General features: G+C 30.4%; 6 protein-coding genes across 6 annotated transcripts; 1 reads left to right on the top strand and 5 right to left on the bottom strand.

The window, feature by feature from the left end:
• Nucleotides 1-57,947: 57,947 nt before the first annotated feature.
• Nucleotides 57,948-141,184, top strand: LOC135957341 (uncharacterized). The gene is made up of 3 exons (XM_065508068.1): nucleotides 57,948-58,047; nucleotides 136,140-136,860; nucleotides 140,753-141,184. The coding sequence occupies exons 2-3, from the start codon at nucleotides 136,382-136,384 to the stop codon at nucleotides 140,934-140,936; spliced, it is 663 nt and encodes a 220-aa protein (XP_065364140.1). The 5' UTR covers nucleotides 57,948-58,047; nucleotides 136,140-136,381; the 3' UTR covers nucleotides 140,937-141,184.
• On the bottom strand, nucleotides 98,150-98,883 carry LOC135958445 (uncharacterized). Its single transcript, XM_065509348.1, has 3 exons — nucleotides 98,788-98,883; nucleotides 98,562-98,720; nucleotides 98,150-98,482 (listed from the first exon to the last, which is right to left on the bottom strand). Exons 1-3 carry the CDS (start codon nucleotides 98,881-98,883, stop codon nucleotides 98,150-98,152), a joined length of 588 nt encoding a protein of 195 aa, XP_065365420.1.
• On the bottom strand, nucleotides 104,287-105,011 carry LOC135958444 (uncharacterized). Its single transcript, XM_065509347.1, has 3 exons — nucleotides 104,925-105,011; nucleotides 104,693-104,851; nucleotides 104,287-104,619 (listed from the first exon to the last, which is right to left on the bottom strand). The coding sequence occupies exons 1-3, from the start codon at nucleotides 105,009-105,011 to the stop codon at nucleotides 104,287-104,289; spliced, it is 579 nt and encodes a 192-aa protein (XP_065365419.1).
• Nucleotides 106,407-109,463, bottom strand: LOC135958443 (uncharacterized). Its single transcript, XM_065509346.1, has 3 exons — nucleotides 109,368-109,463; nucleotides 106,809-106,967; nucleotides 106,407-106,739 (listed from the first exon to the last, which is right to left on the bottom strand). The coding sequence occupies exons 1-3, from the start codon at nucleotides 109,461-109,463 to the stop codon at nucleotides 106,407-106,409; spliced, it is 588 nt and encodes a 195-aa protein (XP_065365418.1).
• On the bottom strand, nucleotides 115,837-116,569 carry LOC135958442 (uncharacterized). The gene is made up of 3 exons (XM_065509345.1): nucleotides 116,474-116,569; nucleotides 116,243-116,401; nucleotides 115,837-116,169 (listed from the first exon to the last, which is right to left on the bottom strand). The coding sequence occupies exons 1-3, from the start codon at nucleotides 116,567-116,569 to the stop codon at nucleotides 115,837-115,839; spliced, it is 588 nt and encodes a 195-aa protein (XP_065365417.1).
• On the bottom strand, nucleotides 131,675-132,338 carry LOC135958441 (uncharacterized). The gene is made up of 3 exons (XM_065509344.1): nucleotides 132,297-132,338; nucleotides 132,089-132,247; nucleotides 131,675-132,010 (listed from the first exon to the last, which is right to left on the bottom strand). The coding sequence occupies exons 1-3, from the start codon at nucleotides 132,336-132,338 to the stop codon at nucleotides 131,675-131,677; spliced, it is 537 nt and encodes a 178-aa protein (XP_065365416.1).
• Nucleotides 141,185-144,179: the final 2,995 nt, after the last annotated feature.

Here is a 144,179-nt window from a genome sequence, read left to right as displayed (position 1 = left end):
ACACGACGCCGTTTAACCTACTAATTGGTGTCCAAATGCGTACGCCTGAGCAGTGCCAGATAAGAAAGATGATTGAAGACGAAATCGTGTCCAAGTTCAACGACGAGAGAGATCAAACCAGGCAAAGTGCTAAGGAACAGATCGCGAAGATCCAGATGGAGAACCGTAAGTCTTACAATTTGCGACGGAAAAAGGCTACACAGTATGAAATTGGGGACTTAGTGGCGATTAAAAGGACTCAGTTTGGTCCCGGTCTTAAATTGAAACCAAAATATTTGGGACCGTATGCAGTTACTGGCGTGAAACCGAACGACACGTACAACGTAGAGCGAGTTGGAGGTACTGATGGTCCGAGAACTACTACAACCTGTGCCGAGTATATCAAGCCATGGTGTTCCAGTATGAGTGACGACGAATTCGAGACGAATCCACATCAGGACGGCCGAATTGTGGGATGAGTTTATGCAACTAACCTAACGAGAGCAAGTAGGCAGTCTGTGTTCGATCGTTGCATATTAAAGACGTGTGTGTCGCGTAAATTTCTTTTATATACTTCTTTTTTTTTAACTTTAATCTACTCTTATATATATTCAACAAATAAATTAATAAACTATAAATTATTTGATTTAAAATTAAAAGTAGACTCCACAATAATGATAAAATATATATTCATGTTTGGAAATAAAACTGAACATTAAATATATAAACAGTAAGGCAAACAGACAGACAGGTAGTTAGTTATACAATATACATACATACGGAAATATTTTTTTGTGTAACTGAAAATCACAGCGGCATGTTAAAGTTGTGCGCAGATTTCATAAGCGAGAACATTAAAAAGCCTCTCATAAAATCTTTTTAAACATAGTGTTTAAGACGTTTAAATTAGTGGTGTTGGTAGCTAAACAATTACTCGCTTATTTAAACAGATAAAATAGCAACCATTCAAATAACTAAATAATAATTGAAAGCCGAAAATAACTCGTCCACAAATGAAAATGTTAGAAGTTACCACTTATTTGCAGTTATAAAATTATGATAAAAACATGTCGTTTAAAGTTACTTTCTTTTGATGTTATTTCTCTCAACTACTTATCAACAGACTTCTCATAGTAATTTACTATAAAGTGAATTTCAAATTATAAATGAATTAATAACTTTCTAAAAATCGTGGCTACAATTCTTTAACTACACAACAGTTAAGCAAGTGATCAATGTATCCCTTATAGACAGTAATTGTCAGTAATGTTTAACCACTTTTTTTTTTAATCTTTTATATATTTATTTGTAAAGTATGTGCTCCTTGTAGTGCAGAGAGAAGACAATTGTTTACTTTAGATATCCCATGAAGACATGCATGAAGACAATTGTCACTGAAGTGTCTCTAAGTAATCTATAGTGTAGTCACTTTAAACGTTTATTTTAATTATTTTACCCACCAGAAGTAATTTATTGGAGAGTTGTGGAAGGAAGGTTTGTATACAAGCAATCTTATATTGGACTGTCGAAGAGATGCCTTTTTAACTAACTAAGCAGTTGAGGTCATTTAGCACCCGTACTTAAAATAACTAGTTGATCAAGTAACTAGTTAAGGAGTCAGTAAGATAACTGACTGTATGTAACTGATATGTGAATCCAATGCGTTGACAGCTTTTGACCAGATAACAGATAGTCTCATTGTAATCCAAAGGTGTAATCCAACGTGCTAAAATATCTAGTCACATAGCTAGTTATGTAACTAGTTGTCACCCTAAATAATGAGTAAACTCACTAGTTCGAGACCAAGAACTGCTGGGAAGGCAGTTGATTTTATTTTTTAGATTAAATAAAACTAAGGTTTAAATAGGTCAATAAAAAACAATTATTTTAAGATGATAACTTTGTGTTTGTGACTACGATTTGTGACAAAATACTTCTTGAGAAGATCCGATAAGTAAGAGGAGTACCTCTCAGAATAACGATATCAGATATATGTATTTCATTACTAAAATTAACTTTAAAGTTGGTCAAAAAATTCCCTCACGACACTTCACCTATAGTCTCCTAGCATGTGCTGGTTTTAAAAACTTTGATAATTTGGTTTAAATGCGCCGGGTTTTATCGGAAGAAAAGTGTAATAAAAATGTTTCTTCTAAAGGACTTGTTCGAAAGCTTTCAGAAAATGAAATTTGTGACCACCCAATTAGAATGCAAGACTAGATATATGGTGCTGACCATATTTAGTTTGTAGAGATCGTAACTTGTACAAATACGGACAAATTTTAAATAAAATTTTCTTTACAAAGCAAATAGTATAATTTTTTTTCTCTACGTTATACTTATCTCATACTTTAAAAGATATTTAGGTTCTGCGTAAAATGTTCAAATGTTGTACTATCCTAATTCTTACAAAATCCTTGTTATTATAAATTCATTAATAGAATTTCCTTCAAGAACTTTTCTTTTATGGCTTCTGATAGCCTTAAGCTTGTTGTGGTAAGGCTGCTTTGTTATTATAGAACAGATTTACGTACTTATTAGGCATTTTGACAATAACTCTACACACTCTATCGAATACTCGACTGCTGGTCATTATGCTCAATATGTGTTTCACGATGCCATCAGTACATTTTTTATTCCTTCTATTGCTTATGCAGTTATATTTTAAAGAGTACCCCAGAAAGTATATATTCTGGATGGTTATAAGGAGTGAGATCGAAAAATTCTTAACACACGTTTTTCATTACATTTTTTAACCCAAGTATTATTTGAATTTTTTTTTGATCAAGTTACCTTTGAAAAACATGTCAGTTATTATGTGTAATGTCAATTATATTAATTTTTTTGTTAATCTGATTAAAATGAGTGACCAGAAAAAAGTGCGTACTGAAATTATTAAATATTTTCAACAAAACCCAACTTGGTCTTACAAAAAGTTGGACAAGCATACAAAGGTCTGCCGTCAAACTGTTTCCAATGTTATTAAACAGTACCGGGAGAACTTGTCAGTTGATAGAAAACCTGGTTCAGGTAGAAGGAATGGTCCACATGATGTTTCTAAAGCCAAAAAAATAGAACGCATTTTCAAAAGAGCTCCCAACACATCCGGTAGGAAAGCAGCCCGGTTAGCTCAGTGCTCGGACTATTTGGTACGAAAAGTTAAAGCTAATGCAGGTTTAAAAACATACAAGGCTCAAAAAGTTCCTGACAGGAACGCTACTAAAAATTTAGAGGCCAAAAACAGAGCACGGAAATTGAAGTCAAGTTTTATAAAAAAATATTCTTGCTGCATAATGGATGACGAAACGTATGTTCTGGCAGATTTTTCGCAACTTCCAGGTCAAAAATTTTATGTTGCTGATGCTCGAGGGAATGTTGAAGAAAAGTTTAGGACCCAAAAGCAGACAAAATTTCCCAGAAAGTTCTTGGTATGGCAAGCAATATGCAGTTGCGGCAAAAGAAGCCACTCATTTGTTACAACGGGCTCTATAAATACCGAAATTTACATCAAGGAATGTTTACAAAAAAGGCTGCTTCCATTCATAAGACTTCATAATGTGTCCACTTATTTTTGGCCTGACTTGGCATCCTGTCACTATGGCAAACAAGCCCTTGAGTGGTACAAGAACAATAATGTGGTATTTGTACCAAGAGAGGCAAATCCTCCAAACTGCCCGGAGCTAAGGCCAGTGGAGAGATATTGGGCTCTTGTTAAAAGAGAATTGAAGAGTACAAAAAAGGTGTCCAAAAGTGTGGTAGATTTTAAACGGAGATGGACTACATGTTCGAGCAAAGTGACAGAAAGCACTATAAAAACGTTAATGGAAGGGTTTCCGAAAAAGGTTCAAAATTTCATCACTAGTGATTAAAACTATAAAAATAATTTTTTTTGTAAATTGTAATAATAATTTCAATCAAATAAAAAAAAAATTAAAGCTGTAAGTTTAGTGGTTTCTTTTTTATAAACATATATGTATGTTAAGAATTTTTCGATCTCACTCCTTAGATAGGTGTGTCGATATAGCCATGCCCGTTTGTCCATCTGTATGATGAAATCAACTTTCCGTAGTCCCCAAATAACTTATATACATGCTTCATACATCAATATATCCGCTATAGACTCGGTTCGGTTGGTATTTAAAATCGAGAAAATCGAACCATTAATGGCTGAGACGTATGGAAAAACCCAGGACAACCTCGATTTTTTCAGAGACATAACTGTTATAAGAAATATCTGAAAAAATTTAGCCATAACTGTTATATTGTAGAAATAAATTTTTGTTTCTTTAAATAATAGCTATTCTCAATGAAAATAAGTTTTGCTTTTCAATAAGTGTTATTCATAATAAATATTTTTTTTCGTTGCTTATAACTTTTATTTTTGATTTTTATGATTTTACGTTGCCTTATAAGAGTTATTCATAATAAATATTTTTTTACGTTACTCATAACTTTTATTTTCGATTTAACTTCACCTGAAGTATCTCCACTTCAACCAATATCAGATTTTCTGATTGACGAATCGACGAATCTAAATACGTCTTCGTTGTTCGGAACATCAATTAGAGAACTTGAAGTGAATTTAACTTCAGAAGATGACAAAGGCAATACATCGGGAGAGTTATTAGCAGCTGTAGCTGAAATAGAGAGCTTTAAACCTGTGAGACTGGACGTAGAAGCCGATTTGTTGCAATTTTTAAATAAATAGGTTCATATTGTCTATGCACTGCTGACTAAACGGCTTTCGGTTGAAAGAGCATTTTTTGCTTTGCGTATTTTGTTGACAAAGAAAAGGTGCAACTTGGCGGACAATGCGTTTGCTAAAACATTGATTGTGAAACAATATTCTTCATAATTAAAAAAAAACACAGTAAAAACCATCCACCTCATACCAAGCTTATTTTTTTCGACTTTAAAGGTTAAATACAATGTATGTCCTGATAAAATGCAATGCAAGGTGACGAAAGAAAATTCTTTTGAGTTATTAGCAACGAAAAAAATATATTCTTTAGAATAACTCTTATTAGGTAACTTAAATACACACAAATCGAAAATAAAAGTTATGAGCAACGCAAAAAAAATATTTATTAAAAATATTTTAAAAATATTTATTATTTGAAAACGTAAATATTATTTATTGATTTATGCCTAACTTTTTCAGTCTCAAAAAATTTTATAACAGTTATTTTTGGTCTCTGGATTTTTTATCTATTTTTGATCTACATATATCTGATATCTTATAGATATTTATACGATCTTTAGTATATCGGACGTACAGTGGGTCAAAATCGGAAAAAATATTTTTTATAAATTCGAATTTTTTTCCATAAAATTTTTTTCACTAATTTAAAAAAAAAAAAAAATTAAAAATTGGTTTTACGACTGTTTTACCTTTTGATTTACTAGACGGGTTTCCTCTAGCACATATCCAGAATTCTGCCCAACATTAAGAGTCATTAGCGAATTTATCTTGGTCTCCCTCATTCCGAAAAATTAATCTAGAATTTTTACCATTGTCTAACATTGTATTGTATATAAAGTAATGGCATTGATTTGAAATAAAAAAACTAAACCTAAAAAAATTAAAGAACTCGATTTTCTGGCCTTTGAAGCCATTTAAGAAAATATATACCTTCTGAAACATAGTTGCAAAAAAAATACAAAGAGCATTAATTTACAAATTGTTACTACTTTACTTTTTCAAACAATTATCGTCCGGCATGAGTTTTAATCGAATATTCGATTAATTATCAAAAAATAACTTAAACAATTTTCTGTACAACAAACTTTATACGTTACTTATTCACATAAACATAAACATGAACAAACAATCCACCTTTTAAAGAAGCCTTAAAGTATACTACAAAAATTTACGCCCAGATGAAAATGAATAACAGACCATTCTTTAATTAGTGGAAACATTGTAACCATGTTAAATCCTTTGAAACGGCTGTCTTTTGGCAGATAAGTAATTACGAGCATAATTTCTCCTGTTTTATTTTGTTTAAGAAAAAATATGAATGTAAACATAATTAACAAAGACTCAGCTTTAATGGAAATGGACAAACAGCCACAATAACAATTATCTGTACATTTCATTTTATTTAAACACAGACCTTGTTTTTACATACTTTTTGTATCCCATGGCTGCATAGTTAGTTAAACGGTTATTAAAACTGAAGTGAACTCGATGTGTGTAACGTAAAATTTGTTTAACCACAATATAATTTTAGAAAATCTCATTTCTGTTGTAATTTCAACACATTTCCTTTTCCGTTTTAATGTACTGGCTACATATATAAGCAGGCAAACGTACAGAAATACATGCTGTCATTCAGCTAACATGTTGATAAGTGTGTAAGAGATACTTAGAAAAATAAAATAACATTTACACTTACTCAGTTTGGGGGAAGGTAAGCTAATATATCGAAGTTGTAAAAAATCACTAATACTCTTATTAAATTCAAATTATCTATAAATAATTATAAGGCTTAGACAAAGTAATATTGATACACAGTTTACAATTACGTTCAAATGTAATTTACTACCATTTACTTACATTGTTGTGTACGTATGATTGATATAAATCTGCAATAATTGTTTATTACTCATACGCATGAGCTTTTGAATATTTTTTATACCCAACATCAAAAAAGATGTGGGTTATATTGATTTTGTCTTTCCGTTTGTAACTTATCAACATATTTGTCACAGATTCACATTATTCTGGGTCCTCATAAGATTATAAGACGATCTAGCTATGTCCGTCCGTCCGTCTGTCTGTCTGTTGAAAACACGATAGGGCCCAAACAAAAGGAGCTAATTGACTAAAATTTTCCACAAATACTCATTGTTGATAAGGTTTGTTTGGTGTTGAAAATGGGCATTAGCGCTCCACGATTTCACCTAGCCCCCATACAAATGTCACCCCGGAATAATGTTTGAGCAGTCATAAATATGTTGATTATGCGGCAATACTGATAAAATGTTGCACTAATTAGTTCTAAGTACTCTGAATTTACACTGAAAAGTGTGGCAAAAATCTGGCAACATTTTTCCCTAGTATGCATACAAAGCCCCCTTCAAAAAATGCCTTAAACATTCATAATTGCCTTATAATAATTTATAACGTGATGAAATTGAACATAAACAAGTATTATATAAACCGAAATCTTTCTATCAATTTTTGTGACGATCGGTCCATAATTGAACCACCCTCCTATAACCCATATATCAGAAAATTACTTAATTGTTACATAATGATGGTGGGTATATAAGATTCGGTACAGATGAATATAACACTCTTACATGTTTTTATTAAAATTGTATTTTGTTCTAACAAAGACAAAAAATGCCTCAAAATTCTATAATTTACGTATGATTGATATAAATCTACAATAATTGTTTATTACTCATACGCATGAGCTTTTGGATGTGTTTTTTTTTTTCTAAAAAAATTCCTCAAAATTCTCTTATTTCCTTTAGCACAACTTCCCCTCCCTTCTGGCTGTTGCAATAAAATAAATACTTCACAAAACATTAAGTACAAATGTTGTATCATGACGATGTAGTAGAATGTTTCAATTTTAAAACAAACACTTGTCAAACAAACACATCATTTCAAATGTGTATCCATTCAATCAAATTTCCTACTTTTTCTGCTATGTCTTCTTTTTTTCTAAAAAATTCTATTTATATATATTTACGTTGTGGGATTTATCTTTATTTATTTCATCTCCTTCCTACTTAAGAATTCCAAAGTGAGAGTATTTGTAATACTAATAAGAGCCTTTTAATTTGCAACATTTTATTTGGCTCGTTTTACAAGGAAATAAAATAATGTGTTAAATTGCTTGATTTTTGTGTTCGCATTCAATTTATTTTCATTTCAAAAAAAACATTATCACAAAATAATAAAATATATACAATTTCTGCTCTAAGTGCTTATGGCAGAAACCTTAAATAAATGTTTGCCTTTACTTTTTTTGTTTTATTTCCGTTTTTAATGTTGTAAAGTCGTGCAGACATTTATCAATGAAAAGTATTTCTTTGTTTCCGCTATTTTTGCAACTAATACATATTTCCGTTTTGGAAATTTTTATGGTTTTCCAGGAAGTTTCAAATTTATTTAATTAAGTAACAATGTGGAATAAATGTTAAATCCTTGTTAAATGAAAGGAGGAGAGGAGATTTTTTTAAAAGTACTTTAATAATTTATTAGATACAAAGTGGCAATTTCAGCAAGAAACTTTTAAAAATATTAGAATTTTTAGCAAAAAAATCTTTTAATTGCTGACGACCTTAAATTGGTAAAATAAAAACTTGAGAGATTTCAACGTTTTCTGTAGGAAATCTTGTGGATAATGGATAGATAACTAATTGATCAGGCTAAGAAATGAGCGTTTGCAAATGGCTCTACGCCTTTCAGGTGCCTACTTATGGGTTAGCAAAGATGAAATTTGTGGAAAAATCAATTTTATGGGAAGTAAAATAAAATATTTGTTAAAATATTTTAATTTTTTATTTCTTTTTAAAATATAAAATTATTGCAGAAATGATTAAAAAAAATGTTTGGAAACAAATTTTTTTGGTTGGTTTTTTCACATTCATATGTCATTTTTAAAAGTAAGTGAAACAAGGACGGGCAATTTCTGCATTAGGTAAACGAATAATCAATGAACTTATTATTAAAAGATTGCAAATATAGAAATTGATAGCTTTTTTTATTTTCCTTCAAATTTGAGAAATATTGAAAAAATGGATCGATTAACCTGGACAAATACAAAGCAAACAGTACAGTTGTATTTTATTCTTTTCTTAATAGATCTATCAACAGAATCAAAAATAATGACGCTCCGTTACCTAGTTTTTGAGATATTGTATCTGAAAGTGGAAAAAATTACCTAAAACTGGTTGTATTTTGAAAACTGAAAATCAGTCAACTTTGAAGGGCTAAATCTTCTGAACCAAAAATCTGATTGTAATAAGAGTAGCATATTTAAAATCGGTGGAAAATTTACTGTGAAACAGGTTTATTCAATACTTTTTAGGGGCCACATGAAATTTTTGATTTTTGCAACCTCACTGGTTCTACGGGCGCCCCTGTGCGTCTTTTAACAGTTTCTGTAAAAACCCTTGCATCTGTTAAGGTTTCCTATAGAAAATCTTGGGACTGTTAAGAGTTTCTATAGAAAATCTTGGACCTGTTAAGAGTTTCTATAGAAAATCTTGCTTCTTTTAAGAGTTTCTATTGAAAAACCTTGCGTCTTCTAAGGTTTTCTATAGAAAATCTTTCGTCTGTTAAGAGCCTCTATAGAAAATCTTGCGTCTGTTAAGATTTTCTACAGAAAATCTTGCGTCTGTTAAGAATTTCTATAGAAAATCTTGCGTCTGATAAGAGTTTCTATAGAAAAACTTGCGTCCGTTAAGAATTTCTATGGACAATATTGCGTCTGTTAAGAGTTTCTATAGAAAATCTTGCGTCTGTTAAGAGTTTCTATAGAAAATCTTGTGTCTGTTAAGAGTTTCTAATGAAAATCTTGCGTCTGTTAAGAGTTTCTATAGAAAATCTTGCGTCTGTTAAGGTTTTCAATAGAAAATCTTGCGTCTGTTAAGGTTTTCTATAGGAAATCTTGCGTCTGTTAAGAGTTTCTATAGAAAATCTTGCGTCTGTTAATTGTTTCTATAGAAAATCTTGCGTCTGTTAAGAGTTTCTATAGAAAATCTGGCATCTGTTAAGAGTTTCTATAGAAAATCTTGCGTCTGTTAAGAGTTTCTATAGAAAATCTGGCATCTGTTAAGGTTTTCTATAGAAAATCTTGCGTCTGTTAAGAGTTTCTATAGAAAATCTTGCGTCTGTTAAGAGCTTCTATAGAAAATCTTGCGTCTGTTAAGGTTTTCTATAGAAAATCTGGCATCTATTAAGAGTTTCTATAGAAAATCTTGCGTCTGTTAAGAGTTTCTATAGAAAATCTTGCGTCTGTTACGTTTTTCTATAGAAAATCTTGCGTCTGTTAAGAGTTTCTATAGAAAATCTGGCATCTGTTAAGAGTTTCTATAGAAAATCTTGCGTCTGTTAAGAGTTTCTATACAAAATCTTGGGTCTGTTAAGAGTTTCTATAGAAAATCTTGCGTCTGTTAAGAATTTCTATAGAAAATCTTGCGTCTGTTAAGAGTTTCTATAGAAAATCTTGCGTCTGTTAAGAGTTTCTATAGAAAATCTTGCGTCTGTTAAGAGTTTCTATAGAAAATCTGGCATCTGTTAAGGTTTTCTATAGAAAATCTTGCGTCTGTTAAGAGTTTCTATAGAAAATCTTGCGTCTGTTAAGAGCTTCTATAGAAAATCTTGCGTCTGTTAAGAGTTTCTATAGAAAATCTGGCATCTGTTAAGAGTTTCTATAGAAAATCTTGCGTCTGTTAAGAGTTTCTATAGAAAATCTTGCGTCTGTTAAGGTTTTCTATAGAAAATCTTGCGTCTGTTAAGAGTTTCTATAGAAAATCTGGCATCTGTTAAGAGTTTCTATAGAAAATCTTGGGTCTGTTAAGAGTTTCTATAGAAAACCTTGCGTCTGTTAAGAGTTTCTATAGAAAATCTTGCGTCTGTTAAGAGTTTCTATAGAAAATCTGGCATCTGTTAAGGTTTTCTATAGAAAATCTTGCGTCTGTTAAGAGTTTCTATAGAAAATCTTGCGTCTGTTAAGAGTTTCTATAGAAAATCTGGCATCTGTTAAGGTTTTCTATAGAAAATCTTGCGTCTGTTAAGAGTTTCTATAGAAAATCTTGCGTCTGTTAAGAGTTTCTATGGAAAATCTTGCGTCTGTTAAGAGTTTCTATAGAAAATCTTGCGTCTGTTAAGATTTTCTATAGAATATCTTGCGTCTGTTAAGATTTTCTATAGAATATCTTGCGTCTGTTAAGATTTTCTATAGAAAATCTTGCGTCTGTTAAGATTTTCTATAGAAAATCTTGCGTCTGTTAAGATTTTCTATAGAAAATCTTGCGTCTGTTAAGATTTTCTATAGAAAATCTTGCGTCTGTTAAGAGTTTCGGTAAAAAATCTTGCGTCTGTTAAGGCTTTCTATAGAAAATCTTGCGTCTGTTAAGAGTTTCTATAGAAAATCTTGCGTCTGTTAAGAGTTTCTATGGAAAATCTTGCGTCTGTTAAGAGTTTCTATAGAAAATCTTGCGTCTGTTAAGATTTTCTATAGAATATCTTGCGTCTGTTAAGATTTTCTATAGAAAATCTTGCGTCTGTTAAGATTTTCTATAGAAAATCTTGCGTCTGTTAAGATTTTCTATAGAAAATCTTGCGTCTGTTAAGATTTTCTATAGAAAATCTTGCGTCTGTTAAGAGTTTCGGTAAAAAATCTTGCGTCTGTTAAGGCTTTCTATAGAAAATAAAGCGTCTGTTAAGGTTTTCTATGGAAAATCTAGTTTTCTTTAGAAAATCTATAGAAAACTTGCGAAGGTAAATGTATACTATAGGAAATATTTCAAATGTGAAGGGAATGTAGTAATTTTAAGCTAATTTAGACATTTAGCTATTTATTAGCACCCTTTATTTCACTTTAATATAAAATAAGCATTTTGTCCAAAAAATCACATATATAACGAAAAGATGCCCTATCGATAAAAAAACCTTAAACAGCTATTACGTTATTGTTGCTGTAAATAAAAAACCAATATTTTTTCTAGCACAATTTTCAATTATGTGTGTGTTAGAGCAACAAAGCACAAATTTACGTACAAGAACATAGTATTTTCATAAAGTGTCATCATGTGCCTAATATTGTCATCCAAAACAATAAAGAACAAACCCAAACGCATACTTGACATACGCATGCAAAAGAAACTGACTTCAAAAAACAAAAAAAAAAAATACTATAAAAGGACACATAACTATGAAGAATAGATAAAAGGACTAAAATTGTCGTTATTCTTAATGGTAGAAGGCGTTATTTTTCCTTTTTCTGTAATGCTTTAACTTCCTGTTGGCGTAACAATGTCATCATGAAGAAAAAAATTTTAGCAAAATATTCAAATCGAAAAAGGACATCTAAAATTTCAGCATGTGCGTTTAAAAAAAAACGGAAGAAGTTTAAAATTTTGAGGATTTATAGATTTGTATCACTGTTATTGGTTATAAACAGTGAATGATAAAAACGGAGGAGAATGTGAAAAAATTCAAGAATAGTTTAATATCAACGAGTCTGACTTATATATACATATGTATGTATGTCAGAAATATTTTTTTTATTAGCAAGGGAAGGAAATCCTAATATAGTCAATCTTGTGTTTGTTGAGGCTTTCTAAAGCAAATGTTGAGTTTGTTTTCTATGGAAAATCCTGCCTATGTCACGATGTTCTATACAAAATCTTGGCTCTGTTAAATGTTTCTATAGAAAATCTCAAGGTTTTCATTTTTAATAGAAAACATACGTACGATTAGTGTTTGTTAAGATTTTCTTAGGTGTATGATTTAAAAAATGCGTGATTTACAATAGATGGCAAATCTTTTGAACGCGGTTTTTGTTTTTAATAATTTGAAGGGTACATATCTGGTATTTACTAGTCGCACTTAGTTATTGATCAACATTGTTTTTTTTCTTCGACAACGTCGAATTTTGTACCAATGAATTGTTATATGCGGGAAGTTTTGCTTCTTTAATTTGAAAAAATGGCTGAAGCACACCGATTGCACACCTAAGCTAGGAAATTAGGTATCATATGAATTGAAGCCAAAATACCTTAAAATACGATTTTGAATATCCGAAACTATGCTTGAACGCTATAAAAGAAAATAATTTTTGCGATGAAAACTGTATTCATTGTGATAACCCGAAGCTTAAGACATCGTATGTGCAGCTTGGCCAACCAGCAGAATCGACACCAAAGAAAAATATCCATGTCGCTTAGGTAATTCTCTGTATTTGGTGGAACCAAAAGGGTGCTGTGTATTATGAGCTGCTGAAATCTGACCAGAGCACCACCTGAATTGAATGCAACTGATTCGTTTGAAGGGAGCATTGTCCAAAAAACGCCCAGAATATGCGACCAGACATGAAACCATAATATTGCATTATAACAATGTTTTATATAGAAATTATTGCATTTGTTAAGATTTCTACAGAAAATCTTGCGTTTATTAAGGCTTTCTATAGAAAAACCTGCATCTGTTAAGGTTTTCTATAGAAAGTTGTGCGACTGTTAAAAATTTCTATAGAAAATATTGCGTTTGATAAGTCTTTCTTTAGAAAATCTTGCATCTGTTAAAGTTTTCTATAGAAAATCCTGAGTCTGTTAAGGTTTTCCATAGAAAATTCTGCGTCTGTTAAGAGTTTCTATAGACAATCATGCGCCTGTTAAGGGTTTCTATAGAAAATATTGTATCTGTTAAGGTTTTCTACAGAAAATCCTGCGTCTGTTAAGGGTTTCTATAGAAAATCCTGCGTCTGTTAAGGTTTTCTATAGAAAATCTTGCGTTTGTTAAAGTTTTCTAAAAAAATCCTGCGTCTGTTAAGGTTTTCTATAGAAAATCCTGCGTCTGTTAAGGTCTTTTACAGAAAATCCTGCGTTTATTTAGGCTTTCTATTGGAAATCATGCGTCTGTTAAGGTTTTCTATAGAAAATCTTGCGTCCGTAAAAGTTTTCTATAGAAAATCTTTCGTCTATTAAGGTTTTCTATAGAAAATCTTTCGTCTGTTAAGGTTTTCTATAGAAAATCTTTCGTCTGTTAAGGTTTTCTATAGAAAATCTTTCGTTTGTTAAGGTTTTCTATAGAAAATCTTTCGTCTGTTAAGGTTTTCTATAGAAAATCTTTCTTCTGTTAAGGTTTTCTATAGAAAATCTTTCTTCTGTTAAGGTTTTCTATAGAAAATCTTTCGTCTGTTAAGGTTTTCTATAGAAAGTCTTACGTCTGTTAAGGTTTTCTATAGAAAGTCTTACGTCTGTTAAGGTTTTCTATAGAAAGTCTTACTTGTGTTAAGGTTTTCTATAGAAAGTCTTACGTCTGTTAAGGTTTTCTATAGAAAGTCTTACGTCTGTTAAGGTTTTCTATAGAAAGTCTTACGTCTGTTAAGGTTTTCTATAGAAATTTGTTGCATCTGTTAAAGTTTTCTTTAGAAAATCAATCAATTGTTTAGGTTTTCTATAGAAAATCTTGCGTGTTTTGAAGTTTTTTTTATAGAAATTCTTGCATCTGTTCTATAGAAAATCCTACGTCTGTTAAGGTTTTCTATAAAAAGTCCTGCGTCTGTTAAAGTTTTCGTTAGAAAATCTTTCATATGTTAAAATTTTCTATGGAAAGTCTTGTTAAGGTTTTCTACAGAAAATCCTGCGTCTGTTAAGGTTTTCCCATAGAAAATCTGGTGTCTGTTAAAGTTTTCTATAGGAAATCCTGCATCTGTTAAGGTTTCCTATAGAAAGTCTGTTAAGGTTTTCTATAGAAATTCTTGCATCTGTTAAGGTTTGCTATAGAAAGTCTTGCGTTTGTTAAGATTCTTGTTATTTTGGTTTTCTGTAGAATTTCTTGTGAATGTCAAGGTTTACTAATATTATAAATAAATTGAAATTGATTCGGCTTCTGTGCAAGACACCAAATTAAGTTGTTCTAAATTTTAACAAGTTTCCTTTGAATTGTCACTTACTGTTAAATTATTGTACGTTTCCTTAAGACTTTATCTGTTACACAGTAAATTTACTTAAAATTATCTTTTAAAGGAAAATCATTTATAATCATCCCTTGTTTTGCTGACATACATATCCAAACCCAGATACTAACATACATAAACTGACAGAATATTCAAATTTAAAAAATGTCTCCTCTTGGCATTGAGTTGATGTTTTCAAAAACACATGTGTGTGAATATTTGTGGTGGATGTGGATGGAGTGGGTCCATGTGTGTGTAACTGTTTGGGTGGAAGTACATTAAGATTCTTTGGTCGATTTTTTACATCGTTTTTCGTTTATTCTGTATATTTTATGAGATTTATTTACAATAAATCTTTTCCCCTTAATTTACGTTGAAATTTTACGTTTTTTTTTACTCTGCGATGCCTTCCATGGCGTTTTTTTGTGGGAAAACATGGAATGGGTTTGTTTGAATGAATGGTTGTAAAAAGCGTCAACAGCAATTTTATATTTTGTTAGATATTGTTTTTTTATATTCATTCTTACATTGAGATAAACAGCAGCAAAAACTCGGTTGACCTTGTTTGTAAAAAATCTGCATTTTTTTTAAAAAAATAAAGGAAATCCTTTCTTTTTTAAAGAACTTGTATAATTTTTAACATTTTATAACTGCCTGTGGCATTTATAAATTGTACAAAAGCAACTTGTTTGTCTTCGGTTGCAAAGAAAAACAAAAATGTGCGTGTTTTTTTTCCTGAATATGAAAAGAAAACATCATATTTATTCAAATTTATGTTTTAGTATACGAATGAAATGACTTCTAATTCAATTAAGTTACAAATTATGAGGATGGTGTGGTGGACTTTTTAAAACAAATAAAATTATTAATTTATATTTTTGTGTATGGGGCTGAAAACAAGGGGTAACAAATTAAATAAAATTAATCAACTAGGATTTGTTTAGAAATAAATTAACATATTTAATTGATCATATTTAAGTCAACAATTAAAATTTATAAAAAAATATTCAAATGAAAAGAAAAAGAAAAATTACCCATCATTAAGTGCCAGATAGAAAAGTAAGGGTTTCACAAACAAAAGAAATATTTAATTTAAATATCATGGCATATTTAAACAATTTGCTGCGGATTTTAAAGTTTTCCATATCCTTTAGAAAATCTTGCGGATGCGAAGGATTTCTATAGAAATTCTTCTCTATGTTAAGGGTTTCTATAGAAAATCCTGCGCCTATAAAGGTTTTCTATGGAAAATGTTGCGCCTGTTAAGGTGTTCTGTAGAAAATATTGGATCTCATAAAGTTTTTGAAAGAAAATCATGCGTCTGTTAAAGTTGTCGCTAGGAAATCTTTGCGTCTGTTAATGTATTTTATAGAAAATCTTGCGGCTGTTCAGGCTTTATGTGGAAAATCTTGCATCTGTTAAGGGTTTCTATAGGAAATCTTGCGTCTGTAAAGGTCTCTGCTATGGTCTCCTGTATAAAATCTTGCGCCTGTTAAAGTTTTTTAAAATTTTATATAGAAAATCATGCGTCTGTTAAAGTTATCTCTAGAAAATTTTGCATCTTTTAAGATTTTCTGTGGAATATCTTGCGTCTGTTAAGGAATTCTATGGAAAATCTTGCGTCTGTTAAGGTTTTATGTAGAAAATCTTACATCTGTTAAGGTTTGCTGTAGAACATCTTGTCTTTGTTAAGTGTTTCTATAGAAAATCCTGTGCCTGTTAAGATTTTCTCTGGAAATAAGGCGTCTGTTAAGGTCTTATGTAGAAAATCTTGCGTCTGTTAAGGTCTCCTGTGGAAAATCTTGCTTCTGTTAAGGTTTTCTTCAGAAAATCTTGCTATAGAAAATCATGCGTCTGTTAAAGATGTCTCTAGAAAAGCTTGCGTCTTTTAAGATTTTCTGTAGAAAATCTTGCGTCTGTTAAGGTTTTCTGTAGAAAATCTTGCGTCTGTAAAGGTCTCTGCTATGGTCTCCTGTATAAAATCTTGCGCCTGTTAAAGTTGGCTCTGGAAAATCTTGCATTTTTTAAATTTTATGTAGAAAATCATGCGTCTGTTAAAGTTATCTCTGTTAAGGTATTCTATGGAAAATCTTACGTCTGTTAAGGTTTTATGTAGAAAATCTTGCATCTGTTAATGTTTTCTGTAGAACATCATGCGTCTGTTAAGGGTTTCTATAGAAAATCCTGTGCCTGTTAAGGTTTTCTCTGGAAATAAGGCGTCTGTTAAGGTCTTATGTAGAAAATCTTGTGTCTGTTAAGGTCTCCTGTGGAAAATCTTGCGTCTATTAAGGTTTTCTATAGAAAATATTATGTCTGTTTAGGTATTCTATAGAAAATCTTACATCTTTTAAGGTTTTCTATAGAGAATCTTGCGTCTGATAAGGCTTTATGTATAAAATCGTGCGTCTATTAAGGGTTTCTAGAAAAAATCTTGCTCCTGTAAAGGTTTTCTATAGACCTTAACAGAGTCTATAGAAAATCTTGCTATAGAAAATCATGCGTCTGTTAAAGTTGTCTCTTGGAAATCGTGCGTCTGTTAAAGTTGTCTCTCGAAAATCTTGCGTTTTTAAGATTTTCTGTAGAAAATATGTCTTTAGAAAATCTTGCGTCTGTTAAAGTTTTCTTTAGAAAATCTTGCATCTTTTTAGATTTTCTGTAAAAAAGCTTTCATCTATTAAGTTTTTCTATATAAAAATTTGCTTCTGTTTAAGTTTTCTCTAGAAAATATTGCATCTGTTTAGGTTTGTTCTAGAAAATCTTGCGGCTCTTATGGTTTTCTATTTAAAATCTTGCATCTGTAAAAGTTTTGTATGAAAAATATTGCGTCTGTTTAAGTTTTCTATAAAACATCTTGCGTCTGTTAAGTTTTTTTTTTAACATTTTAGTTCTGGTCTGATTTCAGCAGCTCATAATAGATAGGACCCTTTTTCTCCCACCAAATGCAGAGCATTACCTTAGCGCCATGGATATTTGGCTTCGGTTTTCATTTGGCTGGTTGGCCAGGCTTCGTGTTCGATTTATTAGGCTTTGGGTTATCGTAATGAATCCATTTTTTATCGCAAGTAATGATTCGGTCAGACATTCCAAATCGTATTTTAAGGTCTCTCTGCTTCAATTCGTATGATACCCAATTTCACTGCTTTTGAATGAATACTGCTGCCCACAAACATTTTAAAATTGCTGCTTGAATAGCTCCCAATAATTTTGCAAGATCTTGTTGAGCTTGACAAACAATCTTCAAATATTTTGTCTGTTAAAAACTTTTAATTTGGTCAGCAACATTAAAGACTATGAAAAAATGTTAAAAAAGTTTTTGTTTGTTAACAACGTAAATTAAAAAAAGGCAAGAAAAAATAATAATTTGAATACTATTCATTGAAATGATATCCCTTTAAACCATAGTAAGTTCTGAAACAACCACAGTAACTTTTTCTAGTTGTTGGTTTTAATGCCCTGAATTTGCTTAAAGTTACCTGCTTAATCCTTTGAGTTTTAAATTATAAAAGAACAAAAACTTTAAAAGAAATTTAAAAAAATGAATATTGATATCACCACTATAGTAAAAGTAAAACAAACAAAGCACCCAATTAACCATTTCATCTTTTTCTGTTGACTCAAAAACTTTTGCTCATTAAGGGAAACAATAAGGTTCCATTAGCTGGATGATGGTGGAAAGAGTTAAAAAAAGTTTATAATAAATACGTATAAAAAAGATGCTTGGCTTTTGTTTTAAGAAGAAATTAACTAAGAAACCTATACAATGCAGTTTAAGCAACAGTAGCAGCTGGTTTCTTAGGGTTTATTATTTTAGTCTACATTACTTACTTACCTACTTTCTTATTATGACTAATATTTATGTCCTTTTTTTGCTTGCTTCATTTCAAAGGGTAGATATTGTTAAAAAAATGTCTTAAATATTTAGTGCCTTTAATAATTGTATTATAAGTAGAAGCAGATATTGCTGGCTGGGTCAAAGATAATTAAAAATATTACAAGCTGTAATAAACTGATAAGTAGCAATCGTTAGATATAATGAAATTGCAAATGGTACAATTGAAATAGCTATAGTTCAAGGACAACTTTTTATACCGTACACCACCATAGTGGGGAGGGTATTATGCGTTTGTGCAGATATGTATTTGTAACGCCACCTTAAAGTATACCGATCGACTTAGAATCACTTTCTGAGTCGATTAACCGATGTCCGTCCGTCCGTCCGTCCGTTTGGTTGGCTGGCTGTTAATGTAAACCTTGTGCGCAGAGATATTTCGATGACATTTCGTACATATTATTTTTTTGGCCCAAGGACCAAGCCTATTTAAACCGGCTGAAATCGGTCTACTATTTCACCTCCGAAATTGGACTTTATCGGTCATAAATGTTTAATTTATAAATGTATCTCCACATATTGCGCTCCAAATAAGTTTTATATACACAAAATGCATGTCACCAAATTTTGTTATGATCAGTCCATAATTAGTCATAGCGCCCATATAGACCCGCTTCCGAAAATCACTTTAACGTGCTTAAATCACTTAAAATTGTTGGAATACTCACAAAATTCAACATAGTAAACTTTCATATAGACATAAATCACACGACATAATTTCATGGTGATCGGTACATAATTGGTCATAGCCCCCATATAAGGCCCACTTCCGAAAATCACTCAAAAATATTGTTACGTTTTAACCTTTTCAAAACGTTGGTTTTTTTCCTTTAAATAAACCGGATACTTTTGATTGCAAATAAAAGCCGTTTAGTAGTTTGAAAATTGTAACAACTCTTTATTTATTTGAAATGTACAACAACCACAGAATTAAATAGTCACTCAATGTTTTTATACACGTTTATAAATTCGCAGAAATAAAGCAACACTTTATAATGTACACGAATTCACTTTTAAATACACCACACTTTAAAGCACTCAGTTGATGTTTCTTCAAATAGCGTCTCTGATAAACTCACTAACGACTGCAACCTCTGTCCTTATTTATAACACTGCCATATGCACTCTAGATTGCTCTTTAACTGTCAAAGCTCGTATATTCTTGAGCTTTCTAATACATACGCCATCTGTGGTGTACTTTCTACAATGTTCTTTAACTGCAAACATCGTTGCCATACTTACGATCAATGGTCAACTGAAAGCTTTTATTCAATGTTAATAATGCCCACAGATATGTTACAGTTTGAGAGGCACTGCTATTTGAAAGCATTATGCAACTTTTAAATCAGCCGTTAAAATCGTTATATTTGAATTCAAGTACAATTTCGTAACAATATAAATTATTGAAATTTTAAAAGAAAAATGTTTTTGCTATTCTACTTAGTGTAGGGTATTATATAATTTCTTACTTGTTTAAAATTAAAATTTAAATGCGAAACTTAAGAGCTTGTTGGAAGGATTTCGCTAGGAAATCATACATGATACTTTAAAATAAAAGTACACCTAATTTGTCATTAATAATATTTAGCAAATTTGGCAAATTACGATAAAGCTGAACAACTCTTGTGAACATATCAATGCATTCTGAACGTCTCTAGACACTCTAAATAGCTCACAAGATTTTTTGTTAAAATGATATGATCAAGTTCACAGTTCTATGTTGTGTTGTGCTGTATTATTTACTCGCTTGAGGTGTTTTCGTGTTGATTTACAGTTGTTCAGATTCGTAGACGGAATGGGAATCAGTGGGAAAGTCTCACATTTAAAAAAAAATCGCCAAAAATCCATTTATGATCTGAATGAACTGAAATTTATAATTATAAATATAGATAGTTCTTGAGAAGGTCTACAAAAAACATGCTTATAGCTGTAGGTTATCTCGTTTAGTTCAAGAGATATTTAGGTTTAATATTTTTTTTAAATTTTGCTCGATCTTTTTTTCGTATTTTATATATGACGTATTTTTGCGATAAAATTTTAAAGAAAATAAAACGACCCTGATAAAAATTATCTCGTGCCTATACAAATTTACCTTTTTAAATATTTCAACTTTGTATGCGTGTGTTTTTTCAAAAAAGTCCACATATTTTTTCTTTTATAGAAAATAAATATTCTTCGGAGCTGTATACATTTTGTTTATGATTTGGAAAGAGAATTCACTTAAGCGGACATTGTCTCCCATAGACCTATCCAAAGTTGGCCAATTTTGAAACAAAATTTTAGGTTTGAATAAAAAATTCTAAAAACGCAAAGTACCGATGCGCAAAAACTCTTCATATTTGTATAGCCCTATATATTGTTTATATACATACAAAACATTTTTACTATCACGCTGTAAATAACATCAAAGTGGGAACTTTTCTAAAAAAAACTCAGTTTTTGGAACACATTTTCACCGTTTTAGTAATTTCTGTATTTGAAGACAAAGAACGTCAACAATAATGATGCCATTGACTTAAGAATATTTAGATCAATATTACTTCCAAATTCTATTGTGATGTCTGTAAACGTTAAAATTTTACATTAATTCAAAGTATATATTTTTCTTGATGGAAGATCACCATATTAAAATCTTTTTAGTTTTTAAGCTAAATGACGTCCGACAAAAACACAAAATTATTTTATTTCATCAAAATATCAATCTTCAAGTCCTTAGGTTTCCACCAATATCAAAAGCTTATATAAAAAGCATATATTTACTCTTCAGAAGCTCCACAAACCTTGCCCACTTTCAAAAATTTTAAAGTTTTTTCATATCTTCAATCAAGCCGGTCTTGTGTGGTCAAGATTGGGTAACGCGATGGGCCCGGATCATAGCGATAATGATTTGCCATTCTTCATTATTGCAGCACAATAGATATACACTCGAACATACTTTTTTAATAAAATATCTTTGTTTTTGCGTTAGTTGCACGAAAAAGCTATTTTTTGGGAAAAATTGTTAACAAAATTAGTTTGGCGGACTATTTGCTTTATTATTGCCTTATAAAGTTAAGCGGTATCACCAAGTCTGAATTAGCTGTTGGCCCATTTTTTGGGGGCCCACTGATTTTCAAAATGTTTGGGGGCCTATAAAACAAAATTGGTCACCAAAATGGACAAACTGAGTATAGGGTTTTATTACCCTTTAGTAGTAGATTATTCCCTATACTGGCATGATCGTGTGTTTTTCCTAAAGTACGCCCTATATTTTAAAAAAAGCGAACCAAGATATGGCAAAATTTGTATATGCCTATACCTCGGAAATTATAAGAGATATATAGCACACGCAGGCGTGTTTATCTAAGACCTAGCCGAGCGCTTTACTTTGAATGTTGAAAATTCTCAGAAAAATTAAAACAAAATATGTTTTATTTTAGTAAAATTATTTGATGCTAAATTCCCAATTTTTAATTTGATAAATTCACTGAAATTTATTGTTGGGGGATAAGCTAGTTCCTATGCACATTTTACTGGTTGCTTAGGCCAGATCATCAGGAAACCTTTTCGCAATAGGCTTTAGAAAAACTAAAGATATTATACAATTAAAACTATAGAGTGTTTGAGAATTACACACACTCAAGCATTATTTGTAAAAATATCAAAGCTTAAACAAAACACCAACAATAAACCGTGATTTATATTTTCTTACTACAATTGGTTGGTTTCTTGCCGACACCAACTGTAGTGTGTAAGTGAGAAAAGAAAAAACAAAAAAATAAAAACAACTATTATTGTTTTCGCAAGAAAATCAAAATAAAGCGAGTTGCCAGAAATGATTTTCATTTATAGAGATTGTCCTTTTTCATTTGATACCCATATTGACAAAAACTAACTTGTAGAAATATTTAAATCCAATGTAACAAATTTTTATATCCTTAAGACGTTGAAGTCCTTTAAAAGATGAAAATATCAAAAACTGAGAACCTACCTTTACTGCAGTTCAAGTTCAATAAGTATTGTCGCAATTCCACCCCAGTGTGCAATAAAGACAATTATGTACAGTTCTCTAAATCTTCGAAAGATATAGAAAACTTAATATGCCATTTCAAAAATTTCGTTTAACTTTATCTTGATTGAAAATCTCTACAAAGCTAATTGTGTTTGTATTTGTAAGTGTATCAATATCCGTCCATCCTGTAAATATAAAAAAATCAAGGCTCCTTAAACTAAACAAAAGAAAAATGGCAAAAGAGAGAAAAAAAAACAAAAGAGAAAACAAAGAACAGATGACAAATTTACATTGTTTGGTAAAAACAATTGAGACACAGTTTTGCATACTTTCTCCAGCGTAATGTCAACAATAGAAAATACTTTTAGCGAAATGAATTTCAATAATGATTTTCAATTTTAAGATTTTATAAGTATTTCTTTACTTAACAAAATAATAACAAATTCGTTATGGTTTTTTTGTGTTTTTGTTAAATATGTAAAAGAGAGAGAGAAAAAAAATAACGGAAATATTTAATACCGGAAATTGTTTTAAATCTAATTTTGATATTTCAAGCACTGCGTCTTTCATTTACACTTCAATAGATTTTCAAAAATTTTCACTTTTACGTACTGTGTATAAATTGTTTGCATAAGTGTGAACTGTTAAGGAAGTCAGGAGTGAGAGCAGGCGTGAAGTGTATGTTTAAGTAGGAAACTGTTGACTTTTGTGACTTATATTCTACTTAAAAACTTGTCAATATTATTTTACTTTTTTACTGGCTGCTGTTTTTTAGTTTCTGTTTTTTTCCTGTCCTGTCATTGTCAAAGTTTCTGGCTGCTAAAAAATTGGTATATTTTTAAATGCAGTAGTTTTTTTGTCATATTTAAGGTCATGCTGACAGACACAAACATTGAGTTTAAGAGGATGGTAGAGAGAAAGAGAGTGAGAGCTATTTTAATAGCGTCTAGTTTAGCTATTTTGTTTGTACGTTTATGTACGAGTATTTTGTTGTTGATGTCATACTCAAGTCAGATGAAATTTCAATATTATGCTAAAGTATTCAATTGGTTTTTTCCTTCTGCTGCCACTAAAGGAATAAATTGAAAACGAAAGTACTTTAATAGAAATGCAAATTAATTTTTAAATTGAAAATCTACGAATAATACACAGAAATAATTCAAAAAGGTTTTAGTTCATTGTTGGAATGGGGAGAATGAAAGAATGATGGATTGAATAATTTTGTGTAATTGGAGTACAATTTTGGGTTTTCCAGCTAAAATCAGAGGAGTTTTAGTCAATGTTCTAACCATAAGAAGAAACACCCAAAAAGTTGCTTTTATTTTAGTTAGTTTTTTTTTAACAAAACTTTCTCACCACTTAGGTTACAGCTCAATTTCTATATATATAGTTCTTGGTAATATCTATTCGAATTAAAATCATATTGTTAGTCATCCCCTTAGGAAAGTTGCTTTAGGATTAACCATTGGTTAAATAGACCAAAAGACACAAATCTACTTATCCATTCTAACCCCCTTAATACAAAAACTTTCTGATTTTTGTCTTTCCTGAATTTCTTTTTTTTTCTATCTCTGCAAGTTTTTATCTCAAATATAAAAGATTTAAAATTTCAAATAAAGTTTTTGGAGACACACATTTTTTATACACACCAAAAAGTAGCAACAGAAAAAGTTCTAGTAATATCTAGCAGTCATGTGCTTTTAATTTAATTTATATGGACTTTAGAAAAAATAAATAAAAACAGTTTTAAACTGTACCCAACAGTTCTGATGATTGTCTATGAAAACCTTGTTTTACCTACCATGAAATGAATTCAGCAGACCCTATAATATATTACAAATTAGCAATTAGCTAGCTTATAAACAAGCTATCCTTTGACTACATAAACTGTTGTCCAATTATGGCAAAAAGTTTAAAATTTTTCAATGAATTTTAAACAAATTTGGTAAACAAAATAACCAGCCTTACCACAAAATAAATTTTTAAGTTAATTTATGTTCAAGTCCACTTTACTTTAAAATGGAACTTTGGTTTTTTCCATACTAGGAGAAATATTTTAAAAAAAGCTTTCAAAACTTTTTATAATTGTTTGACCAATGTTTTGTTCTAAGGGCCATTGACCTCTAGTATACTAGTTCTAATATTCTACACATTAATAATGTTCATTAGGATGGTAGAAACAGAGATCTGGTGTATGAATTGTAGAATGGGATACTTTAGCTCAATGGCCTTTAGCCGTAAACTTTCAGATCCAACTGTTAATGCCAAATATATAACGAAAAATTGAAAAAGACGACCCCTCGTTCGTCAAAATTTTTTTCGAAACTGCCTTTCAAAAATACTTTATATTCGGGGGTGTATGTGAGGTACGATCTAATGTACAATCAAATATCAAACATATTTTAATGAATGTAAATAATGGAAAAAAAATTAAAAAAGTTAAACAAAAAATAAAATTTTAAAAGAACAAGCTTATTTTAAAATAATAAAACAACAATTTTAACTCTATTTGAAATATATTATATTGGGTGTATGACTTAAAAATGAAAGATTTGTTTAAATTTTTAGCTTTTATTTTGAAACATTTGCACAATAAAAATTTATTATATAAAAGTAATGGTCATTGTTAGCTATGAACTTTTCCCATTTTTCTGGCAACATATTGATTCCGAGCCAAAAGAACTGTTCATCTTTTGAGGCCAAGAACGAATCAATCCAATATCGGATACTGTTCTCCAAGGTGAAGCGTATCCCAGAGAGATCGTTCTGCAGCGATCGAAACAAATATGTAGTATTCGGACGGGGCATGGTCAGGACTATAAAGCGGGTGAGGCAAAACTTTCCAACTAATTCATTCTAAATATTTTTTAACAGGTATTGCATTACGTGGCCGAGTGTTGTTATGGTGGAATATCAAGGTTTTATGCCTGAACGCAGATTCTTTCGGTCAATTATCGCTTCTAACAAATTAGTTGTGCTCGGTACAGGTTCCATCTGATGGTCTGGTCAGATTTTATTTAGCAACTCATAATAGATAGCACCTTTTTGCTCCCACCCAATACAGACCTTTACCTTAGCGCCATAAATATTTGGCTTTGGTGTCGATTCGGCTTGTTGGCCGGTCTTTCATCGCAGGTAACGATTCGGTGTTAAAATGATAAATATAAGTTATTGGAAACAAAAACCGCATTCAAAAGATACGCCATCTATTGTAAATCCCGTATTTTTAAGTTTAAACCCAATATCATCAAAACAATATTTTGTTAATTAAAATTTTTATATTAAGTAACTTTGTTATTTAATAAGGTGATTTCTTCCAAGTTTTAAATATTATTTGGATAAAATTGTAATTCAGTTCTGGGTGTAGAAAGAACTCGCGCATCATCGCCGTGTTCGCTTAAGGCCATCCCTTTTTTGTGCATCCTTTGAGAGTTTTGCGGCTGTACCGCTTTACAATTTCTCGAAGTTTGCATTCGCCACATGCAATCGTGTTATGGTTTTCTTAACCTAACATTTTAATACATGGTTTAAGTGTTTGAGCTTCCTATAAAAAGATACTGGGAACTTGAATCGAAGTGGGATGACCTGGCAGTTTGAGAGTTTTAGAACTCCGCTAACAAAAATTTTATTTAAACAAGTAAGAGAGCTATATACGGCTACGCCGAATCTTATATACCTTTCACCAAATTATACTTCAAAATACAAATTTTAAATATTTTTAGGTAAACATAATTTTTTTTTCCAAAGTTGTTTTATTCATTTTTTTATTCACGTAATTCATTTTTTTTCCAAAGTTGTTTTATTCATTTTTGATAAAAAAAATTTGGAATTGTAATTTTAATTTTTTTTTTTAAATTTTAAAAAAAATGTTAAAAAGATTTTGACCCATTGTAGGTCCAACTTACTATGGTCTTATATACATATGTCGTTGCAAAGGTCTTTGAAATATCTATCATTATTGTCTATATTAATGACTTAGTAATCCAGATATAGGTCAAAAATAGGTAAAAAATCGAGGTTGTCCTGGTTTTTTTTCCTCATATCTCAGCCATTTGTGGACCGATTTTGCTGATTTTAAATAGGAAACTTCTCGAAAGCATGCCTGACAGAATTATTGAATATTTGGATACTGAAGACAGAAATCAACTTTCCGAAGCCACCAAATAACTTAAGTACATCAACATATCTGCTATAGTCCAACTTGGGTTGTTATTTAATCCTCCGTTAGTCGCAACAAGAAAAGATTTTTTATTGTAAATTTTATTTTAATTCCCTAAATTTTGAGATATTTTTTGATAAAAATATATTTTTACTGCAATTTTATTTTTATTACTCTTTTAATTACTTTAAATTTAATATTGTTTTTATGTTTACGAAATAAAAAGTGAAGAGATTATTTTCAAACGCGGTTTTTCCTTTATTAACACATTGCGACTAGTATCAATTGAAAAAGATTACCACTAACGGAGGGTTAAAATAGAGAATTTGACAAAGAAAAAACCTCAATAACTCGATTTTTGAACAATTTTTTTTAATTTTTTTGCGAATTTTTTTTCAGCAAAATCTTTTTATTCACCAAAATAAATTGTTTTCAATATATCTTAATATATGCCTTGGTGATGATTATTTAAGGATTCATTGTCACTATCAAAACTGTAGGGTATATACATATATGTGTGTTGCAATGTGTATTCGTTAAACCATGTAGGTACTCGTATTGTATCTTTTTATTCTATGTGTTTGAGGACAAAAATAAAACCTAAATTTCTAAAAGACTAAAAGCAAAAGACCAATAAAGTTTTTGTTCACTTCTTTTAAGTAAAAGTATTAAGGAATTAAAGTCATGGTACATGTTACATACACGTACAAGCTTATTGTTAAGTTAATTTAATTGAAAATTTAAACACCCTACAATAGACATTACTGTGTACTTCTTCACTATTAGTTCAATTGAAAGTAAAATTATTTATTTATACCATTTTTAAAAGACATATCTCTGTTCTAATATTTAATTATTTAAAAATTTCAGAATTATTTTTCCAAAATACAGGCAAATCCCGGTATAACGAACGATATGTTGTTACGCCCATTCGTTAAATTGAAAAATTCGTTATATCGAGATGTTTTTTTTAACTTTTGACCACTTTTTCTATATTGGAATTTAACTAAACGTCGTTTTGATCCCTAGGTTGGATGAGCTGTGTGACATTAGGAGGCATAAATATCATCCAAATGTGTATATCTTTAGTAGTTTTTACTAATTGTTCTTCTGGAGGATGACAATTAAAACCACTATAGAACAAATGACAGCATCTATTATTAACCATTGAAAAATTATTGACCATTGAAAACGGTATTGTAACGACTTATTTTCTTATTTTTACATTCATTACTACTTTTGTTTTTTATACTTTTTGTTCGTTATATTGAGCGTACAATTTTAGAAATATTCGCTATATAAGGTTGTCAATGTTAAAAATTTGGTCGTTTGTTTGATTTTGTTTGTTTTTTCTCATCATTCGTTATATCGAGCATACAATTTTTGAAACGTTCGTTATATAAGGTGGTCAATGTTACAAATTCGACCGTGCGTTAAATCGGATTTTCGTTAAAGCGATTTGCCTGTAATTCACAAATGCATTTTTGTTTTTAAAGAAAATTTGTTTACTTTAGCTGACAACATTATCTGTTTAGATGCTAAAAACTCTAGGTGGTCATTGTGGTAATATAACATTCTAGTTTTGTCCGTTAGATAATTCATAAAACTACTAGAAGATGTCACTGTGTATATAAATAGTAACAGCGAGTTGCAGAGGAGTGAGTATACCGTAGGTACTGTTAGAGTTACCATCAACTATATTGCCAGTGTATTCTTGTAAATTATGTAGTGTGTGTATTAAAAGGGAGTGACTATTTAAATTATTGTGTAAATTTAAATAAATAGAGATTTGTTACAAACTACTGATTGCTTTTATTTACAATTAAAAGAAACCGGTTTATTAAAAAAGGCAAATAAACCACTGTTTTTAAAAGGTAAAAACGTAACAATATTTATTATGAAGGAAATTTCGAAATAGTTAATACGAGAGCATATTTAATTTTTGTATGGGCACTGTGATATATTGCGAATTGCTGAAATTATATTATATGGCGAATGTAGAGTATTCTATAATTGTTCTATACCAAACAAATATTTTTTCTTAATTTTGTTCGTATTTAGTTTGGTTTCTGTACTTTAATGTGGTTTATGGTGGATAGATAGACTTGTTTTCAATTTAAAAGTTAAACAAAATTCGCATTTAATTTTGTATGCAATACTTTTTGTATTCTTCACAAATATTTGCCCATTTAGCGTATGAGCAATATTTAATGAAAACCGATAAGAATAAACAACTAAAAATAAATAAATTACACTAGTTTACAAGGTTTTTGTTTATGATGTGAGAAAACAGTGGTTGACAAAACAATGGAAACTTTTCCAAATATTTGTATACTTTTATTAACTTAATTTAACAAAAAACAAAGGACATAATTAATTAAATTATAAAAATGAGAAAACAAAATTAAAAGATTTTGTTGGGTTATTACTTATTTGTTATTACTGCTACACATCGACGATGCATTGAACCAATTAAAGAGTCAATGGTCTCCTTTGAAATATTTTGCCATTCCCTTATAACCGCCTCCGATAAATCTTCCTTCCTGGTGTAATTTTGGGTCCCTATTTTACAATCTACAATTTCCCATAGATTTTCTATGGGGTTGAGATCTGGCGATTGGGCAGGCCACTTCAAAACACGTACCTCGTTGGATTGTAACAACTCGGTTACAATCCTAGAGGTGTGTTTCGGGTCGTTGTCGTGTTGGAATCTCCAAACTAGGGGCATATTTTCCTCAGCGCATGGATACATAAAATCTATTAATATGGTTCTGTATCCTATACCTGTCATGGTATCTTTTATAATATGAATTGGGCCCATACCTTGCCCTGAAAAACATCCCCATACCATAATATTGTCACCGTCAAACTTTACAGTCTTATTTGTGTACTTTGGATCTAATCTTTTTCCCTTTGGTCGTCTTACAAATGTTCTCCCATCACTGCCTCTTAAATTGTATTTGGATTCGTCGGAAAAGAGGACAGTATTCCATTTCTGTATCGACCAGTTTAAATTATACCTGGCAAATTGTAGACGAGCAGAACGGTTCTTTTTAGAAATGAGTGGTTTTTTCACAGGACGATAGCAACCAAGACCAGCCTCATTTGCCCTGCGACTAACTGTTCGGGTACTTATTTCTAATTTTAGGCATTAACAATCTCTCGAGGAGTTATTGTTGGGAATTTCTTGAACTCTCTCGCTATTAAATTATCTTGTCCAGGAGTAGTCTTACGAGGTCTTCCACCTTAATGTTGAGTTTTTACAGAACCGGTTTCACGAAATTTCTTTATAATTTTTGAAACTGTTGATTTATTTATTGAGTATTTGTCACAAATACTTTTTTGTTTTAAATCAGCTTTAAAATCGTTAGTTATTTTATTTTTTAAGTCTTCATAAATCTTAACTTTAGCCATTTTCGTTAACTTTGGAAAAAAAGCAATTATGCGAAAAACTTAGAAAAAGAAATTGTGAAAAATTACCAGAATTTAAAAATAAAATAACTGTAAACAGGATGCTTTTTACATCGCACAGTGGTATGAGAATAAAAAAAGAGGGAAATAAATCTGTAACTTCTAAACCCTTACGCCGATGTGAATGAAATTTCACATGCGCAAAGAGGAAGTGCAGTCGAACTTAAGTTTTGAATTTGGACCTCATGAACCCACCAGGAGCGGGACCAGGGGTTCCCAAATTAGGACACCTCGGGTATGTTCAATTTTTAAAATGATCATATTTCTTCGTTTTTTTCCGATTTAAAAGAAAATTACACATACAGAATCTCCTCGTCGAGCACTACATAAAACCTCGTCGTAGCTGTCAATTATCTCTTATAGATTAGGAGGTATTTAATTTTCAACATTTTTAACCACCCTACACCAGTTTTTTGGTGACCGCGGTTCCAAATATTCTTCGATTTTATCCATTTTTCTTTTATATGATTAACAATAGATCTATATATCAAATAAAGAAACAAGTGTTTAAAAATCATGACTGAGTCCAAAGTTACATGCATTTGAATATTCAAAAATTATATAAAGCGATTTTTTGCAATTTTTTTGGGATAAAAGTACTTTTATTCTTTTTAAGTTATCTAAAAATTTTCTAAGAGGATGTATAATGAATTTGTACTTTTTGAAAAGCTAACTTTACGCCAAATATTTTAAATGAAAAAAACATTTATAATTTTTGATACCGACGGGATCAGGTCCATTCAAAAAATGCCTATTTTTTATGTAAAATTCAACTTTAGGGCAAAAATTCTCAAATCGCATACTCGATATCAAAATATAGTAACCTTAATTATCATGTAAAGTGTTCCGATAACCCCGTCCCCATTATGGACATTATAGCCAAAAAACGAAAAAATCCCATTTTTGGGATTTTTCAAGATTTTTTTTCGGAATTGCGGGATACTTGATAACAAATTTCAAAATTTGTTTTTATCTTTCCATTTCAAATAGAAAAATCTACATAAAATAAATTTCATTAAAAAATATTCATAAATAAAAATTTTATTTCAATTTGAAAAATTTGTATCTATGCAAAATTCAATAAAAAGCATTTTTTGTCATATTTTTCAAAAAAGTATTCCATGAATTTTTTAATTGTCAAAAGTTGTATACATTTTTGAAAAGTAGACAAAATCCTCTATCCATTGATATATAACATGTCTACCTTATGTTTTTGACGTGTCAAATAAATTAGGGAAAACTAAACAACTCGCTGAGAATTTACCAAACATAGAAATTCATAAAAAAGCATGTTGCCTACATAATAACATTTTTATGAATGTAAATAACAGTGCTAGGTAAAAATTTTAAAAATTCACAGTGCTAATGATCTTTTTATACATATTTTCATTTGTCTCACTCTCGACGCACCAACTATAGATCTATGTTGGTTCAAAAACATTGATAATGCCGTTTGAATCCGGCACAGTGGAATCGCATCGAAGAAAAATAGTAATAAATCTGTCTCTTATAAACTACTGGTCCGATTGCAAAATTATGTACAAACAAATTGTATAAGAGGACATATGCTTTCAGAAAATTATATTTGTGGGCATCCTGTTGGAATATAAGGTGAAATACAGAGTGTCAAAAATAACCATCTTTAGTTAGCAAATCTTTGTAGAGCTCGTAACTTGTACAAATAAAAAGGATAAATTAACTGCCAGCTTCCACTTTTTCTTAAATACTTTTTAAAAAGTACATTAAATTTTCCCACCTCTTACAGAAAATTGTCGGTTTCGGTTTTAGGCCCTGAAGGCCTTGGTTTCGGTTTCGATTAAAATCGAATACGAAACTCTACAAAGTTTGTACAGCTCGTAACTTGTACAAATAAAAAGGATAAATGTCAAGTTGTTTACCAGCTACCACTTTTCCTAAAGTTCTTCGAAAAGAAGCTCAGTTTTTTACTGGGTTATTTTGTATCTAAGCACTTTTTAAAAAGTACATTGAATTTTCTCAGCAACTACAGTTTTTTTTATAATTTATTAAATATTCATAAATTTCTTAAATTTTACCTACATCTTCTAGGTTTTCTTCTTAATTTTGCTATAAATTATAAACATTATTTTTTAAACGATTTATGGTAATTACCGTAAATATGTTTTATAAAACCGTCATAGACATAAACTATGAATAAAACACAGACATAGTGACTTAAAATATAGACTTTTCTTTCCCAAATGATTTGCCAAAACCTTGAGGTAAATGAAAGTTTAAAAAAAATCTGTAAAATTGTATGTACATGAGGTTTTTTTCTTGATTTCAATTTGCAGCAATGCAAGAAAGGGAAAAATAAGGCAAATAAAAATAGCAGTAAAATTACCAAAAGGAAAATCATGTTGTTATCCCAAAGGTTCTTTGTGTTTGAATGCGCTACAAGTTGTTGAAAAAGTTTAAACTCAAGTTAATGAAAATAATAAAAAAAGAAAAACTTTTGCTTCCACTTGAAAGAATTTTAGTTATCATCATCTTGGCAATCATGTACGGTAAAAGAAATCTTGTAATTTATTTTTGTAACAAATTTGGAAAAGTTATTTTAGATAAAATGAGGGTAAAAAAATTAAACTAATACTAAAAATTTCATTTGAGGTTTTCTACAGCATAGGCTAATTCAAAGGTTTCTGCCATTTAAACTTACAATATTCTATTTAAAATTAGTTTGTCATTAAATGACCCACTGTGCCTTATTAATATTTTAAGCTGTAGCAAATGAAAATCTTTTACAACTTGTTGTTGTTTAAATATTGTAAGTAATGCATAAATTAAAAAATAATTTTTCTATAGCAATAATTATCATCAAACCAAATGAATTTTTAAAAAGTTTGAAATTTTCTTTTAGCATTAAAAACAAATCATTATAGAACAAAGTTTTTCTTTATACTCGTCTTTACAAAACGCTGAACATGTTTAACATTAAGTTAAATGTTTTATAAATTTTTACAAAAGAAATCAATCAATAATCTTCTTTATATTTCTGTCTTTAAAATCATAAAAAGGTGGTTTAAACAACCACCTAAATGTAGGCAGCTGTTTAAAAGCAGAAAGGGAAACATAAGCAAAACAAAATTATAAACAATTTGAATATTTATAAAGCAACAACAGCCAGTCAGTCAACAGGATCTAAATGTAAAATCAATAAATTGTGTGTTCAAATAAAGTGATTTGTTTTTTTTTTTTTTGTACAGCTGATACATAAATACACGCATGTACAGAGTTACATACAAACTTATTATGTTTAAAAATAGACACATACATACTTATCTGCAGGGTGTTTACCATGAGCCTCTTAAGCCTTTTATTCATAAAATATCTATTTTGTTACCGATACTATGCTAAGTATTTGTGTTGTTGCTTGGGTTTTTTTTTGGCGGTCTTTACAAATATAAACCTTTATTTTTCAAGTCAATGTTGTTAGTGCTATTATTGAATATGGCTTTTGTATGTAAGTTAGGGCTTAAATACATACATTAGTTCGGCAATAAAAACAAGTTGTGAAAAACTAAAAATAAAGTATATTTTGTTTAAAGTAACTGCTTGGAAAAATAGTATTTTCGAAATATGTACTGCTTAATCTTACATTAAAAACGAAATTTCTCAATCTCAACACAATTCTCACAATGTTAATTCAAATACGATAATTTATTTAGTTTTAATTGTTAATGCTTATTATAAAATATTGCTCATACGCTAAATGGTCAAATATTTGTGTATAACACGATAATGATTGCATACTTTTAGGATTAACATTGGTCTGTATAGTTTTCATATACATACTTAATATTTAATTAGACGCTTCAAATGAAATAACACGTTTTCGTTAACTTTAAGTGCATTAATTTTTCGTGAAAAAAAACAAAGAAGATATAAAGAAACACACTAAAGAAATGGCCAACACTTTAAACAAAAAGTTTTTTTTTTTGCTTCGAAAATGTCGAATTTTGTGCCAACAAAGCGTCAGATGCGGGAAATGTTTATTACTATTTTAAAAAAAGTGCCGCCAAAGTACAAATATCGCTCACCAAAGCTTATGGGCAATGTGTTCCATAGATTTCAACATGCGAGAGATGGTTAATGCGGTCCAGAAGTGGTGATTTTGACGCGGAAGACAAATATCGCCCAGGCCAACCAAAAAAAATTTGAAGACCCTGAATTGGAGGCATTTATCCATGAAGATTGTTGTCAAACTCAACAGGAGCTTGCAAAATCATTGGGAGCTATCCAAGCAGCAATTTCAAAATGTTTGTGTGAAACACGATTTATCCAAAATTGGGTATTGAAAAACAATTTTGGATGTCCGAATGCCATAAAGGATAATAACTGACAATAACCCGAAGCCTAGGAGATCGTACATGAAACCCGGCCAACCAGCCGAAACGACACCAAAGCCAAATAGCAATGGCGCCAAGATAAAGTTCTGTATTTGGTGGTTCCAAAGGGTCCTATCTATTATGAGGTGCTGAAATCTGACCAGACCATCACAGGGAACATTGTCCGAAAAAACGCTTCACCTTAGAACAAAGTATCTGAAATTAGCATGATTCTTTCTTAAAATATGAGAAGTTCCTTTGGCTGGGAATCCATATTTTTTTCTTCATTGAACGAAACATATATTTTTGAGATGCGCTATATACAGTGGTGGCCACCAATTTAAGACAAATACTTGAATTTTTTTCATCAACTGAATTTTAAGTGCGATAGAGCCAAAATAAAAGGACATCTAAGGGTATGAAATTTATTATTAATGTTTCTAGTTTCTGAAAAATGTTTGGAAAAATCGGTAAAACATATATGGACAAAGATATGTGGAAATGCGTTGCCCCACCTCAGCGAACATCCGCTGTTAATAACATGATATGAGCGAAACTAATGGAACTAAAAATACGAAACTTGATCCGAATATTTTATAATAACAAAAATATAATGATATAAATGTGAGAAAATATGTTTATTTAAAAAAAAATTTTTTTGGTCAAGTTGTAGAAAAAATTTATGTGTTCGTGGTGAATATGTATGAATTGACACAGTCGAATAAAACACACTTGTGTGTTAAAACAGTCCTCATGCATACATATTTGTGGAAATATTTGAAAAAATAATTGACAATCACGTGGAATTTAGCAAACAATTTTTGTCTTAAATTCCTGGCCACCACTGTATATATAAATTTTTGAGATTACAATATATTTATTTTTGATGAAAACAAATTGAAGAGAAGCCACCAGCCTAACGTTTTTATAAATTTTATTAGACAATTCTCTTAAACTAAACCGATTCGCCTCTTTAGTTACCGCCAGTTTATATATTTCTCTCTTAATGGGAGCCTACGACCACTTTTACTTATCTTGTAATGCAGACTTACACACGATACTACACTGAATGAGAGAGTACGTGCTATGCTACTCAAAGAAAACTCTCAGGAGAGATTATACTCTGGGTGCCCCGATAGACCAGTCGAGAGTGTGCTGAACTATTAATCTGAGGGTTGCGGGTTTGATTCCCGCCAGAGACTCTGGGTATATCTGCAGACAAGCAAAACGCTTCGCATTTTGTGTTTGTTTTTTAAAAAAAAGGTGTCTCTACACTTCTCTAACACAGGAATACTGAGGAGAATATATTTCTTAGTATATCCGGGTTAACGTGTCGCAGCTGCCGTCGTTTTGTTGTCAATCTTCAACGGAGACCATTCTGAAGAGAGATGGTACTCCGTACCACCAGAGGAGTCTCTGCAAATTAGAACCCATCTTCACTGAATATATAAGAATCCTTTAGCGCCGTTGGATTGTCGGCCACAAGACGCACGAATAAGCTTTTTTGGAGTTGCTGAGCAGATAACCTGAGGAGAGATTATTCTCTACGGTGACTTTACTTGTTTTACAAGTAACTCGTCCGTATGTTAGGAGACTATAGTTGAAGTGTCGTGAGGGAGACAAATGAAAATATTTATAAAAGCAGAATTAACATTGTTCATTTTTATTTTTTTGTTTCATTATGTTTCAATAATAACATGAAAATATTTTTAGTATTTTCTTTCTTCATAAATATCTCAAAAGTTTGATGTCCTGAATTTGTTCAAAATTTTTTTTGAAGTCAGACGAACTAAATTTACAAACCCATAAATGTTTCACATCATGACCAATAAGCATGTAATCTAATGTAATTTATTCATTTCTAGTTGTTTATTCTTATTGGTTTTCATAAAATATTGCTCATACGCTAAATGGTCAAATATTTGTGAAGAACCCAAAAATTATTGCATACTTTTAGGATTAACATTGGCTTGTTTTGCATGCGTATAATTAATATTTATTTAGGTGTTACAAAAAATTTACACAATGTCATTAACTTTATGTCTACTAATTTGTTACTATATAGTGATTTTCGAATGTTAGCCTTATATGTACGTACTAGGGTATTCAAATTATTCTATTTTTCTCTTGTTCGAATAAAACGAATAATAGATTTTAAATTGTCGAATAATTCGATCACACGTTTAAAATTAATCTAATAATTTTAATTTTTTTAAGAAATTAAAGAATGAAGTTTTATTGTTAAAGAAAAACAAAAAATAACGTTAAAGTTAACAATTCAAGTATTGATTGCTTAAAAATATTCAACAACAAAGTCCATCAATTAATTTTCATCAGAAATATTCTGATCGGATTCCCTCCCGAACAAACAATTGACTAGAAATCTTTAGTTTCCGTTTTGGAGCTATGATTTTATAAATGTGAGCTAGTTCGACATGATCCTGAATTCAAGTACAATATAAACGTAATTCGAGTTTTAAAATGAGTAACCTTCGTCTATTTCAAAGTAATCATTATAAATGTCATCTTCAATATCACTTTCGACGACCGTTTCAAAATCACATTCGCCATCACTTTCAACACCACTTTAATCTAAGTTAATGTTTTGATTATTCTGTTAATATTTCGCCAGCATATATTCCTACCGCGGCCGCACCGTAATTTTTAGAGCCTAAAATTTCTGTTTCGAAATCAATTCCAAAATCCTTCAGCCTTTTTTTTACTAAATAACAAATATTTTATTCATTGGTTCAAGTCATAAATTAAACATTTTGAAAGACTTGTTTTTAGAATTGTAACTTCATGTAGTATTATTTATATATTTATAGAAGGAGCTATCGGACCAGTGATCGAAATATTTGTCGAATTTCAGAAACAATGCAATTTTTGTAAGTCATTATTATTTATTTAAATTTTGAATTATGAAAAATTTTATTAATTTTATTCGATTATTCTAAATATAATTGTTCGAATTATTCGTTATTTTGTATGTTTAATGAGTAATTTACTGTACTAAAGACTAATGCTACGAATTGGATCATAGATTAAAGTGGGAAATTATTTGCATTAAATTGTTTGGAAGTATGTAGTTTAAAACATTTTTTAAATAACAACAAAATGTGTACCTCTTTCTGCTTTTGAAATTTTTAAAATATTGTTAATTAAGAAACAAAGTATACCAAGTAGTCCGACTTTCTATTTTTTAAAATTACTTTCTCAAATATACGGCTACGGTGTGAATTCAACACCCTTGAGAGAGAATTAAACACTTCAAAATATTAGAAATTTTAACTTTGATTTTCCGACTAAATATATTCCGAACCACTTTATTACACTTTTACACAATATTTGGCAAATTTTTTAAATACTTTGCAGGACTCTTTTATTTCTGAAATTTTGCTGAAATGAAAAAATATATGTATTTTTTTATTAATTTTTGACACACAATTTTATTTGTGGTAGAATTTAATTTATAGAACAGAGTTTTCATTTTTGGTATTGAAAATAGAACAAAATTTAAAGATTTATATAGAACTCTGTGTATTTGGTGAAAATTAAAAAGGCACCAACACATGTACATTTTTTGACTTATAATTGTACCAGGGTTTTAAAAGAAGTATAAAATAACTACATATATTTGGTTGTACAATGTTGGTTCAGCCTTTATAAGGGTTTCTAATTTAATAGTGGCATTATATCGGCATTGGCGCAGTCGTAGTTTTAATCAGTATAAAATCAATAAATTTTTTGTTTAATTAAAAACTTAAGAATTTCGACTATGTTTAAGAGCATAAACTTTAAATTAGATTCATTCTTAATGACTGTGGCTTAAGTTGAGTGAAAAAAATTCGGTTATTTCAACCGTAATACTTCTTTGCCAACTGACTATCTGTTGCTAGAACCGAAAAAATCTATGTATATAATAGAATGATTTAATTAGTAACAAATTTTGTCATCGAAACGAATTGTAAATTTTAGAAGAAAACTTATATAAAAATTACCGACAAACATTTCCCGAAAATTAACAAAAAATATTCCCGTTAATTCCCGGGCAATTTTTCCCGCGTAGGAACCCTATTACTAACACATCTTTAGAGTTAGGTACTGCTGCCAAAGAGTGGGACTACTTGGTGTACTTTATTAAGAAATAAGTATATTATTATGAAATTAGCCAGCCCACTGTGCCAACTTTCCTGTATTTAGTTACTAGTAAAATGTATGCTATTTTGTACAAATATAAGCAACTGCAGGATAAATAACATTCATTTAAGTAGCAATATCAAATATGCTTTAAATTACCATAATAGACGATTTTTACGCATGAAATCTCATATTTGGCTGCAAAAAACAAATATCCTTTCAACCATCTAAATATGCCTTCAAAACACACCTACAGATATCAAGAAAAAACAAATGCACACACTTTAAAACGTCTTGAATATGTGTTTCTTTTTGTTTTTTTTTTGATTTGGAATGCCAATCACGTTTTATCAATCTATATTAAAGCCTTTTTAAGGAGACATTTATATACAAGAAAATAAATAAATTTTGTAAGAAAACAAATTTATTTCGATAAGCAAAATTTTCGTTAAAGCCTAATATAATAAAATTAAATCCTTGATGTCAAATACAATTTTTGTTTTGTTTTTTTTTTTTGTATTTTTGATGAAAAATAACTCACAGACTTTTGGCTTCATTTATGCCACAGATTATTACATATATGCAACAAATAACAGTTGTGAAAAAAATAATATCGAACTGTATGGTTATTTTGACGTTCCAAAACTATTTTTAAATGGTTGGGAATTCCAGAGAAAAAATATAATTTTCAATAGGAAAAAGTGTTTTGTACATCTTCCAAACCATTACAATTTTGACATTGTCGTTTGTTTTCTATTGCTATATTAATGAAACCAGCAGATTCATATCTGTATAATTTGTGATTTAAATACAAAAATAATGTCTATATTAAGTTGTTATCGTCTAGAACTTAATGTTTTAAAATTACATTAAGTCCTAGAATAGTTATAGTTTATTAAATCTATTCGTAATATTACAATGTGTTTCAAATGAAATAACTAAATCAATATGCCAACTTTTTGTTTGTGGTTGGCTTGAAAGCAATAGAAATTAATTAAATTATATATTCACAATCTGAGTAGAGTAATAAGTAGCACTGAACTAAGTACTATACGCTAATTTACCCATGGGATTCATTTCCGCCCAACCTTAACTTTATTTTCAAAATAATTATCATACAGATGTGTTCCAAAAATAACGAAAAAAAAACAAAAACTTTAACAAACAAAAGTTAGTGGACTATTAATATTACGTCCTTGAACTTTGTCAATAACACTAGAGGAATATTAATAAAAACGTAAACAAAAACAGAAACATAAAAACAAAAGGAAAAAGAAAAAAAACTACATATAATTGTACAGCACAGCTTGTAAAATTGGCATTTATTTTATTTATTTACGATTATTTACAGCTGTGTTTTTTTTAGAAATTTATTAGACCATTTACTATAAAAAGAGAAGTATTGTGAGATTAAGAGGTCATTATCAACAAAATAAAGCGATTGAGGTGAACTTAAATAGATCTTAAATGACTCATAACTACGTTTGTGTTTTTTAAAGTAGATACAGAATAAGTACATATTTATACATTATCACAGTCTTTGCAGGATAATTCTTACGAAGCTTTTCTATCTTAGCACTATTTTCAATTTTAATTTATTCCATTTCAATTGTTTATGCTCGGGGGGTTTAAAAAAAATAACCATCATACCCTACATCAGCAAATATTTGTTTATAGCCTACTTTTACTATTAACAAACTGTAATATATGAAGTCGTATACTTAATATTAATTCAAATGGTTCAAATTAAATTACACGGCTTGTCGTTAAATTCGAATAGACATTATATATCAGTATATACAAAATTTAATTGTTTAAAATTTCATAAAATATTTTTGTAAAAAGAAAAACAATGAAAATACAGATTTTTGAACATAAAAAGCTATTTTTTGTTAACCTATCATGCATTACTCAACGAACGCTTTGTTAATATCTCTATTGGGAGTTAGCAAAGATTACTATGTGCAAAACATATGGACACAAATAATAAAGGATTAATTACACAGTGCTACGATGAAAAAAAAACTTGGAAAACGACCTAGCGTGAGTTATAGAGCTTGCTGAGTACATTATAAATTGTGTCAAAAAATTTCAGAAACACCTTCAAACATCCTGAAAAACCCGTTTTCAGTGATGTTCGTCAACTTATAGATCTGTAACTCAGTCAGTTTTTGTCAGACTTTAAATTTGTTAAAGGGAAACTGATTACGCTTTAAAATGGCGTGCAGTTTTTGATACATTTGTAAGTTATATGTATTGTTTTTGTTAAGAATGTCTAAAAGAAAAACAAAATTTATCAACTTTTTTTTACTTTAATTGCTTGTCATTGCTTATTTTAATATGGAAGCTTATAAAAATGTATAATAATGTATAAAGGAAATTTAGTTCTTAACAAAACATGATTCTAATTACTCAAATCGGATCAAAATTCTAAAAGTTCAACTTTTCATTAAAACCTTTCTTAGTATTTTCTCCCCCAGCCCATATGAATAAAAACAAAAAACTATACAAAAAAATATTTGTACAATTTTTAATTTACAAGGTAAATTTTATCGAACTTTTTTCGAAAAAGTTTAATAACTTTGGCAAGTATAAATCGATTTTAACAACTAATGTCTCGTTTTTGTCTATATAAAACTGTCTTTACACTGTTTCATAGATAAAAATTAAAATAATTATTGTTGAATTTGAAAAATTACGAAAAAAAATAAAAAGGAAAGCGAAACTATTTATAAAAACTTAAACAATTTCTTGGAATATAGATTTTATGCATACATTTTATGAAAGCTTAATTCTTTATCTATCCATAACTGTTTAAAATTTTGAAATCAGTCTAAAAATGTGTGAATTAGAGGTACTAAAGTACTACGACCTACCCTAAAACAGTTTTTTCAAAATAACTCAAAATTTTGAGGTTGTTTCAAAATCTTTGAAAACGGTTTTAGTATATCCTCACCTAGGCCTACAACCTCCATTAGGTCACTTTTTAAGTTCTGACAAAAAGTGTTATTTTGTAGCAGAGTGTTTTATTGGCTTAGGAGATATGTGTATTTGACCAAAGACTTATGAAAACATTAATTTTTCAAGTAATAGTAAAATCTATATAAATGACCCTTCAAAATTGTGTTATCTGTTCTTGTACATTTTTAACTAAGATTAATTTATTATTTTATAAAATTTAGTAAGATGTCTTACCCATAACCCGATTGAATTTCGATAAAATTCCACATTTTGATGATTAATAATAAACGCTTCAATGCATTACCAGTACTACATAAATAGAAAGTAAGAGAAAATGTGATCTGAATTGAAAAAAATCAGTTGTATTAATCACCTCGCTAAGTAAATTTTAAAACAAACTTTTAATGGATGGAATATTAGAGCTGATTTTAAAAAATTGATTTGTTTTGGGTCGGCTTTATTTTGTTCATTAGTAGCTAAAATCATCCGAAATATCAAATTGTTCATGACTCTGGCGCATAAATCTGGCTGAATTTGACCGATGACATATGTTATGTTGGCTTTGATGGATGCTGTGGTTTGTGACTTATTCGCATAGACCTGCGAATAAGAAAACATTATCGTTGGCCAGTTCACATCACCTACACGTAAGGTTACCATGCCCTCATATACAGAATGCCCAATGCAATTGCTCGTAGCTCCAGCCTAGCCAACGTCGATATCAACGATATATGGATCCAATTCAAGCTAAAAGAATTTGGAAATTATAGACCTATAGTGATAGCCTAGCCAACGTCGATCACAACAAATTGTGGACCGGATGCTCCCAGCCCAAAATCCACAGCAAACAGTGACAAACGGGATTCATTAGACCCTCTTGGATCTTCTCGTGTCAGCTAAATAAATGAGAGCCAATTCGATAGATGTAGCTTCAACAATATGGCCGCTACCAACTGTCGAAGTTCGGAAGTCCCTATTGGAATACCCTTTAAGAATCCGTGCCAGAAATCGATTGAACGTTACAGAATTTTTTAAACAATGGTACAGCTTCCGATTTTTTCAAATTTCGTGCTTTTTAAATAATATTTTGTTAATGTTTGAAATAAATCTTATCTTATAGAGAAAATCATTTTTTATAAAAAATTCTTTTGAGAGATTTAGAAAAATGGGCGGATACAAAACAATATTTTTGGTCTACTACAAAGTTCTTTAAAAACCGCATAGCTCTTGCATACACGCGAAACTAAGTACAAATTCCATTTTTCTTCTTAAACAAATTTTAAATTAGTCGATATTTGAAAAAATTAAGAGTCCAATAATTTTCTTCCTAATTATCTATTCAATTTGAGCTCAATTAAGAAAAAAAAATAATACTGAATTCAAAAATATCAGCGTTTCACCTATTCAATATAGAATATGTACATACATTGATTGTTTAATAATTTCATAATTAAATTCATTCAACATTTGCTCTTCATGCTAACATTTATAAAATTAATAAAACAATTTGTTTAACCTTTAACAAATTAGATTCTAAGTGATGAAAAATTAAGCAACATAATTTGTAATTGATTTGAATTAATCATAAATTTAATGTTTTTATAAGGAATTAATTAAGCAATTAAAAATATGAACGAATTCATATGAAAAACATTTATTACGAATGAAGTTTTTAAAAGATCTAATTTAATTCGATTTAAAAAATTCAATTATTTTTTAATAGTTTCTAAACTTTTCTTCTTTATTTAATTTTGAAAATAAAAAACATTTGTCCTAAAAACAATTTTATGCAGTTTAAATTTGTATGCTTTTTCTGATTCACAAAAATATTGCTCATACGCAACACAATCAAATGTTAGTGTATAGCACAAAAAGTATTGCATAGCTTTAGGATCAACAGTGGGATTTATGCATGCGTATACTTAATATTTAATTAATTATAATTAAATATTAAGTATACGCATGCATATCTTCTTCATGACCAATGCAATTACAGAGTATCCTTCTTTGTTTATTTTACTTAAGAATAAAACGAATTCAAAGCAAAAGTTTATTGTTTTATATAAAATAAATTAATTGAAACATGCATAATTTGTACATCGAGCCATTTTAAAATGGAAATTCTCTATAACTCTTCATCATATTGAAAAAAAACTCAAACTTAATTGTTCGCATTTTGAATTATTTTTTGCCTAGATTCAAAAATCTTGTACTTCTTTAAATTGTTTACCTGTTTATTTTTTAAATATGCAATTATAAATTCATTGTAAATTTTTTATATTTAGAGAATTCATCCCAAAATACACAGAAAATTATTTTGGTTTTGTTGCTAAATAACCCAACCTAATATTCTAACTATTGTATAATGTTAAAGAAATGATTAATTGTTTTCCACAAATAAATCCTAAAATATGTATGTATATAATAACAATTAAAAACACATTATATTTATGTCAAACCTTCTGGGCTCAAACTGACATTAATTATAGTGTAGATCTCACAAAATACATTTCATTATTCATACCTAGCTAGCATTAATATTTAATTTATTCTTATCAACGTTTACAGTTTTTGCCATAAACATAGAATTTAAATATGTATAGCGCTATTCATAATATATTTTCATTAAATGTCAATGTATTTATTTATTGTTTATTCCTATAAAAACAAAGAAAAATAAACAAACTCACCCACATAGTATACAGATTAAATAAATTTATTTAACATTTATTTTTATTACCCTGGACTTGGCCAGCACATGTTTTAATGAAATTTTCTATTTTATATGTATATTTACAGATTTTCATGTAGCAAATTTGGCTAAAAGCATTTTATGGAAATTTTATTGCAATAATAATTGTATATACTACATAAACGTAAGTAAGTAAGTTCGTACATATTATAGTTTATATATTGTATATGAGGGACTATGTATGTTTGGAAATGTTTGTTATTTATTCATATGGATTTATTCCCACACACTCTATTATGTACATTAGGGTGGTCCAGTTTATACAGGCGGAAACATAAATTCTGGATATTCCCAACTAAAATTAAAGTTAAGTTTGTTTCAGGAGACCTTTTTACATTTTTTTTTGAAAATTAGCAAAAGTTTAAATATTTTTTAACTTACACCACAATTTCTAGTACAGCATTGAAAGCATCTTTCCAGGATCTTTCACATAATACCAATATTTAATATATATCCGGTAAAAGGTCCTTTAAGAAGGACCTTTTTATCCTTTGATCCAGATCAGCAAATATTGACGCCATAACAAACAATTTTAGAAATCTTATCTTAAAATGGGAACAATCAGAACTATTTTTTTTGGCCACCTTAATGTATATGCATTTATAATTGTATGTTTGTGTGTGTGTTTATATTTTCATAAATTTATTTTCATTTAATTTTTTTTTTAAATTTATTTATTTTAATTGGTTGATGATCGAAGACCAAATGTGTAGTTATGCGTGTAAGTGTTTTTATAAAATTAAATTGTAAGATACTGATTGAATTTATCTGCATAAAGTTCATTATATAAAGAAATCTAGTGAAATGTTTGAAATTTCTTCAAGTTTTTAGTTGAAAAGAATTCTTTGAATTATTAAAGTCAGAAAACTAATTTACTTCAAATAACAAGAGTTTTATTATAAATTATAATCATAAATATGCTTAAAATTATATGTTGACTTAGAGTCAACTTTATTGCATACAAATTTTAAAACTTTATTCCTAAATACACGTAAGTCAAGTAATTAAGTTCAAACTCTCATCATTTATGTACCTAATGAAATAAAAATCTTTTTTTAATCGTGAATACATCACTACACGCAGAGAAAAAATATAATTGGGCATGGTTACTGTAACCATTTATATAGTGTTACAAGTTTTTTAACTATATTATAGTCACAGTAACCATTTACATGATTGTGGTAACCATAATATGGTTAACTTACGATTCACATGATTGTCTCAACCATATATATGGTTACAGTAAACATATATATGTTTGTGGCAACCATATTTATGATGAATAATTTTATCATAATATGTTGTTCTCAGATTATGATAAGCCTTAAGCCGAGAGCACCATAATATGATAAGTCCTTCATCATATAAATGGTTGTCACAAACATATATATGTTTACTGTAACCATATATATGGTTGAGACAATCATGTGAATCGTAAGTTAACCATATTATGGTTACCACAATCATGTAAATGGTTACTGTGACTATAATATAGTTAAAAAACTTGTAACACTATATAAATGGATACAGTAACCATGCCCAATTATATTTTTTCTCTGCGTGTATGATTATCAATTTACATACATTACCCACATTGTTTCGAAACACTTCTCACCATGATCAAAACTGATTTAGTCAATGTATCGGAGACTTGCCATATTGAAATGCATCGATATGTCAATATATATATCCCGGTTAATTTATAAAATCTACGTTTATTTAACGAAATTAAGACTATAGCAAAATTTGTTAAATAAAATAATTTCTTATTTCATATAGGTGGCGTATAATTAATATTAATTATGGATGTTTTTTTTTAAATACTGTAACTCATAAAATTTTAAGAATATTTGCAGAAATTATAAGGAATTGAAAAGATTATTTATTGGGTAACGAACCATTTCTAAATAAACATGTTTGTTTTTATGTAAATCATATTGAAAACAAAAATAATTAAAATAAATGAATAATGATGGTCGTTTACACAATTTTACTGAAATGTTGATTTATTGTACTCTTTATATGTTTGTTGACTATGAAATGAAAATTTTAAAATAAATTCATTGAAAAATTAAGAAATTAATTACACTGTCCAACAGTATTTTTGGCACAGAATAGCGACCCTATAATTCTGAAAGGGCATGGTGAGTAGATAATTTTTGTAGATTAAACTTATTGTCCAGCTGGTCTGAATTTTTTTTTACATTGGGTCAAAGTTTTTATTTTTTGATAGACGAGAGCATTATACAAACTGAAACAAATGTTGTAATTTAATGTCTAAGAGAAATCTTATTGTCAGAGTAATATTATGGATTTTTATGGGGATAAACTTTGTGGAAGATCTTAACCCTCTATCTCCTCTCTTTAGGGGTCAATTTGACCCTTTTTTCGAGAAAATCAAAAAAGTCCTTTATTATTTAAGGATTAAAATATTCTAAGAATGAGCTGAAATTTAAAATATAAATAGTACTTAAGAAGATCTACAAAACAACATCCATACACATGTAAGTTATCTCTTTTAAGTCAAGAGTTAAATAGGTTGATTTATTTATTTTTATTTTTGCTTAAGGTTTACTGAAGGTCGAAATTTTTTTTTTAAATATTTGCAGGTAGCAAAGTAATTTAAAAAATACGGCCTTTTTTATATGTTCCAGCTTTTTATGCATGTAACTTTTTATATGTACAAGATAACTGTTAGCAAGTTATTTCGATTTTGTTCAGAATTTTATAGCAAATATAGGTGATATTTTTAAAAAAATGTCGACAATCCATAGGCCCGGCACATCTAAAAAACAAGAAAAGATCGAGCAGAATTAAAAAAAGCGATAAGCTACATATGTATTAGAGCCCTGCATGAGTGACTTAAATAATATTTTAAAACATTTAATTTTTTTCAAGCACTGTTTTTGACTCACTCATTGTTTTTTGAATGAATATAATAATTTATTCAAAACAAAAACGTATTTGACAAAAATTTCAAATAAAGCAAAATACATGAATGTAAATAGTATAGCATTATATGAGTATTGAGAGTGTTTCTGTGTTTCAAATCGAGTGCAAAACAGCGAGTGAATCGAATTATAGAGGGCTTTATTATGTGATTTAATTATAATGAAATTCTTTGAACGAATTACTTTTTTCTTATGAATTTTTATAGCGAGATTATATTTTATTAATCTAACTCATGTAATAATTATATTTAAATGTTATCTGGAGATGTAAGCAAAACTACTGTAAATTGAAAAATATAAAATATAAGGACCACAAGAAGAGAGCATCTACTTCTTGTGGAACTGCATTTTTTGTGATTCATGTGTAAAAAAATAATTTGATTTACCGCAATATCATTTGAGGCAATCGAGCATCGTTTTTCAGAAATTACGTTACGGGTACAAGAGAAAACCCTTTCTGAAGGTGCGCTACTTGCAGGTATTGCTAAGATTCGGCAGCTCAATTTGTGTAAAAAGGGGAACTCGTTCTTATGCGAATCCCACCACTTAAATGTGTCGAAATCATCAAAAAAGGACACTTATGTTGTTTAGTATCGTCTCAACTCTGAGGCCACTGAATCCTCGTTGGTATGAAAATCAGATGATCGAATATAATCTGAAAACAGTTCTAAATTTTTCGATGAGATTGGAGCTACTGATTGTTATTGTGGTTCTGTCATAGGCTCACAATTCTGTATTAGGCTTTGTATCAACTGAATACATTTCAATTTTATAAGATTTCGATCTTCTGCAGAGAAACTTAGCAATTTGTTTGCAGGTGGGAACAGAAATAGTGCAACTCGATGCCAGATGGTCAAATTAGAAAAAACGACAGTTTCCAAGTAGTGCCTAAGCTCGTTTTTCAAAGCCTTGGCAATACCTATAACCTCATTGTTTTCAGCGCATTTCTTTAGAAGGCTGTTTACATAAATGTAGACCAAATGAATTGTTGGAGGGAGAGAAATACACTCTAGTATCTTCGAGGCTTCTTCAAAGGGTTGAATTATGTCGAAAACAGCAGTTATATTTCTTAAATCAATATTCTGTATACGATGGATTTCATGTTTTTTTATTATAATTTGCATTAATTATTTTTATTTTGGCATTTAAAACTCGATTCACTCGATTCAGAATATTTATTTTGTATTCTTTTTATATACGTAAGTTGTTTACTTACTCGATTTGAATGTAGACGTACACATACATAATAATACTCGCAATGATTGAGTAGAACAAAAATTATTAACATCAAAATTACGTACCATATAGAACATAGAGCGGAAACTAGAAAAAAATCCAAACAAAAAAATTACTCAAAAAAGTTACACATACGAGTGTTGTTTTTGTTTTCACATAGTTTTTTTTACTAATACATTCTCACCACTTAGGTTTTTGACAACTGAGTTAGGTCTTTGACAGGAGAGTTTCCGCTCTATGTGTTTTCTCTATGGTACGTACACTTTGGAAATAATATTCAAAACAACAAATGAGTTGAGTGCAAAGCAATAGATTACTCATTGTGTGTGACAAATAGAGTCACCCATGCAGGGCTCTAATATATATGTATGTTTTTTGTAGATCTTTTCTTCTCATTCCGAACATAAATAGATTTTTGGAGATTTTTTGAAAAAATGTGAGACTCAAGGTGGCCTTTTTGAAAGCATATTTTTTGATTTTCTCGAAAAAAATGTTCAAACTGAACCCTAAAGAGAGAAGGTAAAGGTTTAAAATTGTACACATAAATGTTCCTCATAAAAATCCACAATATAACTCTGAAAATAAGAATTCCCTCAGACATTAACATTTTTTGCAGTTAGTATAATGCTCCCTTCGATCAAAAAACTAAAACTTTGACCCACTATAAAAAAAAATATAGACCAGCAGCATGCCCTTTCAGAATTGTAGGGTCGCTATTCTCTTCCAAAAATGCTGTTGGACAGTGTTATTAAATATACTTTTGTTTGGAAAACACAATATGAATACAAAAGACAACATTCTTATTAATTCGAAGAAATATTTCGTAGTTCGTACTACATAGAAATAACACTGTACAACAAAAAAAATTACGAGGTCCGACCAATAAATTTTGATAGAGGAGACAAAAAAATACACCTGTATTGGCATTTTGAAAGTTTACGTCTGAATTTCATTTGAGGGGGAGTTAAAATTTCCCAGCTCTGGCAAATTCTTATTGTTAATCGGCATAAGAAACCATGTGATCCTTACATTTTACGTATAAAATGCGTTCAGCAAAGTTATGTAAAATGTTACGGAGAACATTTTTGTAGAATATGTTAACCATCTAAATCCCCAAGGCGTGGGTCTTTTTTTGTAATTCTTTTAAAAAAGAGCAAAAAACACCATGAGAACAGGGATTTAAGGGGTTAAAATATTCCGCAAAAATATTCTCCATGAAATTTTACTATAAGTCCCTGAATAAACCAAAACGGAAAATTCAACCAGAAAATCATAAATAAGACACAACAAAAGAGAGCTTAGGGTTAATTTCGCATTTCTTAAGTTTTTGATTCATTGTGAGATTTTTCATACATGAACAAAAATTTATAACAATATGCCCACTACTTTACGAGTAACAACTATAATTAATATTAATCATACGCCACATGTGTAAAAAAACAAGTAAGAAAATATGGTGTTTCAATCCCGACCATATAATACTCTACACCAGGGAAGCGCAAAAAGAGAAATTGTAGTTTGTGTGCATGTATGGGTTAAAAATAAAAAAATTGCAACAACATTAAGCAACAGAATGAAATATTTGTATTTTTACGCTCTATTGTTTGCAACTAAATCAGTTATTTGTATTTTTTACACTCTTGCTGTGTGTTTTGTTTACTTTCGGGTTGTGTACGTGTAAATTCACGAAAATGTTCGCAATCTCAACAATATGAACGCCTACCAATGCTCTACACTAAGTAAATGTTTGTCCAAAAACATTATTTATATTCGTGACTGATTTTCGGAAGTGGGCCTTATATGGGAGCTATGATCAGTTATGGACCGATCACCATGAAATTAGATCGTGTGATTTATGTCTATATGAAAGTAATTTATGTTGAATTTTGTGTGTATACCAACATTTTTAAGAGATTTATGCACGTTAAAGTGATTTTCGGAAGCGAGTCTATATGGGAGCTATGACTAATTATGGATCGATCGTAACAAAATTTGGTGACATGAATTTCGTATATATAAAACTTATTTGGAGCGAAATTTGTGTAAATACCTATATAAATTAAACATTTATGACCGATAAAGTCCAATTTCGGGAGGACATTTGTATTGGGGCTAGGTGATTTCGGCCCGATTTCTGTGATTTAATCGACTCAGAAAGTGATTACAAGTCGATAGATATACTTTAAGGTGGGTGTTAGATTAATATTTTTGGGCATAACAAACAACTGCACAAACGTATTATACCTTCCCCCCCCCACTATGGTGGTGTAGGGTATACATATTTTTGGATTAGAATAAAGCTGAATTCTCCTAAAGTATTAATTTCTTTGTTAAAGAAAGAAGATATCTAGTTTAAGAAAACAACTAAACTAAAAAGCCAACAAACTATAGTTGGCTATTTTTAGCTTGATTTCGAAAAGATACTTTATATCTATTTTGTCTACCACTATCTTATCAATATTCCTATTTATAATATAAGCGCCAGTAATTTTATTCAAGTATGTAATTCAAGTAAATGAAAAACATTTTTAAAATGTTTTCAAGTGGAAACAATCTCTGCTAATTTACAAAAGAAATGGAAATTGTAAATAAGCCAATTATTATAAAATTTTATTGATTGAGTGCTTGCTCATTCAAGAGTTGAGGGTCAAGGGAAGAATTGGAGGCGAAGGTGATAGAAAATTATATATTTTAAAAATTATTACTGTCTCATTTAACATATGGTTGATACAACAAAAAATATATATATTTATTAACATTTTATATATATTTTGTTGTTGCATGAATAACTTAATACTTATTTATTCCATTTTGAAACTAAATTTGAACTGTTCAAAATTTCAAGTGGATCATTTGAGTCAATTGTGGAACATGTGATAGCTATCACTTTGCTTATCAATTTGTTTGCAAAAAGTTGACTATTTTCAATACCCATTAATTGTAATCATATTTGATAAAAAATCTTATCAATAATCTGCAATTCTATTTTATGACCAATACTCTATTTCTATATTTAATTTGTGTTAACTTTGCGTACGAGTTTACTTGGACAGCCAGCTAGACGGGCGGATGGACAGGATCGTTAAATGTGATTCTGGTCATTACAAACATCAGCATAAATGCAAAATACCCTCTTCACTATGCTGATGTAGGGTATAAATATCAAGTTCGATTGGATTAGTTAAATTACTGTCACAGTTTCTCTATCACTTTAACAAGCCAAAGCCATGTTAAAGTGACATATCCCTTTATATGAAGTGTTAGAATTCAAATCGGACACTCCCACCAGGCAACGGCTACATTTCCTCTATAAATATTCATTTATACTAGCTGACCCGATAGACGTTGTCCTGTCCAAGTTAAAAAATGCACGTGTTCGATTTGTGAATTTGTGAGAAGCGGTTTGAAAAGGGTAAAAATAGTCAAACAGAAAAAAAAAATTATTATTGAATGATAATTTTTATTCATATAGGACATAGAATGAAATATACATAGAACCTAACTTTGTTGTCAAAAACCTAAGTCTTGCAAAAACAGAATACAGAATAAATCAATGTACATATTTTGAGCTTTTATATAAGTAATCGAATTTTGGTCTGAAAAATGAGTGATCACAGATCGAGCACCTTTTCTTGATTAAACGCTTATTGGCCAAGTTATTATCGAATTTAGATATTTTGAGTTTTTATAGAAAAAATAGATTTTTGTTAAGAAATATAAGTGATCACAGATCGAGGTCCTTTTCTTGATTAAAAGCTTATTGGCCAAGTTATTTTCGAATATAGATATTTTGAGTTTTTATATAAAAAATCGATTTTTAGTCAGAAATATGAGTGATCACAGATTAAGGTCCTTTTCTTGATTAAACGCTTATTGGCCAAGTTATTAGCGAATTTCGATATTTTTAGTTTTTATATAAAAAATCGATTTTTGTTAAGATATATGAGTGATCACAGATCGAGGTCCTTTTTTTGGTTATACGCTTATTGGCCAAGTTATTAGCGAATTTAGATATTTTGAGATTTTATATAAAAAATCGATTTTTGGTCAGAAATATGAGTGATCACAGATTGAGCTCCTTTTCTTGATTAAACGTTATTATCGATTTAAGCTATTGTGAGTTTTTATACAAGTAATCGAATTATGTTTTATCACAGACCGATGTATTTTGCAGATGGACATTTTTTATTTATGTAAAAACTTTTGCGGACTATGTATTGCGAATATTAAAATAATATTAATTAAATTGTTCCAGGAGTCTTACGATTTTAGATATATCGAAAAAAAATTGGCGTGGTCAATTTTTCTTTCAGTAAAAATATAAATTGGATTAGTATGATAATTTAAACAAAAAATTATCCAAATCGAAGTAGCCGTTTTCCGATTTTAGATAAATCGATCTAAATCTGTCTGGCCGTTTTCTACTGATGCAATTACCAACGAACAACATTTGATTTTTATTTATATAGATAGAAGATTTTACCTAATAATGTTACTACTAATTGTAACAACAAAAAATTCTCTCTCACCTTTGCTTAACAACATATTTCCAAATAACTTCTCATTGAATAACTAAGCTTAACAAATCTTTAAAATCATATTGGATTTTTACTTCAATAATTTCTAATAAATAACCATCCTAAATGACACATTGTTGAGCCCACATCATAATCATGTGTCGTAAATTATGAGCGTAATTTGGATAATTCTACTTATATAAGGTTGTTGCTGTTCCTGGCAATTAATTTCTTTCGTAGTGCAAAACACCCACTCACGTCTATGTGTGTTGTCAAACAATAGTAATCGTTCAAATGTTGGTTTAGGCCAATTACTAATTTAAGTGTAGCCATAAAATTAATTATAACATTCATATGTATGTAAGTGTTTGTGAATGTGTGTACATGTGTCATATGTTTCCTGGCTTTTGTCAGCACAAACAATTGAGTTTGCTTCCATATAACGAAATGTGTACATTTTCATAAATTGTGTATATCAAAATAAGGTTGAGCTGGTTTGAATCCGGCACAAATAGTTAAAAGGAAAAATGTAATAATTTTGATTAAACGCTTATTGGCCAAGTTATTAGCGAAGAAATGAGAGTGGTCAAAGATAGAGCTGTTTTTCTTGATTAAACTCTTATTGGAAAAATTTATATAAAAAGTCGATTTTTGGTCAGAAATATGAGTAATCACAGATCGAGGTCGTTTTCTTGATTCCACGCTTATTGGCCAAGTTATTAGCGAATTTAGATATTTTGATTTTTTATATAAAAAATTTAATTTATTAAGTAATATGAGTGATTACAGATCGAGGTCCTTTTCTTGATTAAACGCTTATTGGCCAAGTTATTAGCGAATTTAGATATTTTGAGTTTTTGTATAAAAAATCGAATTTTGGTCAGAAATATGAGTGTTAGAAAATAGTTATTAGAAAATAGTTAAAAGGAAAAATGTAATAATTTTCTAAACTGTGATCTTCGGAGTTAGTTTTCATTTATATTTTTGGACAGCAAGCATTAAGTTCTTATTTAAAGTCTTCAGTTCGAGTTAAAATGGCGAAAAGTTTTCTAGTAAGTTTTAGGTTTAGTAATTGGACATACAAAAAAATAAATTTCATCCCATTTAGTGTTTATAAACCGGATAACCGGTTAACCGAAAACCCGGTTTTTCTTCTTAATCTCGGTTTTTAAAGAACCGGTTATTTAAAATGTTGATTTTCGGTTAACCGGTTTATTCGGTTTATATTACACGGTTAAACGGTTTTTAAAATTTGACCAGAGCTTCACAGGGAACCTATACCGAACGCAACCGATTCGATTGAAGCAAGCATTGGCAGAAAAACGATCAGACATAAATGACAACGCTATTCCATATTTTGCAATACCTGTAAAAAAACTATTTAGAATGAAGTGGTTTGTAAGTTTTGCATCACCCGTTTTATAATACATACCGTGCCCCATCCGACTGCTATTTGTTTCGATCGATGCGGAACTCTCTCTGGGAATAAAGTATCCGCTATAGCCTTGATTCTTTCTTGGACTCAAAAGATGAGCAGTTCTTTTGGGTCAGAATCCATACGTTACCAAAAAGATGGAAGACGATCATAGCTAAAGGTTTAAAATTGAAGGCTAAAATTTGAAAACATTTCGCCCATTATATTGAAGATAAGACTTCTTTTACTTTTTTTGGCCTTAATTTTAAATATGTTTAATATTTAGTTGTATTAATTTCACTATTAGATTATTTAGATAAATATGAATTGGGAATTTTTAGCATACAGTTTTGGTCTAATAAATCCTTCTTTTAGCAATTTGTTTAGGCACTCAAACTAATGTTTATGGTGTGTGATTACAGCCTGTAGAAGCAGTGTGTCAAACAGAAAAATTACTAAAAACATATGTACACGCATATGTGGGTGTGTGTGTATTTCTACATCCGTTTCCTGTTGCGAAAAGAAAACTAGAAACAACTAGAAAAATGTGTTGTATTTGCTGTATATAAATAGGTACACATATGTACCTATAATATATAGAATATATTGCTTGTATTGCAAATAAAGTGAATGTTTTTTTGCTTATTAATTTAAAGCTCAAATATTTGTTTATTTAATACAATAAGTAAATATTAGTTTAAGTATTTAAAACAAATGGTGTGTATTAGGAGGTATATGGTAATTTTTAACACTTTCATAAAAGAGTCGTCTTAAATTTGATTTCATGTTCATATTAATATATATAGGTTTGTGTGTATAGAGGCGTAGAAATTTAAATTGAAATGGAACAGAGAAAAAGGTTTTTAATATCCATCAAATTGGCTTTATTAATCAGATAATTTTATGGCATTAATGTTTAAATTAGATTTCGGTCATGTTACCGTCACGGCAATTATCGTAAATCTGGTTGTAATTCGGCATTAATTCGTCGATTATTCTCTTCCAAGTGCTTGATAGTTTCTGGTTTATCTGCATAGACCTGGGATTTTACATATACACAGAGTAAAACATCTAATGCCATCTAATCACATAAAAGAGGTGGCCAGTTAATAGGGCCATTTCGTGAAATTATTTGTTCGTCAAATCACATGTCTGCAATACTAATGCCTTCCAATTGAATCACGAAAAAGTTAGTTATTCATAACGACATATGGTCCAATGATTCCTCCGGCCACAAAAGCGCACCAACCAGTGAGTTTTTCCGGATATTATGGTTTTTTGACAATGGCTTAAGGATTATCATCGTTTCCAAAAGCGGAAATTCTGTTTATTGGAATCTAACATAAAGTGTGCTTCACAATTTAAAATTTTCGAATGGAGGGTGTGTGAAAATTGGATCTCTAGATAAGGCCAGGTACGAGTCGTTACCATACAATTACTTAATTTTAAAGCCAATTGGATAGATTTTAAAAACGCTTTTGAAACACCCTTTATTATACATTCCCGAATTATAGTCTGGTAGAAGAATTAATTCTAGAAACAGAGCCCGTGCCCATTTGTATGTCTTAAAAATTCGAAATTTTTTCAAATATTTACTAGCTTTTATTTAGAAACATTTGTTCAATATAAATTTATTTAAAGCATTTGCCATTACACAAAATTTGTTGGAAATAAATCTGTCATTTCTAAACGGCTGGTCTGCAAAAATTTGACATTGGCGTAGACAAGGAGTATTCGAGCTTAAGTTATTAAAATTGACTTTACAAATGCTCCAGGGGCGGCGCTATGGGGGCTCAAAGTAGTGTAAAATTTTTAAACACGTCAATTTTTTTGTTTCCCATCCGACTTCAAAGATTTTTTATATTTTGGGAAGCGCTAGCCTATGTCTTGAAAAACTATGCTTGCGTGTGCTATTTATCTCTTATAATTTCCGAGTTATAGGCATTTCAAAATTGAAATTTTAAAATTTTAATTATGGATCCATAAAAAAACGATTTTCAATTTAAATTTTAAAAAAATAATAGATTTTTGCTGTTTTTGGGCAAAAAGGTGACATAACACTTTCTATACCATACACCACCCTAGTGGAAAGGGTATTATGCATTTGTGCTGATGTTTGTAACTCCCAAAAATATTAGTCGAACACCCACCTTAAAGTATACCGATCGACTTAGAATCACTTTCTGAGTCGATGTCCTTCCGTCTGACTGTCCATGTAAACCTTGTGCGCAAAGTACAAAGATATTTCGATAAAATTTGGCCCAAGGTCGAAGCCTATTCAAACTGGCTGTAATCGGTCCATTATGTCACCTAGCTCTCATACAAATGTCCTCCCGAAATTGGACTTTATCCTTCATAAATGTTTAATTCATAAAGGTATCTACACAAATTTATCTCCAAATAAGTTTTATATATACAGAAATCATGTCACCTAATTTTATGATGATCGATCCATAATTACTCATAGCTCCCATATAGGGTTAATTTCGGAAAATCCCTTTAAACAGCATAAATATCTTAAAAATGTTGGAATACTTTTATATAGACATAAATAACACAAGCAAATTTCATGACGATCGGTCCATAATTAGTCATAGATCACATCATAGCACTCATCTGAAAATCATTTACGAAAATAAATTATTAAAATTTTAAAAGAAAAATGATTTTGCTAATTTACTTAATGTAAGGTATTATATGGTCGGGCTTGACCAACCATATAATAAACCGGCTTCGCCCGGTAGCATTTACTAATCTTAGTTTTTCAAGTTTCACCAACCCACATACACCAGCCTGTTCTTATTTTTTTTAAAATAAAATATCTAAATTTATACTGCATACTTTAGGGAGCTTTTTTATTACAGTTGACTGGACTAAAAAAAAATCCGAGTTTTACCCGGAATTTTTTAATTTTTTTCTATACAAGCCATCTCCTGAAAATTTCGAATAGATTAAAAAAAATCAGACAAATCGCTCCAGCCGTTCTCACGTGATGCCATTACATAAATGAACCATTTCATTTTTATATACATATATAGATAAACTTTCTTTAAGAACATATAACAATTTTTAATTTTTTCTGTAAGTTAAATTTACGGAGAACATTTTGGTATAAAAAACGTGTCCTACTTTTCGAAGGAGTAATGCCTCCAATTATTGGTCTTCAAACATTTTTGGCTGGCCTGGGTGATATTTGTCTTTCGTGTCAAAATCACCAGTTCTGAACCGCACAAACCATCTCCCGCTCGTTGAAACCGTCGGAGAAAGACTTGAGAAAATAGCTTGCATAAACAAATCAAAAATAAACGATATTACTTTTACCCTTAACTAATATAAAAATACATTTCTAACCGCAGAAAAAAAACTTTAATAATAAAACCAAAGTGCAAAACAAATACATTACTATTCGCTCTAGAAAGTATTAATTGTATTTCAAGTAATGCACTTCATCAATAATTTCACTTATTTTTTATTTATTACTATTCAGTTTATATCAACAATTGTTATCATTTACAGCTGAATCACAAAAGAAACTGAAACTATTAGAAACTAAGATCGCTATTAAAAGCATTTAAAACAACAACAACAACAAAGTAAGTTGTTAATTAAATAAATATTAAAATTAGAAAATATGTTGTGGCTGAATTTATATATTCTAAAATTGTAATTATCGGATTATTTACAACACATTAAATATGTGTAACAACAGATTTATAAATATTTAATAAATTTTGATTAATGTTATTGATAAAAACAAGAGCATGACATAAAAATGCTAAACATTATGAATAATGAATTTGAAATAATGTGTTCAAATATAGTTTTTGTGGTTTAACTATAAAAATAAATAAATAAAAAAATATATACAGTTGATGGGAATGAATTTGTTGAATATTTAATATGAACTATACATTTAATATGAAGAATACAGTGGAAATTTCGTCACTTTGAACACCATCGCACTTTACTTTACACTTGTGCAAGCAGCAGGACACTTGTCTGACGATAACAAAAATAAAATCCAGTCCGCTTGTAGAATAGTTTTTGGAAATTTTCCAAGATTTCTTGTTGGCAATATCTATTTAACTCATTCTTTTATGATTATGACTTCAAAATGCGGGCGTTTTTTATTGAACGCGATTTTTATTTTTAATAACTGATATATCATTTTGAAGGGTACATATCTGCCAATTATTCTCACTTAGTTATTGAACTCTATAGTGTAAACAACATAGTTTTTTTGCTTCGAAAATGTCGCTTTACTGTTTTGCTTTACTTCTTTAATTTGAAAAAAAGTGCAGCTGAACCACTCCGATTACTCCACAAAGATTATGGTGAATGTGTTGCATTGGTTTCAATGTGCGATCGGTTTTTTTTCGGTTTAGTAATGGTGATTTTGACATGGAAGACAGATATTGCCCAGTCCAGCTAACAAATTGGAGTATTACTCCATGATTGTTGTTAAACTCAAAAAGAACTTGCAAAATCATTTGCGGCAAAAACGTTTGAGAGCAGCAGGATTCATCGAAAAGCTGGGAAATTGAGAACCATACGATTTGAAGCCGAGTAACCATAAAAGACGATTTTGAATGTCCAAAATGATGCTTTAACGCTATAAAAGAAAACCATTTTTGCACCGAATCATTACAGCGATGAAAAATGGATTCTCTGCGATAACATGAAGTATAAGAGTGCGTATGTGAAGCCCGATCAACCAGCCGAATTGACACCAAAGCGAAATATCCATGGCACTAAGGTAATTGTTTGTATTTGGTTGGACTAAAAGGGTACTTTCTATTATGAGTTGCTTAAATCTGGCCACACCTTCACAAAGAACCTTCACCGAATGCAACTGATTCATTTTAAAATTTCGACAAAGTAATAAACCAGAACAAGTTCTGCCGTTTTCGATTTTTCATGAGTTTTTTTTTAAACACAAAAATTTGCTATTTTCACGTAAAAAATATATTTTTTGCTTCAATTTGTTATTATAACTCGGAAAGTACTGAGCCGATTAAAACGCAATATATAAACGGACTAAAGGTTATGTAAATTTGAACTGAAATTTTTTAAATTTTACATGTGTTTTATTATTGTAAAAAAAATTTTAACAAAAACAAAGTACATATAAAATGTACACTCAAAGAAAATAAGCGAATTCACTTAATTCTGAATAAATAATCCATCGATTTTTATGATCAATACCTCATTTTGATCCTATTACATGTGGCTTTGCGATAAAGTAATAAATCTAAACAATTTCTGCCGTCTTCGATTTTCATGATTTTTTTAAAACAAAAAAATTAGCTATTTTCACATAAAAAATATATTTTTTTGCTTCAATTTGCTATTATAACTCCGAAACTACTGAGCCGATTAAATAGCAATATATATGTGAAAATTTCTACATAGCATGGGGAAAATGTTTTCAATATTCAATCAATCGAAAGAAGAACATTAACTACTCAATTTTATGTATATAAAACAAAAAAGTTAAATTATGTGAAAATGAGCAAGTTCACTTAATTGTGAAAAACTTCGAAAAGAATCAATCGATTTTTATCTTCGATATCTCATTTTGTTGATATTATATGTGGCTTTGCGACAAAGTAATAAACCTGAACAAGTTATGCCGTTTTCGATTTTTCATGATTTTTTTAAAACACAAAAATTTTCTATTTTCACATAAAAAAATATATTTTTTGCTTCAATTTGTTATTATAACTCAGAAACTATTGAGCCCATTAAAACGAAATATATAACAGGATTAAAGGTTATGCAAATTTGAAAATTTTTGAGTTTACTTCAATAATAGCGGACTAGCCGTTTTTAAGTTATCATAAATTATGTGGTGAAACAATTGAAAAAATTCACAATTTTAGAAAAAAAATTTAAAAAAAATCTCTCCATAGAAATTTTACCATTTTTGTACTACTGGAACCACAATACATCAAAATTGTGTAGTCGTTTAAAAAGCCTCCAAAATTTTTTCGATTTTGTTGCCATGTGTAATTGGCCGAAAAACTCCCAGAATATGAGGCCAGGCATTAAACTGTAAAAATCCATTATGACAACACTCGGATACATGTTGCAATACCAGTCAAAAACTATTTATAATAAAGTGGTTGGGAAGTTCCGCCTTATAGTCCAGACCTTGCCCCGTCCGACTACTATTTGTTTCAATCGATGCAGAAAAGCTTTCTCTGGGATACGCTTAATTTCGGAACAGATTATCCGATATTGTATTGATTCGTTCTTGGCCTCAAAAGATGAGCAGTTTGGCGCGGAATCCATATGTTCTCAGAAAGATGGGAAAAGGTCATATCTAACAATGCATATAGGGGCAAAGATATATTAAAAGGGGTGATAAATCAACCACTGGGTTTTGATGTAAGTTATTGGTATTATTAAAAAGGTAATTTTCTCTAGATTTCAAATATGGAAAAATATTATAACCCACCGAACAAAATAAAGTGAAAAATACTGAAATAAAAAAATAAAAACAATGGAATTTTTTTTTATATGTAGTTTTTATAAAAGACCGACTTTTTAAAAATCCGGTTTGTCGGTTAACCGAAAATTAACCAACTTCGAAAAAACCGGTTAAACCGGTTAACCGACATATATGTGAAGAAAACATAAAATGTCTAATAAAGTATACACAGCTTTACAATTTTTGGTTTTTAGTAGTAGACATTTTATTTTGTAAAAATTTAAAAATTATTATCTCATTTAAATGGAATTGAGTATAAATATGTTTGTTACTTGTTTTAATTATTGGTTTCTTCATTAAATTTCAACCAAAATATGTAAATCACAATTTTTTTAATTAAATAGTTAATTTTAAAAATTTATAATCACCTCGACTTTCTGATATGAAAGAGAAAATGTTCCAAGTCCCAAAATAGGACATATAAGATTCAAACGTACTTCTTCTTAACTGTGATTATTTGTCATTATAAATCTTACCAAATCTATATATATAAAGAGTAACGTTACTGACTGACTGACTGACTGATTCATCATCCCACAGCCCAAACGACTGAAGCTAGAATCATAAAATTTTAACTGTGGGTTCCTCCCTCCCCAAAACGATCCACTAAGAAGGGATAAAAAAGGGTAAAAACGGGTAAATCCGGTAATCTTATATCTTCAAAACTAATAAAGATACAAAAAAAACTTGAAATCGCATGTTACTCCATTTAAAAAATAAGCTGACAGGTGTTTCGTACTTTTTCGAAATTCGAACCTTTTAGGAGAGAAAACGGGTAAAAACTGTATTTTGGTACTTTTTTGGCACCCTATGTATTTTTTAAACCAATAAACATACAAACAAAATTTAAATCGTATTCTTTACTTATCAAAAAATAAAAAATATAAGTTTGGTACTTTTTTGGAAATTCGAACCCTTAAGGTATAAAAATTGTGTTTATTTTTGGTACTTTTTCATAAAATATGTTTTTCTATAATTTGACATAGACATTGGAATATTTTACTATGAACTCCCACCACGATACAGAAAATTATTTTAATAATATTTTACCATCGCAATGGGGATAAAAAAGGTACTTTTTCATTCTTCTAATGGTACTTTTTGAATTTTCTATTACAATGGACTTAGAAACATGAAATTAAGCATATATGGTTCTAAGTGAGTGAGAATTCTAGGGGGAGACTTTTTGGTACTTTTACTTTATTCTATTCGTACTTTTTATAATTTCCTCACCAATGAACCTAGAAACATGAAACAAAGCTTATATGGGCCCAAGTGAGTGGGAAACTACAAGTATATATGGTCCTAAGTGAATGAAAATTCAAGGGGATACTTTATGATACTTTTTCATTAATCTAATGGTACTTTTTTGAAATTTCTATAACAATGGACTTAGAAACATGAAATTAAACATATATGGTCCTAAGTGAGTTAGGATTCTAGGGGTAGACTTTTTGGTACTATTTCTATATTCGAACGGTACTTTTAGTAATTTCTTCACCAATGAATTTAGAAACATGAAATAAAGATTATATGGACCCGAGTGAGCGGGAGGCTTAATAGTACTATTTCTTTCTTCTAATTGGGGTGGCGAAGTGCACCGGGTCAGCTAGTAATTAATAAAACTCCATTATCAGGTTTCAAAAATATTTCAAATCATGGATTTTAGACTGTTTATTTCTGAAAAGGAACTTTGTTCACTAAGCTAACGAAATGATTAATAAAATAAAAATGAATATAAAAAATGCATCAAAACATTAGATTTATTGATTTTAGTCCCAAATTTTAAAAACCGGTTAACCGAGTGATATAAAGCGGTTAACAGAAAAACAACATTTTAAATTAACCGGTTCCCAAAAAACCGAGATTTTGAAGAAAACCCGGTTTTACGTTTAACCGGTTATCCGGTTTATAAACACAAATTATATGTGACTTTAAGAATAAAAAGTAATATAAAAAATTAAAAATACATACATAAAATACTACAATTAATCTAATATAAAAGCATCATTTTCATCACTACTATCGTCTATATCGCTTTCATCTTAAATTGATGTATCGCAGGTTGGCACGAAAAATTCCGATGCCTCCTGTAAATTTTGGTAAATAGATATTAAATGTAGTATTTTTTTTATTACGTTTGGCCTGCTGCTACTCTTAAACCAAAGCTTTGAAAAAAAAATGTTCTGAACAAACTATATGTAAAAAAGTGTGCTCTTACCAATGACATATCATTTTTTTTTCATTTTTCATTTATCGCCACAAGTCACAATATAGCTGCAATGCTGAGTCAAATATTGTAGGTGATGTTCACACGAAATGTTGAACAACTGAAAATTACCGAAAAAAGTCCTTAGTGATAATGAAAATAAATATTAAGAAGTCTGCTAGGTGTGAAAATTAATTTTTCCAAGTACTTAATAGGAAAACATGCCAGTAAACAATATTTTTGGCGAATTTAAGTTTTCTAAATGTGATTTTATTTTTATTCTTTATTGCGCAGCAATTTTCGTCTGCAAACATTTATTCTAACTCAATATTCTAACACAATTTCTCAGTTTTTTCTCATTTAGAAAGAAAATTTGTTTTTAAATTGAATTTAGTTGAAAGAAAAACTAAAAAGAAACTTAAAGTAAAAATTTTTCCTATTTAAACTTTAGTTTCTATGAGTTTACTTGCTATGCGTTTACAGTTTGTTGATATTAAAGAAAAGAGTTTGAAGAACATTATTTTTAAACAGGGGATGATAAAAAAATTAAAGACATTGTAAACAGCTTAATGTTTTCCTATGTAAGCTGAAGAGAGAAATGTAGTATAAATCATGACAAACATTTTCGATATCTTTTGCTTCTCTGTTTCCTTCTCCCCATTACTTTGGCCACATCCTGTCTACTGCTGCATAGCCTATAATAACATGTTAAAGTGAATATGTTTGATAATTGAAAGTCAATGATTTTCAAGTATTATTCAACCATAATACAACTTATATATATGTAGACATTTTCTACATAAAAAAAAAAATCACAAAATGCCTTAGGTCATTGTAAGGAAATTGAAAAATTGAACAGTTTTTTTTTTTCAAATATAAAAGAACTTGTGTATTTTATTGTTAGGACAAAGTACATCATAACATTATAAATAAAATATTTTTTCCAAGAATTCGTTTTAAGCAAATGTACATAAATACTAGAAATATAAAAGTGTGCAAGTCAATATATGTATCAATACGTTTCCTTTCTGAAATATTTATAATATTGAAGCTAAAGTTTTATAAATTTAAGTGGAAATCTTTGAGCATTTGCAGTTAATGTAAAATAAATAAAAAAAAATGCAAACTTTGATCAACATTTATGGGAAAAATAGCCTCAATAAGTGTCAGGTTGGATTTGAAACCAAATTCTTAAAACTCTCAAAAAGGCCAGTATCGAATTTAATGTACTAAAGATAAAGCCATATATTTGATATAGACTTAGGGCCATTACTACAACTTGAATAGAAAAAGATACCCTTAAAGGTAACTTTAACTATAACGGCAAGTTGTAATAATAGCCTTTAATGTTTCACGAAAACTGGTAAAGCAGAAATTAATTGTTACTTAAAACATAAAATTTCACTAATTTATTGTTCTTTAGTTTTTCGTTAAAAATTGTCACTGGAGCTTCTTTTTTAACATTATTTTTTTTAATTCACATTTATCTCTAAGATTCAATTTACAACCAAGGGAACTGTTGTAGATTTAAATCCCAAGTGTTTAAGACTTTCTATGGTTTACACATATTGTTGTAATGCACAATGGGATTAGAATACATATTTAAAAAGCAAACATATGCATAGAGAGAAGCTTAATATGGTCAAGTTGAACAAGAGATTTATGTCATTTAATTTAACCTTGAATGTCAAAAGAAATTTGCACACATTACCAACACAATGGATAACAAGAAAAATTACAGAAAAATATAAAATTTTAAAAGTGGTTGATTACAGCTTTTCGTTTACTATTCGCTTACTAACAGGGCGAACTATGAACAACACAAAATGCAGAACTTGCTACTCAAGAATTGAGGGTATCATCAAATTTTTAATCGATACAAAAATCAACCATAAGACAAATCAAATGGCCATAAGCCAATTTATCATTAAAAACATCTTAAGTACTTTACTATACTGATGTCATTTTCCTTCCATTTTATCTCTGAAACATCTGAAACGAATTGAAGTCAAATCATAACATTTTTATAGCCAATGTCCTAAGCCCAAGAATTTGTTTTACTTTAAGTCAAATCTCGATAAAAAAAAGTAATAAAAACAACTGCCTTCAAGTTTAAAAACACCACAAGTATGATTAATATAAACGAAATAAAGTGAAATTAAGTGAGAGATGAAAATGTAAATGTAGTCATTAAGTTTTAATAGAAAAGGAGAAGAAAATCTTTAAAACAAATTGTGAAAATGGAAGAAGTTAAAGCAAATTGTGCCAATGAAAAAATATGCATGAAATACATTTTGTAGATTGAAACAATTTTTTTTATTTTTTTTGGTCAAAAGCGACGTGAGAAAAATATTGCAAAAATATAATTGGAAATTGAAATTGACAGCCGATGCCAATACACATACGCAGAATACAACCAAATATTTTTGTGGTCAGCGGCGTAGTTGACAGAGATATGGCTGTGAATAAAAGGAGAATATCTGTTGTATTTCTGTTCTAGTTCTGTTCTAGTTCTGTTCTAGTTCTGTTCTAGTTCTGTTCTAGTTCTGTTCTAGTTCTGTTCTAGTTCTGTTCTAGTTCTGTTCTAGTTCTGTTCTAGTTCTGTTCTAGTTCTGTTCTAGTTCTGTTCTAGTTCTGTTCTAGTTCTGTTCTAGTTCTGTTCTAGTTCTGTTCTAGTTCTGTTCTAGTTCTGTTCTAGTTCTGTTCTAGTTCTGTTCTAGTTCTGTTCTAGTTCTGTTCTAGTTCTGTTCTAGTTCTGTTCTAGTTCTGTTCTAGTTCTGTTCTAGTTCTGTTCTAGTTCTGTTCTAGTTCTGTTCTAGTTCTGTTCTAGTTCTGTTCTAGTTCTGTTCTAGTTCTGTTCTAGTTCTGTTCTAGTTCTGTTCTAGTTCTGTTCTAGTTCTGTTCTAGTTCTGTTCTAGTTCTGTTCTAGTTCTGTTCTAGTTCTGTTCTAGTTCTGTTCTAGTTCTGTTCTAGTTCTGTTCTAGTTCTGTTCTAGTTCTGTTCTAGTTCTGTTCTAGTTCTGTTCTAGTTCTGTTCTAGTTCTGTTCTAGTTCTGTTCTAGTTCTGTTCTAGTTCTGTTCTAGTTCTGTTCTAGTTCTGTTCTAGTTCTGTTCTAGTTCTGTTCTAGTTCTGTTCTAGTTCTGTTCTAGTTCTGTTCTAGTTCTGTTCTAGTTCTGTTCTAGTTCTGTTCTAGTTCTGTTCTAGTTCTGTTCTAGTTATGTTCTAGTTCTGTTCTAGTTCTGTTCTAGTTATGTTCTAGTTCTGTTCTAGTTCTGTTCTAGTTCTGTTCTAGTTCTGTTCTAGTTCTGTTCTAGTTCTGTTCTAGTTCTGTTCTAGTTCTGTTCTAGTTCTGTTCTAGTTCTGTTCTAGTTCTGTTCTAGTTCTGTTCTAGTTCTGTTCTAGTTCTGTTCTAGTTCTGTTCTAGTTCTGTTCTAGTTCTGTTCTAGTTCTGTTCTAGTTCTGTTCTAGTTCTGTTCTAGTTCTGTTCTAGTTCTGTTCTAGTTCTGTTCTAGTTCTGTTCTAGTTCTGTTCTAGTTCTGTTCTAGTTCTGTTCTAGTTCTGTTCTAGTTCTGTTCTAGTTCTGTTCTAGTTCTGTTCTAGTTCTGTTCTAGTTCTGTTCTAGTTCTGTTCTAGTTCTGTTCTAGTTCTGTTCTAGTTCTGTTCTAGTTCTGTTCTAGTTCTGTTCTAGTTCTGTTCTAGTTCTGTTCTAGTTCTGTTCTAGTTCTGTTCTAGTTCTGTTCTAGTTCTGTTCTAGTTCTGTTCTAGTTCTGTTCTAGTTCTGTTCTAGTTCTGTTCTAGTTCTGTTCTAGTTCTGTTCTAGTTCTGTTCTAGTTCTGTTCTAGTTCTGTTCTAGTTCTGTTCTAGTTCTGTTCTAGTTCTGTTCTAGTTCTGTTCTAGTTCTGTTCTAGTTCTGTTCTAGTTCTGTTCTAGTTCTGTTCTAGTTCTGTTCTAGTTCTGTTCTAGTTCTGTTCTAGTTCTGTTCTAGTTCTGTTCTAGTTCTGTTCTAGTTCTGTTCTAGTTCTGTTCTAGTTCTGTTCTAGTTCTGTTCTAGTTCTGTTCTAGTTCTGTTCTAGTTCTGTTCTAGTTCTGTTCTAGTTCTGTTCTGTTCTAGTTCTGTTCTAGTTCTGTTCTAGTTCTGTTCTAGTTCTGTTCTAGTTCTGTTCTAGTTCTGTTCTAGTTCTGTTCTAGTTCTGTTCTAGTTCTGTTCTAGTTCTGTTCTAGTTCTGTTCTAGTTCTGTTCTAGTTCTGTTCTAGTTCTGTTCTAGTTCTGTTCTAGTTCTGTTCTAGTTCTGTTCTGTTCTAGTTCTGTTCTAGTTCTGTTCTAGTTCTGTTCTAGTTCTGTTCTAGTTCTGGTCTAGTTCTGTTCTAGTTCTGTTCTAGTTCTGTTCTAGTTCTGTTCTAGTTCTGTTCTAGTTCTGTTCTAGTTCTGTTCTAGTTCTGTTCTAGTTCTGTTCTAGTTCTGTTCTAGTTCTGTTCTAGTTCTGTTCTAGTTCTGTTCTAGTTCTGTTCTAGTTCTGTTCTAGTTCTGTTCTGGTTCTGTTCTAGTTCTGTTCTAGTTCTGTTCTAGTTCTCTTATAGTTAACCAAACTCCCCCTTTTTAAAACGTTCCTGTCCAACTAATACAAATTCCAATTAATTGTTGGTCACACAAATTCAATATTCAATTACAAGTGGCTGCTTGAACAACAGGTCTTAAGTCTTGAATAAATACCCGAACATGCCTAAGTTGAAAACATAAAATTCATTATTCTCATACAAAATCACATTTAAAAAAAAATACTTTCGCAAAGAGTCTGTCTTCTATCCTTCAGTCAATGGCTCTTTACGGCCACTAGATGAGATAAGAAAAAAGTGCCAAAAATACTTAAGACAACATTTATATCTGGCGACGAAACAAACCAGCACAAACAGATATTTGAATCAATAAAATAAAGTTAAGATGAATAATGTGTTTTTTTGTAACTACCACAGATACGCATTCATTCATTGACTCATTCAGTCATTTATTTTTTTTTATTTATTTGTATAAAACAAGACATAGATGCAAACAAATACATTTATATTGTTGGCAATAACCTTAAGACAGGACTTATTACTGCTTTAAGTGAAAGTAAAAGACAAAATGAAAAGTAATATTTATTTCCGTCATCTTGGATTTCAGGGTTTTGTGTTATTTTTGCCATGGTTGTTTTCTTATTTAATTTTTTGGCAAAATAATTTGCACACTTCAAAATAAATGTGTGTTATGGCCAATACAAAATAATATTAAACATCTGTTGGTGAGAATAAAAACAGACATTATCATATATATTTGGCTCGTTGTACTGTGGGTTTTTGTGGGTCAATAAAAATATAGGGGATAAATTATCTCTAGAAAAATAAAGAGAAATAATACAGTTAAAAATAATAAAGTTATCAGTAGTGATAACATTTTTAGACTAAGTGATCGAAATTATTAAGAGGGCTACAAATTTGGTCTCTCTAACTTAATTTTTAGATTAGTTTTCATTATCATTTCATTATTTTCAAACTGTAGCCCACTGTTTAGTTAGCCAACTACATTAATAGGGGAAGTTTATATATATTTGCAGACAAAATATGTTTTGCTTCTAACACGTACACATACAAACGTTTTGGATGGGGGAATTTTTAGGAAATTATATTTATTTTCCGAAAACTCAAGGTGTTTTCAAGTAGAAAATGATGGTATAAAAATATGTATATGTACGTGACCAAGTACATATGTTAGATGTTAGTTTATTTTTCTATTTGTTGCTGTTCTAGCATCTTTAGCAGCAACATTATTACTATACTATTTATCTCCCTCTACTAACTCCTAAGTATTTGCTGAGGTCAGTGAAATGTCAATAATTCAATCGTATTCTAACTTTTTCTCTTGTTGTTATAGGAATTATCATTATTTCCCAATCAAATTATGTATATTGAAGTAATAAAAAAATATAGGAAAAAACCGACAGCAACAGCAATAAGAATTAAACTGTTAAGATAAGCATTAAATATACCAATGTACTATGTAGTACAAGTATTTATTTGAACATAGAGCAAATATTTTCTAGAAATATGGGTATTTTCCTTTTAATAAAAATGGTTTTATAATGCTTCATTAGAAGGGGATTTTCTTTTCAAAGCAAATGGTGGTTAGATAGATAGGCTTAAGTTTTTGGCATTTCTTTAAATGGTTTAGTATTAACTTTGTATTAGGAGGAATAATGAGCTACTATTTTTAGGGAATTTTTATTTCAACTTAACTTTATGTATTGAAGAAAAAAGCAAAAACAAAATTTTGCAACTTTTAGAGAGATTAAAACATTACAGAAGCTTTTGGAACTTTCGATCTAAAGAATAATTCTACAACAATTTTATAAGTTTTTCTTTATAAACATATTTATAAAATGTTTGTTCTTTATTTTAATATATAAGTAAACACTATTAATAGATAGCAATAATAACATAAATTGAATCAAACTATTTTCATATAGTGCCAAAGTCACTAAAATCGAAATTTAATTCTATAATAACCAACTGTAAATTAAGAGTTCAGTATTTTATTTACATTTTATATCTTTTTTAATAAATCTTTGAATTTCAAACAAAATTAGTGTATATTTAATGTTTTTAAAAAATGTTTTTGTTGTCCTGATAATTAGATTTACGACATATCTACAACATTCCGTACGTATGAGCAATCATAAATTCCCATATAAATAAATATTAAGTATACGCTCTATTAAAATGTTATCCTAAAAGTATGCAATTATTTGCTATATTACTTGTTTATTATGTTAATATTATGAGTTTAGCCGGGATTTTCGTGCATTTTGAAAATATGAAAAAATTATAATTTATACATGAAAATATTACCTGTTGATCGCTCAATAATGTTTTATTTCTCTCGACATGGATATTTTACATATTTAACCATTTAACCATTTAAATTATTAAATTATTAAATCCAAAAAATCATTAAACTCGTTCAACGATATAATCTTTATAGCTAAATAAATATTGATTGTGCTGGAAATTAAATGAATTTGAATGCTATTTTTACAACAAATTCGACAAAACTATGTATGTCGTGAAGTGATATTGTCCATCGACGAGAAAAATTAAATTTTTATACCCTTCACCTTCGTGAGAAGGTTATATATAAATTTGTCATTCCGTTTGTAATTTCTACATTTTTCATTTCCGACCCTATAAAGTATATATATTCTGGATCCTTATAGATAGCGGAGTCGATTAAGCCATGTCCGTCTGTCTGTCTGTTGAAATCAATTTTCTGAAGACCCCAGATATCTTGGGGATCCAAATCTTCAATAATTCTGTCAGACATGCTTTCGAGAATTTTGCTATTTAAAATCAGCAAAATCGGTCCACAAATGGCTGAGATATGAGGAAAAAAAACCAAGACAACCTCGATTTATGACCTATATTTGGATTACTAAAACATTAATATGGACAATATGGATATCTAATGATAGATATTTCAAAGACATTTGCAACGACGTATATAAGACCATAGTAACTTGGACCTAAAATGGGTCAAAATCAAAAAAAAAAAATTTAATCCGATTTTTTTTTTCACAAAAAAAATTTAAAAAAACCAAAAAAAATTTAAACTTTAAACAAAAAAAAATTTTAAATTTAAAAAAAAAAATTAAAAAATGACCTAAAAATATTAAAAATTTTGAAGTATAATTTGGTGAAGGGTATATAAGATTCGGCACAGCCGAATATAGCACTCTTACTTGTTTTTAACTAAAATTGAAATTATATACATTTTGAATTCTGATATTCAAGAGTTTTTTTTTAAATTTTTACTGCTCATCCTTTGAAGCCAAGAACGAATCAATCGGATACCCTATGCCAAAGTGAAGAGTATCACAGAGAAAGCAATGATCGAAACAAATAGTAGAAGGACGGGGCACGGGCATACTTCCCAACAGTTTCCCAACAGTTTAATGTCTGGCGGCAAATTCTGGCAGTTTTTCGGTCAATTATCATAATAGAACCTATATCATAATTGATGCCAATACAAAGCATTACCTTAGTGCCATGGATATTTGGCGTTGGTGTCGATTCGGCTGGTTGGCCGGGCTTCACATACGATTTCTTATGCTGCGGGTTATCTTAATGCATCCATATTTCATCGCAAGTACTGATTCGGTGCAAAAAGGATTTTCTTTTATAGAGTTGAAGCAGCATTTCAGCCATACAAAATTGTCTTTCAAGGTATCTCAGCTTCAATTCGTACGGTACCCAATTTTTTTTGCTTTTGGAGGAATCCTACAAACATCAGGATCAGGAGTAGCTCTCAATGCAAACTCTTGTTGCGTTTCAAAATAATCTTCAAGGAGTAATTCCTCCAATTCATGGCCTTCAAACGTTTTTGGCTGGCCTTGGCGATTTTTGTCTTCCGTGTCAAAATCACCACTTCTGAACCGCACTAACCATCTCTCGCACCGTGAAACCGATAAAATACATTCACCATAAGCTTCGGTGAGCAATTGCTGTACTTCAGCGACACTTTACTTCAAATTAAAGAAGTATATTTCCTATTAATAAAACCTTTATTTCAACTTTTTTTTCTGGTCAATATGAAGATACTAAATATCTATTTGTTGGAATAGCAGACGATTTTATTGAAATTGAGTCGGGATACTGTGCTGTCACTGTGCTAAGTTGATTAGGTCTTCAAATTTGTACCAAATGAAATGCAAGATCCGAATTTTAAACCGATAATTACACTCTGCTACAAAATGACACTTTTTGTCAGAACTTGAAAAGCGACCTAATGGAGGTTGTAGGCCTAGATGAGGACATACTAAAACCGTTTTCAAAGATTTTGAAACACCCTCAAAATTTTGAAATATTTTGAAAAAACTGTTTTAGGTTAGGTCGTAGTACTTTAGTGCCTCTAACTCACACATTTTTAGACCTATTTAAAAATTTTAAACAATTATGGGTAGACAAAGAATTAAGCTTTCATAAAATGTATGCACAAAATGTATAAAACTTTTTATAAAAAGTTTCGCTTTATTTTTTATTTTTTTCGTAATTTATCATATTCTAAAATAGTTAATTTAATTTTTTTCTATAAAAACCTATTCTTTTTTGCACAGTGTTTTAAAGACAACTTTATATGGGAATAAATGAGATATTACTTGTTAAAATCGGTTTATATTTGCAAAAGTTATTAAACTTTTTGGAAAAAATTCGAAAAAATTTACCTTGTAAATTCAAAATTTTCCAAATATTTTTCTACAGTTTTTTGTTTATATGCGCTGGGGTAGAAAATACTAAAATCGGTGTTAATTAAAAGTTGAATAACTTTTAGAATTGTCATCCGATTTGAATAATTAAAACCATGTTTTGTTAAGAACTTTTTTTTATATATGTTGGTATACATTTTTATAAACTTTCATATCAAAATAAGCAATGAAAAGCGACTAAAATCAAAAAAGTTGATAAAAATGCACGTCATTTTAAAGTGTAATCAGTTTTCTTTCCAAACCCGTTAAAAAATTTAAAGTCGGACAAAAACTGACTAAGCTACAGGTCGATAAGTCGACGAACATCACTGAAAACGGTTTTTTCAGAATAACTTCTGAATTTGAGGGTGTTTCTGAAATTTTTGGAGACAATTTGTAGTGTACTCAGCAAGACCTATAACCCACGATTGGCCGTTTTCCATGTTTTTTTTTCATCGTAGCACCGTGTTATTTAAGACTGATTTTAATATTATATGAAGAAAAATTGTTATTTAAAAACAGGCATTAGTTAAAATCTTTTTTATGATTTACATATAGCTCTTGTTGCTAACACCTAAACCAATACAGATATTCGAAAACGGTTTAGTGAGTAAATGCACTATAAATAAGGCTATCAAATTATAGAAAGTAAAAACTTTTTTGTATGCTACGAATATACTTTCGTATAAAAATATAGTAGAGTAAACCAGACCATATCCATTAGACATCTTACCCCTCCATACAACTTACATATTTATTTTCTTACATTATCATTACTCCAGACATTATGTAAGTAAGTCTGTAAGTAAACCCAACAAAGCACTTAAATCACCTGACACCGTAATTCAGCTGCAAATAAAAAATATAAAAAAAATTCATCAATTTAATTTAATTTATATTTTTTAATATTGGATCGTCACCATCTTCGTTGGCTGAAGAGCATTAACGCTTAAATTAAATTATTTTTCAATGGCTTTTGTAACAACAATATAATGTTTTTATTTCAATAACAATCGAACTATTGAAATTGTGCCATGAAACAGTTGGAAATATTTTCATTGATGGCAATGGAAAAGAAAATTTGTTTAAGTATATTGAAAATATATGGATGTAAGTGTATTTATAAGCAAAAGAGAAGAAGATAAAAGAAAATATAAAAATGTACTCATACGTACGACTTGCACATAGTAGAACTCACATAACAATTTAAAAGAGTGGGGAATGCAAGAATAAATACTTACAGACGTAGGTATACTAGGGTGGCTCCGTTTGTAGTGGAGCCAAATTTAACAAAGTAAAGATGTATATTCAAAGCTTAGGGTCTTTATGATGTTGTCTATAAAACTATATTATTGAAATCATAAGTTTTGAATTTATGATTCTTCACTTAAATACTTGAGAATACTTTCTAAAATTAAAGAAATAATTCAAACTGATATTCATATGATATTCACTAATGCTTAGAAGAGATTTCAATAATAATTTAAAAAAATATCGAAAAAATGTAGTTTTAAGAGAAATTTAAGGACTGTGAATAAAATAACTTTTTTTAAATAAATTTAGTGATTTTGGAAGGCTAACAAATCATGCTTTCCTATTCAGCATAAAAATATTTTGCAAAAATTGTTAATCCTACAATTTAATTTCATAATAATATGTATAATTTACCTAAATACTTAGGAAACCTGTATAATATTTCGGAAATATTTAAGGTTTTATTTATACGCGAATAAATACTAAAGTTTATAGTCCAGCTGGTCTGAATTATTTTTTACAGTGGGTCGAAATTTTAATTTTTTGATCGAAGAGAGCGGTATACTAACTGAAAAAATGTTGCAAGTTATTATCTGAGATAATTCTTATGGTTAGAGTTATCTTATGGAATTTTATGGGGATAATTTTTATGGAAGATCATAACCCTCTAGCTGCTCTCTTTAGGGGTCAAGTTGACCTTTTTTTGAGAAAATCAAAAAAAGTTCTTTTAAAAAGACATTTAAGGATTGAATCCTTAAATGTCCTTTTTGAAAGGACTTTTTTTGATTTCATCAAAACAAGGGTCAAATTGACCCTTAAAGAGAGGAGCTAGAGGGATAAGATCTTCCACAAAAATTATCCCCATAATATTCCATAATATAACTCTGCCCATAAGAATTCTCTCAGATAATAACTTACAACATTTTCTCAGTTAGTATAATGCTCCCTTCGATCTTTGACCCACTGTAAAAAATTATCTACACAACATGCCCTTTCAGAATTATAGGGTCACTAGTCTGTTCCAAAAATGTTGGACAGTGTAATTAAAAAAAATATCAAAAAATAAGGGTGCGTATGATTAATATTTATTTGTTTGATATTTTGTTTGAAGAGAAATTTAAAGACTGTAAATAAATTTTATTATAAAAATTAAATGTTTTTGGAATGCTTACAAATCAGGCTTTCCTATTCAGTTACCAAAAAATGACAACTTAGATTTTATAAAAATGTTTATTTCGGAAATATTTGAAGTTTAACAGACGTTCGATTTAAACAAACTAAACTAAATCCTTTCAAAAGGTGTTAATTTTGAAAGGATTTGGTTTTGTATTTACAAATATTATATTCTTGAATATCTCAAAAATGGATAGTTTTTTTATTTAATTGTTTGATATTTTCACTCGAAATAAAATATCAAACAATAAAATATTACTCATACGCACTTTTAGTTGTTTGATATTTCTATACCCTACACCACCATAGTGGAGAGGGTATAATGCGTTTGTGCAGATGTTTGTAACGCCCAGAAATATTAGTCTAACACTCACCTTAAAGTATACCGATCGAATCACTTTCTGAGTCGATTAAACGATGTCCGTCCGTCCGTCTGGTCGGCTGGCTGGCTATCCATGTAAACCTTGTGCGCAGAGTACAGGTCGCAATTTTGAAGATATTTCGATGAAATTCGGTACGTATTATTTTTTCGGCTCAAGGACCAAGCCTATTGAAACTGGCTGAAATCGGTCCATTATATCACCTAGCCCCCATACAAATGTCATCCCGAAATTTGACTTTATCGGTCATAAATGTTTAATTTATATATGTATCTCCACAAATTCCGCTCCAAATAAGTTTTATATATATACAAAATTCATGTCACCAAATTGTTTTAAATCGGTCCATAATTAGTCATAGCTCCCATATAGACCAGCTTCCGAAAATCACTTTAACCTGCATAAATCGCTTAAAAATGTTGGTATACACACAAAATTCAACATAGTAAACTTTCATGTAGACATAAATCACACGACCTAATTTCGGTAAATAATTGGTCATAGCCCCCATATAAGGCCCACTTCCGAAAATCACACAAAAATATAAATTATTGAAATTTTAAAAGAAAAATGTTTTTGCTCTTTTACTTAGTGTAGGGTATTATATGGTCGGGCTTCACCCACACTCTGATACAACACTTGTCAGAACTTGAAAAGCCACTTAATGTAGGGTTGTAGGCCTAGATGAGGACATACTAAAACTTTTTTCAGAGATTTAAAACACTGTTTTAGGGTAGATCGGTAAGTACTTTAGTACCTCTAACTCACACATTTTTAGACCGATTCTAAAAAGGTGTTAATTAAAATTTGGGTGTTTCTGAAATGTTTAGACACAATTTGTAATGTACTAAGCTGGGTCGTTTTCCAAGTTTTTTGTCCATTGTGTTTTTTTTTAAATTTCTAAACTGTGTATTTTGAAGCCTCTCAGCGGGAGCTAGGTTTTGATTCTAGACCCATATTTTTCGTATTTTACATTTTTGATATATGCCTGTTGACCAAAAAAATTGACCCACCCTAGTGAACATACTATTAATCTTTATTATATTTTCTAAACAATTTATATGATTGTAAGCAAATATTTTGATTAAATTTAAAGACAAACTTTAAAAATATTTCTAACGAAAAAGGGAGCGTATGAGTAATATTTATTTATGAACAAATTATGAAAAAAGGTTACGTATGATTTATATTTACTTGTTAAAATGAAAAATATAAATTTTTAGTATCTTTTGCAAACATATTTTATAATTACTAACAAAAATTTAATAAAAATAACAGAATATATATTTTTGCCTATGACCTTCTCCCAGCTTTCTGGCAACATATGAATTGCGAGACAAAATAACTGCTCATCTTTTGAGACCAAGAACGAATCTAGCCAATATCGAATACTGTGTTCCAAAGTGAAGCGAATCCCAGAGAGAGCGTTTTTGAATCGAGCGATACAAATAGTACTCTGACGGCACAAGGTCTGGACTATAAGATGGATGAGGCAAAACATCCCAACCACATCATTCTAAATAGTATGTAACAAGTAATGTCTAATGTGGCCGAGCGTTGTCATGATGGAATATTACGGTTTTATGTCTGGACGTTTATCAACAAATGCTCGCTTCAAACGAATCAGTTGCGTTCGGTACAGCTTACATGTGATGTGGTTTCTGCAGTCATTTTGGTCGCTCCAAATATAGAGAATAACCTAAGCGCCATCGATATTTGGTTTTGGTGTCGATTCGGGTGGTTGACTGGGTTTCACATAATCACGCCTAGGGTTATTGTAATGGATTCATTTTTCATAGCAAATAATGATTATTTATTATTTTCTTTTATAGCGTTCAAGCTGCATTCAAAATCGTCTTTCAAGGACTCTCAGCTTCAATTCGAATGCTGCTGCTTGTTAACGTTTTGAGTAGCTCCTAATAATTTTGCAAGCTCTTGTTTTATTTTACAACAATCTTTATGGAGTAACACCACCAATTCTTGGTCTACAAACTTTTTTCGCCTCCATTGAACACATTCACCATAAGATTTACTGAGTAATCGGTAATTTGAGTAATTTTTTCAAATTAAAGAAGAAAAGTAAAACAATTTTTTTATTTTTTCATAATCTGAAAGCCAAATTGATTACCACTATAATCTATCTACCCTTCCAAGTTTCTGCAAAACTATTTACTCTTCCCGTAAATTAATTTTAGTACCTTCAAGTGGTTTTTTGGTCCATTAATTAAAGCTAAATCTTAGATCATAAGTTAATGGTATTAATTAATTAATATCGTCATCATCTTTAAACAAAACTTTTAATAAATTAAACTAAATACATATGTACATCTGAATATTTAGTGTATTTGTAGTAACCACATGAATAAAAATGTATTTAAATATACAAATACGTAACAACTTTTTTGCATACATATGTTTGTGGCAAGATCATTACAATAGTTTTATATGTAAGAGTTAATATTTGCTATAGATTTAAATTTATTCTGATTACAAGTGTTTTTTTTTTGGAGAAAATAAGGCAAAAGCTTAAAGGTGTATTGTTGTAAACAAATTCTTAAAAGCCTAAAGTGGATTATTAAAAAAGTCTACATGTTTATGTGTAAGTTGTTGTCTGGCACCACAAACACACACTGGAAAATGTTTTTGATTTTTTTTATTGTTTTGTGGTAAATTTACATTTACATACTAAATATATACATACATCGATACAAATACATATATAAATTAGACCAGCTCGACAAAATATAAATAGAATTTTCAAGCAATCCTCAAAATTAAGTTTGATTTAGTTAAATATATTCATTCAAACATTATTGATTTACAACTCATCATTGATCAGCTACATCACAGGAGAAAAAGTTTTCAAATTTACTCAATTTATACACAGATTTACTTTTACTTTCGATATAGTAATACTAGTAACAGCATCTTCAATTTCAATCGGTGACTAGACTTACTTTTTTCATGGACCAGTCTAATATAGTTACCACGAATACACTTAAAAATTTCTGAATATTCTAACATATTTAAATTAATTGAAGGTACACGTGCATTTTGTTTATATCTAAGTGAGTTTAAATTGTATTTAGGCCTACATATTTGAAAGAAAATTAAATTGTTTACAAATTAATTTAATGAGAGGATACACAGGTTTTACATTTTAATGAGAGCTGGATTTATAAACAATTTTACGCCGCATTAATGTGAACACATAATCGAAATACTCTAAATGTTAAATGCTGGGTATTTTGGATGACACAATCTCATTACTAAAATTGTCTATTTCTACAAAATAATGAACTTATGCTGAGAAATTGTGAATATGTATATGAAATTGTAATTGCGTTATACATTTGTTGGCACAATATTGTGTACATTCGTGTAAATAGTTTGCAATGATTACTTTAATACGAACACCACTAAGGGTTCTATTTTTCTGGACTTTTTAGATTCAATGTAATACAAAATTGAGTCACAAACCAGTAAACATTTTCAAATATTTTAACAAAATTCAATAATATACTACATACATATGTATATCTTTTATTTAAAGATTGAAGAAGTTTGCAAAAAAATATGAAATAAATTATTGTCATTATTTTCTCTAAAAATGAATATTAGGATGGGTCGATTATTTCACGAAAAATCGTATAGCAGAATCGTATTCTACGGAAATTTCCCTCAAGAAACCATAGGTCTAAAATCAAATCCTATCTTGGGCATTTCGTATTTTATCCAATGATATTTCAGTACATATTTATACTCTACACCACCATAGTGGGGAGGGTATTATGCGTTTGTGCAGATGTGTATAACGCCCAAAAACCTTAAAGTATACCGATCGACTTAGAATCACTTTCTGAGTCGATTAAACGATGTCGGTCCGTCCGTCTGGCTGGCTGGCTGGCTGACAGGTCGCAATTTTAAAGATATTTCGATAAAATTTGTTACATATAATTTTTTCGGCCCAAGGACGAAGCCTATTGAAATTGGCTGAAATCGGTCCATTATTTCACCTAGCCCGCATACAAATGTCCTCTCGAAATTGGACTTTATCGGTCATAAAAGTTTAATTTATATACACTGAATCAATTAAGTCTCCGTACAGACATACTCATAATATAAACTAGATATTTATGGTCACTTTTCAATACATATTTAAACCTTTTTTTAATTCATTTTATAAAAAATCGTATAAACTAGAAATCAACATAAAAAAACTACAAACATTTTCATTAAAAACATAAAAATTTACATAAATTCAATAATTGTACGAAAAGTATCACCAAAAAAGTCTCCGTACAGTTAACCGTTTTAAGGCAAGGAATCCCAATATTAATTTTAATTGAATTTAATATGTGGTAGGTCCTCCTTTCTGAGCAATTGCAGCATTTTAATGGCTGTGCATGGAATGGACCAGCTTTGTTGTTGTCAGGGAATCTATTTTATACCACTCTTCCATTATAACGGCTTTTAGCTGATCTTTTCTTGTTATATTGTGCTGCCGAACCTTTCTTTCCAAGTGATCCATATATGCTCAATCGGCTTGAGATCAGGTGACTGAGCTGTGCGATTTAAGTGCTTAAGAACATTATAAATAAGACATTCCTTTACTAATCTAGAGGTGTGATTAGGATCGTTGTCTTGTTGGAAGCAATACAAACGTCCCAAGCCTAATTTTCCAGAACTTTGTTTTAAGTTTTCTTTTAATATATTAAGGTATGCATATTATACCATAGTGTTTTCAACAAAAATAAGTTATCCCACCCCAGATGAAGCCATGTAACCCCAAACAATAACGTTACCTCCTCCATGCTTTACGGTTAGCGTCAAATGCTTCGGATTCATTTCAGTATTTGGCTTTCTCCATAACATTTCTCTTCCATCAGAACCAAAAACATTCAATTTACTTTCATCGCTAAAAATAACTCGATCCTAAAATAAAAAAATCTTTATCAATATGCTCGATAGCGTAATCCAATCTCTTTTTCATGTTCACTTTTCGAACAAGGGGCTTCTTACGGCTTACTCGACCATTGTATCCATTTAGTTTAAGTGCGTTTCTTACAGTTTGGGGGTTTACCGTTAATTCATCACTAGTTTTCAAGTTTCCCGCAATTAAACATGCGTTAATTTTTGGATTACCTTCTACAAATCGTACAATTCTTCTCTCTAAGTGGTGATCTATTTTTCTTGGATGGTCAGTTCTTTGTTTATTTGCCATTGTTCCGGTTTTTTTGAACTGTTGAATAACGTACTGAATAGAAGAGCGTGGTCTTTTTACAATATCCTTGATTTCGGTTAGATTTTTTCCTTCACTTTGCAAGTTAATAATAATTTTCTTTCTATCCATTAAAATTTGCTTATTTTTGGATTCCCTGACAACAACAAAGCTGGTCCATTCCATGCACAGCCATTAAAATTAAGCAATTGCTTAGAAAGGAGGACCTACCACATATTAAATGCAATTAAGTTTAATATTGGGATTCCTAGCCTTAAAACGGTTAACTGTACGGAGACTTTTTTGGTGATACTTTTCGTACAATTATTGAATTTATGTAAATTTTTATGTTTTTAAGGAAAACGTTTGTATTTTTTTTATGTTGATTTCTAGTTTATAAGATTTTTTATAAAATGAATTAAAAAAAGTTTTAAATATGTATTGAAAAGTGACCATAAATTGCTAGTTTATATTATGAGTATGTCTGTACGGAGACTTAATTGATTCAGTGTATGTATCTACACAAATTTCGCTCCAAATAAGTTTTTGTTACGATCGGTCCATAATAAGTCATAGCTCCCATATAGAACCGCTTTCGAAAATCACTTTAACGTGCTTAAATCACTTAAAAATTTTGGTATACTCACAAAATTCAACATAAATAACTTTCATATAGACATAAATCACACGACCTAATTTTATGGTGATCGATCCATAATTGGTCATAGCTCCCATATAAGGCCCACTTCCTAAAATCACTCACGAATATAAATTATTGATATTTTAAAAGAAACATATTTTCACTCAATTACTTGGTGTAGGGTATTATATGGTCGGGCTTGACCGACCATACTTTCTTACTTGTTTTTTATTGGATAAAAGCCGAAATGCCCAAGATAGGATTTGATTTTAGACCTATGGTTTCTTGGGGAAAATTTCTTAGCATTTTCCGTAGATTTCTTTTCTGCTATACGATTTTTTACTTTTTTATTGTCCATACAATTCAACCCGGCCTAATGAATATCCTTACAAAAAATCCTTTAAAAACTTAAAATTTCAATTTGTGTTAAGTCGACCTACCAGAATGGTTAATGTTCCTGTTTTAAAGTAACATTTATGTGTTTTTGTCACCCAGTGAAAATTTATTAACAACCAAATAATTTACACTAAATTTTGTGACTGAAAAATACACATTATAATTTGTATTTACTTGAGTGCATTTGTGAAATTATAGTTGGAATGGAAACATACGAAGAAAATTCAACAAGCATCTGTCAGTTCACTCCTGTCAAAATTTGAACACGCTGAAGAGAAAATGGAAAAACGTGTATTTCGTGTGCTAAAACTATCACAAAAGCTCGATAAAGACTAAGCTTGATAAATTATAAGGGAACTCTGCACCACCAATTTCAATAGTAAAAAAATATTTAAGGTGTTGTTCGATCGGATATTGAAAGTCCGAGAGATTGTGAAAGCCATAGGCATCTCACAAGGCTCAGTGGTTTTAATTTTGAACGATCACTTGGGTATGATAAAGCATTCCCCAATATGGGTGCCGCGTTTACTCACAATCGACCACAAACGCAATCGTGTGATATCTTCACAGGTTTTGGGTTGTTCAACCGCAATATGGACGAGTTTTTGCACCGTTTTGTAACCATGGGCGAAACGTGGATCCACAACAACATACCCGACACCGAACAGCAATGGCATTCTTTGGGTGTATCGATGCCAAATAAGGCCAAGATTGGTTTATCAGCCAATAAAACTATGGTGACCGTTTTCTGAATATCACGCGGTATCAAAATCAATGGCGAATATTTGGTTGACGATTAAAAAAAAACGACCGCATTTGGCCAACAAATGAGTTCTTTTTTACCAGGACAATACTAGGGTGCGGGCGGGTCGATTTGTAGGGACGCAAATTCGCCCAAGTGACAAGGAAAATCTTATTCTAGGGATCAAAATAAGAAACTTTGCCCAAGGAACCATACCTCTAAAATGAATTCCGATGTTTCTTATTTTGACCCAAATGTCAAATTTTGAAAAATCCTAGTGGCACACCCCCATGGCAAAAATCCATGATCATCATCTCACGAAAAAATACTTATTTAGATGACCTCGACAAATCTTATTTTTTGGAAAAGATACAAAGATTGGAGAAACGTTGGACAAAGTTTTTAGAGCTAAAAGATGACTAAAAATTAAATGATTTTTTATCCAAAAAACTGTGTTTCATTATGGACCGATTTCTGCCAATTTAAATACGCTTCGTCCTTGGTCCGAAGAAAATGTATATACCAAATATGATCAAAATATCTTCAGAAAAGCAACAAGGTTTACATGGACAGCCAGCATGACGGACGGACAGACATCGGTTAATCAAAAATGATTCTGAGTCGATCGTTATACTTTCAGGCGAGTATTGCACTAGTATTTTTGGAAGTTACAAGTATCAGCACAAACGCATAATACTCTTCCCACTATGGTGTGTAGGGTATAAATATGCTCACTTTTAAACGAATTTTCAAACTTCTGAGACGATGCACAGTGGGTTGAATGGTACCCAAAGTGGCGATTAATTCATAGAAGCCGTAGTTTTTAAATACACAGCATTTTAGAAAAAAAGGTTAAAAAAAAATTTTAATCCTTTAAGCGCATTATTGTTTTTTGGAAAAAAATACCATTTTTCACAATTTATGCTGTAACTTGGAATGGAAAGCGATAAATTATTGAATAAAATTGGAAAATAAAGCATACTTAATGTGCTATTAAAGAATTCAAAACATAAATTTATTGTATGTATTTATATTAGTATAAATTTAATTTAAAATCCAATTTTTGTTTTACACAAAATTGAATAAATTTACAAATTTTTTCAAAAAAGTCATAAAAGAGAAAATTATAATTTTTTAGTACTGAATAATCATAAATCCATAAAAACACAGCACTTTAGAAAAAAAAATTGTTTTTTAACCCATTTAAACATTATTGTTTTTTGGAAAAAAAGACCTTAGCTTACAATTTATGCTATAACTTTGGAATGGAAAGCGATAAATTAATGAATAAAATTGGAAATTAAAGCATACTTCATGTGCTACTAAAAAAATAAAATTATACATTTATTATATGTATTTACATTACCATAAATTTAATTTAAAATCTAATTTTTGTTTTTCACAAAATTTTATAAATGTACAAATTTTTTAAAAAAAATGCCACAAAAGACAATATTATAAATTTTCGTAATGAACAATCATAAAAACATAAAAACACAACTTTAAAAAAAAATGTATTTTGTATCAGAATATGTTTTTTAGCAAGAGGAGTTCTTTCACTATAACTTAAATAAGTAAAAAACCTCAATAAACCCGCACGATTTGTTTTCTGTATATAGAAGCTGAAAGTTCATATTTTAAGAGCATTTAATGGAATTTACCCGATCTCGCCCTGATTTTTTTTAAACTCAATATATATATCGAAAAAAAACCCAATAATAGAGAACTTTAAAAAAAATCTTAAAAAATATTTTCAAAACATTTATCTAAACAAAAATTATTTATTTATGTTCTCAAATACCTTAAGTTGATGGTTCCATTTTAATATTTCTACTCTTAACAGATTTAACAAAAAATATAAGCTCTCGAAATATCACAATTTTCAATTTTAACCACAGCACGCAAAATTTTTAAAAATTATTTGACTTTGACCGCTCACTGCCAATAAAGTAAGTTACTCACAACTGCAATTTTAGTAGTTTGTGATGTATTATTTAATGCACTTTAACCCAATACCAAACATGACTGAAACAGATAAAGTTCAGCTTTTGAATTAATCGCCACTTTTGGTACATTTCAACCCTCTGTGCGATGCGACAAGTGTTAACATTATCAGATTTTTACTAAAATAGACGGTGTTGGAGTAGTGTAAGTGTCATATTAATTCGGTGCCCTACTCGAAATTTCAGAAACAAGTGTCCAAACAAATAAAACTCCCCTAATATTCAAATATTCTGAATTATAGCATTTATAAAGAAATTATTTAGTCTCAAGACTTTATCTCAATAAAAAAAATTACTTAAAGCGGCTGTCAGAAAAACACACAATTTATTTGTTGCAAAAGTTTACACAAACATACATGTAGCACACATATTTATTCCCACATTTCTATATAAAATGATAAATACAGTATGGAGCAAAACATTATAATTAAATGATCATAAAGTACTTTGTTATTATGAGACTTTTAAAAAATAATAAGGTTATGATAATCGATTCAGGCATTGAGGGCCTAGCTCCAACAAGATATAACTCTGGTGTTCGTTGCATTACGATTTCATTTGTTTGGAAACACAAGTTTCATTTATTGAAATCTGTCCACATTTGTATAAGTTACAAGCTGTACAAAGTTTTCCTAAACAGATGTGGTGGTCTTTGACCTCCTATATCTCATCATGGATTCTAACATGGTAGTTAAAAAGCTTATATCCTAATCTACGATTCGTTCATACATCATTTTGCAGTTTAAAATATTAAGATTAATTACCACTTTTTTTCGATTGACAGTTGTTTGGCATTGACCAAACTTTTGATACTCACTGTTATGTATTTATATATAGAAATATATCTGTAATATTTATGCTAATTGTATCCTTATCATTGAAATATTTTTACTGTCTGTCTGCTAACCTTCCTGCATGTCATTCAAACATTTGTCGGATTCAACAAAAGAAAACACTTTTTTCCTTGTTACTTCGCACTTGTCATACAGACAAACAGTGGCAAACACACACTCCCTTTGACAGCAGTTGTCACATATTTTTCAAATGTCATGTAATGTCAAATATACAAAGTTAAGGGTGTCATTTAAAAAATATTTTTTAATATACTGCAGTTACATACATAATTATCAGGCCAAGTTTTTAAAGCAATTTACATGAAAACTAACCCAGCAAAAACCCTACTTACATAGTAAGCCTGTAAGTAACATTGAAGCCAAGACATAACTACTTGTTATTTGACTGAAATACTAGTTATTTTTTGTTCGCGATTTGAAAAAAATGCATGGTTACATCCCGCTGATAAATTTTTTTATAAAATTTTTAAATTAGTTTTAACTTTTTTATTGATTTTATTGATTCCCCAAAATATTTTCCTTTAGAATTCGTATGGAATCATCATGTAGGTATAGGAAATTGATTTGAATTAAACCTATCTTTTGAAATTTGTTATGGAATTCCATACTTATCCCACCTTCAGTTTAACTAAATTTTTCTAACAAATTTCCATTATATATAAACAATTCTTAGGGAACACCCAAATTGATTGAGTTTGTAATAAAATTACAAATTTCATACATATCTAATGTTTGTTAAAATCAAAATCACAATTGTAGTAACAACAATTAATATTTCTCATTAAATGTTTGATTTTTTGTATAAATTATTTCAGATTGTTTTCAATGTTCTATTGTTCAAATTGAATGACGTGATGACAAATTAATTAGTAGAATAAATTTGTGTATTTTGAGTTCATTAGTGCAATAGTTATTTCGTTTATACATGCAACTAACTTGTTTTTAAAACATTATTAAATAAATTTATATTATTAAACTTTTCACCAGTAATTGAATACTTAATGGGAAAAATACAATTTTGTTCAAATTGTATGAACAAAATGTAGTACTTGGCCTCTTCAACAAAGTTATGGCAGTTTAAAATATATAAAACAAAGTTATTTCTCTATTACAATAAAGTATTTCTGGATTTAGCTGAATAATTACAAGTTAAAATTTGTTGGTCCACTAATCGATTGAAGCTTTAAAATAAATTATATGCTTTGATGCTTTTTATACACTACACCACCATAGTGGGGAGGGTATTAACAGCCACCAAAAAATATACCGATCGGCTCCGAACCACTTTCTGAATCGATATAACTATGTCCGTCCTTCTGTCCGTCTAGTTCGCTGCCCATGTAAATTTGTGAGCAAAATAAAGGTCGCAAATTCGAAGATATTTCGCTAAAATCTGTCACATGTATTATTATCGGCTTATGGATGAACGCCATTGAAACTTTTAAAAATTCATCCATTATTTCACGATGTCCGTCCATCAGTCTTTCCATCTGGCTGGCTGTCCATGAAAATTTGTATGCAAAATATAGGTCGCAATTTCGAAGATATTTCTATGAGATTTACCACGTGTATTATTTTTGGTCCAACGACGAAGCTTATTGAAACTGGTAAAAATCGGTCCATTATTCGACCTAGCCCCCATTCAAATGTCTTCCCGAAATTGAACTTTTTCAACCAAAGAGGATTAATTAATAAAGATATCCACACAAACTTTACCACACAAACTTTTATATATAAATAAAGCACCACTTCCGAAAATTACTTTAACTCTTTCAGGTTTAGTGGTCACTTTACTAACCACCTTTTCTAGAGTCTTCAAACAATCTTTAGTGACATCTAACGGCAGTTTGCTAAACAATTAATTTTTTTAAGTCGTCGTTTAAGTTCTTTTGGCAAAACTTTGGCATCAGGTTGCTTGAGTTAGATTAATATATTAATTTGAAAATATTGTAAACCGCAGTTTTCCTAAGGGGGGTTTCGCATTCAATAAAAAATAGGCCATAGTGTTTGTTGTTCAATAAATTCCATGTTACTTTGTTCTTTAGTGTTTATTTGATTGGCTTGTGCTAACAAAGTAATATTTTATACTATACTCTTTGATAAATAACGTAAGTAATAAGGTGGTTAGATTACTAACCACTGTGACTGAAATAGGTTTTACATAATGTATTTATCTACATAATATTATGTTATTTTGTAAGAATGCCGCGTGTACTCAATGAACATTAAATTAAAGATATTTTGTTCGAAGGTATACCTTCGGATGGGAATGTGTCGGTAGTCTTGTACCCGGCAACGTAGAGGATTATTAGGAGCAAGTCGATCTGATGATGGTACTCGGTGACATATCTTCTGGGCTCAAGTTAAAATATGATACAATTTGGCTAATTTGACCAAAATGTTGAAAAAATTGTCGATGGGAAGAGCCACTTGATTATACAGAAGGTGGAGATATACCAAAGGATATAAAATAATTGGAGAATGTTCAACCTACACTGCTCTTTCCTTTGCTTTGTTCAGAATGATAAGTTTTCAAACAAATTTTTAATCTACGAAAATGTTTATCACAATTATTTTTAATGCCAACCGCCATGGTGGTTAATAAACTAACCACCTTATTCAATAAAAACCTATGTATAGCTGTATTTTTATTTTTCCTTATTTTTCATAATAATTGAAGTAGAAATGCAATTGTTTTGTTTATAAACTTATACACATAAAACTGTAGCTGAAAGATTTAAGGCAAATAAAACTCTTAAAAATATCGTTATCCAGTCAAAATTCAACAGAAATAAGTTTAAAATTGAAATAAATCACATGTCCAAATTTCATGGCGATCCGTTCATAATTTTTCATAGCTCCCATGCAAGGCCCACTTCCGAAAATCAGTTTAACGAGCAAAAATCTCAATAAAATTTAACAGAAATAAGTTTCATATAGAAAGAAATCAAGCGATCATGGCGATCTGGATTTTGCTCATTTGCTGAGTGTAGGGTGTCATATGGCCTGACTTGATCGACTCTACTTTCTTACTTGTTTATACTACAAATTTAGTTTTCGTCTAATAAATCTGTAAATTTTGATTTTAGTTTTGACTATTTACAGCTTCAACATTAGTTTATTCGACATAAATTAAGAAACTATTGTGAGTTTACTTAATATCCTGAATTCACTTAAAATAAGAAAAAAGACTCCACTACTCTACCCAACTACACTTTTTTTGAAACAAAAATTAATTTAATTGTTTCAAATTAACTGTTGGAATACCTTTAATTATGATATTCTGTCCTTATCCAGCAGTTCTAGGATACTGCCCTAAACCTGCGATTTCCCTATCAATTAGGTTAGCTATTAATTACATAACTAGCTACGTGACTAGTTATTTTAACCCATGCCTCAATCTCTTTGATTACAATGAGACTGCCTGATAGCTGGTCCAAAGTAGTCAATGCATTGGATTCACATACCGATTACATAGAGTTATTTATCTTACTATCTAGCTTACTGGTTACTTTGTCAGCTACATATCTAGTTATTTTAACATATATGTATGTTAATTGACCTCAAAAAGTCAGTTAAAAAGGCATCTCATCTCAACAAACCTTCCTCCTACAATACTCTGATGGATAACTTGTGGTGAATAAAATAACTACATTCTAAAGTAAAGTGTAAAATAATCGTTTAAAGTGACTACACTCTAGGTTATTTAGAGAAACTAAAGTGGCAACTGACTTCACACTAGGTTACAACAGGGGATGTCAGTAAACTTAAGCAAAAAGAAAATAAACTATATGAGAATTATATCAGCATAATTTTTGTAAAACCAGTTTGGAAAAAATACAATTTGGTTGAAATTGTATGAACAAAACGTGCACATAAAAAAGTATAGTGTAAAATAATGATTTAGAGTGACTATGCTTTAGATTACCTAGAGACACTAAATTGACAATTGACTTCACGCTAGATTACCTGGGATGTATGAAGTAACCAATTGAATCTTCTCTGCTTAACAAGGAGCACATACGTGTCAAATAAACCAAAAAATATAAGTTGGAGTCAGCCAAGTGATCAGATATTAGTAACAATTACTGTCTAAAGGGATACAATGTCTACTTGCTTAACTGCTGGGTAATGTAGTTTATCACTTGCCAAGTTGTGTACAACCTTGCATATCCCTAAATAAAACAGTTGTCCACTTTTTTTTCCATTTAACAAATTTATTTTTAAGCGGAAATTAAATAAAGTTTGTCATATTCTTTTTAATAAAAAAATATGATAAATGTAAAAAATATACAAAAATACATATATTTATACAAACTACATCATATGTATGTATGTAAATTAGGGTGGCTCCAAGTCAATATAAAAGTTCAATTCATTCTAAGATACCGTTTCTCAAGAGATAAAAGGATATTTCTTGCTAAGGAGACATGTGAAATGTTGGCATTTGAAAGGCGCTTTCATTGACTTATCTGAAATATTCGTTTTAATTCAAAAATAATCTAAATTAAAAATAAAGTTGTTATTGCCACTGCAATATCCAAAAAAAATCATTCATTAATAAAATTATCTGGCATAGTCCAAGTTTTCCATCCTTCTAAAGCATCTGTGACCCTCAAAGGATAGCAATTCCCTTGCTAGGTGATTTAGATGATCTTGTAATTTTTCCTTGCAGTTCAAAGTAGATTATTTGATCTCCTAGCGTATCATACGAGAATTGAGATCCCTATGCATGTTCCAATTTCTTGCATACCAAGGAGCACCTAACTGTCTTCTTTGTATCTTTTTGATATTATAAGAAGAGGCTGTTCCCCATAACTGGATGCTATACGACCATGTTGGTTTTATAACTGTCTTATACAAGAAAGCCAAGTCTAGGGCTGAACGAGCATAATTATTGACTAAGGAGTCAATACCAATGAATAGACTTAAGTATTATATGTATCACTTTTGATTCAATATGGTGGATCCATGTTAGACGGCGGTCTAGAAGGATAACAGGATACCATAGATTGAGGGGCAACTATCTCTTCTTAAAGTAAATGTGATGTGAACACATTTTCTAGCATTTACTTTTTTTGCCATTTGTGAAGCAATTTTCCACATTTTCCAAATGTGAGACTGAAGTTGTTCGGATGCTACAGAGGGATCTTTATAAAGCGCCCTAAAATACTTCCCTGGGGTACACCAGCGGAAATTTGTCATCACATGAAGAGATCACATCTATTGATGTAATTCGGATAGATCCATTTTTTTATAACTTTTAAGTAACTTTTGAAATTAAAATGCGGTATTTTTTCAAATTTTTAACTTTTATTTTGAATCATTTGTACAATATAAATTTATTTAAAGTATTGACCATTGTTAGCTGTGAACTTTTTCCATCTTTCTGGCATTATATATATTCCGAGCCGAAAGAACTGTTCATCTTTTGAGGTCAAGAACAAATCAAGCCAATACCGTATACTCTGTTCCAAAGTGAAGCATATCCCAGAGAGAGTATTCTGCATCGATCGAAACACAAAGTAGTCGGATAGAGCACGGTCCGGATTATAAAGCGGATGAGGCAAAACTTTCCATTCTAAATACTTATTAACAGATATTGCAACATGTGGACGAGCGTTGTCATAATGGAATATTACGGTTTAATGTCTGGCCGCATATTCTGCACATTTTGGGCAAATGCTCGCTTCAAATGATTGTATTGCGATCGGTACAAGTTTCCCGTGATGGTCTGGTCAGATTTCAGCAGCTCATAATATTTAGAACCCTTTTGCTCCCACTATATCCAGAGAATTACCTTAGCGCCATGGATATTTGGCTTTGGTTTCGATTAGGCTGGTTGGTCGGGCTTTACGTACGATATCTTACGCTACCGGGTTATCGTAATGGATTCAGTTTTCATCACAAGCACTGATGCAGTGCAAAAATTATTTTCTTTTATAGCGTTCAAGCAGCATTTCAGTCATACAAATTCGTCTTACAAGATCTCTCAGCTTCAATTCGAATGGTATCCAATTTCCTTGCTTCTAAACTACTGTGACTGTAGCATAGTGTTATTAAAACTTCTTCAATTTAAATGAAGTATTTTTTTTAATTTAAACCCAAATAATTGTCCAATGGCCCTCCACAAAACCTATAAATAATAATAATAATTACTTTAAACTACCTGGACATGTGCAAACTGGTTGAAAATGTTTTAAAATTGCTGATTGAACAGCTCCCAATGATTTTGCAAGTTCTTGAGTTTGGAAATAATCTTCATGGATTAATGCCTCCAATTCTTGGTCTTTTTTGGCTAGCCTGGGTGATCTTTGTCTTCCATTTAAACCGAACAAACCATCTCTCGCACGTTTAAACCGATGGAACACATTCACCGTAAGCTTTGGTGAGCATTCACCGTGCTTCAGCGACACTTTTTTCAAATTAAACAAGTATAGCAAAACTTTCCACATATGACGATTTGTTGGGACAAAATTCAACATTTTCGAAGCAAAAAAACGTTGTTTTTTACGCTATAATTTTCAATAATTAAGTGTGATAAATCATCATTGTGGAACCAGGAGGATTTCCTGCTTTGAGGCCTTTGGTTGTCATTTTTACGGTAGATAACCGGCATTTTATTGGTCGGGGAAACATCTCATTAATAATCGTCGGTGTAAACCAAGAGGGTGTACTATTTGGGGTAAATATATTATCTAAGTGCTTAGGAAATACTTCGACTTTTCCGGTAGCATTCTTCGCCCATTCACCGTTTTGGAGATGTATTGACAGAAGCTTCTCTGTAATGCCACCAAGTCTGCAATTGGGGTGGGTGGGGGCTTCTATATCGCGGATGAACTGGCTCAAGTCTTCAAGTCGATGAGAAAGATAATTTCGTCAGTATACCGCTCTTCTGCTGTATTTGTCAAATTTCTCGGTATCGAGACTTCCATGGCCCGTTTACGACCATCATAGATCAATGTCCATTACGGGACTATCACGGTCTCGGTTATGAATTTTGATAGCCATGCTTACAACCTACTGCTTAATTGTTGCGCATGCTAGGATACTTAACACTCCTTATAATGACTTATGTAGAAGTTGTCATGACGAAGACGATGAAGAAACGCTTGAACATCTCCTAGCGGATCTATCGAGTGGATATTAGGATGGTGGATTATTTTATTCATGCGTCTGGTTGGTTCGTCATCGAACCCCTTTGCGACATGTGAAGGACCTTTTGAGGACCTTAACATGATCATTTAGGGTATCACAAAGGGGCCAATTTATGTACCCAAGTGAGCTGGTAATCTGGCTGCCTTTACAACCTAACCTAACAAAAAAAAGTTGGACTAGCGGATATATTGTTGAATCAATCATGTCTGAAAGTTATTTGGAGGCTTCGGAGATAGTTGATTTCAGCACACAGACGCATTGGCACATGAAAAGGACATTTTTCTCCTTTGTTCTAGCTTTGAGAAATGAACTTTCATTCAAGTTGGACTCCTTATTTTTTCTCCATACAAATGGGTGCACCCAAATGTACATATTTATGTGTCAACGTAACTGTTGATAAATAAAAAGTACCCATAAAAGGTAACTCTGTATTTAATAAAATTATATTAAGTTACACAGAATTACAAAGTTCATCTTGCTGACCAGGGTGTAGTGTATAACGTTTGAGCAATGAAGTAAATAATGTACATCCTGCTAACGCTACAATAACAGGATGTACCTTTTAAAACGGGATTATTAATAACTGTTAAATGGTACAACAGTTAATAAAGTTAGCAAAGTTTAAATGAAATACAAACGTACGATTACAAAATCGGAGCAAAGAGATTTTAAAACTCTGTCTAAATTGTCCTATTCTATTATTATTTGAACAGATTCAGTGTTTCTGAAACTTAAATTTTATACTACTTTTCAACGTAAGAGCCTACCTACCTGATGATGTAGGTTATAATATAAAACTTTTTCCATTCAAAAAACACTGAAACTGCAATACAACTTTTGAAAATAAACGACAGCAAAAATAACATTCACGACATTTAAATGAAGGCTGTTAAAGAGAAATGAAAAAGTAACAAAAACAAAACAAAAAACAAAAAACATCCTTTGGCAAAAGAAATCAAATACAACTAGACAAAGTGTCTGACAACCAAACATTTATTAAACAAAAAGTTCTACAAATATATACGTATATATGTATGCAGCTGAAGTGAGATAAAATTTAAACAGTTGCCGTTTGAACAAAAAACGGCAGTGGCAGACAGTCACTTTCAATATTTACCAACCTGATGATAACAATTTTTAACAACAACAATGTACAATAAAATGAAATGCTGCAAAACACAGCAACACAGGCAGCCGTTACAACACACTTAGAGAAAAAATATAGTTGTACATAATTACTGTAAACATTTCAAGTTTTTTTTACAATATTATGGTCACGGTAATAATTTATATGGTTGCGGTAACCATAACATGTTAAAGTTACGATTATTATGATTTTAGCAATCATATTTATGATTGTAGTAAATAAATATATGTTTATGGCAATCATGTTCGTGATGTATCATTATATCTTAATAAGATGTTCTCATATTATGATAACCATAAGCCGAGAACAACATAATGTGGTAAATCCTTCATCATACAAATGGTTGTCACAAACATATACTTATTTACTACAATCATACAATATATATAATTTCTATAATCATGTGAATCGTTAATTTAACATATTATGAGTACGGCAATCATATAAATAATTACAGTGACCATAATATTGTTAAAAAAAAAACGTGTACAACTGTTGAAATGGTTACAGTAAACACGTACAACTATATTTTTTTCTTTGCGTGCAGGATGTTATATATAAAGAAAAAAGAACGACTAAAAATTGTTCACAAATAAATTGCCAACAAAATAAAATGCAGCAAAAAGAATATACAAAAAAAGTTTTAGTAGATTTTATTAAATTAATTTTACACTGTGATGCCTTAAAAATATTTGACAAACTTTGTTAAATGATGACGGACAAATTAGATTTTGAATGATTAAATATGAAAAGTGTTTTGTAAAACCTCGGCGAATAGGACTTATTTAATGATATTTTGGGAAAAAATAGATAAAATGGAAAATATCTAACAGATATTTAAAACAAGCAGCACACAGAACAATTTTTTAAGTTATCTGTGGGATTCTAGTTTTCAACTAACATATGAACATTGCACAGTGATTTAGATACTTTTAAATTTGTGACAAAAAAGTGACACAACTCAAAATTAATTTGTCTGGTTATATAAACCCGAAAAATTTATTTTACGCTTAAACTACACAGTAAAAATTATATTTCAATTCAAACATTTATCCCATATTGCACTGGTTTCAATTATTTCATAATTAAATCAAGTATTCATTTGCTCAAAAGCAAAATTTCTTGGTATTTTCTATTGAATTTTGTGTTTTGAATTTGATTATTTTGACAATTGAATATACAGTTTTCGTTGTTGGTTGAATTTCAAATACAAAAATTATTGAATAGATAATTTTCGTAATTGAAACACAAAAAATAACAAAAATGTGTTTTCAATTACGAAAATTATCTATTCAATAATTTTTGTATTTTAAATTCAACAAATAACGAAAATTGTATATTCAATTGTCAAAATAATCAAACTCAAAACTGTCATGAAATATCACAAAAATTCAGTTCGTATCCGAATGTCACAATATTTTATATTGGTTAAAAATGCGGGATTTTTTCTAAAGTTTTAGATTTTATATTTAAACATTTGTACAACACAAATTTATTCAAAGTATTGGGCATTTTTAGCTATGAACTTTTCCCACCTTTCTGGCAACATATGGATTCCGTGCAAAAGGAATTGCTCATCTTTTGAGGCCAAGAACGAAGCAAGCCAATATCGGATACTCTGTTCCAAAGTGAAGCGTATTCCAGAGAGAGCATTCTGTATCGATCGAAACAAATACTACACAGAGAAAACAGATTCGTGATAGCAACCGAATTTGTTGTCAATCGAATGATTCGGTTGCACACTTAGAATTTTTCAGTTCTAACGTCAGTTGATAAAGAAGAATTTCAGTTGAGGCAACCAAACTTTAGTTACCCCTTCCAAAATATTGTAGCCACAACTGTAAAATTCGGTCACTAAGATAGAATCATTCGATTGACAACAAATTCGGTTGCTATCACGAATCTGTTTTCTCTGTGTAGTGTAGACTATAAATGGGTTAAGACAAAACTTTCCAACCACTTCTTTATAAATAGTTTTTAACAGGTATTATGCAAAATGTGACAGAGGTTTGTCATGATGGGATATTACGGTTTCATATCTGGCCGCATATTCTGAGCATTTTTCGGCAAATTCTCACTTCAATCGAATCAGTTACGTTCAGTACAGCTTCCCTGTGCAGGTCTTGCCAGATAGATAAGACCCTTTTGCTCCCACCAAATACAGAGAATTACCTTGGCTTTTGTATTGATTCGACTGGTTGGTCGGGCTTCACGAACGATCTTTTTTTTATCATCATTTATTTATTGTATCTTCATTATTTAATGAACTAACAATAAGTGGTTCAAATCGTATATCTAATAATTATTATTTAATTAGTCCAGCCAGTGCCGGACGAAAATTTTGTATTCATGGTTGTTTTGGTTAAATTGGCATTCTTCCTTCTAGATTAGGTCTATTGTGTCCCTCCTTCTTAATCGAGTGTGGCCACGGTTATCTAATATGTTGCGGGCCAGCGGGTTTGGGTGAACTTCAAGTTTTTTTTAAATATTTTTGTACATTTTTCGAGATTTCAGTTTTTACAATGGGCACGTTTAAATCTTTGTGTATATTCGCGTTTTTGATATACCAGGGGGCAACTGTGATCATTCTTAGAAACTTGTTTTGGCGTCTTTGGATCTTTTCTACATTTGACGCTGAGGCCATGCCCCATAACTGTATGCCATAACACCATATCGGTTTTATGATCATGTTATAAAGTAGAAGTTTACAATCTAAACTAAGCGTGGAGTTTCTGCCAATAAGCCAATTAATTTGAATTGATTTCAATTTCATTTGAGTCAACTTTGCATCTATATGACTTTTGCATGTAAGGCGACGATCGAGATGTATTCCGAGGTATTTCACTTCCGATTGTTGAATTATTGTTTGGTTATTGATATGAATAGGGGGTCATGATTCTCTACGCAATGTAAATGTTATGTGTGTACATTTTTGCTCGTTGACTTTAATTTTCCATTGTTTTAACAATTTTTCTAATTTCTAATAATTAACGATCTTTTAAGCTTTGGGATATCGTAATGCATCCATTTTTCATCGCAAGTAATGATTCGATGCAAAAACAGCGCTAAGGAAGAATTTCGGACATGCAAAATCGTTTTCAAAGGTTTCTCGGCTTTAATTCAAATGGTATTTAATTTTCTTGCTTTTGAATGAATCCTGCTTAGGCGAGGCCAAGTGTTTACTTCGTACTAATACCGTATCACAATGGGATCATATTTAAATGGACCCAAGTGAGCTGCTTGAGGAGCAGCAGCCCATGGAACCTAATACCGTATCTAAAATCCGTAGTTAGCCAAACGAGAGTCGAAGGATTTATCTGGGCGGATTGTACTCATTAGCTAGTCATTGTCAATATGTTGTAGTTAGCCGATGATGCCAGAATAATTTATGCCCTTGGATCCATAGCTATATTTATCCATAATTAGACGAAAGCCGACCGAAAGCCAAAGCATCTCGGGTTGCATCCGTTGAATTTACTTTACCATAATAAGTAATTTGCCGACCGAATTCTCGAATTCTCTATTAGAATCTTCATACATTAACAATTATATCGCAAGGATACAAGATACATAGCTCTGTGGTAAAGAAGATTTCAAAGGAAGCAGAACCTGGACAGACTAGGCATTCCCCAGATGGAAACAAAAACTGTATCACAATGTAAATAACCACTAATTTATCTAACCCCCATATATTGAACACCTTTTGGGATTTGCGAAAAACAAATTGATTTTTATTATAAAAGTTGTATGACATAAATCACTCAATAATGACTTGTCAAAACTAACATTATTCTAACCATAGAGAATATACATAGAGCGGAAACTCTTCTGTCAAAGACCTAACTCAGTTATCAGACACCTAAGTGGTGAGAATGTATTAGTAGAAAAAACAATGTGAAAACAAAAACAAGTAAGAAAGTATGGTCGGTCAAGCCCGACCATATAATACCCTACACCAAGTAAATGAGTAAAAATATTTTTCTTTTAAAATATCAATAATTTATATTCATGAGTGATTTTCGGAAGTGGGCCTTATATGGGACCTATGACCAATTATGGACCGATCATCTTGAAATTAGGTCGTGTGATTTATGTCTATATTAAATTTAACTATGTTGAATTTTGTGTGTATACCAACATTTTTAAGCGATTTATGCACGTTAAAGTGATTTTCGGAAGCGGGTCTATATGGGAGCTATGACTAATTATGAACCGATCGTAACACAATTTGGTGACATGAATTTTGTATATATAAAACTTATTTGGAGCGAAATTTGTGTAGATACATAGATAAATTAAACATTTATGACCGATAAAGTCCAATTTCGAGGGGACTTTGTATGGGGGCTAGGTGAAATAATGGACCGATTTCAGCCAGTTTCAATAGGCTTGGTCCTTGGGCCGAAAAAGTAATATGTACCAAATTTGATCGAAATATCTTCAAAATTGCGACCTGTACTCTGCGCACAAGGTTTACATGGACAGCCAGCCAGCCAACCAGACGGACGGACGGACGGTCGGACATCGTTTAATCGACTCAGAAAGTAATTCTAAGTCGATCGGTATACTTTAAGGTGGGTGTTAGACTAATATTTTTGGGCGTTACAAACATCTGCACAAACGCATAATACCCTCCCCACTATGGTGGTGTAGGGTATAACAACACTCGTATGTGTGATTATTTTGAGGACTTTTTTTGTTTGAGTTTTTTTGTAGTTTCCGCTATATGTTTCTCTATGATTCTAACATTCAATTACATTTCGGTTGTAATTTCCGAAACTATTTCAATTTCCCAATCAACATCTCCCGTGCCAATAATTAAAAGTTTATAGAAACCACCTTGTAAATAATTAGGCAGGCCATCTTGAGAAAACTGGCAGGCATTTAAGGTATATAATTTCTTTTCCAAAGGTGGTTCAAATTTATCCTCAAAAGCCGGTAAATCTGAGCAGTCCTTTAAGGTGTCCATTAAAACATCTTTGTAGTGAGTGTTTAAAAATGTATGAAAGTGTAAGGCAGGCATTTGAAAGGGTAAAACAATGTATTCATTATCACCCTGGGCACTGCGATAAGATTTAGCTGCAACCTGTTGTGTCCACAAAAAGTAAATATTAAATGAATATCTAAAACTTAATAGTTATTCTAAATATAATACGAGTATTTACAGTATTTGAATCACCATCGACAATATCAATATTAATAAGTGCAGTACCGGAAATGGCATAGACACCACGAGAAATTCTTTCAATTTGCAAATCAATTTTCAGTTTTTCCGTATCTGAAGTTTGTGCAGTAAGTGATTTAAGTTCATACGACCAGGTTTTCTAAAAAAGAGGACAAAATAAATTTCAGTCATTATTCACTTTTTGTCAATCAATAAATATTTTTTACCATTCCTAGCATCTGTCCTGCCGTTCTCACAATCAAGAATACTACATTGATTAGAGAAATTATCGTTAAGCTTTTACTCAGGTTTTTAGTCGCCATTGTTGAAGGTTACAGTTGAAAGTCAAGCTTCAGTTAGAACAGTGATTTTTAAAATCACAGCTATTTATTAATGCTAGTTTTAGTATAATTAATTAAAGTACAATCAATTTCCTGTTTAAATAATGTAGGTGCTATATTTCTTATTTACAACTTTACAAACAACTTTAAACTCATGCAATTTTCATGTAATGACAAACGAGTATTAATGAAAATGATTGCTAAAATAACATTTTAGCATCGCTACCCCTGTAGTAGTAAAATAAAACAAGTACGAGAACTATATTGGGCTGTGCCGAATATTTTATACCCTTCACCAAAAAAAAATTTTTTTTTTCTTCATTTTTTCAAATTTTTTGTTTAATTTGTTAAAAAAAAATTTCTTAAATTTATTAGTGAAAAAAAATTATGACAAAAAAAGTTTTTTGTTAAAAAAAATTCGACGGACAGATGGACATGGCTATATCGAATTCGCTATCTATAACGATCCAGAATATATATACTTTGCAAATGAAAAATGTAGAAATTACAAACGGAATGACAAACTTATTTATACCCTTGCCACTCATGGTGAAGCGTATAAAATATGTGAAAGGATTTAATAAAAAATTAAATGAATTTAATAATTACCGGCATTTTTTTAATTGTAAACTACTTACAATGATAGGAAAATAATTTATAAAAAGTTACAATACTCCAGCTAGAACAGTTCTTTAGATATTCGAAAATAACTATTTATTTTGTATGATCTGGTACCACCAATTTGCAATAATGAACTATGAACTACCAAAATCATACTATTACAGATCTCCAGATATCTATTAATAACAATTAATCGAATGTGGAACGGGTTAATCAAACACCTCACTTTAAGACAAACAATGGATACTGGAAAGTGCCACGCCTACTTGAAATTTCAAAAAAAAAGAAAAGAGTGTTCCAGATACAGATGGACATACCGTATAAATTTCAAGAAGATCGGTTTAGGCTTCTATTAGCCGCAAACAAATTAACAGACATACATTCATTTTTATATAAATACTAGCTAAAACTCAGCGTGCTTCGCTACCAGTAAAGTAATGGTAGTTAGTCTATATAAAATTAGTTTCTAATGTAATAAAAAGTACTTTATTTATTTCATATTTTCTAAACTTAATGTGAATTGTAATAAAATAGAAAAGTTTATAACCAAAAATATTTGTATTTAATGTTGTGTTTTCCTACTCACGAACATGCAACTGAAAACTTTTCATGTGAAAAACATGAATTTTCTAGACTTAGTCCGCAAACTTGCAAAGACTGACCTTGAGCTTTATCAATTGACATTGCAAATGATAAAATCAATGGCATTTCCGAAGTTATAATCGGAATACGTGCAGCAATACATCTGTCCCTTTATACTTTCCAGTTATAAAAGTCGCCCCGATTAGATTGTTCATTAATTTCCCTCTGGGCCCTCTTTTTCAAATTTTTTTTTTACTCAAATGATTGTAACACAAAAATTGTATGTCTTGAGTTACAAAATATTTATTTTGATAGCTAGACCACTCGCATCCCACTAAGAGACTAAAAAGCTCTTAAAGGAATGGACCTAAGCTTTCATTTGAGTAAAAAAAAATTTTAAAAATTAGAAAAAAATTCGAAAATGTTTGGCCAAAATGTTTGGCCTCTAACTCCGAGAGTTCTTGACCGATCTTGTTGAAAAATTGTGTCTGCATTACTATCCAATAGGTCTAACCTTGGTGCAAAAGACATCGATTTTAAAAGTTGGTTTACTTGATGTGAAATCCCATATACATATGGGGAATTTCATGTCAAGTGAACCAACTTTTGAAATCGATGTCTTCCGATCGGGATGAAATTTGCACCAAGGTTAGCTCTATTGGATAGTAACTCAGACACAATTTTTCAACAACATCGGTCGAGAACTCTCTGAGTTATAGGGGGTAAAATTTTGACAATTTGGTCAAACAGGGGTTTTTTCTTATCCATGTAACTTATTACCTATTGTTCTTAGCAAAATGTGTCCCAAATAGTATAGATAGCTATTTCTTCGATCTTTCGAAAAAAAATATTTAAAAAAAAAAATAAAAAATTTTTAATATTTTTTTTCCGAAATCAAAAACTTTTTTGACTTTTTTTTAAAATTTTTTCTCTTTTTTTTTTTTTTTTTTTTTCTTAAAATAAAGTTTAGATATTTTCCTTGAACACCTACTTGGTCGCTTAGTGGGATGCGAGTGGGATATCTATCAAAATAAATATTTTGTAACTCAAAACATAAAATTTTTGACTTTTTTTGCAAAATCAAAAACTTTGTTGACTTTTTTTTTCAAAATGGACCCTTTTTTAATCTTTTTTTTTAGGTCAAACAAAAGCTTAGATATTATCCTTGAAGACCCTTTTGGTCGCTTAGTGGGATGCGAGTGGGATATCTATCAAAATAAATATTTTTTAACTCAAGACTTACAATTTTTGACTTTTTTTTTTGCAAATACGTTTTTTTTTCCAAATGGGCCCTTTTTTTAAAATTTTTTTTGTAGTCAAAAGAAAGCTTAGGTCCATTCCTTTAAGATATTTTTAGTCCCTTAGTGGGATGCGAGTGGGATATCTATCAAAATAAATATTTTGTAACGCAAGACATACAATTTTTTAATTTTTTTTTGCAAAATCAAAATTTTTTTCCAATATGGGCCCTTTTTTAATTTTTTTTTTTTTGCTCAAAAGAAAGCCTAGGTCCATTCCTTTAAGATATTTTTAGTCCCTTAGTGGGATGCGAGTGGGATATCTATCAAAATAAATATTTTGTAACAATTTTTTAATTTTTTTTTGCAAAATCGAAATTTTTTTCCAATATGGGACTTTTTTTTAAACATTTTTTTTTGCACAAAAGTAAGCTTAGGTCTTTTCCTTTAAGACCTATTTTGTCACTTAGGAAGATGTGAGTAGGATATCTATTAAAATAAAAATGTTGTAACTCAAGACATTCAATTATTGACTTTTTTTTTGCAAATTCGATTTTTTTTTCAAAATGGGCCCTTTTTTAAAAATTTTTTTTTAGTCAAAAGAAAGCTTAGGTCCATTCCTTTAAGATATTTTAGGTCCCTTAGTGGGATACGAGTGGGATATCTATCAAAATAAATATTTTGTAACTCAAGATATACAATTTTTGATTTTTTGGCAAAATCAAAAACTTTTTTGACTTTTTTTTAAAATGGGCCCTTTTTGTAATTTTTTTTTTTGCTATAAAGAAAGCTTAGGCCTATTCCTTTAAGATGGTTTTGATCGCTTAGTGGGATGCGAGTGGGATATATATCAAAATAAATGTTTTGTAACTCAAGACATACAATTTTTGTGTTAAAACATTTATTTTGATAGATATCCCACTTGCATCCCACTAAGGGACTAAAAATATCTTAAAGGAATGGACCTAGGCTTTCTTTTGAGCAAAAAAAAAAATTAAAAAAGGGCCCATATTGGAAAAAAATTTTGATTTTGCAAAAAAAAATTAAAAAATTGTATGTCTTGCGTTACAAAATATTTATTTTGATAGATATCCCACTCGCATCCCACTAAGGGACTAAAAATATCTTAAAGGAATGGACCTAAGCTTTCTTTTGACTACAAAAAAAATTTTAAAAAAAGGGCCCATTTGGAAAAAAAATCGTATTTGCAAAAAAAAAAGTCAAAAATTGTAAGTCTTGAGTTAAAAAATATTTATTTTGATAGATATCCCACTAAGCGACCAAAAGGGTCTTCAAGGATAATATCTAAGCTTTTGTTTGACCTAAAAAAAAAGATTAAAAAAGGGTCCATTTTGAAAAAAAAAGTCAACAAAGTTTTTGATTTTGCAAAAAAAGTCAAAAATTTTATGTTTTGAGTTACAAAATATTTATTTTGATAGATATCCCACTCGCATCCCACTAAGCGACCAAGTAGGTGTTCAAGGAAAATATCTAAACTTTATTTTAAGAGAAAAAAAAAAAAAAAATGACGTATTTTAAAAAAAAGTCAAAAAAGTTTTTGATTTCGGAAAAAAAATATTAAAAATTTTTTATTTTTTTTTTTAAATATTTTTTTTCGAAAGATCGAAGAAATAGCTATCTATACTATTTGGGACACATTTTGCTAAGAACAATAGGTAATAAGTTACATGGATAAGAAAAAACCCCTGTTTGACCAAATTGTCAAAATTTTACCCCCTATAACTCAGAGAGTTCTCGACCGATGTTGTTGAAAAATTGTGTCTGAGTTACTATCCAATAGAGCTAACCTTGGTGCAAATTTCATCCCGATCGGAAGACATCGATTTCAAAAGTTGGTTCACTTGACATGAAATGCCCCATATATATAAGGGTTTCAAGTGTCTAAATACAAATTTTAACATTTACTTAATATTTTTGGTAGTCTGTACTAAATATTAATATTGATAGCTGCTATAACTTTACCTATATATAATTTGTTATCTATAGGTATGGGAGGTACCACGCCCACTATTTTAGTCCGCCCATTCTTGTCCTAAATAATAATATTGATGGTAGAATAACCGTACAAAATGTATGTATTATATCTCTTATTGTGTCCCATATATAAGATTTTTTTAAATTATCATCATATGGGAGGTGCCACGCCCTCTGTGGCTACTACTCCCATTTTTGCCGCAAATATTTAAACAAACGGTGGAATTGCTCATGCAAAATTTGAGGACTATAGGAATTATAGTTTCCTAAATATTTGATTTTTAAAGCTAACTTTATATGGGAGGTACCACGCCTACTTAAAATTTCAAAACAAAAAGTAGCCTCTTGATCCTTCCAGAAATACTGTAATATTTCAAGCAAATCGGTTCAGCCTTTTAGAAGTCTATAGATCCTAAACTAATAATAATAAACATACATCTATACATACATACAGACACACATTCACTTATATATATATAGATATGTGTAGTAAATGAATGGGAGGCAGTGGCTGAACAGCTCCTTACCAGATCACCAAATATAAAATAGTCGTTAGTTAAAGATGTTAGTTTATCCAAATCAGCCTTGAAATATTACTAGCCGCCTATTAATCATAACATGTATTAAGATTAGGCTATTCATTCGAGTAATGATCATTCGATTAATCGAATAATTATTCGAACAATTTAAAAATTACCATTTTCAAATAACGAATAATTCGAACAATTTTATGTAGAATACTCGATTGGGTATTCAAAGTATTCGTTAGCCGAACAAAAGCCGAAGCATTTGTCTCGTCTACATCACAATATAAATAACCACTAATTTTTCAAATATTGAACTAATTTTGGGTTTTGCGAATAAACATATTAATCTTTATTATAAGAAGTAGTATGAAATAAATCATTAAATAATGATTTGTCAAAACCACCAATATTCCAATACTCAATTACATTTCGGTTGTAATTTCAGCAATTACTTCAATTTCCCAAACAACATCGCCCGCACCAATAAGTAAAAGTTTATAGAAACCATCTTGTAAATGATTAGGCAGACCATCTTGAGAAAACTGACAGGCATCAAAGGTATATAGTTTCTTTTCAAAAGGTGGTTCAAATTTATCCTCGAAAGCCGGTAAATCAGAGCAGTCCTTTAAGGTGTCCATTAAAACATCTTTGTAGAAAGTGTTAAAATATTTATGAAGATGTGTAGCAGGCATTTGGAAGGGTAAAACATTGTATTCATTATCACCCAAAACACTGCGATAAGATTTAGCGGCAATCTGTGATGACAAGAATCAATTATTAAACATATAATTAAAACTTGGCAGTTATTCTAAATAAAATATTATTTACAGTATTTCCATCACCCTCGACAACATCAAAATTAATAAGTACCGTACCGGAAATGGCATAGACACCACGAGAAACTCGTTCAATTTCTAAATTAATCTTCATCTTTTCACTATCTGAAGTTTTTGAAGTAAGTGATTTTAGTTCATATGACCAGGTTTTCTAAAAAAAAAAGATGACAAAATTGCAATCATATAATCTTGATAATTTTGATATATCTTTTTTTCTTTCTTACCTTTCCTGGCATCTGTCCTATAGTTGCCACAATCAAAAATATTACACCAATTACTGTTATGGTTTTACTTAGGTTTTTAGTCACCATTGCTCAAGGATAAAGTCAAGCTTCAGTTAGAACAGTTATTTTTAAAATTACAGCTATTTATTAATATTAGTTTTAATATAATTAATTATGGTACAATTAATTTTCTATTTAAACAATGTAAATGATATATGTATTTATTATTTACAAAGTTACAAAGAAAACTCATGCAATTGTCATGTAATGACAAACAAGTATTTGATCAAAAAGATTGCCAAAACGACATTGTAATGAGTTTTGGTACTTCTCTCCCTGCGCCTACCCGCGTTATTGTTAGTTCAACTGTGAATCACATTTTGGATCACCCTGTTCGCCGACATATAGTTGAAGAAGAGTTGTATTTTTTTGTCTACCGAGAGTCACTGGTGTTTATTTTTAAATGACCGGGCTTCAATTCGGGTTATCGTAATGAATCCATTTTTCATCGCAAGTAATGATTCGGTGCAAAAATGATTTTCTTTTATAGCGTTCAAGCAGCATTTCAGACATCTCAGCTTCTTTCAAGGACTCTCAGCTTCAATTCGTATGGCACCCAATTTCCCTGCTTTTGGATGAATCCTACTGCTTGAAAATGTTTGAAATTACTAATTGAGTAGCTCCCAATGATTTTCCAAACTGTAGTTGAGTTTGACAACAATCTTCAATTAGTAAAGCCTCCAATTCTAGACCTTCAAACTTTTTTGGCTGGCCTGGGCGGTCTTTGTCTTCCGCAAAAACCTTCTCTCGCATATTGAAACCGATGCAACACATTCACCATAAGCTTTGGTGTACAGTCGGTATGCTTCAGCAGCATTTTTTTTTCAAATTGAAGAGTAAAGCTAAACTTCCCGCATATGATGCTTTGTTGGCACAAAAATTCGACATTTTTGAAGCAACAAAAAACGTTGTTGACTCTATAATGTATAATAATTAAGTGAGGATAAATGACAGATATGTACCCACATTTTTAAGTCATACACCCAATAAGAAATACATGAACAAAGCAAGCAAGTATCGAAGTCCCGATCTTCGTACTAAAATCGGTACCGACCGAGAGTCGAAGCATTTATCTCGACGGATTGTACTCATTAGCTAGTCATAGTCAAACTTGTAGTAACCCGACCGAGAGTCGAAGCATTTATCTCGTCGAATTGTATTAATTAGCTAGCCTAAGCTTATTCATCCTCTCGGATTGGAAGCTGAAGGTAGGAAGCTAACCTTTGAAGAACCTGAACAGACTAGGCATACCCTGGATCTAAACAAAAACTGCATTACAATATAAATAACCACTAAATATTCAAACCCCCAAATATTGAACTTCTTTTGGGATATGCGAATAAACTAATTTTGTTTTTATTGTACGAGTAGTCACAATCACAAAATAATGACTACTCAAAACTACCAATTTCCAATATTCAATTACATTGCGGGTGTAACTTCAGCAATTATTTCCATTTCCCAATCAACAGCGCCCGTGCCAATAATTACAAGTTTATAGAAACCTTCTTGTAAATGATTAGGCAGACCATCTTGAGAAAACTGGCAGGCATCAAAGGTATATAGTTTTTTTTCAAAGGGTGGCTCAAAAGTATCCTCGAAAACCGGTAGATCTGAGCAGTCCTTTAAGGTGCCCATTAAAACATCTTTGTAGTGAGTGTTGAAGAAATTATGAAAGTGTAAGGCTGGCATTTGAAAGGGTAAAACATTGTATTCATTATCACCCTGGGCACTGCGATAAGATTTAGCTGCAATCTGTGACCACAAAAAGTTATTATTAAATATATAATTAAAACTTAGTGTTGTTATAAATAAAATATTTACAGTATTTCCATCACCCTCGACAATATCAAAATTAATAAGTATAGTACCGGAAATGGCATAGACACCACGAGAAACTCTTTCAATATCTAAATCAACTTTCATCTTTTCAGTATCTGAAGATTGAGAAGTAAGTGATTTAAGTTCATACGACCAGGTTTTCTAAAAAGATAAAATAAAGTGCAGTCATATAAGGATTAAGATCGAAAATTGTTTAACATACATATATGTTAATAAAAATTAAACCACTAAACTTACAGTTTTCAATCTTTTTTTATTTGATTGAAATTATTGTTACAATTTACAAAAAAAAAAATAATATTTTTATAGTTCTAATCACTAATGATGAAATTTTGAACCTTTTTTGAAAACCCTTCCATTATGGTTTTTATCGAGCTTTATGTCACTTTGATCGAACAGGTTGTCCATCTCCGTTTAAAATCTACCACACTTTTGGACACCTTTTTTATGCTCTCAATTCTCTTTTAACAAGAGCTCAATATCTCTCCACTGGCCTTAGCTCGAGGCAGTTTGGAGGAATTGTCTCTCTTGGTGCAAATATCACATTACTGTTCTTGTACCACTCAAGACCTTTCTTACCATAGTGACAGATGCCAAATCAGGCCTAAAAGGTCTTATGAATGGAAGCATTCTTTTTTGTAAATATTCCTTGATGTAAATTTCGGTATTTATAGAGCCCTTTGTAACAAATTTTTGGCTTTTTTGCCGCAACTGCATATTGCTTGCCATACCAAGAACTTTTTGAGCAATTTTGTTTGCTTTTGTGTCCCAAACTTTTCTTCAACATTCCTTCGAGCATCTGCGACATAAAACAAGTAAGAAAGTATGGTCGGTCAAGCCTGACCATATAATACCCTACAAAGCAAAAACATTTTTCTTTTAAAATTTCAATAATTTATATTTTTGAGTGATTTTCGGAAGTGGGCCTTATATGGGGGCTATGACCAATTATGGACCGATCACAATGAAACTAGATCGTGTGATTTATGTCTCTATGAAAGTTTACTATGTTGAATTTTGTGAGTATACCAACATTTTTAAGCGATTTGTGCACGTTAAAGTTATTTTCGGAAGCGGGTCTATATGGGAGCTATGACTAATTATGGATCGATCGTAACAAAATTTGGTGACATGAATTTTGTATATATAAAACTTATTTGGAGCGCAATTTGTGGAGATACATTTATAAATTAGACATTTATGACCGATAAAGTCCAATTTCGGAAGGACATTTGTATGGGGGCTAGGTGAAATAATGAACCGATTTCAGCCAGTTTCAATAGGCTTGGTCCTTGGGCCGAAAAAATAATATGTACCAAATTTGATCGAAATATCTTGAAAATTGCGACCTGTACTCTGCGCACAAGGTTTACTTGGACAGCCAGCCAGCCGACCAGACGGACGGACGGACATCGTTTAATCAACTCAGAAAGTGATTCTAAGTCGATCGGTATACTTTAAGGTGGGTGTTAGACTAATATTTTTGGGCGTTACAAACATCTGCACAAACGCATAATACCCTCCCCATCCCCACTATGGTGGTGCACGGTATAAAAATTGACCCAGAACCTGTGAAAAATTTTTATGATATTTCGATAAAATTTGGTCCATATTATTTTTTCGGCCCAAGGACAAAGCCTATTGAAACTGGCTGAAATCGGTCCATTATTTCACATAGCCCCCATACAAATGTCCTCTCGAAATTGGAGTTTATCGGTCATAAATGTTTAATTTATATATGTATCTACACAAATTTCGCTCCAAATAAGTTTTATATATACAAAATTCATGTCACCAAATTTTGTTACGATCGGCCCATAATTAGTCATAGCTCCCATATAGACGTGCTTCCGAAAATCACTTAAAAATGGTGGTATATACAAAAACTTCATCATAAATAACTTTCATATAGACATAAATCACACGACCTAATTTTATGGTGATCGGTTCATAATTGGTCATAGCTCCATATAAGGCCCACTTCCGAAAATCACTCACGAATATAAATTATTGATATTTTAAAAGAAAAATATTTTTAATCATTTACTTGGTGTACGATATTATGTGGTTGGGCTTGACCGACCATACTTTCTTAATTGTTTTGTATAAAATTTGACTTCAATTTCCGTGCTCTGTCTTTGGCTTCTAAATTTTTAGCAGAGTTCCTGTCAGCAACTTTTTGAGCCTTGTATGCTTTTAAATCTGCATTGGTTTTAACTTTTCGTACCAAATAGTCCAAGTACTGACCTAATCGGGCTGCTTTCCTACCGAATGTGTTGATAGCTCTTTTGAAAATACTTTCTATTTTTTTGGCTTCAAAAACATCATGCGGACCATCCTTCTACCTGAACCAGGCTTTCTATCAACGGGCAAGTTCTCCCGGTACTGTTTAATAACATTGGAAACAGTTTCATAGCAGACCTTTGATTGTTTAGCTAACATTTTGTAGGACCAAGTTTGGTTTTGTTGAAAATTTTTCGATCTCAGTCCTTAATTTGAGCTAATTTTAACATTAAATTAAATATTTTTTGTCATTCTTACCTTTGGTTCCATCTGTCCTGCCGTTTGCACAATCAAGAATATTGCATTGATTAGACAAATTATCGTTAAACTTTTACTAAGATTTTTAGTCCCCATTGCTCAAGGTTACAGTTCTAAGTCAGACTTCCGTTAGAACAGTTATTTCTAAAATCGCAGCTATTTATTTGTTACTGTTAGTTTTAGTATAATTATTTTAACAAAAATAACATTTATTATCTACAATTTATTATTTACAAAGCAATTGTCATGTAAAGACAAACGAGTATTGATCAAAAAGATTGATAAAACGACATTTACATGAGTTTAACATTTAATTATAATTTATGCGTCAGATTCATGATAAACTGGACATTTCGGATACAAGCCTCTCACGAAGCCGCGTCGCATGGCTTTTGGCCGATGGACTTAATTTTATTTGCAAAATTTTAATGCCATTCAAGAGTAAACATATTGAAACTAAGGTAGCTAAAACAAGTTAGAGAGCTGCTATATTCTCCTGTGCCGAATCTTATATACCCTTCACCAAGTTATACATAAAAATATTTTTATTTAAACAAAATTAATTTTTTTTTAATTGTTTTAAATTGTTTTTAAATTTTTTTTTCCAAATTGTTTTTAATTTTTTTTAAATTTTAACATTTTTTTAATTTTTAAAAAAAATTATTTTTGGAAAAATAATTTATGTCCAAAAAAATTTTTGAAGGAAAAAAAATTCGGGTTAAAAAATATAGTTTCCGATTTTGACCCATTGTAGGTCCAACTTACTATGGTTTTATATACGTCATTACAAAGGTCTTTGAAATATCTATAATTAGATATCCATATTGTCTTTATTTATTTAGTAATCCAGATATAGATCAAAAGTAGGGCAAAAATCGAGGTTGTCCCGGTTTTTTTCATATATCTCAGCCATTTATGGGCTGATTTTGTCGATTTTAAATAGCATGTCGAGCCGGAAGAATTCCCGACATACTTATGTATGAATCGTATATTTAGGTTATTTCGGTGCTACGGAAAGTTGATTTCAACAAAAAGACGGACTTCGCTATCTATTACGATCCAGAATATATATACTTTGTGGGGTCGCAAATAAAAAATGTAGAAATTACAAACGGAATGACAAACTTATATATATCCTTGCCACTCATGGCGAAGGGTTTAAAAATTAGATAAAACAAGTAAGAAAGTTGGTCCGATCACCATGAAATTACGTCGTGTGATTTATCTTCTTTATATATATAATTCTTCTGTACGTGTGTTAGTAACTAAACTCCTCCTTAACGGCTGGGCCGATTTCGATAAAATTTGTTGTGTGTGTTTGATTGGGTCCCTGGATGGTTTAGATTCACAATTGACCTATATAGGATCAATGGGCATGGCACCTTCCATACAAAGTAAAAATTTATTATTGTATATGTGGAGTACTATTATAGTGGGAGTCTTCTAACTTTGTGTGAGATATGGCAGAACAACGTTTGCCGGGACAGCTAGTTTATATATGAAAATTATTTATGTTGAATTTTTAGGAGATTTAGACACATTAAAGTGATTTTCGGAAGCGGGTTTATATGGGAGCTATGATTAATTACACTATGCAACAAATGAAGACTTTTGGAAAAACACAAGATCATGACAGTATAGGTTCGACTCTACTACCAAAGGGTAGTAAAACCCTATACTCAGTTTGTCCATTTTGGTGACCGATTTTTTTTTATGGGCCCCCAAAGTTTCTGAAAATCAGTGGGGCCTCTAAAAAAGGTGTCATCAGTTTTTGGTTAACAGCTAATTCAGACTTTGTGATACGGCTTAACTTTATATGGCAATAATATAGCTAAGAGTCCGCCAAATAAATTTTGTTAAAATTTTTTTCCAAAAAATTGCTTTTTCGTGCACTTTTGTTGAAAAAATATAGGAAGAAAAATTTTTTTTTTTACTTTTTTTAGAATAACTTCCAGGGACTCCTAATTTTTCAATAACAATATTTTGCAAAGTTGTAGCTACGGTCAATATGAATAACTCTTGTGAACATATCAATGCAATCCGAACATATCTACGCATTCTAAATAGCTGTCAAAAATCACTTTGTAGCTTAAAAGTTTTAGTTTTTTACTATTTTTTGACTCTAAAACAAAAATTTTTGTTAAAAATGTATGCGTGTATACTTCTCTATTGTGCTGGAATAACGAAGAATGGGCAATGGTATGATCCGGGCGCATCTTTTTATCCAATATTGATCACGCAAGACCGGCTTGATGCAAGATATGAAAAAACATCAACATTTTTGAAAGTAGGAAAGGTTTGTGGAGCTTCTGAAGAGTAAATATAGGCTTTTTATATAAGTTTTTAATATCGGTGGAAACCTTATGATTTGGAGATTGACATTTTAGTGAACTGAATAAATTTTGTGTTTTTTCGGACGTATTTTACCTTAAAAACTAACTATATTATAAAATGGTGATTTTCCATCAAGAAAAATACAAACTTTGAATTAATGTAAAATTTGGAAGTAGTATAGATCTATATGTTCTTAAGGCAATCACTAATGTTGCCATTCTTTGTTTTCAAACATCGAAATTCCTAAAACGGGGAAAATGTGTTCCAAAAACTGAGTTTTTTTTAGAAAATAGGCCACTTTGACGTTATTTACAGTATGATAGTAAAAAAGTTTTGTATGTATATAAACAATATATAGGGCCATACAAGTATGACGAGCTTTTGAGGATCGGTGCTTTGCGTTTTTAGAATTTTTTACTCAAACCTAAAATTTTGTTTCAAAATTGGCCAAGTTTGGATAGGGCTCGGGGGTACACTGTCCGCTTAAGTTAATCAAATTTTACTTTATACGTTTTTGCATTAAGTTCTCTTTCCAGATCATAAAAAAATGTATATAGCCACGAAGAAAATTAGTTTTTTATAAAAGAAAAAATATGGGGACTTTTTTGGGAAAAACTTAAAAAACACACGCATACAAAGTTGAAATATATAAAAAGATGCTTCAACTTTGGATGCGTGTAACTTTTTATAGGGACGAAATAATTGTTATCAGGTTTGTTTTATTTTCTTTAGAATTTTATCGCAAATATACGTCGTATATAAAAAAACAAATTTCGACCTTTCGTAGGCCCATCGTATATAAAATACAAAAAAAAGATCGAGCAAAATTAAAAAAAAAATTAAACTTAAATATCTCTTGAACTAAAAGAGATACCTACATATAAAATCATATTTTTGTAGACCTTCTCAAGGACTATCTACATTTTAAATTTCAGCTCATTTGGATCATAAATGGAACATTTTTTTTTAAATGTGTGACATTGAGGGTCCACTCACTGATCCCCATTCCGAACACCTCAGCCGAGTAAATAATACAGCACAACATAGAAGTGTGGACTTGATCATACTATTTTAACAAAAAATCTTTGTTTTAGCGTAAAAAAATAGTAAAAACGAAAATTGTTAAGGTACAAAGTGATATTTATGTGCTATTTAGAGTGACTAGATACGTTCAGAATGAATTGATATGTTCTCAATTGTTGTTCAACTTTACCGTAGCTACAACTTTGCTAAATATTGTTAGTGAAAAATTAGGAGACCCTGGAAGTTATTCTAAAAAAAGTAAAAAAAAAAATTTTTCTTCATATATTTTTTCAACAAAAGTGCACGAAAAAGCTATTTTTTGGAACAAAAATTGTAACAAAATTTATTTGGCCGAATTTTAGCTATATTATTGCCATATAAAGTTAAGCCGTATCACAAAGTCTGAATTAGCTGTTAACCAAAAACTAATGACACCTTTTTTAGAGGCCCAACTGATTTTCAGAAACTTTGGGGGCCCATAAAAAAAAATTGGTCACCAAACTGGACAAACTGAATATAGGGTTCTACTACCCTTTGGTAGTAGAGTCGAACCTATATAGTCATGATCGTGTGTTTTTTTCACTGTTGCACTGTGTTATTGACCGATCATAATAAAATTTGGTGACATGAATTCGGTATATATAAAACTTATTTGGAGCAAAACTTGTGTAGATATTCAATTGAACGGGTTTCTAGTTTAATCGGTTAACCGAGCAAATAATTAATCGTGGTTTAGATTTATTCGGTTAATAATCGGTTAATTTAAAATTATTCGATTAACCGAATAATGTCTATTTTAATTTTAAATTGAAAATACAACCACGAATTTTGTGTACAAAAACATAAATAACAAACAAAACAACAATTCAACCAAAAAAAATAGCTAACAAGGTATTTGAGATCCTTTTTGTATACACATTTGAGTTTTTTTAGGATTTTAGTGAGATCTTCTGAAATAATCTTTTAAAAAAAGAATATAATTTAATTTTTTTCCTTTTAAACGATTTTTTTCTTTAGATTTAATAAAACATGACTTGGAAAAAAACTCTCTCGCTGATTGTAGATGTTGGAGAAATCAAAAGCATGATAAAGAATATCCAATATCTAAGTTTTTTTTAGTTTCTTCTAAACATATCAAATATTTCGTTATACCATTGGATTGTTTTAGATATTGATTACTTTTGTTAGTTTCGTTAAGTTCTGTACATGTAATTGCAAACAAAGTTTCAAATACATGTAAATTAAATATGTCAGTTGTTATTCTCACTAAACATTTTTCTTGGATGTTCGAAAAAATATATAATTTTAATTTGAAATTTGTATTTGAATTGAAATTGTAATGGAAAAATAAATACAAAAAAATATGTTAAAGTGCAAAAAAAAAGGAATTACGGTTAATCGACACAAATTAGTCGGTTTATTTGTTATTTGAAAATCGGCAATTATAAATTATTCGAAATTTTAACCATCCAAACATATATGACCGATAAAGTCCAATTTCGGGAGAACGTTTGTATGGTGGCTAGGAGAAACAATAGACCGATATCAGCCAGTTTCAACAGGCTTGGTCCTTGGTCCGAAAATATTATAAGTACCAAACATTATCGGAATATCTACAAATTTGCGCACAAGGTTTACATGGACATCCAGCCAGTCGGACGGACATCGTTTAATCAGAAAGTGATTCATAATGGCATCGATGGGCATTTCAAATTAATGATATCTCACACATATTTAAATTTATAGATAGTAAGGGCTTAATGAAAGACCCTATATTTTTTTTAAAATTTTTTTCAAAATCCCATTTAGAGCTAACCAACCTATGAAATTGCAGAATATCACAGTATAAATGTATTACCTTTCTGATGATATCAAACACAAGTATTCTCGACCTAAAACATGGCGACAGATAATCTCCAAATATATCCATTGTCGTTAGTTTAAAATAAAATTGTCTATGGAAATTTTGTTTTTTAAAACTTCCATACATTAAACAAGTAAGAATGTATGGTAGGTCAAGCCCGACCATATAATACCCTACACTAAGTAAAAGATTAAAAGCATTTTTCTTTTAAAATTTCAATAATTTATATTTTTGTGTGATTTTCGGAAGTGAGCCTTATATGGGGGCTATGACCAATTATTTACCGATCACCATGAAATTAGGTCGTGTGATTTATGACTAAATTAAAGTTAACTATGTCGAATTTTGTGAGTATACCAAAATTTTTAAGCGATTTATGCACGTTAAAGTGATTTTCGGAAGCGGGTCTATATGGGAGCTATGACTAATCATGGACCGATCGTAACAAAATTTGGTGACATGAATTTTGTATATATAAAACTTATTTGGAGCGCAATTTGTGGAGATACATTTATAAATTAAACATTTATGACCGATAAAGTCCAATTTCGGAAGGACATTTGTATGGGGGCTAGGTGAAATAATGCACCGATTTCAGCCAGTTTCAACAGGCTTGGTCCTTGGGCCGAAAAAATAATATGTACCAAATTTGATCGAAATGTCTTCAAAATTGCGACCTGTACTCTGCGAACAAGGTTTACATGGACAGCCAGCCAGCCGACCAGACGGACGGACATCGTTTAATCGACTCAGAAAGTGATTCTAAGTCGATTGGTATACTTTAAGGTGGGTGTTAGACTAATATTTTTGGGCGTTACAAACTATGGTGGTGCAGGGTATAAAAAATATAAAATTTAAACTTAACTATGGTAGATCATTTGGTCAATTCACAAGGTCTCTTATCAGTCATAATGTCCTAATATATTCCGACTCGGCGGCTTGGCTTAACCGAGTCTTAGGCGATAGGCGCAGGTCTCTGCTGGTTGGTTACGATAACACAATAAACATAGCATACAGAGTAGTATTATTTTAGGACATTTTTTGCTCGAAAAATAATAAAAACAATTGTGAAATATTGTGAATTGACCAATTGACCAGTTTATGTGTAAATAACCACTAATTTTTCAAACCCCCCAAATATAGAATACATTTTGAAATTTTGGTACTTGCGAATAAACATATTCCTTTTTTATTATAGTATGAAATAAATGACTAAATAAAACTCAAAACTATATATTTTCAATTCAATTAGATTTCGGGTGTAACTTCAGCAATTACCTCAATTTCAAAATCAACATCTCCCGTACCAATAATTACAAGTTTATAGAAACCTTCTTGTAAATGATTCGGTAGACCGTCTTGAGAAAACTGGCAGGCATTTAAGGTATATAATTTCTTTTCCAATGGTGGTTCAAATTCATCCTCGAAAACCGGTAAATCTGAGCAGTCTTTTAATGTCCCCATTAAAACATTTTTGTAGTGGGTGTTAAGAACCTTATTAATATGGGTAGGAGGCATTTGGAATGGTAAGACATTGTATTCAGTATCACCCTGGACACTGCGATAAGATTTAGCTGCAACCTGTGACGACAAAAAGTAAATATTAAATGAATATCTATAACTTAGTAAATATTCTAAATATAATAATATTTACAGTATTTGAATCACCATCGACAATATCAATATTAATAAGTGCAGTACCGGAAATGGCATAGACACCACGAGAAACTCTTTCAATTTGCAAATCAATTTTCAGTTTTTCTGTATCCGAAGTTTGTGAAGTAAGTGATTTTAGTTCATACGACCAGGTTTTCTAAAGGGGTAAAAACATAAAATTATATTTTCATAAATATATTTAATTTATTTTCATATATAACAATTTTACCTTTACTGGCAACTGTCCTACCGTTCCCACAATCAAGGATATTACATGGATTAAACCAATTATCGTTAAGATTTTGTTCAGGATTTCAGCCTCCATTGCTCAAGGTTTTAGTTCAAAGTCAAGCTTCAGTTAGAACAGTTATTTTTAAAATCTCTACTATTTATTTCAAACTATGTATTAGATTTATTATAAGTAATTAAAGTATAATAAATTACATATTTAAAGAATGTGATTGATATATTTATGATATACAACATGCAATTTTCATGTAAAGACAAACAAAGTATTGATGAAAAATATTGCTAAAATTACATTGTCACGAGTTTAAACTGTTATAGGCTACACAAAACATTGCAGTTGTTATTTGGTATGGGATATTTTTAAAATTTTATTAGATTCTAAAGTATTTGTTCATATTTCAAAGCCTGCCAAGGTCCGCCCAATGAATATGCATTATAGAGTATTATAGGATCTTTTTTCATCGCAAAGTATTTAGTCATGCGGGGATATTTTGTAATTCGTTTCAAGAGAAACGTATTGTTTCTTCCGAAGCAACCTGAAACATCCTCGATAAATGTTCATTGTATGGCACCAAATTTTGTAAAAAATTTTCTATGAATTTTTTAATTTTTCAAAGTTTTATACATTTTTAAAAAGAAGGCACCATTGCATAAATAGTGATATATAAAACGTCTACCTTGACTTTGGCACTAGTCTTATTAATGGCTTCAAAATAAATAACTGACATTAATTAACTTTATCTTCTAATTCTCTCCGAAGTTTGGTAATGCAGTAGTCGGCAATGCAGTCTCAAAAAATATTTTGCATACTGGCAACATTCAGCAAATTTCCTGTATGTTTTTGATTTGGAATCCATAATGCTGAGTAGTGAAAAATTTATGTTATTCATATTATTTATCAAACTGTAAAAAATTATGATTTCTTTTTTTTTGAAAATTTAAATTTTTAAAACGCCATACAATTTTTGTTTAGTGAGAAAAAAATTTAGATTTCTTAACCCACAGAATCCGCAAGTGCTCAACACTGTGCCGTACATTCCGCCTTCTTTACAAATATAAGCTAGGTTTAATTAGCAGCTATTGGAAGCTTTGAAATCATGGATATCTGGTACCGTCAATATTAATGACAATGGCCAACACAATGAATACACGATACTGGACTCATTCTGAATACAGGTTTTATCACAATATACTGCATAGATACCATCCAAATATTCACTGACAGATCAAGATCATATCATAAGCTCGGATGTGGTATATTTTCGGACCAGAAGAATATGAGACTGTCCCTTAGACTTAAGTTTAAATAATGGCTTTATAAAAATCGCAGAACAACATCAGTATCAAGAAATATAGAACAGGGATAACGACTTGTCTCACCATATCCATCGCATTCTCCAATCATTCTGGTGCTCTAAGGATTTTATCAAACCTCCAAATACTGCACTGTAACAGAAAAGATATTCAGTAGTCCTTCTCGTCATTTCAACTTCTACATAAGTCACTGTAAGGGATTCTCTACCTTTGATCATGTATACCACCTACATAGAGGCCAGTATGCTATAAAGTTTCTTAGATGAACTCTAGGCAGATTTACAGCAAATCGTGTCCTCTATATATCTGGGAAAGATTTTTCTGGTCTCCTTGAGAGAGAGAGAGAGATGTCAATATATCCTCTGAATGCGTTCGAATTTATGGTGGTTCCTGCTTTTGCAATTACTTAATTACTGTTATTATCTTCTATCTTCCCGCGCCCCGGAACCCATACGACGACTGCATTGATATCTTCTCTAGAAAAACCAACCATTTCTGGACAATTTTCAATGTGATGTACACACTCTCTAGAGATCTAATGACTGTTAATAATATCAGTAAATATGTGGATATCCCTGTTCGATATCCCTTAAATTTGTTCTGCCAGGGGGACATTAACCTGGCTGTCTTGGACAATTTTTATCCCAGATATGATAGGTTTAACAATATCCTATAAATATGAATTACGAACACGTACATCAGCAACAATCTTAAATTAAATATTAGAAAATAGGCCACTAAATTTCCTCGAAATCCTCCAATTTCAAATCGGTCCCCATGATAACTTATACTAGTTACAACCGTTCAAAATTGAATTTTAAATCCATATTTACAGTTTATTAGAATCAAAAATAATTGTATCACTGTCCTAAAGTTCAGAATCGATTTCTAACGATTTTCATTGCTTTACCTTATACCTTAATATGCTATTTATTTTCAATTTCATCACTAATAACACTCAGTATTTCATTCCATATTGGGTTCCACTTCAGCAATAATCTCGACTTCCCACTCCACTTCACCATAACCCGATAAGATAATCTTGTATTGACCGGATTCCAAATGATTGGGCATGCCATCCTGTGAAAACTGACACTTATCCAAAATATAGGTTTTCTTTTCTAGAGGTGCTGGAAACTCATCCTCAAAAAATGGCAAATTTGAACAATCCTTAAACGTATCCATAACGACATTTTTGTAATGTGTATTAAGAGCGTCGTAGAAATGACACCGTGACATTTCTAAAGGTAAACTTTTATAGTCGCCATCACTGTTTGCACTACGAAAAGAGGTTATTTCCAACTAAGGAGGGTAAAAAATAAATAAATTTAAATATATTTGTATTATTTTTATGAAGTTTAATAAGGTAATTTACCTCATTTTCATCTCCCTCTGCTATATCAATGTTCATGTTGAACTCTCCGGACAAGGCAAAGACACCGCGTTGAATACGTTCCACACTTAAGCTTAAATTTAATAACTCGGGATTTGAGCTTTTAGTGGTAACAGATGTCAATTCGTACATCCAGTTTTTCTGGAAAACAAATAAATTTGTAATATTATTTAGAGCAGTTTAACTATATTTGTGAATTAAGAATGTTTGTATACATTACAATTAAATAAAATGGACCCAAGCTATACGTAAAATAAAAGGAAGCTAAATGAATAATATAGTTCCTTTAAAACGAAAAAGTTGATAACTCAGCTAGAATCGAACTGTTTTGAAATTAGCCAATCGACTTTCACAACAAAACTCACTGTTTACTCTAACTTTATTAACCTTAATCCTATTTTAATTTACCTTATCCGATGATTTCACATGACCGAATAGTAAAAATATATTTAAAATTCCAATTAAAATTAAACTATTCATTTCAAACTAATTATGACCGCTAAATTCAATAGAATTTCAAGAAACAAAATTCTATAGTTAACAGCTCACATTGTGCTGCATTTTATATGAATTTTTTATTTTATAATTTTATTTTTACAATTTATTTATCATTTTTAATCCAAGAAAACCGAACATGAAAATTTGATGTTGTAAATAATGTAGGTTAATTAATTTAATTAATTTAGTTGTAAATTAATTTAATCTTTACGGAAACTATTTGTGATCTTGATATGAAATATCTAAAATATCTACAACAAATTCGAGCAACATGTACGCGTGTATTAGATATCATTGTAATCTGCATGAAATCTAGTATTAGCTAATATCCTAGGTCTTTATAAAGTCCAATTATAGCTTCAATTGTGAAATCTTATATAATCCAAATATAGCTTCAATTGTAGTTCTTTATGTGGTCCAGTTATAGCTCTAATAGTAGTTCTTTATAAAGTCTATTTCTAGCTTCAATCGAAGGTATTTATGTAGTCCAATTATAGCTTTAATTGTAGAACTTAATGTAGTTAAATTATAGCTTCAATGGTAGGTCCAGTTACAGCTCTAATCGTAGGTCTTTATAAAGTCGGGTTCTAGTTTCAATCAAAGGTCTTCATAAAGTCTAGTTCTAGTTTTAATCATAGGTCTTTATAAAGTCTAGTTCTAGCTTTAATCGTAGAACTTTATATAGTCCAATTATAGCTTCAATCGTAGGTCTTTATATAATACAGTTACAGCTCTAATCGTAGGTCCCTGCTTTTGCAATTGCATATGATACCGGCATTGATATCTCCTCTAGAAAACCCCCCATTTCTGGACAATATTCGATGTGATGTACACACTAGTGTATTTAATTAATCAGGTTTCTGGTTTAATCGGTTAATCGAGCAAATAATTAATCGGGGTTTAGATTTATTCGGTTAATAATCGGTTAATTTAAAATTATTCGATTAAACGAATAAATTCTATTTTTATTTTAAATTGAAAATACAACAACGAATTTTGTGTACAAAAACATAAAAAACAACAAACATAGTATTTGAGATCATTTTTGTATACATATCGCTCATTTGCTGCAACAACGTCATAACTCAGAATCCATGTTTTTTGAACTGAGTAATACAAAATATGCGCCGTTCTATAATCTTTCATATAGTTTTATCAGTTTTCAATAATGTCAATTATTTTTTTACACCACCATAGTGGGGAGGGTATAATGCGTTTGTGCAGATGTTTGTAACGCCCAAAAATATTAGTCTAACACCTACCTTAAAGTATACCGATCGACTTAGAATCACTTTCTGAGTCGATTAAACGATGTCCGTCCGTCCGTCTGGTCGGCCGGCTGGCTGGCTGTCCATGTAAACCTTGCGCGCAGAGTATAGGTCGCAATTTTGAAGATATTTCGATGAAATTTGGTACATATTATTTTTTCGGCTCAAGGACCAAGCCTATTGAAACTATCTGAAATCGGTCCATTATTCCACCTAGCCCCCATACAAATGTCCTTCCGAAATTGGACTTTATCGGTCATAAATGTTTAATTTATATATGTATCTCCACAAATTCCGCTCCAAATAAGTTTTATATACACAAAATTCATGTCACCAAATTTTGTTACGATCGGTCCATAATTAGTCATAGCTCCCATATAGACCCGCTTCCGAAAATCACTTTAACGTGCATAAATCGCTTAAAAATGTTGGTATACACACAAAAATTCAACAGTCATAAATAACACGACCTAATTTCATGGTGATCGGTCCATAATTGGTCATAGCCCCCATATAACCCCACTTCCGAAACTCACTCAAAAATATAAATTATTGAAATTTTAAAAGATAAATGTTTTTGTCTTTTACTTAGTGTAGGGTATTATATGGTCCGGCTTGACCGAAAAATGTATTTCTATGGTCATTCATACAAAAATGATTACCAAATCCAACACTAGCGCAGATATCTTAATTTTATACAAAAAAAATAAATTTTTTAATGTGTTTTTATCATTACTTAAATGTTAACATTTTTCTTTTAAAATTTCAATAATTTATATTTTTGAGTGATTTTCTGAAGTGGACCTTATATGGGGGCAGACTTGGGCACTACCAATTACATTTTGTAATTAATTACAGGTCCAATTACCAATTACGTGTAATTGGTAATTGACAATAACCAATTACCAATTACACGTAATTTGTAATTGGTGAATGCCAATTACCAATTACATGTAATTTGTAATTGGTGGATGCCAATTACCAATTACACGTAATTTGTAATTGCTGAATGCCAATTACCAATTACATGTAATTTGTAATTGGTGAATGCCAATTACCAATTACATGTAATTGGGTAAAATATAATTGAAACTGAAAGTAATTGGTGAAAAATGTGTAATGATTACTTTTAAAGTATTTATTACCAACAATGTAATTATTAACAAATTCGTGCATTACACAATATACAAAACACAATATACAAAACAAATTTTAATAGAAAGCAAATATGTTATTATCATAAAATAACATAATGTTTCAATAATATTTAATCAATATAAATAATACATAAATTTATAACTTTCTTAATTTACTTTTATATTGTAAAAAAGTAGTAACAATAGTTTTAACCAAAATATAACAGAAAAACAAACAATAAGAAAAAACAAAATGTACAAAATTTTTGAAAATTAAACACCTAACAACTAAATAAAATCTTTATTGGCTTTTAAAAGAACCAATTTTTCAAACTGTTCGTCTGAAAGTTTTTGACGTTTCGGAGCTAGCACTATTCCAGCAAATGAAAAAAGTCTCTCTACAGGTGCAGACGAGGTAAGAGGAGTATTGGAGCGCTCAAATGCTTTTAAAATTGTTGGAAAATTTTTCAATGTTTCAAATGTTGAATCTGGATTACGCATGTATTGTTGAAATTCCAGTTTTATATAACTTTTGTCATTCGCAGGGTGTATTACGTTATCTAAAATAAAATTAATTCAAAAGTGTTAATTAACCTGTTACCGATAGATTTCTCGAAATAATAAATACCTTCAGTATTATCTTCACCAAAGTCAAATATAGATGATGTAGACGCCTCTATTTCGGGAACGCATTTAGGCGTATATAATTGGAACTTCTGACAATACCGAACTAAAATGCTTTCCATATCTTTTTGGGATTTATTGGAGAGATTTGAAATTGCGTTAAACCATTTAAGCTTAAAATTGGGATTTGTCATGGCAGCCACAACAGCATCATGAGATTCATTATTAAGGTAAAAAAAATTATTGAAGCGATTTAAAAGACCACGTTGCATAGCTTCGACTACCTTTCCCAAATAACACAAATTTCCACACATTATTTTATCAGTTTTAACTTTCAGCGTTACCAATGATGGAATTAACATTCCGTAAAATATCTGATTCTCTCCTTGAAGATAATCCAATATATCTGCAAAGGGTTTCATCACATCACAAAATTCTTTAAGATATGCCAGATCTGTTGATAAAAATTTTGTTATTTCTAACTCTGTACACAGGCTGTCTAAGAAATCTTCTTTTTGGATGATTTGCTTTGTGGAGTTGTATAATGAATTCCAACGTGTATCGCATGGTGTTGTCAGTGATGAATCAATTATATTGGCTATTATTTCTGAAGATTTGGGCCTATTGGCTTTTCTCCAAACGGCATTGCATTTATGAAAAGCCTTACAAAAAAAATTATAATTTGAATGAAAAATGACTTAAGATTAAAATGTTTATGTTTTAGTGATACCAACCTGTAAGTGTATAGAATGTACTTCTCGATCTTCTTTAATAGCACTATTAAAGTCAGTGGTAGCTATTAAAGAAATGGTATGGCTGGCGCAGCGATAATGTTTTGGCAGATTTAACGAATTATCAGAGTCGTCCAATACCATAAATTCAATTTCTTCATCGTCACTTTGTTCATCTGAATCGTCAGAGCTAATTTCAAGCATATCCTCATCAGTTATATTTCTTTGCCTTATATCCTCGAAACTTTTAATTCCAAATTCCTTAAAAGCCTTTACAAAGTTACTGCCATTGTCCGTCACTGTAGCAACTGTATTAAGTGCATTTAAACCGAATTCATTATTTATGTCTTGTATTATTTCCGCAATTCGGTTGAATGTGTGTGACCCTGAAAATCTTCTACAAGCCAATGCAGCTGACACTCTATTAACCTTCGCTTTACCAATACCCACCCGGGTGACCACATCGATTTTATTGGTTTAATATTTTTTTTTAATTTTGTTTCGATTTAAATGAAATTTGTACTCACTGAACAAATTCTAGAGTTCTATAAAATTTAATAGAACCATTTTAAACTTTTTATAATGTTTTTTCAATTTTTTAAAATTTCGTTCGTCGCATATATTTATAGAAGTGTAGTGTCACCCGGGTGGGTATTGGTATACCATGTACATAAAAAACCTTTGGTAAAGCGAAGGTTAAAATCCTTGTTCAACCAATGGCACGTATAGCCAAAGAAACTTCTGTGCCTGTTGGACCAAATGTCAGCGGTTGTGCAAAAGTATTTAGATGAGACACACTAAAGGAATTTCTTATTCTTGATCTAGAATCGTTGAACTTTTGTTTTATATCTCTAGATACAACTCTACGGCTTGGAATTTTAAGATTAATACGGCTTTTAAACATCTGCCTAAAAAAAGGATTATCAACTATCGACAGAGGTGATGTCGTTTGAATTACAAAGTTGTTAATGTCGTTCTGAAACGATTGTTGTTTTGTTTCCCCTTTTTTTGTAACAACTTCAATTTATATTCGTTGTATTCCGATTCATGTTTTCTTTTCAAATGCGTTATGAAATTTGAAGTAACCCCATAAACTCCTTTTATTACTGTTAGCTTATCAATACAGTTCAAGCATTTGGCTGATATTTTGTCTCCACTTCCTGGTCTAGCCGGTGTCTCTTCAATATTAGAAGACTAAATCATGTTTAAAAAGCACATACAAATTGAAAGAATCATACATGTAAAAAATTTTTTTTAAATCGAAAATACAAAGGTGTTATTAGGGATGATGCATCCCAAAGCGTACAGAAAACATCCATTTTCGGATTTGTCATTTCCGATTTTAATGAGATTTACAACAATTATTAGGTTATAAAATTTGATTTTAATACTAAATGGTCAAAAAATCGGGTATGTGTTTATGAATACAAATTTGCAGGGAAGCATGAATAACAGGTCCACAGCAAAACGAGGCTTGAATAAACACTATATAGATTTAATGCACCATGGCCATACGATTTTTTTTGCTCAAGGTGGATTTTTATCACTTTTTCTATATTTTAACACGGTTATATCTCGGTATACCGTAAGGAATATCTCTTTTGTGTCTGAAGCAAAGTTGTAGATATTGAATAGGAGAAAAAAAGCGGAACATACCTACCCGAAAAAAGTGCCCATTTTTTTAAATTTTTCAGTTTTTGAAAAAATTTTGCTACTAAATAAATACTTTTGCAATTGAATGCAAAAGAATCGAAATATGTACGTAATTATCGTTGTAATGATATATAAATGACAAAATTTGATTAAAAAAAATTAAAGTTATTACAAATTCGACAGACCATTAACGTGTTTCAGGCCACCTGAACAAAAAATGTATTAACAAAATTAAGATATTTCGAGAAAAATTAAAATAAAAGCTCATTTTTACTTAAAATATGTCCATATTTACTTGTATATGAGTTTTTGTCTTCGTAAGATACAGCTAACCTATTCGCAGGTATAACCAAAAAAAATATTTTTTTTAACGGCTGTTTCAAAACTCCATTTTCAAATTTTTAAAAATGTTGTTAAACAAATTTCAGATTTTTTCGATCATAACATTGGGGTTTATTGAGATCAAAATAGGGAATAAAAATATGAAAAAATTATGTCAATACCTCTTACAGGTTTTCCGTACCTGCGATTTAAATTTTTCGTTTTTCAAGAAAAACTAATTTTTTGTCCATATTTAGGCGAATGAGTCCAATTTCCTTACTGTTATAAATTTTAAGTAAAACCTATTCACAATATTATAGTCCTTGTAATTTTAAATATGTTCTGGAAGTTTTACTAAAATCGGAAAACGATAACCTTTGAATCGTGAAGGTCAAAGGTCTAATTTTTCAATATTTGGAATTTCTAATGAAAAGACAGCGAAATGTTATATATTTTTGGGCCGATTTTCGTGAAACTTGAGGAAAATATATATTGGGGTCTAGCATTTACAACAACAGTGAAAAAATAGATTTTAACCTTTAAGAGGACTTGGGGTCAAAATGGTTGTGTTTTTCGTGATTTTAAAAGTTGAGGGTAATTTGGACCCCAAGTGCTGCTAAGGGTTAATTTCCATTTTTGTGCTGTTATTTTAAATTCTGGACTTTATGTTATATTTTCCTTAAGTTGCATTAAAATCGGCCCAAAAATATATAACATTTCGCTATCTTTTCATTAGAAATTCCAAATATTGAAAAATTTGACATTTGACCTTCACGATTTAAAGGTTATCGTTTTCCGATTTTAGTAAAACTTTCAGACCATATTTAGAATTACCAGGATTATAATACTATGAATAAGTTTTACTTCAAATTTATAACAGTAAGGAAATTGGACTCATTCTCTTGAAAATCGCAAAATTTAAATCGCAGGTACGGAAAAACTGTAAGATGTATTGACATAATTTTTTCATATTTTTATTCTCTATTTTGATCTCAATAAACCCCAATGTGATGATCGAAAAAATCTGAAATTTGTTTAACAAAATTTTTAATAAATTTGAAAATGGAGTTTTGAAACAGCCGTTAAAAAAAATTATTTTTTTGCCCATACCTGCGAATAGGTTAACGGTATCCTAGGAAGACAAAAACTCATATACAAGTAACTGTGGACATATTTTAAGTAAAAATGAGCTTTTATTTTAATTTTTCTCGAAATATCTTAGTTTTTTTCCTAAATTTTTTGTTCAAGTGGCTTGAAACACGTTAATGGTCTGTCGAATTTGTAATAACTTTAAATTTTTTTAATCAAATTTTGTCATTTATATATCATTTTCAGCACTTAACATTTAGGCCTAGTGTCACAATATTCCACCCGGCACTCTTTGAAATCTAAAAAAAAAATCGGCTATCACTCTAATATGTATGTATGTAAATTACAAAGCAGCTAGTAATTTTACACAAAAAAATTGTCAAACGTCAAATCTTCAAATTTACTGTAAAAAATCGTACACAAAAAAATCGTGACATAAAACCACTGAAAACGTAAAATTGGAGATGACAAATGCGAAAGCTGTCCGCTCTGGGATAGCTTTATTTGTATACTAAATTAATTACTATCTTTGTAAATTCTAAATCTTAAAGACTTACCTCAATTTCGAAAAGTTCCTTAAATAATATTTCACATTTAGTATTAGATCTAATACTAGTTTCACTTGAACTTGTTTCTTCTGATAGAAATTCCATTTTATAGGCTTTAATTAAGTTTTTTTAATAATTTATTAATAATTACACACTTCTACTGCTACAAAAAAACTTTTTGTCAGAACTTGAAAAGCGACAATACAAAAACCGTTTTCAAAGATTTTGAAACACCCTCAAAATTTTGAGTTATTTTAAAAAAAATTGTTTACGGCAGGTCCGTAGTACTTTAGTACCTCAAACTTACACATTTTTAGACCTTTTTCAAAATATTAGACAGTAATGGAAAGGTAAAGAATTACACTTTCATATAATGTATGCATAAAATGTATATTCCAAGAAATTTGGTATAAATTCAAAATTTTTTTTATTTGTTAAAATTTAAACTTTTTCTACAAAATTTACCTTGTAAATTAAAAACCGTACAAATATTTTTTTGTTTTTGATTTATTAATTATTTTTTTATTCATATGCGATAGAAGAGAACATATTAAAGAAGTGTTAATGAATTTCATCTAAATTGATAAATGTTTTGTTAAGAATTACATTTTCTTATACATTGGTAATCATTTTCATAAACTTTTTTATCAAAATAAGCAATGAAAAGCTAGTAAAATCAAAAAAGTTGATAAATTTTGTTTTTTTCAGATATTCTTAACGAAAACAATACATATAATTACAAATGTATAAAAAAATGCACATAATTTTAAAGAGTAATTGGTTTTCTTTCTATAAAAAATTAAAATCGGAAAAAAACTGACTGAGTTAAACTTCGATAAGTTGATGAACATCACTGAAAACGGGTTTCTTAGAATAACTTCTGAATTAGAGGATATTTCTGAAAATTTTTTTACACAATTTGTCGTTTTTCAAGTTTTTTTTTCACTGTAGCACCGTGTTATTTTAATTGTTACAAATTTTATTTTTCAAGCAATGCACATGCGTTTCTTAAATTATCATTCACTGAATTCACTATTATCACTTTTTTAAAAGACTTCATGTAAAATAAATATATTATACAAATAACACAATAGAGCGAATGAGAATTAAATGCACTCAAGCTTGATTTGTAAAAACATCACAGCTTAGACAAAACAACAACAATAAACAATGCTTTAATATTTTCATAGTACCGACTCAAACAGTAGTAACTATGTATGTGAGTACAGCAAAAACAAAAATAAAGTAACTGCTGTATTGTTTTTACAAGAAGATTAACATAAGGCATATGCTGTATTGTTTTTACAAGAATATGCCAGTTTGCATTAATATGCTGTTTAATTCTTTTTCAATTCTTAATTTCTTTTCATACTAAAGAAAATAAATTGAATTAAATTATAATTGAATCCAATAACTATATAACTCAAATATTTAAAAAATATAAATTCCTGCTTATTTTTAAATTATTTTTGTTTTAAAAAATATTTTTGTCTTAAAGTTTTTTTTCTTTCCTAAATGGTGAACCAAACAAAAGGCTAGAATTCGCCACCATTTGTGTATTTTGGATACCTTTTAAATTATTATTTAATGGTATTTAGAAATTTAAAAAAAATGTTAAATGTAATTAGCATTTATGTAATTAGAATTACATTTTTAACAATTACTTGCAATTACATTACCAATTACCAATTACGTGTAATTGGCAATTGGAAATAGCCAATTACTAATTACAGTAATTGGTAATTGGTAAAAGTCAATTATCAATTACTTGTAATTGTAATTGGTAATTGTTGGTTGCCAATTACAAAATGTAATTGGATTTGTAATTGGCAAATTTTTGATTACAATTACTAGAAATTGGTAATTGGCGTTTTTCAATTACCAATTACATGTAATGTAATTGGTAATTGAAAAGTAATTGGCAACGCCCAAGTCTGTATGGGGGCTATGACCATTTTTGGACCGATCACCATGAAATTAGGTCGTGCGATTTGTGTCTATATGAAAGTTTACTATGTTGAATTTTGTGAGTATACCAACATTTTTAACCTTCGCTTTACCAAAGTTTTTTTATGTACATGGTTTACCAATATCCACCCGGGTGACACTACACTTCTATAAATATATGCGACGAACGAAATTTTAAAAAATTTAAAAAAACTTATAAAAAGTTTAAAATGTTCCTATTAAAGTCTATAGAACTCTAAAATTTATTCACTGAGTATAAATTTCATTTAAATCGAAAGAAAATTAAAACAAGTAAGAAAGTATGGTCGGTCAAGCCCGACCATATAATACCCTACACTAAGTAAAAGAGCAAAAAAATTTTTCTTTTAAAATTTCAATAATTTATATTTTTGAGTGATTTTCGGAAGTGGGGTTATATGGGGGCTATGACCAATTATGGACCGATCACCATGATATTAGGTCATGTGATTTATGTCTATATTAAAGTTAACTATGTTGAATTTTGTGTGTTTACCAACATTTTTAAGCGATTTATGCACGTTAAAGTGATTTTCGGAAGCGGGTCTATATGGGAGCTATGACTAATTATGAACCGATCGTAACAAAATTTGGTGACATGAATTTTGTATATATAAAACTTATTTGGAGCGGAATTTGTGGAGATACATATATAAATTAAACATTTATGACCGATAAAGTCCAATTTCGGAAGGACATTTGTATGGGGGCTAGGTGAAATAATGGACCGATTTCAGCCAGTTTCAATAGGCTTGGTCCTTGGGCCGAAAATATAATATCTACCAAATTTGCTTGAAATATCTTCAAAATTGCGACCTGTACTCTGCGCACAAGGTTTACATGGACAGCCAGTCAGCCAGCCAGCCGACCAGACGGACGGTCATCGTTTAATCGACTCAGAAAGTGATTCTAAGTCTATCGGTATACTTTAAGGTGGGTGTTAGACTAATATTTTTGGACGTTACAAACATCTGCAACAACGCATAATACCCTCCCCACTATGGTGGTGTAGGGTATAATAATACACATATCTAGTCTAATATTACAATTAAAAATTTCGAGGTTGATTCATTTAAAATTTTTTTTTTTTTGGTAGACTGTTTCTAGGATTTGCCCATATGTCAGTTGTTATACTCACTAAACATGTTTATTGGATGTTCAAAAAAATATCTAATTTTAATTTGAAATTTATATTTGAATTAAACGGAAAAATAAATACAAAAATATATGTATGTGCAAAAAAATTTAATTTCGGTTAATCGACACAAATTAATCGGTTTATTTGTTATTTGAAAATCGGCAATTTTAAATTATTCGAACAGTTAACCGTCCAAAATTAACGTTAACTGATTAACGGTTAATCGATTGAATACCCCAGTACACACTCTCTAGCGATCTAATGGCTGTTATTATATCAGTAAATATATGGATATACCTGTACGATATCCCTTGAATTTGTTCTGCGGCTAATTTTTAGCCTTTATTATACCCTTCACCTTCGTGAGAAGGATATATATAAGTTTTTCATTCCGTTTGTAATTTCCACAATATAATTTTGCGACCCTATAAAGTATATATATTCCGGATCCTTATAGATAGCGAAGACGATTAAGCCATGTCCGTCTGTCTGTTGAAATCAATTTTCTGAAGACCCCAAATATCTTCGGGATCCAAATCTTCAATAATTCTGTCAGACATGCTTTCGATATGTTTCCTATTTAAAATCACCAAAATCGGTCTACAAATGCCTGAGATATGAGCAAAAAACCAGGACAACTTCGATTTTTAACCTATATCTGTATTACTAAGTCTTTAATATAGACAACATGGATATCTAATGATATATATTTCAAAGACCTTTGCCAGGACGTATATAAGACCTTAGTAAGTTGGACCTACAATGGGTCAAAATCGGAAAAAATATTTTTTAACCCGAATTTTTTTTTCACCAAAATTTTCCAAAAATTAAAAAAACTTTGGAAAAAAAATGTTGTTTACCTAAAAATATTTAAAATTTGTGTTTTGAAGAATAATTTGGTGAAGGGTATATAGGTTTCGGCACAGCCGAATATAGCTCTCTTACTTGTTTTAATTTGAATTAGGTTCCGTAATATGGTAATCTAAAGCACATTAACATGGCGGTTGGACAATTTTAAGACCAGATATGATAGAGTTAACAATGTCATATAAATATAAATTACGAACACGTAAATCAGCAACAATGTTTTATTATTACATTTTGTTTTTTATTATTTACATTCATTGAAAAATATTTTCAATTATTTGATTGTACTACACGTTGGAAAAAGTTTTGAAGCTTTTTTTTAAATAAAAACAAAAGTTATATTTTAAAATAAGGTCACCTTAAAACCAAAATAAACTTTAAAAAAACTTTAAAATTTTCTCTAAATCCTCCAATTTCAAATCCGTCCCCACGATAACTTATAATAGGTACAACAGTTCAAAATTGAATTTTTTCCATATTTAGAGTTTATTGAATCAAAAATAGTTGTATTGCAGTCATAAAGTTCAGAATCGGTTTGTAACGATTTTCATTGCTTTACCATAAACCTTAATATGCTATTTATTTTCAATTTCATCACTAATAACACTCAGTATTTCATTCCATATTGGGTTCCACTTCAACAATAACCTCAACTTCCCACTCCACTTCACCATAACCCGATAAGATAATCTTGTATTGACCGGATTCTAAATGATTAGGCATGCCCTCCTGTGAAAACTGACATTTATCCAAAGTATAGGTTTTCTTTTCTAGAGGTGCTGGAAACTCATCCTCAAAAAATGGCAAATCTGAACAATCCTTAAACGTATCCATAACGACATTTTTGTAATGTGTATTAAGAGCATCGTAGAAATGACGGCGTGACATTTCTAAGGGTAAACTTTTATAGTCGCCATCGCCGTTTGCACTACGAAATGAGGTTAATTCCAACTAAATAGGGTAAAAAATAATAAAAAATTTAAATATATTTTTCTGATTTTAATGATGTTTAAAGATAAGTTAATTTACCTCATTGCCATCTCCCTCTACCATATCAATATTTAGGTAGAACTCTCCGGACAAGGCGAACACACCGCGTTTAATACGTTCCACACTTAAGTTTACATTTAATAAATCAGGATTTGAGCTTTTAGTAGTAACAGATGTAAATTCGTACATCCAGTTTTTCTGGAAAGCAAAACAAACAGTTTCGTAATATTAATTAGTGCAATTGAACTATATCTGATAGAATATTTGTGTAAATGCCCAAAGCAGACATTATTAGAATCTGAATCAATTGACCCAAGCTATACGTAAAATAAAAGGAAGTTAAATGATTAATATATTTCCTTTAAAACTAAAGAGTTGATAACTCAGCTAGGATCGAACTGTTTTAATTTGTCCCTTTATAGTCCTTCATTTTATTTTAATTTACCTTATCCGATGATGTCACATGGCCGAACAGTAAAAATACATTTAAAATTCCAATTAAAATTAAAATATTCATTTCAAACTAATTACAGCCGAATTTCAACAATCAAAATTCTATAGTTAACAGCTCATATTGTGCTGTAATTTATATGAATTTTTTAAATAATAATTTTATTTTTATGATTTATTTATCATTTTTAACCCAAGAACCTGAACATGAAAATTTCATGTTGCAAATAATTTAGGTTTAATTATAACCAATTAATTTTGTTGTAAATTAATGTAATCTTTACGGAAACTATTTGTGATTTTAATACAAAATATCAAAAATAATTAGAACAAATATGAGTATTGTAGGTCTTTATGAAGTCTAGTATTAGCTACAATCGTAGGTCTTTATAAAGCCCAATTATAGCTTCATTCGTAGGTCTTTCTGTAATCAAGCTTTAGTTCCAATTGAAGGTCTTTATGTAGTCCAATTATAGCTTCAATAGTGAGTTCATTTATAATCCAATTATAGCTTTAATCGATGGTCTTTATGTAGTACAGTTATAGCTCGAAACGTAGGCCTTTGTAAAGTCTAGTTATAGCTTTAATCGAAGGTAATTATGTAGTCAATGTATAGATACAATTGCAGGTATTTATGTATTCCAATTATAGCCTTAATCATAGAACTTTATTTAGTCCAATTATAGCTTAACCACGTAGTCCTGTTACAGCTCTAATTGTAGGTTTTTATAAAGTCCAGTTTTAGATTCAATTGTATTTCTTTATAAAAATAATTCTGGTCCAATCGTAGGTCCTTTAATCATAGGACTTTATAGGACTTTATGTAGTCCAGTTTTAGCTTCAATCGTTAGAGTTTATGCTCCTGTTTCTGATTTGATCGTTTGTCTTTATGTAATCCAATTTCAGCTTCAATCTCGGATCTGTATGTATTCCTGTTATAGCTTCAATCGTATGTATTTATGTAGTCCAATCTTATCATCAATAGTGGTTCTGTATTTAAACCAGTTTTAGCTTCAATCTTAGCTCATTATGTAATTCAGTTTTAGCTTCAATCATGGGTCTTCATGTAGTCCAATCTTTTCTTCAATCGTGAGTATTTACTTAAACCATTTTTAGCTTCAATATTGGGTCTTCATGTAGTCAAATCTTATCTTCAATCGTGGGTTTTTATGTAAACCAATCTTATCTTCAATCGTGGGTCTTTACATAGTCCAATTTTAGCTTCAATCTTAGGTCTTTATATGTATATATGTAATTCAGTTTAAGCTTCAATTTGGGTCTTCATGTAGTCCAATCTTATCTTTCATCTTGTGTCTTTGTGTAGTCCAATCTTATCCTCAATATTGGGTCTTTATGTAGTACAATCTAATCTTCAATCGTAGTTCTTAATCTAGTCCAATCTTATCTTCAATGATAAGATTGGACTAGATTAAGTGAGTCTTTATCTAGTCCAATTTTATCTTCAATCGTGGGTCTTTATCTAGTCCTATCTTATCTTCAATCGTGGGTCTTTGTCTAGTCCGATCTCATCTTCAATCGTGGGTATTTATCTAGTCCTATCTTATCTTCAATCGTGGGTCTTTGTCTAGTCCGATCTTATCTTCAATCGTGGGTATTTATCTAGTCCAATCTTATCTTCAATCGTGAGTCTTTATCTAGTCCAATTTTATCTTCAATCGTGGGTCTTTATCAAGTCATATCTTATCTTCAATCGTGGGTCTTTGTCTAGTCCGATCTCATCTTCAATCGTGGGTATTTATCTAGTCCTATCTTATCTTCAATCGAGGGTCCTTTTTTAGTCCGATCTTATCTTCAATCGTAGGTCTTTGTCTAGTCCAATCTTATCTTCAATCCTGGGTCTTTATCTAGCCCAATCTTATCTTCAATCGTGGGTCCTTGTCTAGTCCTATCTTATCTTCAATCGTGGGTATTTATCTAGTCCTATCTTATCTTATCTTCAATCGTGGGTATTTATCTAGTCCTATCTTATCTTCAATCGTGGGTCTTTATCTAGTCCTATCTTATCTTCAATCGTGGGTCTTTGTCTAGTCCTATCTTATCTTCAATCGTGGGTATTTATCTAGTCCAATCTTATCTTCAATCGTGGGTCTTTATCTAGTCCTATCTTATCTTTAATCCTGGGTCTTTATCTAGTCCAATTTTATCTTCAATCGTGGGTCTTTATTTAGTCCTATCTTATCTTCAATCGTGGGTCTTTGTCTAGTCCTATCTTATCTTCAATCGTGGGTATTTATCTAGTCCTATCTTATCTTATCTTCAATCGTGGGTATTTATCTAGTCCTATCTTATCTTCAATCGTGGGTCTTTATTTAGTCCGATCTTATCTTCAATCGTAGGTCTTTGTCTAGTCCAATCTTATCTTCAATCGTGGGTCTTTATCTAGTCCAATCTTATCTTCAATCGTGGGTCTTTGTCTAGTCCTATCTTATCTTCAATCGTGGGTATTTATCTAGTCCTATCTTATCTTCAATCGTGGGTCTTTATCTAGTCCAATCTTATCTTCAGTCGTGGGTTTTATATAGTCCAATCTTATCTTCAATCGTGGGTCTTTATCTAGTCCAATCTTATCTTCAATCGTGGGTTTTATATAGTCCAATCTAGTCCGATCTCATCTTCAATCGTGAGTCTTTATCTAGTCCAATTTCATCTTCAATCGTGGGTCTTTATCTAGTCCTATCTTATCTTCAATCGTGGGTCTTTGTCTAGTCCGATCTTAACTTCAATCTTGGATCTTTATCTAGTCCTATCTTATCTTCAATCGTGGGTCTTTATCTAGTCCAATCTTATCTTCAATCGTGGGTCTTTATCTAGTCCTATCTTATCTTCAATCGTGGATCTTTATCTAGTCCGATCTTATCTTCAATCGTGGGTCTTTGTGTAGTCCACTCTTATCTTCAATCGTGGGTCTTTGTGTAGTCCACTCTTATCTTCAGTCATAATGAAGTCTATTTTTTGCTTCAATCGCAGTTGTTTATATAATCCACTTTAAGCTTCAATCAAAAGGCCACATTTTATCCCAATCTTAAGTCTTTACAAAGACCGATTTCAGCTTAATTGTTAGGTTATTTAAAGTTTAGTTTTAGCTTCAATCGAAGGTTTTTTTTAATGTTCAGTTTTAGCTTTAATCTTAGTTCTTTATATATTCAATTTTCAGCTTCCATCGTGGGACTTTATGTATTCCTATCTTATCTTCAATCATGTGATTTAATGTAATACTATTTTAGCTTCAATTATAGGTCTTCAAATTAAAACAGATATAAAATATACATACATTTATTAATGCATATAAATACATATGTACTGACTTAATTAAGTATGTTGTGTTAAGTTTAAATAAAAAAGAAAACATTTCATTAATATATTTTCTTTAATTAAATTAATGTCATTTTGTGCTTTTGTCTTCGGCACTAATTAAGCAAATTACAAATGTAGTAATGGAAAGGAAGTGCAGATGCATATAAATTAATTGCTGCAACTTGATTAAAGAAACCAATGTTAAGTTAAATAGTCCTTTAAAATTTTAATATTTTTAAATAAAAGTGTAAATGTTAAATTTTACAGCAGTTATTTGAAAATAAACAATACTTTAATATCATTTCCATGTTATTTTCCATTTCAGATTCAACAACAATCTACATTTAACTAATAATAGAGAAGAGGAAACAACGCACAATAAACCACAAACTTACCACATCGTAGCGTATCAATTTCCCATCACAAAAATAAGAACCAACAATAAGGAAAAGTAAAGTAAAAATATTTGAATATTTAGTTTTTTGGAAAAGTTCTGGAAATAGTGTGGCATATCCACACACAACAATAGCAACAAAAGCAGCAGACAAGAGCCACAACAGCAACAAAATGCGTCGTTCATCATTTACGCCAGTTTTCAATATCAGCACACAGGAGCCACTTATTGTGGTTGAAGAATCCCAAACAACAGATGATAGCGACGATGTACAGGGAGCCGTTGGTGGTATTGGTGCAGAGGGTAGCTATGCTTACACAGGACGATCAAATAGCGATGACTCCGACCCTGAATCACCAAAAAATCCATATCTCCTGTGTCCACTACCAGACATGCAACAACGTCGCAAACACTCATTGCCATCATTGCAAATAACAGAAGGTATTACGGCCAGTCAAGTGCGACGCTTATCTGAAGTGGGTGGAGAGACGAGCAGTTTGAGTCCACATGAGGTGGAGTTTTTGGCCACACTATCACAAAAAACCAATCCAGGAGGTGGTGGCCGAAGGCATTCAGTGGTAACAATATCGGCCGTACCACCCACACTATTTGGACGTAATCGTCGTGAATCTATATCTGGGGCAATGTATAGGTGAGTTAACATTTCTTTTTTTGTATGTATTGCGTGTCCATTTACATGTATGTATTTCAATGTGGTGTCTGAGAGAGACATACAGTTTTTCACCTTTGTTTTGCTGTCACAAAAAGTGTTTTTGTTAGTATGAAACGGAAGCAGCAATTTAATGACTAAATCTATTTTGCAATTAACATGACAACAGAAAATGTACAGTAAATGCACTTCGTTTGTAATTGTTCAATATCTAATGGAATTTTAATTTTTTTAATTTTAAATGAAGTTAAGTTGTGTTCTTCATTTATTTTATTGTTCTTACTTAACGGGCTTGTATGTCACCTGGCAATAATGAAACAAACGATAATTTAATTTAAAAAGTTGCTGCACTTTTGCTTTATTGCCTCTTCAGTGTTTTTTTTTTACAATTGTATTGCTTCCTTTGAGGACAAGTACTTGGAGAATTGAAGTGTAGTGAATGTGTACTTAAGAGGGAAATGTGTCGTTTAGTGCCACTCTAATTGGTCATTTAAGTAGGTCTTTAGAAAATTTATTCATTGCATACTTACAATACCTATTTGGTAATGAAATGTTTTTTTATTAACTGATTATAGTTTATAATAGATTTTTTTGGAATTTGAAAAAGTGTGACATTTGAAATAGTTTCTTTGGAATTTTGAAAATTTCCAATATTAGCTTTACTCGTTAAGTTTATTTTTTGTAGTCAAATTTAAACCTCAATCGTAAGCCTTTGTGCAGTCTAATCTTAGCTTCAATTGTGGATCTTTATTTAATCCAATTTTAGCTTCAACCGTAAGCCTTTGTGTAAATCTTAGCTTCAATCGTGGATCTTTATATAGTCCAATTTTAGCTTCAATCATAGGTATTTATGTAGCCCAATTTTACCTTCAATCGTAGGTCTTTATTTAGTCCAATCCTTGCTTCAATCGCACGTCTTTATTTAGTCCAATCCTAGCTTCAATCGTAGGTCTTCATAAAGTCCAATTTTAGCTTCAATCGTAGGTCTTTATTTAGTCCAATCCTTGCTTCAATCGCACGTCTTTATTTAGTCCAATCCTGGCTTCAATCGTAGGTCTTTATAAAGTCCAATTTTAGCTTCAATCGTAGGTCTTTGTTTAGTCTAATCATAGCTTCAATCGTAGGTCTTTATTTATTCCAATTTCAGCTTCAATCGTAGGTCTTTATAAAGTCCAATTTTAGCTTCAATCGTAGGCCTTTATTTAGTCCAATCCTTGCTTCAATCGTACGTCTTTATTTAGTCCAATCTTAGCTTCAATCGTAGGTCTTTATAAAGTCCAATTTTAGCTTCAATCGTAGGTCTTTGTTTAGTCTAATCATAGCTTCAATCGTAGGTCTTTATTTATTCCAATTTCAGCTTCAATCGTAGGTCTTTATTTAGTCTAATCATAGCTTCAATCGTAGGTCTTTATTTATTCCAATTTTAGCTTCAATCGTAGGTCTTTATAAAGTCCAATTTTAGCTTCAAGCGTAGGCCTTTATTTAGTCCAATCCTTGCTTCAATTGTACGTCTTTATTTAGTCCAATTTTAGCTTCAATCATAGGTCTTTATAAAGTCCACTTTTAGCTTCAATCGTAGGTCTTTATTTAGTCAAATTTTAGCTTCAATCGTAGGTCCTTATTTAGTCCAATCTTTGCTTCAATCGTAGGTCTTTATAAAGTCCAATTTTAGCTTCAATCGTAGGTCTTTATTTAGTCTAATCTTAGCTTCAATCGTAGGTCTTTATAAAGTCCAATTTTAGCTTCAATCGTAGGCCTTTATTTAGTCCAATCCTTGCTTCAATCGTACGTCTTTATTTATTCCAATTTTAGCTTCAATCGTAGGTCTTTATAAAGTCCAATTTTAGCTTCAATCGTAGGTCTTTGTTTAGTCTAATCATAGCTTCAATCGTAGGTCTTTATTTAGTCCAATCCTTGCTTCAATCGTACGTCTTTATTTAGTCCAATCTTAGCTTCAATCGTAGGTCTTTATAAAGTCCAATTTTAGCTTCAATCGTAGGTCTTTGTTTAGTCTAATCATAGCTTCAATCGTAGGTCTTTATTTATTCCAATTTCAGCTTCAATCGTAGGTCTTTATTTATTCCAATTTCAGCTTCAATCGTAGGTCTTTATAAAGTCCAATTTTAGCTTCAATCGTAGGCCTTTATAAAGTCCAATTTTAGCTTCAATCGTAGGCCTTTATTTAGTCCAATCCTTGCTTCAATCGTAGGTCTTTATTTAGTCTAATCTTAGCTTCAATCGTAGGTCTTTATAAAGTCCTATTTTAGCTTCAATCGTAGGTCTTTATTTAGTCTAATCATAGCTTCAATCGTAGGTCTTTATTTAGTCAAATTTTAGCTTCAATCGTAGGTCTTTATAAAGTCCAATCATAGCTTCAATCGTAGGTCTTTATTTAGTCCAATTTTAGCTTCTATCGTAGGTCTTTATTTAGTCAAATTTTAGTTTCAATCGTAGGTCTTTATTTAGCCCAATCCTAGCTTCAATCGATGGTCTTTACGCTGTTCAATTTTAGGTCTTTATATAGTCCAATTTTAGCTTGAATCTTATGTCTTTATGTAGTCCAATTTTAGCTTCAATCATAGGTATTTATGTAGTAAAATTACAGTTTCAATCGTAGGTCTTTATGTAATCCAATTTTAAGTTCAATGGAAGGACTTCACTTGGTCCAATTTTAGCTTTAATCGTAGGTCTTTATTTGGTCCAATTTCAGCTTCAATCGTAGGTCTTTATTTATTCCAATTTCAGCTTCAATCGTAGGTCTTTATAAAGTCCAATTTTAGCGTCAATCGTAGGCCTTTATAAAGTCCAATTTTAGCTTCAATCGTAGGCCTTTATTTAGTCCAATCCTTGCTTCAATCGTAGGTCTTTATTTAGTCTAATCTTAGCTTCAATCGTAGGTCTTTATAAAGTCCTATTTTAGCTTCAATCGTAGGTCTTTATTTAGTCTAATCATAGCTTCAATCGTAGGTCTTTATTTAGTCAAATTTTAGCTTCAATCGTAGGTCTTTATAAAGTCCAATCATAGCTTCAATCGTAGGTCTTTATTTAGTCCAATTTTAGCTTCTATCGTAGGTCTTTATTTAGTCAAATTTTAGTTTCAATCGTAGGTCCTTATTTAGCCCAATCCTAGCTTCAATCGATGGTCTTTACGCTGTTCAATTTTAGGTCTTTATATAGTCCAATTTTAGCTTGAATCTTATGTCTTTATGTAGTCCAATTTTAGCTTCAATCATAGGTATTTATGTAGTAAAATTACAGTTTCAATCGTAGGTCTTTATGTAGTCCAATTTTAAGTTCAATGGAAGGACTTCACTTGGTCCAATTTTAGCTTTAATCGTAGGTCTTTATTTGGTCCAATTTTAGCTTCAATCATAGGTCTTTATTTGGTTCAAGTTTAGCTTCAATCATAGGTCTTTATATAGTCCAATTTTATCTTTAATCATAGGCCTTTATATGGTCCAATTTTAGCTTCAATCATAGGTCTTTATGTTGTCCAATTTTAGCTAGAATCTCAGGTCGTAATGTAATCCAGTTATAGCTTCAATTGTAGGTCTTTATGTATTCCAATCATAGCTTCAATCGTCGGTCCAAGCTTTGCTTAAATCGAAAGACTTTATATTTATATTTTTTTTAAATTGAGCTGAGCCATATATTGTTCGGTTGAATTTGAAAAGATGTTCTTGGCTGAAACATATATTATTCGGCCTAATAGGGTTAATTTAAGAATAATATTTAAAATACATTTTTTATCTTCTCCTGTCTAACTGTTACTACTTTAATAATAATTTTTAACTGATTTTTACTGTTGTTTATCTCTTATTTTTCTTTCTTTCTCTCTTTCCCCCTGCTGCACAATTTATTTGTAACATTGCAGTGGCAGTCGTAGAGGTAGTGGCATCCAAGGACCACCACTAACTGAGCATCGAGGTAGCATACATAATTTACAACTGGACATAATGGATGGCATTGCACAAGGTCGTAAAACACGTTCTGGCAGTGGTGTTTGGCAGGCACCCATACTGAAAGAAACCGAAAGCAATGTACCCGTTCAAACATAAATTACTTTTATGTACCAACATGGATTTCTAGTTCTTTTATTATTTTATCCCCCCCGTTCATTCATTTATACTAAAGTTATTCGTTCGATTTTATTTTTTACAATTTAATTTACAAAACAATAAAGAGAGAGAGAGAAAAAACCAAACAACAGAATAACAGCACAACTGTGCCGAACAGTCGTAAATGAATCAACAGTTTGTGCAGCAATAAGCAAACAAATCAATATGAAACTTTAATGTGGCAAAAATATTTAGTTGGAAATAAAAATTTACTTTAAAATTTTTAATTTGTTAGCTGTTGGTAGTTTGTAGTTTGTACCAAAACAAACATGTTAAAAACACGAAAAAATATAACGAATATTAAAACAGAAATACTATTGTTTTTAAACCCATCAACTAGAACTCTCTTTACACTAATAAAGCATTTAAATTATTTTAACGGAAGCGCAAAAATAATTATTGCTATCTCTCGAGGACTCCTACTGCTGCCTCTGTGTATGCTCAGAAGTCTCCTGATGTTAAACATTAATTATGGACATTTTAATATTTTAGAAACGGAAGTGGTAAGTAAATTTTCATTTCCCTTTCACAATTTACTTTTTAATTTAATTTTTACATTTTACTTAGTTTCTCTTTCAAATGCATTTAGTTGTTTTTGTTCATGGCGGAATGCATGACAGTTTTTGTTTCCAATTTTTGTTGTTGTACCAGGTGTGTTAATGGGTAAAGGGATTTGGGGGATAGTGGACAAAGTTAGGAGGTATTTATACTAAAATTAAAAGGCGTACGAAATTTTACAAATGCAAAATATATTTAATTATTATTAGGGGAAAGAGAACTGATACTGTTATGTATGGGTAGGGAACTGTTCTAGTTCTAACACTTTATAGGAAAGGAGATTTTCTTAAGACGTTCGCTCAGCTATAAATTCGTATGTTTTTACAGTAGGAATGTTAGTCAAACTATTTAAAAAGATAAGAAAGTTATTTATAAAAAATTAGGTTTCGAAATTTAACAATTTACTTTGTATAGGAGATGCAACGCCCATTAATTTCTTCTTTGCGGCTTTCACAATTATAGTTAACCTGATATTTCATAATAACTATTTACTTTGTACGCCCACTTAAAATTTCATAGTAAAAATTAGCTTATTATTCCTTTCAGATATAGAGGAACAAGAGGGTCGGTCCAGTAGTTTAGCCCCATATAAGTCAAAAACAAACAAATAACAAACAGATATACATTCAGTTTTATACATATGGGGGATTTCATGTCTTCCAATCGGAATGAAATTTGCACCAAGTTCTATGAAATAAAGTGAAAGAAGTTATTGATTTTGCCAAAAAAAAATTAAAAATTTTATGTTTTGAGGTAAAAAAAAAATATTTTGATAGATATCCACTCGCATTCCACAAAGCAAGCAAAAAGCACTTCAAGGAAAATACCTAAGCTTTCTTTTGAGAAAAAAGGCACCATTCTGAAAAAAGTACAAAAAAAAATTTTGATTTTGAAAAAAAATTTTTAAATTTTTTTTTTTTTTTTTTAATTTTTTTTAGAAAGATTCAAAAAATAGCTATCTAAACATTTTGGGACACATTTTGCTAAGAACAATAGGTAATAAGTTACATTGATGAGATAAAACAGCTGTTTGGCCAAAATGTCAAATTTTGACCCCCTTGTTGAAATATTGTGTCTGAATTTTGGTGCAAATTTCATCGGAAGACATCGATTTCAAAAGTTGATTCACTTGACATGAAATCCTCCATATATAAAAGATTCTATAAAACATTTGCACGTCAACATATCGCAATGAATTTTAATACATCAGTACAACTTTCGATAGCAAATGTAAAGATGGAAAACAAATATAAGATTTAGGAAAAGAAAATCTCTACACAAGAAACAATTGAAGGAAATTCACGGTATAGTTTTGGCCGATCGGAGATTGAAAGTGCAAGAGATTGTGGAAGATAATCACACATGGCTCAGTGATTTAAATTTTGAATGATCCCTTGGGTATGAGAAAGCTTTTCACAAGATGATAGGGTATTCAATCGATTAACCGTTAATCGGTTAACCGATTAATTTTGGACGGTTAACTGTTCGAATAATTTAAATTGCCGATTTTCAAATAACAAATAAACCGATTAATTTGTGTCGATTAACCGATTAACCGAAATTCCTTTTTTTGCACTTTAAATTTTTTTTTGTATTTAATTTTCCATTTCAATTCAAATACAAATTTCAAATTAAAATTAGATATTTTTTGAACATCCAATAAACATGTTTAGTGAGTATATATAACAACTGACATATTTAATTTACATGTATTTGAAACTTTGTTTGTATTTACATGTATAGACGAAACTTTTTTTTTGAAATGTGTCTTTTATCATAACTGAACGAAACTATTAAATTAATCAATATCTAAAACAATCCAAAAAGGAATATTCTTGATTTCTCCAAAATATACAATCAGCGAGAGAGTTTTTTTCCAAGAAAAGTTTTATTAAATCTAAAGAAAAAAATCGTTTAAATTATATTCTTTTTATAAAAGATTATTTCAGAATATCTCACTAAAACTATAAAAAACTCACACATTGCTCCTTTGCTGCAACAACGTCATAATTCAAAAAAAGTCGTTTGGAGAAAAACATCTTTGAATATTTTATGACATTTTACTATTTCTTAAATAAATTTTCAACAAGTCATGCGATTTCAGAAATTTAAATAGGAGATTTTAATATCTTTCTAACCTGTATTTAACCCAAATTTTTACTTATCAAATATACGAGAAAACATGAATTTTTACAATGTTTACAACAACAAAACACCCTCACACAAAAAATAATTTATTTTTTTGAAAACTGATAAAATTATATGAAATATTATAGAACAGCGCATATTTTGTATTACTCAGTTCAATAAACACGGATTTTGAGTAATGATGTTGTTGCAGCAAATAGGCGATATGTTTACAAAAATGATCTCAGATACCTTATTTGCCATTTTTTATGTTTTTGTATACAAAATTCGTTGTTGTATTTTCAATTTGAAATGAAAATATAAATTATTCGGTTAATCGAATAATTTTAAATTAACCGATTATTAACCGATTAAATCTAAACCTCGATTAATTATTTGCTCGATTAACCGATTAAACCAGAAACCCGATTAATTGAATACCCTACAAGATGAGTGCAGCGCCGCGTTTGCTTACAATCGACCTCAAACGTAATCGTA

Source organism: Calliphora vicina, chromosome 4, assembly GCF_958450345.1.
Source record: "Calliphora vicina chromosome 4, idCalVici1.1, whole genome shotgun sequence".
NCBI classification, from domain to species: Eukaryota; Metazoa; Arthropoda; class Insecta; order Diptera; family Calliphoridae; genus Calliphora; species Calliphora vicina.
The sequence above is the reverse complement of the archived record's forward strand: the minus strand, read 5'-3'. Positions and strand labels throughout refer to the sequence as shown.

Bases quoted from the DNA above. Each gene is read 5' to 3' on its own strand.
- LOC135958445 (XM_065509348.1), bottom strand. From the start codon at position 98,883: ATGGCGACTAAAAACCTGAGTAAAAGCTTAACGATAATTTCTCTAATC. The intron at 98,721-98,787 runs GTAAAAAATATT...CCTCTTTTTTAG, and splicing joins CAGGACAGATGCTAGGAATG to AAAACCTGGTCGTATGAACT. The intron at 98,483-98,561 runs GTAAATACTCGT...TGGACACAACAG, and splicing joins TCGATGGTGATTCAAATACT to GTTGCAGCTAAATCTTATCG.
- LOC135958444 (XM_065509347.1), bottom strand. From the start codon at position 105,011: ATGGTGACTAAAAACCTAAGTAAAACCATAACAGTAATTGGTGTAATA. The intron at 104,852-104,924 runs GTAAGAAAGAAA...TTTTTTTTTTAG, and splicing joins TAGGACAGATGCCAGGAAAG to AAAACCTGGTCATATGAACT. The intron at 104,620-104,692 runs GTAAATAATATT...TTGTCATCACAG, and splicing joins TCGAGGGTGATGGAAATACT to ATTGCCGCTAAATCTTATCG.
- LOC135958441 (XM_065509344.1), bottom strand. From the start codon at position 132,338: ATGTCTGCTTTGGGCATTTACACAAATATTCTATCAGATATA. The intron at 132,248-132,296 runs GTTCAATTGCAC...TTTGCTTTCCAG, and splicing joins CAAATATTCTATCAGATATA to AAAAACTGGATGTACGAATT. The intron at 132,011-132,088 runs GTAAATTAACTT...TACCCTATTTAG, and splicing joins TAGAGGGAGATGGCAATGAG to TTGGAATTAACCTCATTTCG.
- LOC135957341 (XM_065508068.1), top strand. From the start codon at position 136,382: ATGCGTCGTTCATCATTTACGCCAGTTTTCAATATCAGCACACAGGAG. The intron at 136,861-140,752 runs GTGAGTTAACAT...GTAACATTGCAG, and splicing joins ATATCTGGGGCAATGTATAG to TGGCAGTCGTAGAGGTAGTG.
- LOC135958442 (XM_065509345.1), bottom strand. From the start codon at position 116,569: ATGGAGGCTGAAATCCTGAACAAAATCTTAACGATAATTGGTTTAATC. The intron at 116,402-116,473 runs GTAAAATTGTTA...TTACCCCTTTAG, and splicing joins TAGGACAGTTGCCAGTAAAG to AAAACCTGGTCGTATGAACT. The intron at 116,170-116,242 runs GTAAATATTATT...TTGTCGTCACAG, and splicing joins TCGATGGTGATTCAAATACT to GTTGCAGCTAAATCTTATCG.
- LOC135958443 (XM_065509346.1), bottom strand. From the start codon at position 109,463: ATGGGGACTAAAAATCTTAGTAAAAGTTTAACGATAATTTGTCTAATC. The intron at 106,968-109,367 runs GTAAGAATGACA...TTATCTTTTTAG, and splicing joins CAGGACAGATGGAACCAAAG to AAAACCTGGTCGTATGAACT. The intron at 106,740-106,808 runs GTAAATATTTTA...TTGTGGTCACAG, and splicing joins TCGAGGGTGATGGAAATACT to ATTGCAGCTAAATCTTATCG.